This window comes from Carassius carassius, chromosome 20, assembly GCF_963082965.1.
Source record: "Carassius carassius chromosome 20, fCarCar2.1, whole genome shotgun sequence".
NCBI lineage: Eukaryota > Metazoa > Chordata > Actinopteri > Cypriniformes > Cyprinidae > Carassius > Carassius carassius.
The window spans coordinates 574,242-682,562 of NC_081774.1; the positions used below are offsets into that span (position 1 = coordinate 574,242).

The following is a 108,321-nucleotide window of genomic DNA, read 5'->3' on the forward strand; positions in this document are numbered from 1 at the left end:
CTTCAATGCCACCGTGACCTATATTTACTGCTCGAGTGCGTTTCGCTCTTGTTATGGAGAGACACGGGATGAAAGAAGGAGAGAGAGAGCCATCTGGTAAACCGCAGGCTTCACCTCCAGGACACACACATGCAGCTAACAAACGTATATCAACCTAGTGAAGACAAAACACCAGGCACAGGTGAAGAGGGTGAAACATTTAAAGGAACGGTTCGCCTATAAATGAGCTCAGATCTCAGAAAATCCAAGATTGGGGTGAGTTTGTTTTTTCAGCAGATTTGGAGAAATGTAGCATTGCATCAGTGTCTCATCAATGGATGCTCTGCAGTGAATGGGTGCCGTCAGAATGAGAGTCTGATAAAAACATCACAATAATCCACAGCACTCCAGTCCATCAGTGAACATCTGGAGAAGACAAAAGCTGTGTGTTTAAAAGAAAACGTTTGATTTTGCTGACATTTTTGGAAATCAATCTGACAGGAAACGTTTTCACAATATTCTGGAAGAGTCCTCTCAAAGATATGAATTTTTTTTTTTTTTTTATAAAGTTCATTAGTCTGCAATAATTTTCTGAAAATGCTGGCCCAAAAACATTATTTATAGGCTTCCATCATCTATGGAATGTTTTAGTTTTTTTGTTTAAATCTAACTTTTTTGTTTTAGAACATTCAAAAGTAACATTCCCATAATGTTTATAAAATGATACAATGGAATGTTTCCTTAACGTTTGGAAAAAACTTTCTCTTTTCCTGGAGTAGCACAAATTGTAAGAAATAAGCTATCATTTGTCCACAGTCCCTTATCCTCGCTGCGTTTTTGCATCAGTGTTGCACTTGTGCGTCGCTCCCTGAGCCCTGAGCAGCAGATAGAGACAGAGACAGAGACAGGGACAGCACAGAGAGAGTCGAGACAGCGCTAGTGTGTGTTCTGTCTCTCTCTCTCACACACACACACAGAGACACATGCACGCGCGCGCGTGAGAGCTCTCTCTGGAAGAGCATCTCTGATCGTGCGCGCAAGGAGGAGAGAGAGACTGTGTGTGTGTCGGCGTTTCTGATACCTGAGAGGTAAACACACACACACACACACACACACTCGGGCTTGAGGACACGTATGGAAGCGTCCGTGTGACTTATGGACAGACGCGAGGAGACGGAGACCGGTGACAGATGAGGACACACTCCAGACCTGGGTGAGTGTACTTCACACACACACACACACACACACACACACAGAGGCGCGCGCATGTGAACCCTGGAGTCGCGCGACGCGAACACTGCGCTCGTGCATCATTAGTTGGAGGTTTTGCTCTGCGCGTGCTTTCATCCTGGATGTGTCGAGGAGCACTCACTGAAAGTTTAGTTTGGCTCATCCTGACCTGCACTTACTCAGTCTTGTTTTCTAATGCAAATATCGAAACATTTCTGAATCAAGATGCATTGGTAAAACGACCAAAGTCTTGTTAGTTTTAGCTTGAAACGAGCATAAATATCTTCATTCAAAGGCTAAACAAAGGTAGTTGTCTTACCCCATTAGCTGACATTTTACCTTGTTTTAAGTAAATCTTAATATAAGAATCCTTTTTTTTTTTTTTTTTTAAGAAAACAATTAAAATCTTAAGTCGTTTTACCTGTGAAGTATTGTAAAACTAACAATCTTGATTCAACAATGTTTAGATATTTGTACTACAAAACAAGACAAAAATACTAAGTATATTTTTGGCAGTGTGACTGTGTGAGATGCTGCTCAGTCCTGCTTTATAGCTTTACTTTGACACAAGGTCTTTTGAGGACTTGAACTCGTCTCTCTTGTCCTGTCTGCACTTCTGCCATCTTTATTGTAGTTCTGAATAGAAATCAGAAAGTGCGCCACTAAATGTGTTTAAAATAGTTTTCTAAATGTTTGTTTCACGTATTGACTCAATTGGCTTATTCTAGAAAACTGAATAAAAGCAAATGCATGCTACAAGACAGAATTGTCGATTGTCGCTTGGCGCATGTTTCATGAACAGATTGACTCAAAATGAATTTTTACACAAACTTGTGTGAATGGAAATGCATCGACAGCAACAAATAATGTGGAGGAAGGGTTTTGCATCATTTTGCACTAATTTGCCAGGAATAATAAAAGATAAACACCAGTTGTATCAGGTTGACTCAGTTGGCATGAACAGATAAAGAAAAATCAATGTTTCTAGAAATCTGAACAAAAGAAAACACACACCACAAGACAGAAAGTCATCGCCATTTGCATATTTTAAGACTAGATTTTATTTAAAATGAATTCCCTTGACATGGAAATGCATTGATATCAACAGAATACTGATTTGCAAACAATAAAAAGTAAAGTACTTAAAAAAGATAAAACAAATAAATATAAAAATGAAAAAGACTAAAAGTGCCTGAAAATGTATTAATGTATTGTAAACCTTAATCTCTTTATATTTCTGCATGTGCATCAATTTGTAATTTTAGTTAAGTATTTTAGGTTTAGTTTTATTATTTATTTATATATTTATATTTTAATATATATTAGTAATTTTGTTGTTTTTGTCATTTTATAAGTATTATTTAATGTCTATAATTAAAAAAATATTTAGATTAGTTTTATTTTCATATTTTCTGTTTCTAATTAAATTTATTCGTAGTAATTTTGAAGTATTTTATATATTTTTAAATATGTATATTATATTTATCAATATTTTGAATGGGTATTTTCTGTTTTCGCTTCAGTTTTAGTTATTTTGTTGTGTGTTTTTGATCTTTGATAGTATTGATATTTTATGTTAGACGAATTAGTTTTTTCTCTTTTCTTTTTAATTTTAGAGTTTTAATTTAGTCCATCCTTTTCCTCTTGATTTACTTATGTGTGATCAATCAGTGGAACTGAATTTCAAAGCATTTGCACAGATTTTGCCTGTAAAGCTGGTTTGAAGCTATTTGTATTGCATCAATAAAATCAACTTGACAAGACAGAAAGATAATTGGCCGGTCATCACAAAATAGAGGCTTTGCTTCCTCTCTGGTATTTCTCCATTCCTCCTTCACATTAACAGCATGATTTAAGATGACTACACAATGAGCTCAGTCTGAAACTAAAGAAAAATGAGTGCTTTAAGAACTATTCAGTCTGGTATTTCCTAATATTTCTTTTTGTACTGTTGATTAGTTTTTGAGCCGCTGCTTGACCACCTCCTGTGAGAAAACAGCCCCAAATGAAAGTAATTATGAGTGATATGAAACACCCACCAGACACCAGACGAATGTTTGCTCTGAGATTTGTGTTTCAAAGTGTGGAAGATCTTCGGTAAACTTCAACTTTGTCTCAAATGTTTTCCCTAAGATTCCCCAGAAGAAATAAAATCAGACTCAAAAGAGTCAGTAGTTGTTATTCAGAAGGAGTAGCTGCTCTGATCATTTGATGAGAAACGTTAGAGTTCATATTGAGATATTGCAGATTTTTGAGACGTTCAGCACCGTGTGAGATATTGTTGAGATCTCTTCTGAAACTCTAGAGGAGATGCATATTAAGGCTATTTCTCCTTCTCTTGATTTATTAAACATACTCGGCTCGCCTGCTGTTTATTTATCCTGAAAAAGTTTCATTTTAATCAAGACTTTGGCATCTTGCATTGGCGTGAATCTTCTACAAGATTTCAAGGTTGTGGTTTCCAGATTTCAAGAGTTTCAATCCTCCTTCGCCTTTTTTCATAAATTGATACATTTTCTTGCCAGTGGTTTACTTTGCCAAGCATGCACTCGCTCTCTCTATATTATGGAAAAATGCTGTTGACCTGAAAAAAATCTCTATTGAGATATTCTGCTCAAATAAAAAGAAAAGCAGTCTGTTTTCTGGCATGCAGTCGTTGTTTGCAGCAAGTGCAGAGTGCTTATACATGACAACAATGTACTAAAGTGAAAATAAATTTTCTTTGCGTTTTAGAAAAGTTTGCAACAATCCCTTTTCACACAGATCCAGCAAAAATGACTTAATACACTATTAGGTAATTCTGGGTCGAATCAACCAAATTTCAGAAACTTTCCCCGCTCACACATAGATTTTACTAATATTTTTTTTTTAAAGAAAGATAAACATGTATAGTGATAAAAAGCCAAAATATTAAACTTCATGGATGAATATTTACTGAGTAATCCACTGTTTTGTAGATGGGGGTCAGAGTCAGATTACAGAGGGGTAAAAATGACTTGAGAAAGATGGCAGCATCGTAATCTTACTTTTACACAGAGATTGTTAGATCTGTTAGTAAAAGCTGTTGACTTCAGCTATCTTTGTTGCGTTATGTGCCAATGGTGACCATCCAAAAATTAGGAAAGAGCATTTTTCAAGTTTTTTCTCCAAAGTTTGCATGCTTGTAACTCAAGAAGTCTTTAAGATATCTTAAAGCCCTTTTAGATATTGAGTCTTAATGAACTGTCCTTTTGGCATCTTTATTGTAAAGGCTCTGTATGGTTCAGTTCTAGAGCCTGAGTATTTTTCTAGAGTCAGAAAAAGCAAACAACTGTTTTATCAAACATGATTTAAGTTCTCTGTGAAGGATGTGTGCAATGTTAGGTTTAGGAACATAGCTTTGCACATATCAAATCAGATATATATGCATTTATATTCTGTGCATTGAAATCATGCAAACACAGTGTGCGAGATATGAGCTTATGTATGTGTATGTGTGCATGCACAGCGTGTTTTCTGCCTCTTCCTCATTCACAAGCCAGGCCATTATAACGGAAAGTGTTTTTGACAGGCGTGTTATCGTGTTGCCCAGGCCAATGAGGGTTTTAAACAGGCTACAATCTCAAACGGCGAGAAAGATGGGGGATGGAGAGATAGAAAGGGAAATCCAGCTATAATAAGATACATGGCATGCATGTCTGTTTCCGTGTCCTTTTGAATCAAACCGCATTGCTCCTTCACACTGGCCAGTTAATTTATACCCTAATCAAGCGAAAGACCAAAGGAATCAAACAAAATCATCTTGATAATGTCTGAATGAGCCGGTCCGCTGGGTCGCCGATTATGATTAAACTAGAGAATTAGAATAAATGCATTGCTTGTGCTGATTAGACGGCAGAGGATTTTCTGTCATTTGCATATGTTAGACATGTTTAATTTTAAATTAGCTGTGTTATTATTGATCATTCTTGATCTTAATGGAGTTCTTAGTTTTAAAATCTCCTAAAATCCTTCAGGAAATAAAATGGTGCCAAATGAGCCAATAGTTCATAGAATAAGAGCATCGTGCAGTAAGACTATAGAGAGCTGCACAGATCATTTAAAACGAGATCATATTGATGGCTTTTTACTGCAAACCTCAGTAGCTTGGCAAATCTGAGCACAGTTTGAGGCGTTCATGAGATCTTGAGAGCATTTTATTATTATTATTATTTTTTGCTCTTGAGCAAGGAATTCCAAACTTTTTTTGTCATCCAAACCCCTAAAATATCCCCCTTATATTTCAATAATTTAACAACACATTCATATAAAAATTTGTGTGATGTCAGTTTTTGTCAGAAAACATAAATGTAAAAAAAAAAAAGATTTTTTTTATAAAATGTTTAAATATTTTATTTTTAGTTAAATATTTTATAAATATTTTAAAAAAATGTAATATATTTTTTGTTAACATGCACATCAACTGACAACAACTGACATTAGACAAATAGGGAAATTCCGTGTCAATTCTGCTAATCATTTTTATTTTTTATTTTATGTATAGTAATGAAAGCCAAAATATTAAATGTCATGGGTGAATATTTATGGAGTAATCAACTATTTTGTAGATGGGAGTTGTTTTTAAAATGAGATAATAAAAAATAAATTATAAAATTAAAAATTAAAATATTTTTTATCTATTTAAAGAAAATTTTGTTAATTTTTTTTATGATTGAATTAATTGTATTTAACGTTCACATGTTAATATTTCTGTTATGTCAGATGGCATGCATGTAAACAAATCAAATAATTTTTTATTTTTTTAAATAATATTTATAAAATATTAAAAAAAAAATGTAAACTATTTTTAAGTTTAAAAAGTAAGTTTATTTAATTTTAATTAATTAAAATTTTAATTTATTTTATATTTTATTTACATTTTTTGTTTTAAATATTTATCTTTTTTTAATTCGTGACCCCTACACTATAGGTTATTAACGTCCTGGCGCTGGGTAAATATTTTAGTCTAGTTATTGTGTTAACCTGATTGGGTCTACTATATTGTTGTCTTAAAATAGGCTGGAAATTAAAAATCCAACACAGAATTACTTGAGGCAACAGCAATCAAAATACACAATATACATTTTTCAAAGTAATGCAAAAACAAAAGTGCTGCATGGGGTATAAAGTCTCGGTGCTCTTTGGTTGTGGGATAATAATTCTCTGAAGACAAGAACTCCAAGGCACTCGAATATCTCAGTGAAAAAATTAAAAAGCCTTTATTACATTCTTGGCTTGCTTTTTTTAAAAATGGTGAGAGATGATAGAACAATGGATGAATGGAAAGATGGATGATGGATAGAATGATAGATGGATAGAGCAATGGATGGATAGATAGAAAGATGGATGGATGGATGGATAGATGATAGAACTATGGATGAATGGAAAGATGGATGATGGATAGAATGATAGATGGATAGAGCAATAGATGGATAGATAGAAAGATGGATGTACGGATGGATGGAGAAATGATAGAACGATGAATGGATAGATAGAAAGTGGTATGGATAGATAGATAGAGAGAAAGACAGATGATAAAACGATGGATGGATAAATGGATAAAACGATGAAAGATTAAATTATGAATGGATAAATGATAGAACGATAATGGATGGATGGATAGATAGAAAGATGGATGGATGAATGGATAGATAGATGATAGAATGATGGATGGCTGGATAGATAGATGATAGAAAGATGGATGGATGGATAGATAGATGATAGAATGATGGATGGATGGTAAGATGGATGATGGCCAGAACAATGGATAGATAAAGGGATAGACTTCATTTCCCAGAATGCATTGCCTGTGTTGGATTCCTCTGAATAGCAGTTCAGTAAGTCACTTCTGTAGTTCCTGTTCTAGTTCCAGACCCTGAATGAAAGCATCCGGTTCTTCAGCTCTGTGTTCTGCAGGACTGAGCCGGTTCAGTGAAGCTGTGTGTGGTCCTGATGAGAGAAAGCTGCTCTCTAAACCTCATCTGAACCCTGCTTTAACTGCGTTTCTCTCTTTGATTCACATCAAACACATTTCCTCACAGAATCCAATGCTTCTCTCCATTAAATCATTCCCTGCACAATTTTTACATCTATTTAAAGATGCACTTGGCAGATGAAGTTTCATATTCTTAGAGATTCTGTGTCTCATTTATTAGACATGAGGGTTTTTTTTTTAGATTCTGAAACAGATGTGAGGCGTAAATGACCCTCGTCCTCTGCTCGGCCGTCAATCTGAACACAATCTCACTCTGTCATATGACTCTTATCAATATTGCATTTGAATGAATGATTTCCAGATCAAACAGGCAACTGCTGTGTAGGACTCGATCGATGCAGAGGAAATTACAGAGCCATGTTCATGTTATGGCTCGTATCCAGGGTTTATGTCTGAAAGATTTATTAAATTGATTAAAGTTTGATTACTGCCCTGAAATAGCTCGGCCAGTGTTAGAATGGCTGATATTTTGGCCTCTTATCAAAATGACTTTCCATTCTTTCATGAAACTCGAGACTTTGTGTTATTTTTTGGATGCTGTGATTGATTTGATTGTAAATATGGCAGCTGATGATGATGATGTTGAGCTTGCAAACTATTTGGACTCAATATGTGCATGATTGTGGCTGTTTAGAAATATATTTGTATTGCATAAAGTGCAGTACACAAGCTTCCTTTAAACGTCTGTATTGAACGTGATGAGGTCATGTGACAAATTTTCTTTTCATGTAGTTTCACAATTTTTCTAAAAGTTTTGCTGGTAAGGCATAATGTTACTTAATTTGATGTTGAGTTTATAAAATCAAGACAAAGTTTTCATCACATAGTCTTTTCACAAAATAGCTCACACTTAATGCACGTATCAAAGTGAAGACTGGAGGAATGATGCTGAAAATACAGCGGAGCATCACAGAAATTACACTTTAACACAGATTCACACAGAAAACAGCTGTTTTACAGTATTTTTGGTCAAATAAATGCAGCTTTGATGAGCAGAAGAGACTCTGAGAGACACACACTGGTTCTCTACAGTTCTTGCTCGAGGAAGCAGATGGTGATATTCTAACAGTCATTGTTCGGCTAATTAATCTCTGTCACTCAAAGTGGGTGCGAAACACTCACGAATATTTCTGATTTTCTGAAGCAATCTCTAATGTGCTCTGAGAAATGCAAATGAGGGTCAAACTCTCAACTAGAAGCTGTAGATGAGCGTGTGTGTGTGTGTGTGTGTTGCACATGTTGTAACGTTGAGCATTTGTGTACCGTTTGACAGAGATTCATCAAACACGGTGCCAAAGTGAATTACTATGGCAACAGGAGCGTTGGGTGAAATGAAAGAGGACATATATATACATCATGGAATGGTGCAATACATTTAAAAATGTACAATGAATGTCAGCATACATAAGACATGATGAAATACATTTATTTGTTCATCTAACATGAAAAAGGATGTGAAATACAACTTAAGATACTCCTCAAAATGGCAAACCTAATAAAATATGAACACCTTAAAAACAGTTTAAAAATAAATCAATATATTAAATATTTAAATGCATGATGAAATTTAGCAATACATTAAAATGCAAGGATTTTAAGAATGAATAAACAAATAGATTAATTTTTATGCAACATGAAACGCATCTGAAAAAGGAATACACCTTAAAATAATAGGAAACAAATAAAAATATCACAAAATAAATGAATGCATAATGAAATGTTGGAAAGAATACAATGAATCATTTTACATTTGGCATCAAATGCATTTATTTTATTTTCCATCAAGATTTCCTTTCTTTAACTCGTTCTGTGAAGATTAACTTTTATATCTTTAAATCCATCGAAGCAGTGACTTTTTTTTTCATTTCAAGGCGTTTATCATATTTCATGTTAGATAAATGAATACATTTAACATCCAATTTATTTATCTAAAATCAATTTTCATTAAGTTTATGTTTATTGATTTCAACATCCATTCAAATGTTTTGTGATTATATTAATTTGTTTTATTATCTCATGAGTTATTTTTTTTCTTCTTAATTTTAAGGCCTATTTTCGATGGTATTTCAGTCACTTTTAATGTTTTTAATGACAAATAAATGCAAATGCAAATTTATTGCATGTCTTATTTATTGTATAAATTGTACTTTTATATATCACAGCATTCCATGACATATTTAATCATCTCATTATTTATACATTTGTCAGTATTGCAATCTATTTACTGCATTTACTGGATCAAATATAGTGTAAAAATAGTGAAATATTATTACAATATAAAACAGCTGTTTTCTGTGTGAATCTCTGTTAAAATGTAATTTATTTCTGTGATGCTCCGCTGTATTTTCAGCATCATTCCTCCAGTCTTCAGTGTCACATGATCTTCAGAAATCAGAATAATGATTCAAAAAACATTTCTGATTATTATCAATGTTGAAAACAGTCGTGCTGCACAATATTTTTGTGGAAATCGTGACACATTTTATTTTTCAGGATTCACAGATGAATAGAAAGTACAAAAGAACAGAATTTATTAGAAATAGAAACCCAGTGTAACATTATAAATGTCATATATACTGTAACACTACTGTAATGAAAGCATTATTTATTTATTTTAAACATTACCCCAAATTTGTGGATGTGGTAGTGTTAATATATGTTAATGATTTCTGAAGATCATGTGACACTGAAGACTGGAGGAATGATGCTGAAAATACAGCTGCACATCTCAGAAATAAATTAATTATTACAATATATTCACATTGAAAGAATGTTTTTTAAATTGTAATATTATTTCATAATATTACTGATTTTACTGTATTTTTTATCAAATAAATGCAGCCTTGGTTTGCAAAACAACACGTTAAAATAGCTCAAATAGCACGATCAACAGACTCCGTGTTCATAATTTTTGAGTAAAAAAGTGCTGAATTATTTATTGTGGACCACCGGAATGCGTGAAAGGGACAAAAAAGTAGAATCAGAGCTCGGTTTTGAGTCCCATCATAAATTCATGAGTCACAGATGAAGGGGAAGAGGATCTAGAGCAGTCTGGGAAAAAGAAAAGTGAAAGTAACACACAAACAGGCTTTCTTAAAGAGACAGTACACACTTACTCAACCTCACGTCCTGTCTTACACTTCAGCCTGTTCTTCACAAACCAAAACCACAAAAAACTTACATTAAATAAAATATAGAAAGAAGATTTTTCATCATTAAATCTTTTAGTGTTCATTTAGTGAAGAACGGTGCGGGAAACTTGCTTCAAATATTGTAAAATGGATTTTGACTGTATTTGTTACATTTAAACATTTTGATTCTTATAGTGATCAGATTTTTTTTTAGCTCTGATTAATTGAATACAGGAAAAAATACTGTAAAAAATTTTTTTAAATGAAATACACCTTAAAAACAATATAAAATAAATCAATATATGAAATAATTTAATGCATGATGCAATTTTGCAATAAAGGAAAATGCACAAAATGTAAGAATGAATAAATAAATATATTTTCATGCAACTTGGAAAAAGATGTGAAATACATCTAAAAATTAAATGCAACTTAAAATAATATTCACAAAATCACTGAATACATAATTAAATATTGGAAAGAGTACAACGAATAATTGTAAATTAGCTATGAAATGCATTTATTTTATTTTCCATCGCATTTTCCTTCCTTTAACTCGTTCTGTGAAGTTTGTTTGACCTACAGATGCTTTCATATTTCATATTTTTCATGTTACATAAATACATTTCACATCCAGTTCATGTATCTGTACTCCCTTTTCATTAGGTTTATGTTTATTGATAACAACATGACGTTTCATTATATTTTCAATTGTTTTGTGATATAATAATTTGTTTTATATTGTCTGTGTGTATTTCAAAGTATATTTCAGTAACTTTTAACTCATTTAACTCATTTTAACTCATTTTCATTTAGATGTACAAAATAACTAAAACTTAAATTAACTATAATATTAATATATATATATCCCGTTTTCCAAAAGCATCATAAACCTGATGTAAATGCATAGAAATACAGTAATAAATTCATACAAACGGATAAATTAATAAACACATCCGTGAGGAATTGTGTAAATGGGGCTTTGAGTATAACAGAACAAAAAATGTATAATAAAAATACACACATTCACACACACACAAACAAATAAAACTTGCAAAAAAAAGACCTAAAATTAAAATGATATGATATGTGTCTCACTCTCGGACTCCAGTGTTTGTGTAAATGCATCTCTTTTGTATCCGCCTGACGACTCAATTATAGTAAAGAGGCACCAATGTTATTTATCCAAACTCGCTCTTTATTTAAAGTGTCGGCACGCTTAAATATTTATGAGTGTTTATTCAAAGAAATAGCTTTGGGAGTCTCTGCATCTTGTGTTAGTTTGGTCTGATGAAGAAGCGTCTGCATGCCTTGAATAATAATAACTGAGTAATGCTGGAGTTCTGTCTGTCAGTGATTATATTCAATCAGAACCCTTTATAAGACAGTGTTGTTACTTGAAAAATATATATATTTAATAAAAAATAATATGCATGCATGTTATTAAGTCTGGTTGCCAAGACATTCCTCACTTTGCTTTAGTTTAATGTGGAGTGCTAAAATAAGTAAAAGTAAACTAAAAAAATAAAAATAAATTAAAAACAGGATATAATTGATAAACTTAAAGCTAATGAAAAATAACTAAAACTTTAACTAAAATTTAAGTGGAAACACGATGCAATTCTAAAGCACAAAAACTGTGTGAATGTAATAAAATAAACATTCAAAAAGTGTCAAATGCATACAAACAGATGAATGAATAATGTTAATAATTGTTAATCGGGTGTCTGTATTTATTTGATCAAAAATACAGTACGTTATCTCAATTTCAGATAACTGTATTGGATCTGAATATATTTTAAAATGTAATTTACTCCTGAAAAAAATAGAAACGTTTGGGGTCTATAAGATCCTGACAAAGTGCATCTTAAATCATTAACAGTAAAGACATTTTATAATCTTATACAACATTTCTATTTCTAAGAAATGCTGTTCTTTTGAACTTTCTATTCATCTGTGAATCCAGAAAAATAAAATGCATCACGGTTTCCACACTGATTAAAATTAATTTGACTGTACTGTGGTGCACTGATGAATATTATAGTACTAAATTATTGCCATAGTTATGTATAATGTATTTTACATTTTAATGATTTAATTTTCAATTTTTAATTCTATTTTAAAATAATTTAATTTTATGTTTAGATAATTTTAGCAAGTGTTTTTATTTCAAATAATTTTATTAAGTTTGATTTTTTGATTTGTAATTTCATTTTCATGTTTTAATTTTTAGTAGGTGTTTAATGTTTTAAAATAATTTATTGTAATAGTTTTTATTTGAATACATTCTTAGTTTTTTTTTTAAGTAATTCATTATTAGTTTTATAAATTTGATTTCTATTATTAATATTATTATTTTTTGCTTTATTATTTAAATAATATTTTAATATTTTTCTAAAATCATTTATTTTGATTAAAAGTCTGGTGATGAACTGTTTTGGTGATAAATGGACAGAAGCAGAGTCATTGCATTGAAAGTGTCACAGTGTCTGGGTTGTGTTCCCTGGGTTTCCACTAGGTGTCCTCAGTTCCCACGGTGTTTATCATATTATCACTTCCTGTCTCCTTATTTGCTCACCTTCCTCCTTGTTTAGTTAATTGATTGTTCCCCACCTGTCTCCTGTTTCCCCATTGTCCTTTTGTGTATTTATACCTGGTCTGTCTGAGTCTTAGTCTCGGAGTCCTTGTTTAATGTGATGTTAATTCATGTCCGTCATCTAGTCGTGCCCTTGCCTTGTGTTCATGTTTTGTTTATGTTTTGGATTTGGATATTCTGGTTTTGACCCTGCCTGGACTGTTTACCCCTTCGGATTACCCTTTATTAATTATCATACCCGCACTTGGATCTCTCCGTGTTTCTTGTATCACCACATGTGGCAGAAGGACTCCGTCTCCTTGAGATCCAGCGGTATGTCTGCTTATGTCTCCTCCCCAGCCACAGAGCGGGAGAGGAACGGATTTGAGGGAACTCGCCTGGTGGTTTTCCGGGGGACCAGGGGAGGTCGCCGAGGAGGGAGTGGTCGAGAGGAGATTCAGCACCGCTCTCAACCATGGCCTCCCTTCGACCCGGGGCTCGTGTGGGATGGATCAGAGCCACCGTCTCACCATGGCGGACGGAGAGGGGAGAGGAAGCGCACGTCCGCCACGCTGGCGCCACTGCCCATGATTGCCGCAAGTCCAGCGCCACGGTGCAAAATGGCCGCCAGCTCAGCGCCAACGCCCAAGAAGGCCGCTGACTCATTCTTGGATTATTTCGCTACGCTGTCCAAGATCCTAGAGATTCCCAAGACGGTTAACGTCATGGCTGCTGAGCCAGCGCCTCAGCACAAGATGGCCACCAGCCCAGCGCCACAGCACAAGATGGCTGCCAGCCCAGCGCCACAGCACAAGATGGCTGCCAGCCCAGCGCCACAGCACAAGATGGCTGCCAGCCCAGCGCCACAGCACAGGATGGCTGCCAGCCCAGAGCCACAGCACAGGATGGCTGCCAGCCCAGAGCCACAGCACAAGATGGCTGCCAGTCCAGAGCCACAGCACAAGATGGCTGCCAGCCCAGAGCCACAGCACAAGATGGCTGCCAGCCCAGAGCCACAGCACAAGATGGCCACCAGCCCAGAGCCACAGCACAAGATGGCCGCCAGCCCAGAGCCACAGCACAAGATGGCTGCCAGCCCAGCGCCACAGCACAAGATGGCCGCCAGCCCAGCGCCACAGCACAAGATGGCCACCAGCTTGGAGCCACAGCACAAGATGGCCGACTCAACGCCTGAGTCTCCAGACAAGGTGTCACCGACTCGCCATCATAGAGGGCGGAGGAGGAGGAGACAGGCGTCAACCATTCCTCAAAGCCCAGAGGACGTTCCCGAGGCGGTGCCCAATGCTGTTCTGGAGGCCGAGGCGGTGCCCGATGCTGTTCCGGAGGCCGAGGCGGTGCCCGATGCTGTTCCGGAGGCCGAGGCGGTGCCCGATGCGGTTCCGGAGGCCGATACGGTGCCCGATGCCGTTCCGGAGGCCGAGGCGGTGCCCGATGCCGTTCCGGAGGCCGAGGCGGTGCCCGATGCTGTTCCGGAGGCCGAGGCGGTGCCCGATGCGGTTCCGGAGGCCGAGGCGGTGCCCGATGCCGTTCCGGAGGCCGAGGCGGTGCCCGATGCTGTTCCGGAGGCCGAGGCGGTGCCCGATGCTGTTCCGGAGGCCGAGGCGGTGCCCGATGCTGTTCCGGAGGCCGATGCGGTGCCCGATGCTGTTCCGGAGGGCGATGCGGTGCCCGATGCCGAGGCAGTGCCCGATGCTGTTCCGGAGGCCGAGGCGGTGCCCGATGCCGTTCCGGAGGCCGAGGCGGTGCCCGATGCCGTTCCGGAGGCCGAGGCGGTGCCCGATGCCGTTCCGGAGGCCGAGGCGGTGCCCGATGCCGTTCCGGAGGCCGAGGCGGTGCCCGTTGCCGTTCCGGAGGCCGAGGCGGTGCCCGTTGCCGTTCCGGAGGCCGAGGCGGTGCCCGATGCTGTTCCGGAGGCTGAGGCGGTGCCCGATCCGCCCTGGAGGGCTTCCGCTCTGACCACACGGACATGGTGGTCTTTTGCTCTGCCCTGGGGGGCGCTTGCCCTGACTACACGGTTGTGGTCGTCTTCCGCTCCGCCCTTGAGGACTCTGGCCTTGACCACAAGGGTGTGGTGGTCTTCTGCTCCGCCCTGGGGGGCTCCATGTTGTTTTTTCCTTTTGTTTTTGTGTTAATGTCTGTCCCTGTTCCTTTCTGTTAGTCTGGCCCTCCGTCCCTCCCCCTGAACCTCCTCCGGTCCTCCTCCCTCCTGGTCTTTCTGTGTTGTGTTTACATTCTGGTGCCTGTTCCCCATGTTTTTCTTTTCTGGCCCTCCGTCCCTCCCCCTGAGCCTCCACCTGTCCGCCTCCCTACTGGTCTCTGTTTTGTGTCTGTCTTGGAGCGTCTGGGAGCCGCTCCGTAGAAGGGGGGTACTGTATATTATATATATATATATATTATATATGATTTCTGAAGATCATGACACTTTATACTGGAGTTATGATGATGGAAATTCAGCTGTGCATCACAGAAATAAATTATATTTTAAAGGATATTAAAATAGAAACCATCATTTTATATTGTAATAACGTTTTACAAGATTAAAAAAAAATTCTGTATTTTTGATCAAATAAATGCAGCCTTGATGAGCAGAAGACACTTCTTTAAAAAATATTACAATCTTACTAATGCATATATAATTCATTTTCTTTTCAGTCAACATTTATTTCATTTCAAGCAACAAAAATTATTTTACTTCCATTGTTTTAGTTTTAGTTACCTATAATAACCCTAAATGCAATTAGTTATTTTTGTGAAGCTGTTTGATCGTCGAAAGACTATCTTTTGTAAATTCACTGATAAATTAGGAGCCTTTTTTTAAATGCTAATTGTATTGTTATTAATATTTACCATTTTTATTAATGATTAATTTATTAAAAACTTGTATTTTAAAAATATTTATTGTTTTATTAGTTTGCAATTTTTACGTGTCATTTCCTTTTATATATATTTATTATTAATTTGTAATTATTTGGAATACTTCCAATTTTTTATAAAATATTTTTGATTATTAATTTAATTATAATTATTATTTAATGCATGCATTTTTTTTTTTATTTAAACTGATTGAGTATAATCAATCCCAGACCTATATACAGTACAAAATATGACTTTCATTTAAAATTGTTGTTTATTCTAGTATCACTTCATGCACTAAAGAGAAAGAAAAAAACAATTCCAGGGCGGGAAATCTAATATTGCCATTTTGTTCTGTTTGCATCTGTACTGTTAGAGGAGTTTATTTGTCTGTAGTTATTTGCTCAGATGCTCCTTTATCATCTAAAGCGTATGAATATAACAGCAGAGACATGGGATGCTATGAATCTGAAAGATAATGACATTGTTCTTCTGTGAAATCAGGTTTGTTTGACTAAACCAAGGACAGATGTGTGTGTGTGTGTGTGTGTGTGTGTGTGTGTGAATGCATCCTCATTTTCATGGTAAGGTCCCATAAGGACATCATGTTCCCTTTGAAGTGCACTAACCTGCACAGTGCACACACACAGGGTTATTTGTCTCTTTAGGGAGCGCAGGACGCTCTCAGAGAAGAGCTTGTCACAATCCATTAGAGACCTGCAGGAGAAACTGGATCTGAATGATAATTATTTCCCTCAAACAGTACGAGCTCAGTAGTGCTGTCTCGTGAAGACTGTGGTTATAGATGGTTATAGATTCTGTTCGCTTCTGCTGGTTTATTCATTTATTCATTTTGTGCTGCAATAGTGACTTGAGTTCAGCATGCTCTGCTCAGAGAGTTTCAGTATCTGTGACACGAGCTGCACAAACACCACAGGATGGAAAGCTTTAACAGAGAAAGATGAGTGGAAAAAATACAGGACAAACTTTTTCATATTATACCTACTTAAACTTGCTGTTTTCTGTGTGAATCTGTGTTAAAGTGTAATTTATTTCTGTGATGCTCCGCTGTATTTTCAGCATCATTCCTCCACTCTCCAGTGTCACATGATCTTCAGAAATCAGAATAATATGATGATTTACTGATTATTATCAATGTTGAACACAGTTGTGCTGCTCAATAGTTTTGTGGAAAATGTTTTTTCTGGACATTTGTTTTTATTCTATATTCTAGATTTATATGTATTTTTCCATTGTTTTATCCTATCATTTTTATTTTTAAATGGTTTTAATTTTTTTTACATTTATTATTATTATTATTATTATTATTATTAAATTATTTAAATGATGACATTATTTATTATTATTTTAAAATATTTTTTATTTCTTGTTATCTGTTAATATTTTATGATTTATCTGTTTATTATATTGAAATTATATCTATTTTTCATTTTTATTTTTAACTTTGTTAATATTTTAATATTTTGTAAATTATTTTAAAGTACTATATTTTTTACTTTTTAAATATTTTATTATTATTTTTTAATTATATATATTTATATTCTTCATTTTTATTTTTTAACTTTGTTTATTATTTTTTAATTAAATATATTTTTTCATTTTTATTTTAACCTTTGTTAATATTTTATTGTTTATTATTTTTTAATTATATTGTTATAATTATTTTGTAAGCGTGACAGACTGTAGTCTCTAAAAGGGCAGCATCAGAGCGATGATAATGTCATCATTGTTGTTGTGCTGAAGCAGAAACACGGCTCAGTCTGTTTCTGCTTGTTTGGCATATCGTGTTTCTCGCTCCATTTATACTGAGACTGATGGCTCTTTGTGTGTGTGGTCATGGGCTCCGTGCCCCGGATATATATTTGGTTTATATATATTGTATCATTTTCTTTTTTTTTAGATTGCCTTGACACTGAATGTAATGTCTCACTCTCTAAAGCTCTTTAACCTTTGACCCCACTCACTCAGATATCATTACCCATGTTAACTGTACAGTCACATCACACCAAAAGTCCTTCATACATCCAGAAATCCCTCTCAATGCAAACATCCCCTTCCATTTCGGTCCAAAGTTAGTGTTTCTCGATCTAATGAAGGTTTATGAAGGTAATGAAGGTCTGTTAACATAAACGAGGTCAGTTTAGGAAACTCATCCCCATTGGCTGCAGTGAACTCATTAGTCGTGACACTTTGTTCTAGGGCTGCAACTAACGATTATTTTGATAATCGATTAATCTGTCGATTATTTTTACGATTAATCGATTAATCGGTTTATGTACTTATATTTTAGTTTTTCCCATTTTTTTCCCCAAGTAAATTATTAATAAATGGTCTTTATCCTTCAGCATAGATTTTTAAGAGATTTTAACCATTTTGCACTGTCATATCCTCATCAAAAATATACCTGGAGTTGTTTTATTGTGTTAGTAATCCTTTGTTGAACTCTTCTGCAATCAGAACACTGACCCATACTCTAGCAAATTTCACAAGGAGATTTCAAATAATGTTTTCACCAGGGCAGTCCTTAGAGCTCCTAAAGTAGTTTAACATCCCGAACAAAGCTTATTAAGGAATCTTTCAGAACATATTTTCACGAAGAATAAGGATAAAACAGAATAAGATTGCAGTGCATTGTATTTTATTATTTACTGGGAAACAGCTTTATAGCTTTTGCTGTGAAATTGTAAACAATCCTTCGAATAAAGTGCCAATGGCATGAAACCTGAATGGAACTCACAATTTAAAGTAAAATCCATCAGAAGGTTGTCCAGAAAAAAAAATTGGACAGTCACACACAAAAAACCTGCTGTGTGAAAAAGAGCAGTGAATAATACTTAGAAAAAAAGTGCATTTCAAATATCTACATTTACCTCTCTCATTCAGTCATAATTAGGCTGCAAGACTGAATTATGAACTGGTAAACGACTGATCACAGAATCACAGAACATGTTTGTAAAGCTTTAAATGTTAACTGTTAAAAAGCAATGTTATCAGCTTTTATGACTAAACATTTGCAAACAACATTGTACTGGAGAATCTGCACAAATGAAAGTCTTAGGGGCCGTTCACATATCGCGCCTAAAAACGCGTGGAAAACGCTAGGCACACCGCTTTCTCCTTCTTTCCAAAGCGCTCGGACAGAAGCGCCCCTGAGGCGTCTGCCGTTGCTAAGCAACCATGACGTGCTCTCTCCTTGAAGACGCGGAAATTTCAGCAAACGATAAATGGATTTGCAGCTCTAAATATCGCTTGCAGTAGCTCTGCTACTAAATTTATTTCAAAATGGAAATCTATATACAACTATGATCAGCTGTTCCTTTCATCTTGACTGAGCTTTTAACGTTGTTAAGGGAAAGGATGAAGCTGATTGGTTAGTTCTTGTCACATGACCCGCGGTGCGGTTGCTGCATTCTGAAAAGTTGAAATGTTTTTAACTCGATGCGGTGCGGTGTTGGAAATAACGAACTTGAGCGCGCAAAAGACGCGATATGTGAACGTCCCCTTAAACAGTTCAGTAGTGCAGAGTTTACAGGTTACTCTTCTTTTTTGAAGGCTCAAAGTAAAGTACTCCCACATCACGCTGAATGCTGCAGAGACGCTGTTCGGGAAGCACGTGACATAAAACAAGGCCAGCTATTGGCTATTCGCTACTTCTCCTGTTGTACTGGCTGAATAAAACCTCCGGTGGCTCATTACTGCCACACTTTGGTCACCGCAGATTTGAAATATGCACGAAATGAGCCGCTTACGGCAAATAAAAGTTATTTAGCAACGAATCGATGACTAAATTAGTTGACAACTATTTTAATAATCGATTTTTATCGATTAAATCGATTCGTTGTTTCAGCTCTACTTTGTTCTGAACGAGTCGACTAATGAACAAACTGAAGCGTGTGTTTCTGGGCTTGTGAACACATTGGCTGGGGCTGCGAGACTCTGATAAACGCCTCTCCGTGTGAAAGACCACGCTCTATTCTTAGGACGTGAACAGAGTTCAGAAAAACATTTCTCTAAACGTCCAGAGAACTGAACTCCACTGACAGGATCATCGTTTCTTTCATGAAAGCTTTTCCATCTGTTTCTCCAAGACTTTGCTCTTGTCACAAGTCGTGCATGTGGGCAGTCGTCACATAACAGACTTTTCAAATTTTTTCTTTTAGAAAACATTTTTGGCTGAACTTTATCTGAATGTAGGGAAATTATCTATTAAATATTGTAATTAGTAATGTAAAAGTATTATATTATTGAATTAGCATTTATGGCTCTATTATTATTTCTATGTATATGTGTGTGTGTGTGTGTGTGTGTGTCTGTGTGTGTGTGTGTGTGTGTGTGTGTCTGTGTGTGTGTGTGTGTGTGTGTCTGTGTGTGTGTGTGTCTGTGTGTGTGTGTGTGTGTGTGTATGTTTGTGTATATGTGTGTGTATATGTGTGTGTATATTTTTTTCTTTTTTTTTAAAGAATCTTTACAATCTTATCCTTAGACTCACTTTTTCAAAATATATTTTTTTAAAAGTTTATTTTTTTTTCTTAATTTAATTTTTTTAAATAAAACTTTAAAAAAGTTTCTTTTATTTTATTTCATTTTTCATTTTAATTTTAATTAAATTTTCTTATAATTTATTTTAATTTTGAGGAATCTTTACAGTCTTTATCACAAGACAAATTAGCAACTTCTGTTAGAACTAAGAAAGAAAGAAAGAAAGATAATATATGTATTGTTTCCAATTAATATACATGTATAATAAATCCAGAATTTGCTGGTTGTCAGGCATTACTAGAGATATTCTGTTATTTTTCACTCGTTTTAATGTCTGCCGAATTAAAGGCATCAGATGGATTGGTGGTTTGGTTTTCTATAAAAAAATAAATCGAAGCGCTGATAATGCAATGCATTAGATCTGCATATGTGTCACTGATAAAACCACCATCAGCTGCTCTGTGTGAGTTTGCATTAGAAGACAAATCTTTATAACCCTGCATTGATTTTGTGTAAGATATATATATATATATACACATTTTTTTTGCGCTGCAGTATTGCATCCCGTGATGCAGCAAGCTTGACTTGACCTTCTGTTCCCGTCTGAAAAATAAACCTTGAGTGTTTTTTTAACTTTCTAACAACCAGTTACTGTAAATACTAGACTTTCTTTTCCATTATTTGATTTATGTTTTTGTTAACATCTATTATGGCATCAGAGGAATATCTCCCTCCGCCCTGTAACCTCTGTAAGTGCATCAGATGGAGGTTTAATGCGATTCAAAGACCTGCTGAGCTCCTTCCAGACCCACACACTGTTTGTCTTTGGCCAGCGTGAAGATGAGATGTTCTTGGCTGAAATACTGACTTCGTAATCCAAGCGCAGTGGCTCTGCGCCCACTGACTCAACCTTTAAGTGCATGCCAGTGCAGAAAAACAAACTGCAGCCATGTAATTTATTAGCACACACTCCGGCTGATACCAAATAACCTGATGAAATCTGCCTGTTACAGCCAGCTGATATATACACCTTGTTCACTCTGTAATTTATCTATACTTACAGCTAAATCAGTGTTTTCACTAGAGGGGTAATCATTTATATTAATATTTTGAATCAGTGCTTTATTTCTATATTTTCTGTTTTAATTTTAATTAAAGGTGAAATGTTTGTGTTTTTGTAAAATATAGTAAAATTTAAGTGTGTGTGTGTGTGTGTATTTCAGTTGACATTTATTTTATTTAAAGTATTTTTTAATGTATGGTTTCAGTTTTAGTTAACGATAATAACCCTGTAACAAAGCAGCTTTACTTATATAAAACTATGACATTTTATAATATACTGTATAACGTGATATTCAACAAGAAAAATAAATATAAATCTGGAAAAATCTTGTTTTTGTATATTTGGCTTGTTATTCATTATACCTAAAAAAAAATGAAGTTGGATTTAATTCAAAAGCAAAATGAATGAAAATGCTAAGTCTTGCTTTCTGAATAATGTACCTAGTTCATGTAACTCATCAAGTAAATATATATGTATTTGATTTATGAATGCATTTTATGAATGTTTTTGATTTGCGGTGTCGATGCACTCATGAAAAGTGTGAATATAACACTAGAACTGAGTTTTGAAGGCTAAGAGGTTTTGATGATATTATCTGAAAGGAAGGTCATTTTAGAGGTGAACTATGAAAGCGAACATACTGTAAGTGATTCACTGGGAATAAGACCAGAAAGTAAATGAACTAAGTTTTGATTTTGAGGCCTGTGCCTGAAACTGACACTGTGTGACCTAGAAAATAAGAAACATGTTTCAGACTGTTGTTTATGTGTTGCATTGGGATCTGAATGACTCAGTTTATACTAACCTGTGACACAGTCATTGTTGTGATGAAGATTGGTCTGATGTGGCGTTTTTCAGCCTTGCATCAGTGTTATATAACTAGCCAAGTGCAGTTTATCAGCAGCCTGTCCTATTATCAGAATAAGTGAGGATTATAAACACTATATTAGTATGCGCTGTTGGCTTTTACAGTCAGTTGCGTCAATTCGTCTCTACATGGAAATGAAAAACTGCTACTTTTATGTAGTAGAGGTTATGTATAATCATCCACTTGCATTCAGTTGGTGCTTGGCCTCACTGAGTTTTTATGGGCATTTCAGGGACGGGTTTCTAGGCACATCCTCCGGCCTGCTGCGATTATGTGATCAGATTAACGAACGAGTGCAGCAAGCCGAGAAATTAGCATGTTGTGCACAACACAACCTGAGGCAATTCAAAACAACATTTGTGTGTTTTTAGGTTGGCATCATTGGAAATTATTTAGACACTTCAGGCGTACTTATTAAAAACGTCTGGATGTTTTTGGCATGATTAGCACGTTGCTAGCATGATAAGCATGTTGTTAATATGTTGGTAGCATTATTAGAATGTTTTTGGCATGATTAGCATGCTGCTAGCCTATTTATAACATGATTAGCATGGTGTTTAGCATTTTTTTGGTATAATTGATATGTTATTGATATTTTTATAGCATTTTCATCTTTCTCACTCTCTCTACTTGCATTATTGGCATGACATTTGTGTTACAGTATTGCCAAAGCATTTTAGAAATGTAAAATACACAATATAATTACACCACCAAAGTAACAAAAGAGAGTTTAAATGAGATAAATTAATAAATGCAATAAAATAAAAATATTAATCTCTCTCTCTCTCTGTCCTCATTCTCTCTCTCTCTCTCTCTCTCTCTCTCATTGTCAGGTGTGTAGAGTGAAGTGGAGGGAGGCTCATGGCTTCATTATGGGGCCTGGGCCGGCTTCAGTGGCTGGTTCTGGTTCTGGTTCTGGCCCTGACGGCCGTCCTGTGCGCAGGCTGCCCTCCTCGCTGTGACTGTGCAGCACAGCTTCGCTCCGTGTCCTGCCAGCGCAAGCGTCTATCCGGCGTCCCGGAGGGCATCCCGACAGAGACCAGACAGCTTGATCTGAGCCGGAACCGCTTACGTTGGGTGGCTCCGGGAGATCTGGCTCCGTACCCACATCTGGAGGACCTGGATCTGAGCGAGAACCTGATCAACACACTGGAACCCAACGCCTTCGCCAGCCTGCAAGCCCTACGGACACTGAGACTCAGAGGAAACCAGCTGAAGCTTGTGCCCATGGGAGCCTTCGCACGGCTGGCCAACCTCACCACACTGGACCTGAGTGAGAACAAGATCGTCATCCTGCTGGACTACACCTTCCAGGATCTGCACAGTCTCAAGAACTTAGAGGTTAGTACCTTTAAAGGGATAGTCCCCCCCCCCCCCCATGATTCATGATTCAGTAAAAATCTATAAATCCAATTGATAGCAGTCATAACAATGATTCTGTCCTCACTCTCCAGGTGGGTGACAATGATCTGGTCTACATCTCTCACAAGGCTTTCTCAGGACTGATAGGTCTGGAAGATCTGACCATCGAGAGATGCAATCTGACATCTGTATCCGGACAGACTCTGTCTTACCTGCATAACCTCGTGACCCTGCGACTGCGCCACCTCAGCATCTCGGCCCTCGAGGACCAGAACTTCCGCAAGCTGTCTGCGCTGAGAGGCCTGGAGATCGACAGCTGGCCGTACCTGGAGTACATCTCTCCGCTGAGCTTCCAGGGTCTCAATCTGTCCTGGCTCTTCATCACCAACACCAACATCAGCTCGGTGCCGTCGGCCTCCTTCAGGAACCTGGCTTACCTGACGGCCCTGAACCTCTCTTACAACCCCATCTCCACGCTCGAGTCCTGGGCCTTTCACGACCTCATCAGGCCGGTTTACGTGTGGTTTATTTGTTTAACTGCATCTTTAGAGTTTGCGAATCTCTAAAGATGCAAGTACAGCTTCATCTGCTTAAATGGGGAAAGACTGTTTGTCAGGATTTCATAACTTTAATGTGTCAAATTCATCAACAGTTAGTTCCGGTCCTTAATTCTGATTGGTTGAGAGGAAGAATACTGTTTTTATTACTATCATTACACTTTACATATGCCATACATTTGCTGTGTTTTATTCTGTGAAAGCTTTCTATGTATATTGAATAACCGTTTCATAAAAGTATTAAGCCTCGTGAAGCCGTGGTTTACAATGAATATATAACAGCTATGTTGTTATGCACTCCGCTTCACGTCGTTATAAATTCAATGTAAAGCATGGCTTCTTGTGGCTTATAGCTTTAATAAATGTGACGCTGGACCACAAAAATTATCCTAAGAGTCGCTTATTATAATTCTGAAGGATCATGCCAAGTCAAGTCACCCTTGTTTATATAGCGTTTTTAACATTAAAGATTGTGTCAAAGCAGCTTTACAGTATTGAAAAGGGAATAGTGTGTCGATAATTTAAAAGGACAATACTAGACACTCAATTTTCATTTAACGGCAGTTCATCATCGTCCAGCTCATTATCGTTTAACTGGTTCTTCTACCTTTCAATTCTTTTGTCACCATAACTTTTGCATTTGTTTGCTGCAATTCACGTCAAACTTGTGTGACCCTGGTCAACAAAAGCAGTCTTAAGTGTCCATTTTTCGAAATTGAGATTTATACATCATCTGGAAGTTGAATTAATAATCTTTCCATCTTTAATCTTTAAAGTTGTTCAAATGAAGTTCTTAGCGATGCATATTACTAATAAAATCTATGTTCTTATATATTTACGGTAGGAAATGTACAAAATATCTTCATGGAACATCATCTTAACTTAATATTCTAATGATTTTAAACATAAAAGAAAATTCTATAATTCTGACCCACACAATGTATTTTTGGCTATTGCTACAAATACTCCCCCAGCGACTTAAGACTGCTTTTGTGCTCCAGGGTCACATTCATTTCAATAGAATCACATTAATTCTGATTAATCACAATTAATCACATCGTGATAATTCTGTCCTTGTTCTTAGACTGAAGGAGCTGCACATGGTCAGCACCAACCTGCTCACTGTGGAGCCTCACGCTCTGGGGGGTCTGCGTCAGATTCGAGTCCTGAACCTGTCCAACAATGATCTGGTGACTCTGGAGGAGAGCTCCTTCCACTCGGTCAACAGCCTGGAGACGCTCCGTGTGGATGGGAACCCGCTGTCCTGCGACTGTCGTCTGCTGTGGATCCTGCAGCGCAGACGCACGCTAAACTTCGACGGGAAGATGCCTGTGTGCGCCGGACCCCTTGAGGTGCAGGGATACCTGCTGAGCATGTTCACCGATTCGGCGTTATTCGACTACTTTACCTGCCAGAAGCCCAAGATCCGCAACCGGAAGCTGCAGCAGGTGAGCAGTGATGGGTATCATTAAGGTTTTAACAGTACTTATTACTTATTACCCGCACTCAGGGCGGGTCTATGCTAAAACGCCACTGTCAATCAACAGAAGTGGGTGGGGCCAGGGTCTGTGTGATTTACATCAGGCCAGAATCTGTGAATGAGAAATGGGTTATTATTTTTGAGGATTTAAAAAAACACGGTGGATGATTATTATGACTACAGGGTGGTTGTGTACACACACTGCCAACACACATTTATGTCCAAACAACATGTAAAAGTGAATTTTGCATCGGATGCCTTTAACCTCAGAGTTTATCGATACACCGGGTCTTTCTTAATTTAAACCCAGGACCCACAGTTTAGGGTTTTTTTTTGAAGCACACACCAAATCTGAAGAACCAAACAGTGCTTCACTGACAAGTTCTGCAATGGCGATTTATTGAGCAGGACATGCATGTAAACAGTTTGGTAATACCTGTTTTGGCACCCATCCTTACAGGTGACGGCTCACGAAGGCCAGCTGGTGTCGTTCCTGTGCCGCGCCGAAGGTGAACCGACGCCAGCCATCATCTGGATTTCCCCGCAGAGACGGAGGATCACTTCCAAAAGCCACGGCAGGATTACGGTCCTCCCTGGCGGGACGCTAGAGATCCGTTACGCACAGGTCACAGACAGTGGCACGTACATCTGCATCGCCAGCAACGCCGGCGGAAACGACACCTACTTCGCCACACTGACAGTCAAGAGCCAGCCTTCAGACCCGGCGCTCCTCGCCAACCGCTCGCTGTATGCGGTGGACTTCAACGACACCGGGCTCAACAGCACGCGTGTTTTCCTCAAGTTCACGCTGGATTTAACCACCATCATCGTGTCCACGGCCATGGGCTGCATCACGTTCCTGGGCGTGGTGCTCTTCTGCTTCCTGCTGCTATTCGTGTGGAGCCGAGGACGAGGACAGCGCAAGAACAACTTCACCGTGGAGTACTCCTTCCGGAAGACAGAGGGACCCGTCACCACCGGCGCATCCGGAGCCACGCGCAAGTTCAACATGAAGATGATATGAAACCACGCAGCCAGGGGCCCTCGAGGAGAAGCATAGACGCCCAACACTAACACACACAGTGCTGAATCGCAGAAATACACACGGCGTATGACCGCAGACATGTGACGACCTCGCAGTGTAATTTCTCTACTATTACTGTATTTTCCGGACTATAAGTCGCACTTTTTTTCATAGTTTGGCTGGTCCTGCGACTTATAGTCAGGTGCGACTTATTTATCCAAATTAATTTGACATGAACCAAGAGAAATGAACTAAAAGAAAAAATTACCGTCTCCACGTTTCCTCGTCATGACGTATTTTTGAACTGATGCGACTTATACTTAGGTGCGACTTATAGTCCGAAAAATACGGTAATATAGAATTTTATATATTCATGAACAGTTTTTTATTATTCTGTTTTCATTTTGCTTTTTACTTTATTTTTATATTTTTGTTTTATTTAAATTTTTGTCATAGTGATTTTGCTTTACGTTTTTTTCAGTTTTATTTATTAATCAGTTTTGTATTATTAATATTAAACAGAGAGAGAGAGAATTACTTTTCATTTCCGTTATACATATTTTTGACTCAAGTAATTTTTTTTTAAGTTTAAGTTTCAACTGGACAAAATTTAGATTATTATTTTGATATATTTTTTCCAGTTGATATGATTAAACTGCTAAAACTGAATTGGAATTTTTATTTTAAATTCTGTTTTCATTTTGATTTTAGTTCAAGATTTAATAAACCCGCTTTTAAATTTTTTATTATTATTAATATTGTTAGGTAGTTATCGCTGTTGTCTATATTGTATCTCTTTATTATCAGTATTATTATTATTAATAACAAAAACAACAACAATAATAATATAGATTTTTTTATTTTTTTGTAATTTTAAAGTTCTATTTATTTTAATGCTTTTTATTTGTATTTTTCTTTTTTAAATATGTGGATTCAATTTTTAGTTTGTTTATTTTCACTTGAAGTAAACAAAAATGAGAAATTTTTGTTTCAGTTAGTGTACTTTATTAAATAATCGTAGTTAAGGATAATAACACTGCGACTTTGTTCTCACAACCTTTCTGCAGCTGCTGCTTGAACAATACAGTAACAAATAAGGACTTTCTTGCACTTTTTGTCAATTAAGAAATCTCAGATCTGTATTTAATAATAATTTACATTTCAATAGGCTACTCATTTTATGCACAGTCGACTGGTTCACAGAGAACCGGGGTACAATTCGAGATACAGCCACAATGTCATCTTCGGATGACTTATAAAAAGTAATGGCATGTAAATTTGCTCTTTAGAGTTGCTAATTAGTATAATAAGTTAGATTTCCATAATGCATTTTAATGCAAAGACCACTTCCACCAAACCACAGCTTATACAAGGAACTAAATTACAACAGAATTCAAAAATTGCATTTGTTCTGCATCGAACAAACAAACATTTACTATAAAACGAGTCATTCCAGCATTACTGGATCTGCGATGAGCAGCTGTGTGAGTTGGGACTAATGCACCGGCCGCACCGCCATCAGAAACACTTTCTGTGTTTAACGAGCCAGGACCGGACTGACGAGGGGTCGCTTACCCACAATCCCCCTGGTCAGCCTCGGTCCATGCACACGCCGACAACCCGCTGGCCTTCATGGGGGGAGGCTGCATCAGTGTCGGATCTGCTAGACGTCAGAAACGCTGAGAAACACACACACACACACACACACTAACTAGAGCCATATATTTACACGGGGTTTACAGCAATAGTGCATCATCTTCGTTTTGCAATAACTGCATATTTAATTTTTCTACTCATTTATGCACAATTAAGATGCATTTGTTTATTCATTGGCTTCGCTGTGAATTAATAATTTTTTTTCATATGCGTTAATTGCTATACAGTTGAACTGCACATTATCATTGATATAGACGCCATAATGCACACACTGATATGATGCATGGTTTTCTCTCGTCCTGATGCTCTTTGCTTTTTGCGGCCGCTGTGTGAACGTCTCTGCTTCTCCTGCCCAGTCCAAACCCCCATGTCATTTCCCATCAATCCCCATGCCCCCCCACTCGACTGGGTCTCAATGAGGGAGGGTCCCTGGCTGGTGACCACAGATGGACATGAAATCATGTACTCCTCCTGTCTTTGACTGTAGAGGGTATTCTGTGTTCATGATATTTGCATCATTTGTTTATAATGTGTTTTTGTACTTCTTTGAATTGTTGTCTTTCTTTAAAGTTTTAAACAGAAACAACAGAATCTGTTCTCAACACCACGGCCGCTTAACATGAAGTGTTTCTGAGAAGATGCATTGTTAAATTGATCAGACTGAGAACCAGAATGATTGGGACACACTTGTTCTGTGCATAATGCACGTCTATAGCATGGCCGCTGGTGTTCAAAACAGATTAGTTAACCAATAAGCAACAAGAGCCATAAATAAAGAATGTTCTAACCTAAACTCACCTGACCTGGAGTATGTGTGTGTGCAATATGACAAATAGAGTCAAATCTGCTGGATATCACCTTCATCCCAGACAGCAAGCAGTTTCGGCCCAGAACCGGCCCAAAGTGCGGGCCAAATGTGGGCCAGATCTGGGCCAAAACTGCCTGCTGTCTGGGATCTGAGGCATTAACTAGTGGCCACTGGTATATTCTAAACTGAACCCATAAAAAAATCATTTTGTTACTTAAAATAAAGATGAATTAAAAATTTGTAAACATTTTCAACTAGTTGCCAAGGCAATACTTTTCAATTTCGTGTAGTCTAACTTGACAACTAAAACTGAAATAAAACTGAAAAAAAAAAACTATAGACATGTTTTAAAACAAACTACATTTCGTTCTGATTGTTTGTGAGATTTACTAGTGAGTGAAAATTGCTAGTATATAAACTTTATTTCAGTGTGCATATATATATATATATATATATATATATATATATATATATATATATATATATATGGTTTGGTGATTTTAATCTATACACATAAAAATGGGATTCTGAAATTTAAGATTAAATATAATATATATTAAACTTTTCATTATGTATTTATTTATTTTAATCCATTTTTATCTAGGTTAATGTTATTATAGTACTTCAAATACACTAAATGTAAAAGAAAAACGTTTGCAAATGCAATAACATCAGTACGTTTTTTGATTGTTTCATATCATTATATAAATAAAAGCATTTTGGTTTTAGTCCAGTTAATGAGAATAACCCTCATATATCATCAATAAATCATATTTAATATGGAAATGCGATAGTTTTAAATAGTTAAAATTGTAAATGTAATTTCAGTATGTTTTAGTAACATCTCTTTAGAGTGCATTGATATTTATTTTTTTAATAGAGCGTTTCAAATCATCATGCACTTAACGTGATTCCATATCCGATGTTGCCTAATAAGGGCTGTCTATGTAGCCAGTAGGTTGACTGGAACAGACTCATCACTCTCTAATTATTAGTGTAATCTCTGATAACAGTAAGTGCTTAATTTAATCTTGTAAGGACTGAGCATCATAACATTATCTCTTCAGTTAAGTGAAATAATACCAGTGTTCCCACTCATGTGATAAATGGAGTGTGACGTCCAGCCGGTTTGACTGGGTTTCATCTTTTGAAACAGGGACAAGCAAACACATCATGTTTTGTGACCCTTATCTGTTTCGTTCACTCGTTGTCCTCAGACCTGACTGACATCCTCCACAGTCCGAAGGCTGGAGTCGTGCTCGTGTGAGTACAGTAGATGTTGTCAAAGTGGCCTGTGATTGGATGTTGTTGATGGGTTGAACTGTTTTAGTTTAGCTCTTTCTGTTAGCGTTAGCCTCTAGCCGTGCAGTCAGTCTCTGTGTTTAGGTGTGGTGATGATAGAACGAAAGATCAGAGGCTCAGCTGGGATCCATCCCACAAAAAAAACCGTTTCTTTCCTCCTCATATTCCTTCATGAACTGAAATGACCTGCGGTTCATGAACTGGATTATTCTCTGCTGTTTCAATCAGAGAGGATTTGTAAAGTGTCTCGGAGCACATTCAATGCATTTGTCCCCTTTTCTGAATTTAATCAACATTGTTTGCAAAATGCCTGATGCAGGTTGAGCAAACCTCAGAATTTATAGGAATCGGGTGTGAATTTGAGTTGAATATCATCACAGGAAGCTGAATTGGAATTTTGAATTTACCTTGATTTATTTGCAACTTGAATTGCATTTCAAAGAAATTCACCAGGTTTGAATTATTAAGTCTATTTAATATGTAGAAAATACTGGAAGAAAACCATCTAAACTAATTGGAATGTATTATTTATTTAGTAAATCATAACATCATTTGTTGATATTTTTAAATATATATATATATTATTACTATATATATATATATATGTTATTTTATATGTACATATGTATTTATTACGTTTGAGTGATTTCTTTTTCATGTTTTACTTCAGCTTAAACCAAATGCAATTAGAAATGTATTTCGGCAACTAGCTGAAATAAAATAAGCTATATATTTCTTAGTTAGTTAATGTTTCTTTTATTTTTAAGTAATGGGTTTATATTTATTTTAAGCTAACAATAATACCCTGCAATAAAATGAAAGTCCATTTATTGAATATATTGACTGTAAATGAAAATAAAAAATAAATTGTGGCATTTGAAACTTTGTTCATCTGATGTTTCAGAAAATAAACTGTATGTTGTTTATATGATGTTTATGATGTTCCACTTCATTACATTGGATTCTACATTACAATTTTGCATCCTGTTTGCAACAGGAATTGAGTTTGGTTTTTAAAGCATCTCAGTCCGATACACGAAACTCACAGCATCAGGCATTTCCATAAGAATCTATGACTGTGTGTGATTCATTTATGTGCTTTTATTCAGTCTGATGATTCTAAAGCAGTGAGAACAGCAACAGATCAATCACAATCTCTTCCATCTTTCCTCCCATCTGCCAACATTCAAGCACCAAGATAAATGGAGACGCTGGTAAATGGTTTTCTTTTATCAGGAGGTTTAATTTTCTCTAAACCAGTTTGTGGTCAGTTACACTGGCCTGTGTTCAGAGTGAAATACTGCGCTGTACTGCATATATACATATATTTGAATAGTATATGAAAATGTATGCAGTGTGCAATGATAAACGTTTTAAGTGGTGCTACATTGTCAATGTGGGATGCATCTTTGCACTGTGTGCTTAGCTGTACATTTGAGTAAATGCAGTAGGTCGTCTGGGTTCTTTGTATTTGAGAAACCGTGTTGTATACTGCAGAAATACTGTATATAGAGTATGTCATTCTGAACACAGCCGCTTTCACACATCCTCTAGCATCATGTCATCTCTTCATAACAGAGATCGCATGTCCAATAAAAGCTCAGCAGCTCACAAACATGATCTTCTTTGTGATTCATACATGTTGTGGTGTTCAAGCCGAGAATCTGTTCTCTCATTAGCCCAAGCGGTGGAGCAGATGACCTTCTCTTTTCTAGAAACTAGGTCTTATGGTCCCTGGGCCCCTCGTCAGTTTGGTCTCCTCCACCGTCTCCTATTGATTCTCGCACACAAACGCTTATCACACATGCTTTATTTTACAGAAAATCCTCATTCACATCCACCGGACCCCATTACACTCTAATTTAGAATGTCTCTTGTGGAAAAAGTCTCCTTTTAATAAAACATCTGAAGTTCACAAAATGTTTCATGCTCTCATTACAGCAATAGTTCTGACCCACATAACCTACGTGTGTATCCATTAAATGACAACATTTCTCTTGTAGGCTATCATTATTAGTACTGTTAACACGAGTTAAAGTAAACAACGTTAAAAAAAAAAGTTTGCGCTAAGATGTTGCTGTTTGGTATCCATTTCATGACGACATTTCTCTTTTTTATTATTATTTTGTTATTATTAGTAGTGTTTTCCATGTCACTACTTAATTAACACAGTAGCCTATTAAAATAATAGACCAACAGAAACTAACAGACGTCCTCGCGATTAGCAAAAACATGTTTATGCTAATCGCGGCTAATCAAGGACGCGTGTTTAGTAGCCTATGTTTGTTTATTAAAATGATATAAATTTCATTTTATTTTAGCATTTACCTAAAAAGTCATATTATGTAGCCTACACTATAAGTTGTACTCGACAGCTGCTGATGAAAATATCTGTGTTATGCTGAAGAGAGCTAACGATATGTTCGTCTGGAATGGCCAGTTCAGTTTTAACATTGAACTTGAAACATTTTCCACGTGTCAAATGAAAACCCTGCTAAAAACAATAGAATTATTACAGAAAATTAAATTGTTTTCCACTACAAAGCTACTATTAAACCCTCGTAATAAGACTCCCCTAAAACGCGCATAGATAGCTGTAGCCTATTGTAACTCGAGATTACATATTTGATTTGCTCTGAACGGATTTTGGATAATATGAACAGGATGTGCTCTGAGGTGATTTTGTAATGTGACTTCACTGCCATCTAGTGCTGAAGCCAAACCATTGAGAATCCATCCACGTTTCTCAGGTTCTCAGTTTTGAAGCTCTTCACCTGCCATATGCTCAAGAATAAGTTTAAGCCGATATCAGTATGACTGTTAGTCTCATAATACATGACAGAAAGTGTTTTTCTACCTTTTATGGTCATAAAACTCTCATGATCTATATTTCTGTGGCTCTGTATTGAGATAAGGTTCGTCAAAATATTTGTTGGTACACAGAAAACAAAATCAGTGTTAGTGCTGTACGATGCAGCCTTTTTAGAGTTGAATAAGATTCAATCTGACTAGTTAAATTTGTGTGTACAGGAAAAGGGGTCCGGTTTTAAACACACCAAATGTTAATGTTTCTTTGGGTTCAGGAATGCTGTTCTTCAGAAAGTATCCATTTGGGATTTCTGCATGCCGCCTTTACATTTTATGACCTTTTGGTCCATGAATGTGTCAAACTCATCCCTGTACTTGAGTAAAATCGATCGGATGTCTTTATTGTTCGTAGTGAGATTGGATGAAAACACTGTTTGATTCATTCGCTGTCCGAATATGAGCCATAGTCTAGAGACGTTTCACAGCATTCAGACTGAGTTTGTGAATATTTCAGGTATTACATGGAATATCTCGAACACCAATCTCGAATCTCCCTTTTCTGTCCAAGATACTAGAAAAGGTGGTATCCACACAATTATATTCCTTCTTAGAGAAAAATGGTATATTTGAGGATTTCCACTCAGGATTTAGACCGTATCATAGTACTGAGACTGCTCTTCTTAGAGTTACAAATGATCTGCTCTTATCATCTGATCGTGGGTGTATCTCTCTATTAGTTTTATTGGATCTTAGTGCTGCGTTTGACACAATTGACCACAACATTCTTTTGCATAGACTTGAATACTTTGTTGGCATCAGTGGAAGTGCATTAGCATGGTTTAAATCGTACTTATATGACCGCCATCAGTTCGTAGCAGTGAATGAAGATGTATCCTATCGATCACAAGTGCAGTATGGAGTACCTCAAGGCTCAGTACTAGGGCCGCTACTCTTCACGCTTTATATGTTACCCTTGGGAGATATCATCAGGAAACATGGTGTTAGCTTTCACTGTTATGCTGATGATACTCAGCTCTATATTTCTTCGCAGCCCGGTGAAACACACCAATTTGAAAAACTAATGGATTGCATAGTCGATATAAAAAACTGGATGACGAGTAATTTCTTACTGCTAAATTCTGAAAAAACAGAGGTGTTAATAATAGGACCTAAAAACTCTGCTTGTAATAACCTAGAACACTGTCTAAGACTTGATGGTTGCTCTGTCAATTCTTCGTCATCAGTTAGGAACCTAGGTGTGCTATTTGATCGCAATCTTTCCTTAGAAAGCCACGTTTCTAGCATTTGTAAAACTGCACTTTTCCATCTCAAAAATATATCTAAATTACGGCCTATGCTCTCAATGTCAAATGCAGAAATGTTAATCCATGCATTTATGACCTCAAGGTTAGATTATTGTAATGCTTTATTGGGTGGATGTTCTGCACGCTTAGTAAACAAACTACAGCTAGTCCAAAATGCAGCAGCAAGAGTTCTTACTAGAACCAGGAAGTATGACCATATTAGCCCGGTCCTGTCAACACTGCACCGGCTCCCTATCAAGCATCGCATAGATTTTAAAATATTGCTTATTACTTATAAAGCCCTGAATGGTTTAGCACCTCAGTATTTGAATAAGCTCCTTTTACATTATAATCCTCTACGTCCGCTACGTTCTCAAAACTCAGGCAATTTGATAATACCTAGAATATCAAAATCAACTGCAGGCGGCAGATCCTTTTCCTATTTGGCGCCCAAACTCTGGAATAACCTACCTAACATTGTTCGGGAGGCAGACACACTCTTGCAGTTTAAATCTAGATTAAAGACCCATCTCTTTAACCTGGCATACACATAACATACTAATATGCTTTTATTATCCAAATCCGTTAAAGGATTTTTAGGCTGCATTAATTAGGTAAACCGGAACCGGAAACACTTCCCATAACAACCTATGTACTTGCTACATCATTAGAAGAATGGCATCTACGCTAATATTATTCTGTTTCTCTCTTGTTCCGAGGTCACCGTGGCCACCAGATCCAGTCTGTGTCCAGATCAGAGGGTCACTGCAGTCACCCGGATCCAGTACGTATCCAGACCAGATGGTGGATCAGCACCTAGAAAGGACCTCTACATCCCTGAAAGACAGCGGAGACCAGGACAACTAGAGCCCCAGATACAGATCCCCTGTAAAGACCTTGTCTCAGAGGAGCACCAGGACAAGACCACAGGAAACAGATGATTCTTCTGCACAATCTGACTTTGCTGCAGTCTGGAATTGAACTACTGGTTTCGTCTGGTCAGAGGAGAACTGGCCCCCCAACTGAGCCTGGTTTCTCCCAAGGTTTTTTTCTCCATTCTGTCACCGATGGAGTTTCGGTTCCTTGCCGCTGTCGCCTCTGGCTTGCTTAGTTGGGGTCACTTCATCTACAGCGATATCGTTGACTAGATTGCAAATAAATGCACAGACACTATTTAACTGAACAGAGATGACATCACTGAATCCAATGATGAACTGCCTTTAACTATCATTTTTGCATTATTGACACTGTTTTCCTAATGAATGTTGTTCAGTTGCTTTGACGCAATGTATTTTGTTTAAAGCGCTATATAAATAAAGGTGACATTGACATTGACATGGAACACGTAGGCTATACGAAGCCTAATCATGCATAGTTTTTTAATGTAAAGCAATATATTATTGTCTTTTGCAGTGAGATGTGGTTTATCTTCATCTGTCTATGGTTTTGTGGCAGAGGGACGTTTGTGGGCATTCAGTGGCATTAATGAAGAGCTATTGAGCTCAGCCCTAGATATCATTGGCATATCGTTGATATTTCATGTAAAACGATTGAGCTTCTGATGTGCCATTTTATGCACGTTACTTTTATTTGCTTGTTTAACCTTTGCTAAATCATCCGGGATGTTCATAATTACACATGATGAATGAAAGTGCAGTTTTAAACTCGATTTGTTTTTTTCCATCTAATCTCACAGCACCCGTCTCGTCCATTATACCGTGTATGGATGATGTTCGTTATTTTTATGCATATGTTTGTTTAATACTGTTTGTCTTGTAAAAAGAGAGAGAGCGAAACGACCTTTTATTCATAAAAGCATGTTGTTCCCTGTTCACTGTCTTGGGTGTTTCTTGTCTGTTAGCGTATGTTTCTGCTCATATATCTGTTCCACAGCACATGAATAAAGAGTTATTCATCTTTAACCTGTAAGGTTTGCCCTATAGCAACATCCTTTTCTTTGCTTTTTGTCTCACTATTCTAAAATGTGTGCATTTAAAAGGACAAATTTTAAAGTCACTAATGTGTTTTAAAGCAAAACGACATTTCTTTTCTTCACTTCTTCACATGCTGAAGTGCTCAAATCGAGCTTCCACGTCTGTACTTTTCTGCTACATCAGGATTTTTGATGAGTTAAAGATATGAATGCAAATTTTTTACCACAATGGAATTGCATTAATGCATTTCATTACTGGAAATGTTCAGTTACTGCCTTTGTATATTTTGAAGTGTTTATAGTAATATAAATATTTATAATATGTTTATGTGCACATAATAATTAAGTAACAATTAGTGATCTGATTTAAAGACCAATAAAATACAAGTAACAGTTGACTTCATTTGAGTCTGTAAGAGCCATAAACATTGATTAAATTAAAAAGATAATTGAAAATGAGACAATTGTTTAATTTTCCAATGTGATGCATGTTTCCACCTTATAAATAAATAAAAATTGTGACACTTTGTATAAAGACATTCCATGTCCAGAACATGATGATGATGATGATGATGTGTGTGTGTGTGTGTGTGTGTGTTTACTGTGGTGGTTTCACCGCTAGGTTTCACTGTAGCACCACAATGTTTCTGTTGATTCACTCAAAAGATGAAACAAGTGTTTTCTTTCCATTTTTTTATTTTAATTTACTTAATTATTCAAACACACAATTGTATTTACCCATACTGGTCTTTTTAGTCCACTGATGTTCTGTAACATTTATCACTCAGATTTAACCATCTTTAAAAGACTCAACATATGAACATAGCCTACTTGAAGTCACAGGCGTTCATAACCATTGAGATCAAGACTGGGAAACAAAACGCTCAGAGAATGACGGAGACCAAACAGGTCAAAATCTGAATATGCGTTTGATGAAACGGCTTTAATCCCATCATTTGAAATTATGTTTGACTAAATCCCTAATGTAAAACTAAAGTGATTCAGAGCTGCATTCACAGTCGGATTTTGGGATGTTCCTACTTTCAGTGTCCAGGTTGGAATTCGAATTTGTTGGAATGTCTGGGTTTGGCCTGAACGGTAGCTTACTGCTTCTTTATTCTCACAGCTCCCTCAGTAATAATAAAGATGCATGCTTTCGTCCTTATTATTATAATTTTTGTGTGTGTGCTATTTATAGGTAGACACAGTCTTTGGCGTGAATTTGATATGCATGTGTTCGACGTGCATATAATATGCAGTTTTTGCGTGCATATGATGCGCATTTTGGCTTACATATATTACGCACACCCCTAAACCTAACCATTGCGTATGCATGTCAAAATCTGTTTCTGTGCATAAATAGAAAATCGTGCCATCGATACGCACTTTCATGAGATCGGGAATAGAGTATTTAGAAGGATGCACATGAACAAAAAGCAGGGCAGAAGAACAGTATACTGGTGAGTTGAGCGTAGGCACTTTTTTGGAGAATCGTAGAGATATTATATTTGATATGGGATTCGCATGTGCTGTGTTTCCTCATCGGGCATTCAATAATACCCAGAGTCACGTGAGGATGACAATCGAGGGGAAGTTGGCGGGAATATGAGAGAGAAATGGCGGTTTTTCAAGAAGGTTCTTGCATAGCTTTCAGTTCAGAGCTCGTCATCAAATATCTGTCCAGATGGATCGTAATCTTTCAGAAACTGCAGGTAAATAATATCTCACCGTCTCACACGTAAAATTGTTCACCCTTTTATCCGAACACAGAATCTTATTTTAGAGGAACGGTTCTTTCAAATACAAAACCGAGCTAACAAAATGTGTTCTAAAATGTTTTGCTAATTGTTCTTATTGAACATTACAGAAAACCCATGTGTGAGATCCGAAGGGAATTTGCATTTCACAAATTAAAATGTTCTAAAATCACATTTCACATGTGATTTTAACATGAAATGAATGTGGCTTTTCTGTAAGCGATCTAAAATGCTTTAAAATAATTTTATAAGAACGTTAACATTCTGAAAAAACATCAGAGGCACTAAAATGTTTCAGAAAAAAAAATTTAGCCAGAGTTCACTCATCATCACCTTAGTCCAAGCATGTTTCTTTCTTCCATTGAAAACAATCAGAATGTTCTTTTTCACACAATGAAAGGAATCATAAGCATTTGGAAGGACACGAGGGAGAGTAAATGATGACATATTGTAGTGAAAAGCAGCTGAAAAACATAAGATCTTCGGTCTAAAAGCCTCTCTGGAAAATGACTAAAATTAGAGCTGTTCTGAAATACAGTTACCATGGCAATCTGCTAAAAAATCTATATTATGCCTTGTTGATGGGTGGATGGTTTAAACGCACAGCTGCACTCATCGCTCACAGCGTTTCTTTCCCAGTCTCCAGTCTTAACAGCGACTAACTCTCAAGCGTTCTTTCTCGTCTTTTGTCCTTCTCCTTATTGGAAATTGATTGTCTTCTACCATCACAAAGACACATGGTTCTGATTGATTCTCTGGTAGCAGAGGAAGGAGGAGGATTCATCCACAGGGGGCTCGGAGCTAAACACACAGGGAGACTGGAAACAAACTATTGTTTAAACGACCACACGTGTTCAATCAAAGAAGAATGGACAGATAAAAGAGTGATACTCACAAAACCTGATATGAAAATGGCCAGCTTTCATTTCAATTAAAATCTAAGGAAAGGCAAAATTATACACTGAAAAAATGTTTCATTAATCCAATTAAAAATATTTAGGGTAATTATTCACATCTATGTTTTTTTAACACGAGCCAATGAAAAATACATATATTATAATAACTTATTTTTTACCCAGACATTTCTTAGTGATATTAATCAAATAATTTTGTGTGTGTGTGTGTGTATACATGTGCTTCTCAATAAATTAGAATGTCGTGGAAAACTTCATTTCCGTAATTCAACTCAAATTGTGAAACTTGTGTATTAAATAAATTAAATGCACACAGACTGAAGTAGTTTAAGTCTTTGGTTCTTTTAATTGTGTTGATTTTGGCTCACATTTAACAAAAACCCACCAATTCATTCTCAAGAAATTAGAATACTTCATACGACCGATATAAAATTAGAATATGGTGACATGCCAATCAGTTAATCAACTCAAAACACCTGCAAAGGTTTCCTGAGCCTTCAGAATGGTCTCTCAGTTTGGTTCACTAGGCTACACAATCATGGAGAAGACTTCTGATCTGACAGTTGTCCAGAAGACAATCATTGACACCCTTCACAAGGAGGGGAAGTCACAAACATTCATTGCCAAAGAAGCTGGCTGTTCACAGAGTGCTGTATCCAAGCATGTTAACAGAAAGTTGACAGGAAGGAAAAAGTGTGGAAGAAAAAGATGCACCATCAACCGAGAGAACCACAGCCTTATGAGGATTGTCAAGCAAAATCGATTCAAGAATTTGAGTGAACTTCACAAGGAATGGACTGAGGCTGGGGTCAAGTCATCAAAAGCACCACACACAGATGTCACACAGACAACATCAGAGGCGTCTTACCTGGGCTAAGGAGAAGAAGAACTGGACTGTTGCCCAGCGGTCCAAAGTCCTCTTTTCAGATGAGAGCAAGTTTTGTATTTCATTTGGAAACCAAGGTCCTAGAGTCTGGAGGAAGGTGGAGAAGCTCGTAGCCCAAGTTGCTTGAAGTCCAGTGTTAGGTTTCCACAGTCTGTGATGATTTGGGGTGTAATGTCATCCGCTGGTATTGGTCCATTGTGTTTTTTGAAAACCAAAGTCACTGCACTCGTTTACCAAGAAACCTTGGAGCACTTCATGCTTCCTTCTGCTGACCAGCTTTTTGAAGATGCTGATTTCATTTTCCAGCAGGATTTAGCACCTGCCCATACTGCCAAAAACACCAAAAGTTGGTTAAATGACCATGGTGTTGGTGTGCTTGACCGGCCAGCAAACTCACCACCTTAACCCCAGAGAGAATCTATGAGCAATCGTCAAGAGGAAGATGAGAAACAAGAGACCAAACAATGCAGATGAGCTGACAAAACTGTCAAAGAAACCTGTGCTTTCAGACCACCTCAGCAGTGCCACAAACTGATCACCTCCATGCCACGCCGAATTGAGGCAGTAGTTAAAGCAAAAGAAGCCCCTACCAAGTATTGAGTACATGTCCAGTAAATGAACATACTTTCCAGAAGGCCAACAATTCACCAAAAATGTTTTTTTATTGGTCTTATGAAGTATTCTAATTTGTTGAGATTGTGACTTGGTGTTTTTTTTTTTTTTTAATGTGAGCCAAAATCATCACAATTAAAAGAACTAAAGACTTAATCTACTTCAGTCTGTGTGCATTGAATTTATATAATACATGAGTTTCACAATTTGAGTAGAATTACTGAAATAATTGAACTTTTCCACGACAATCTAATTTATTGAGATGCACCTGTGTGTGTGTGTGTGTTTATATATATATATATATATATATATATATACTAAACAGAGAGTCTAGTTAAAAACCCCCAAACCTTGATTTAACTTAATTGAAATTTCATTTATAGAGGTGGGATGGAAGGAGAACACAATACTGTCAAAGCAAGATTAAAAAAATATCAACACAGTTATCAAATTGAATCGTTCCATTTCCGTTCCCCCGTTGGACAAATCCACATTCCTCCTGACCTTGACGTAAGAGTCGTCTCGTCTCTGAACAGTTAGATTAATAGCCATGCATAAAAAAATCACCAGCGGTTCCCTATCGACAGAAGAGCTGGTTTCATTATCTTTTATTTTTCTTTTCTTTTTTGTGTGTGTGTGTCTTTTAAATATCAGGATCACTTGAACACGCACAACAAACACGAATTCAACTGAAATGTGGACAGAAACATTGGTCAATAAACTAAATAAGAGAGAGAAAAAGAAACAGAACATTAAAATGAAACAAAAAAGTATACAGCAATTTGTCCCATGATATTACTTTGGTCTCGAAAGCTCATTTTGGTGTTTCTCATCATTCAAAAGAACTAACTACTACACAAGCTTTGGATAATTTCAGGCAATCTTGACTCCTGTGGTCAAAGGTTTCATGTGGCGATGCATGTGTTTTCTAGTTGATCTGATGCCACTTAAATGTTAAGTTCACACTTAAAAATGGCTGATTTTGAGAGAGCATGCCAAAAACGAACAGGGAAATTACTCAACTCAACAAGACAGTACAGAACAGTAAAAAGCTTCAAGTCACAATATTTCCAAAACTATTGTTTAGCAGTATTATCTTCTACTATCATCGTTATTGTTTCATCAGGTTACCTTTACATTACAAGTGTTTGAGGTATATCAGAATTCTCATTGTCAACACGTGCCTGCCAGCGTGAGATGACGTGATTGGTCGAATGTGTGTGTACATGATCGATGGAGGCATATGATTGGACGACCTCTGACAGTGCGGGTATACCTCAGTTTTACACAATTATCTCAAGCACACACTTCCAGAATACTGTAAATTACACAAAAATAGCTCTGTTGGAAGTGTGTGTGTGTGAATCCAGAGGCGTCAGCAAACGTTTACAGTAATATCACATGTTAAGCATCACTAACTGCTCGTCTGTGACTCCTGCACACTTTATAGATAAATAAATACACTTAAATAAATGCAGCAAATAGAAAAACAACTACTTTCATTAAAATAAAAAACAAAGTGCTTCTTTGTCAGAATGGAAACAGAGTCCCTTGTTTTTATGCAAAATATGCAGCTATGCAAAATACATGTTTTAAAAAGTGTGTGTGTGTGTGTGTGTGTGTGTGTGTGTGTGTGTGTGTGTGTGTGTGTGTGTGTGTGTGTGTGTGTGTTTGAGAGTGTGTCCAGAGCAATTCCACCCGTGGTTGAAGGAAAAAGGCACTCAACTTGTCCTGCATAGTTGCCACATCCTTCACCGTGGCATAATGCAATCTGACTACTCTGTGTGTGTGTGTGTGTGTGTGTGTGTTTAGCTTAGTTTAGTGAAAAAATTGTGAGTTTAGGTTATGAACAGTTCACCAAAAATGAAAATGTGAGGAAAAGGCACTCACACTAAGGGCATCTAAGATAAGGATGAGTTTGTTTCTTCATCAGATTTGGAGAAATGTAGCATTACATCACTGTCTGCAGTGAATGGGTGCCGTCAGAATGAGAGTCCAAACAGCTGATTAAAACATCCCAATAATCCACAGCACTCCAGTCCATCAGTTAACATCTGGAGAAGACAAAAGATTTTTTAACGTCAAACCTTCACTTCTGGCCAAATATTGTGCATCTCCTGTTTAAACGCTGCTTGATCTGTGCAGATTTCTCTCCTGATTCAGACCAGAACACTTTATCACTGGAGGAAGTGTTATTATGGATTATAGACTCTATGTGTTTGAGTTAAAATCATCTTAATGCTGGATTTGTTTCATCTTTTGTCTTCTCCAGATGTTCACTGATGGACTGGAGTGCTGTGGATTATTGTGATGTTTTTATCAGACTCTCATTCTGACGGCACCCATTCACTGCAGAGCATCCATTGATGAGACACTGATGCAATGCTACACTTCTCCAAATCTGATGAAGAAACAAACTCATCCTGATCTCAGATGGCCGTAGGGTGAACACATAATTATCAAATTTTAATTTTTGGTTGAACTATTCCTGTATGTCCCCAATTAGACAGCTACGCATATGTTTGTGTGTTTGAGAGGAAAATAGTGTATGTGTGTGTTTGTAAGCAGTAGGCAGCTGATGATGATGATGATGATGATGATGATGGTAATACTGGCAGGCTGAAGAAGAATCTTTGGTATCAGTGGCTGTTTCACACACACCACTGTGTTTCTGTGAGGTAGCCACATTGATTCTCACTACAAACGAGGTGTGTGTTCGCTTTTTTCCACATTTTTGCTTCACATCAGAGTTTGCAATGACACCGTTTAAGAAAAACTCGTTCTTCGCCTGGTCATGGCTCAATGCTCTCTTGGAAAATGCTACAGACTTCTCCTGTCTTACCTGTCCGGACAGTGAGACAGAAAGTAAGCAAAGATGACCATCACTTGGCGAACGCATCAAGAAGGGCCTTTTTTTCCAGCAGAAACCTTTGGATTGATTGACATCTCTACAGCTGCGAGAGTCCAGAGTTCAGGAGTCTGTTCGTTATTCACAACAATCCCTTTTTTCTTCATTTCCCGTCATCACAAGGTGCTTCTTTACACTTAGTTTATGCACAACAGAGCACAAAGAGTCAAGATGTTTAATACAAACTTTGTGTCTATGTAACTATTTTTACCCGCATCGTTATTATAGAGGAACAGAGAGAGAGAGAGAGAGAGAGAGGGAAGGAAAACAAGGAGGAAAGATATTTACAGTTTCATTTTCAGTACGTTTTGATGAAATGGAGTGATTTGGCTTCCAAAACAACAGATAAGTGTTTCTTAGCCCCTGTGGGAAGGATTTCGCATGATTTGTCGAATTCTCCCACACGGACTCATGGGAAAGAAGGGAGTCTTTGGGTTGGGCGTATCGCAGCCGCAAACATCCTTTATGATTATCGTTAAGGCATCTGTCGTTGGCACTCAATTATCATACAGTGACATTTTACCTTTAGGTTTGGCCACTAGAAGCTGCAGGTCTCCACAAACAGGAGGAAAATAATCAACAGCTTTTACTCTGCGTTTGGTTACTGATTGTTTCATCTTTGGTAACGGAAAATACCTTTTGGATGTAAGACATGAATGTATAAAAAAAAGCGCATGGATGAGAAAAAGAGTCATGCTGCCTTCAAGTCTTTCTGGGTCGTTCCTCCTTGAGATATTGGAAATTGCAATAAAAATAATGGGAAAATGTTAAATATTCTAATTGTAATTTGACCTGCAGCAGATGAAGTGTGTGTTTCTGGGGTCTTCCAGGAGGTGGCGCCATTGCTCTGTGCAGATGAAGCCCTCTGTAAGACCCCTACGGTAAAATGATTCTTTAGGGGCCAATACAGAGGACTGATTGATTCTTTGCATCCCTTTATCATTGTGCTGGAGCAAGAACAAGGCGCCACGCTGGCAGTGAAAGTACAGACTGAGACGGCGAGACACGTGATTTGAGAAGCTACCGTGATACATGTTTAAACATCCTGATGTGTCAAGGACAGGTCAAAGGTCAAGGAGTCGAGAACTAAGGGTCGTGTGCTAAAATACGTATTGCCTTCTTTTCCTTCTATCTGCTGCTCTATGAGAGAGAGAATTATTCTGCTCGACCAATCCAGAGACTGAGATGAGAGATGTCTTAGCTCAAATATCAAGCACAGGTGGGGGAATGACTGAAGTATCCACGAGGAGAAAGACACACAGGACTAATGAATTAAAATAACTAATGCAAATGATTCATCCACATCCGCCGTGCACCGAAGAGGTTTGTGAGGTTTGATGTGCGCCGTAGATCATCATCAGCTGCTGCTGCTGCTCAGATGTTGCATCTGGACCAGGTTTCTCCGCATCCGAGACGCTCAAGCCTTGGAGAAAGTGGTCCCCGAGGGGCCGGGCCCGGGACTGACCGCGTGCTCGTCCTGCCAGCGGTCCACGCATCTGCGGCGTGCGTTCATGAAGAAGTTGCTGACGGTGGAGAGCTCCAGGCCCAGCTGCTGCGAGATGGTGATCTGCATCTCTTTGCTGGGCCGCTTGTTCTCCTTGAAGATGGCGATGAGCGTTCGCCGCTGAAGGTCGGTGAAGACCAGGCGCTGCTTCTTGGGCACCATGTTTCTGTCTTTGTGCTGCTCCTGTTCCTTTCTTTTGCAGGCTGCCAGAAGGAGAAACAGAGAAAGAGACGAGTGAAAATACAAGAATTCAACGTCCAGAAAATCATGCATCCAGTAGAAAACTGATGAAGGAAACCATTAGTCATTCAATAGAGTGTGATTTCTGTCTGCTAGTTTTCAGAATTGATTGCAAACTTGGTTAACAAAAAATGGGTTTAAAGCACTATATGCATATAGGTAGTCAGAAATACTATTTAAAAATATCTTACCCCGTGATAGTGTGATTAGATTTCAATTTATATTTAATCAATTTTTATCCAGCTAACAAAAATATGTTGTGTTATTTTTTTTTTCTCTCGGAATGTTCTCGAAACATTCAAATCATCCAGTTTTTAAAATGTAAACAAAATAAAAGCTTCTAGGTTATGCGAACATTGCATTTTATGATTTTATATAGGAAAGTTGCTTTTGAATGTTACCTGAACATTTTGAAACATGTAATTGGTCAAATCTGATATAATATGATAGTGATAAAATATTTTTGAAGACAAACGTTCCATGAGTGATGTACAGTATAAATAATGTTTTTGTGCTGACGTTTTGAGAATGTTGTTAAAGTCAAGATAACTTTTTAAACAAACATTCCGTTCATGTTTTATGTTTTAAACATTCCGTTAATGTTTTTTCTTGGATATTTGAGTGTTAATGGAACGTTCCATTTTATCGTTTTGCAAACATTATCAAAATGTTACTTTTGAATGTTTTTGGAACATTCTGAAACAAGTAGTAGACTTAACAAAAAATGTCAGACAAGCATCAAAAGTAAAAAAAAATAAAAAGTTGTATGAACGATGTATATATGATCATTTTATGCTGACGTTTTGAGAACTTTATTACAGACCAGAGAACTTTGAATAAATGTTCTTTTGAATATTACTGGAAGAACATGTGATCATAACATTAAAGGGAATGTATTTTAGAAGATGTAAAACAAGTCTCTGTTGTCCCCAGAGTGTATAAGCGAAGTTTTATTTAACTTGTTAAATTTGCCACTTTTAGGGAATGACCCAAAACGCACCGTTTTGGTGTTTGTCCCTTTAAATGCAAATGAGCTGGTGCTCCAGCCCCCTTTTTAGAAATGGGCGGAGCTTCCAAAAGTCAAGCTCCTGGATAAAAATAAATATTCCTCTATTAGTAGAAGCCTGTAATCTTTACAGGAAATATATTCAGTTTCAAAGTCAGACATCTGATCGATATATTTAAAAAATATATATAATTTTTATTTATCCGAACATTTTATGTCTCTGAGCTTATAAACCGCAGAAGAATATAACTGCCACATTAAATGATATAATGCACAGGAAATAATTTCTGCTACTTACAGAATAGTCATTTGTAATGATTGTAATTCCTGAAGTAGTATATTGCATGCATACTGTCCCCAGATATGCCTAAATGTGCAATACACAACCAATAATAACACAAATCAGACAGTGAAGCATTACTGCATTAAATCTATGTTACACTTTAAAAAATAAAGGTTGCAAAGGGGTTTTCATAGAAAAACTATTTAGTGCTATTTATTACAATCCTTCTCTACTCCCTGCTCTCAACGATGGCATAAACGAACAGTGGTATGATCGAGGCATTCAAACATCCTTCCCACTAAATTTTTCTTTAAATACCTACAAATTAGACATTATTACATCCAGACCCAGCAAGACGGTCGTTAATCTACACTTCCTCTCTCACCTCTTGAGGCTATTCTGTCTGAGAAAAATTTCTTAAGGGTCTCATTGCAATCAGATAATTCTGTTTTTATTTGTTAACTTAAAAGAAAAAAAAAAACTAAAACATGTTGGTTCTCCAAAGAACCTTTCAGTGAACAGTTCTAAAAGTCAATGGTTCCTCAAGGAACTATTGATGCCAATAAATGTTTATTTTTAAGAGTGTGCATTTTGCAGGTCTGTGCATTTAATATGCTTTTGACATATATTTGACCAATATTTGTAGTAGTGAAGCACAAACCAATACATTCAGTGACTGTGTGTGTGTGTGTGTGTGTGTGTGTGTGTGTGTGTGTGTGTTTAGTGTGTATCCTGTGGGACTCATGTTTGAGGACCCTCAGGCAAAATCCACTCTGCCTCTGTGAGCCGTTTGCAGTCATCCAGAGGATTTATATTCATGTGTTCGTGCTCACAGCTGACTCTATAAAACACTGCCAAAGCCCAAGCACTTTACACTTTTAGCATCAAGCACCACAGAGAGCAGGGCAATCTGTCCGCGCAACAAAATCCATGATGTCAGCGTTTCACAGTCCTGCATGTTATCATTCATTAAAACTAACCTAATCGTCTGCTAATGCACAGAGCATCCCTCTCTTGTTCTTACTGTATAATTCTGTGATTCCTTATTTTGCATGTGTCTGTATTTCTCTCTCTCACACACACACACACACACACACACACACACACTCTTGCGGTGTGAGGGTTCCCCCGGTGAGATTGTGCTGAGGAGGCTGATGCCAGGCCAAGCGCTGTATGTCTAATTACAGAGAGCCATGAGCCAATCGATCTACCCTACACAGTCAAATCTGTTTACTGCTGCCTTCTAAAGCTGCAGCTCACTCATCCATCATATTCATATACCACCCCACACACACACACACACACACACACACACACTACTATACCTTACACATACACACACACACACACACACATGCAGAATCACTCAATCAGAATACTGACTCTACAGCAGTTCATGCATCTATCTATCTATCTATCTATCTATCTATCTATCTATCTATCTATCCATCCATCCACCAATCATTTTATGGTTCTATATATGTATCTATAGACTAGCATAACTAATACACTATATTATTTAAATTATTTTAGTGGTGTATATGCATCACTTAAACTTTATTGAGAGACGTTTAGGAAGATTCTGAATAATTTAGGTTAGGGTTTGTTCGGTATTTTGATTCATAAGAACATCGTGGCTGTCTTTGCTGGACAGATGTGAAGACAAACAAAATCATACATGGAGAATGATGGAGAATAAGATACAGCGCAGGATTTGATGAGGACTCTCCTCTTCTCTGACCAATATGTACAGCTCTTTTGTGCGATTGTCTGCTGTTTCTGTATCGAGCATCATCTCGGCTCTTCCCCACCAGCCTCCTCCCGGTGTCACGCGCTCCGTGGGGGATCAATACGGATCGATCGCCCGGGAAGGGGCCCTGATTACTGGACCACGTGCGCAAGAGAAAACAGAGGAAAATCGATCATTGCAGCTTTTAGGGCAACAGCAGACCGCAGACAGAAAGAAGAAAGACGCACATTAGACCCACTTTAACATTCAACCAGCAGATACGTCCAAAACACCGAGCAGCCCATACAGTCCTACCTTGCTTTATTTATTTATACATTCATGATAATGGCCTAACATTTGATTATCTGGTTGCACTCAAATGTTGGTCTTAAAGATAAAAAATAGGCTATTATTTTGAACCTGAATGTTTCCAGAATCACCATTCAGGAGACATACCGCAGGAAAAAGAAGCTAATATGATCGTACTAAAATTGATATTATTCACTCAATATTTAGCCACATGTTCATTTAGCAAATGCATATAAAACAGGCTACAAGAAGCATTAAAAAAAGCACCTGCAAGAATAATAAAAATGCCAGAGCAAGTGCATGTGCAAAACACTACGGAAATGAGGATGCAATTAAATATGCATTCATTCGGTCGCTTGCATTCAATTTAACGTCGCGTCGCCACGTGCGTGTGTAGAGACGCACGAGGCAATAAAGTTTCATGGCATTGGCGTGTCTTGAGGCGCCATTTTGAATAGTAGTACAGTTGGGATTTCTTGCAGAAAATGTGAAGGAGTTTCCCTAATGCAAAAATGTCATTTGGCTTCAGATGTCTTTGGATGTTGCATAACCATGCGGTTCACTTACAGTGCCTCTATGAAAAACAGAAGACTGCAACGGGCGAGTAGACACAGCTTTGTGTAAAGACAATGCATGTAGCCTAGCTAAAACACTGAAAATGCACAACACTATAATTTCACGCACAGTTTATTCAGATCTCAAGCGTGGAGCATTGGTGAATGAACGCAATGCAATGCAAGACTGTGGGAAAATAGGCTAATAATTACCAAAAACACCATAAAATGCTGATCTATATGCCTCGGACAGAGAAAGGCTTACTGTAGCGGAGTATTTTTATTAGTATATCTGTTAAGATGAAAATAAAAAGCTGAAACCGATTGGCAATTGTTTTATTTTATTTTAGACACCAGATATCGATGCATTTCATCTCAGCAAACGAACCAAATGCGTTATTAAAGCGAATCTGGTTGCATAGCTAAATAATATCTGTAAATGCAAAAGAATGACCTCTAGCTTCTCCAGGTCCAAATGAGTTACATAAACCCTTTTAGACAGTATATAAACCCTTTTATTGTCGCTTATTATGAGAACCGCATCCAGTTGTTCATTTTAACCCTTTTTCTAACAAGTTAATAGTCCAGGAATCGATTGACCTTTGCTTTTAAACCTTCCCATGAAGCATGTATTTAATATATAGCCTGTGTCTCACAGCAGCGCGTGACAGGTTTGATAACTCGTCATCTCCAGCTCAATGCTACAGTGTGCAGCCCTTAATACAACCATAATTTGCTGAATTTTTGGTTTTTAACAGTTTTACTTTTATTCCATTTTAATGCTGGTTGCAATAAATCAACTACTCAATTGCGTCAGAATTAAGAGCTATTTTTAAATAATTTCATACACTAAAATATATGCACATTGAAGATTGATAATGACATCAAGTCTAGGCTACATAAACCCGCACTGATAAGAATATTATCCATGTTGACTCACGTGAAGGAAGGCGCATAATCACAGAAAAGACATTCAACTCGGAATGTGTGTGTGATGTTTGCAGATGACATTTTAATGGGCAGAGTCTGTTTAGTTTTGTAATCCAATAAGCGCTGATATTGATATCTTATCACTCAGATGGATGAGTATACTGCTGCAGTTTGTCTTTTATTTATATTTGCTATGCTCTTCTGAGTTCATATGGCAGTTTTTTTTAAGAATATGAGGGTTGCCTAAATCCGTATTCATTAATTCATCTAATCTATTCATCACAATCTCGTATTCTTTAAACTAAAAAATGACAACATTCTTTTTCTAAACAAACTTTCTAGTGAGCGAGTGTGGATGTATATGTGTATATATATATGTGTGTGTGTGTGTGTGTGTGTGTGTGTGTGTGTGTGTGTGTGTGTGTGTGTGTGTGAACTTTGGTGAATTTAGCTCAGTCGTTTAAAATGTGTAAAATTGTGGAGATGCTTCTTGTGACTAAAAAGGTGGTTTGCTTCTGTAATGAAACTGAGGTTGGATTATAACTGTTACAGAAAATGATCCATTGTACATTTTAATGTGTAGGCAGTTTTAAACTGCTACTAAAGCAATGGTGCCAGATAAGGATTAGATTTACTTTATTAAAATAAACTTTACTCATATATTTAGACGATATAGCGTCATATTTCATTTTCGACATGATTGAAAAAGAGGCTGGAGTAGACATAGTGCGTTCAATGGTTTTGTTTAACAACCTCCGAATGTTCATCTGCTCCAATGTGTTTCAGAAAAACACAAAACAGTTTTGAAAATGACGTGATCTCAGACCTCAATGTGTGCAATGATTGTGTCCTTCACAGCCTCGTTTTCATCCGTGTTAAATTAAAAATGACATCTATAGGTCTCATGAAAATCCGTATCAATAGCATATATATATATATATATATACACAATTATTTTTGTTTTTGGTCTTTGGCGTGCATATGATATTTATACACAGAAACCATTTTACATGCAATGGTTAGGTTTAGGGGTTTGGAGTAGGTGCTTAATTGCTAATATTCTACATATTGGCAATTATGCACCTACCTCAAACCCCTAAACCTAACCATTGCATGTAAAATGGTTTCTGTGTATAAATAGTACGCAAAATAATAATAATAACAATAAAACATTTGTGCAAAATAAATAATTTTGTACCGTTTTCCGTAAAATCAATTAAATGAACATGACAGTTATTGTAGGCTACATATGTGAGCATGCCGTCTGCTGAGGTGGGTGTGGTCTGTTTGCGTGTGGGCGTGGCGGGGAGAGCGGGGGGCGGGGTCGATAACTAACCGCACCAGGCCGCTCACAGCTCGGCTCGGGATCGATGGCTTGAGCGGCGCGGTTCTGTTTTTGGGAGCGGTGAAACGAACCCTCTCCCGCGCGGGCCGGGCTACTGCTGGCGAGAAACATCATGTCAATCAAAGCCCAGTCAACACAGACCAGATCAACAATACACACCCAGTACATGCTGCTGCCAGTTATTTAATCAATGCGGATCATTTCTACTGCTTAAAATATCACTGCAACAGGGTTTTCTTTTTCTTGGCCAAAGTCTTGGCAATGTTGATTTTTAAAAATCATAATACGGAACCAAGTTTCCTCAAGTGAATTGTTCACAGGCTTAAATTCTGAGTTCAACAATATCTTAGGCTATTTGATTTGGTAATAAAATAAATTCAATATTAAAATTCTGTAGAATACCTTGATAAATTATATATAGCCTATATTTTCTATTTTAAGAGTTCAGTATGAGTGAAGGTAAAATGAAGCTGTGCTGATTTTGAGAGGATGTCAATGCTCATCATCGATGCACTGAGAGTTTGACAACAATAAGGTTAAAGCGGATAATTTAATTCGATTTTTATTTAAGTGTGTGTTTGACATCATGTCGTGCGCACGCGCCACATAAATCTGTTCTTCGTGTTTTTCTGCCAGCAGCGCAAATTAAAATACTTATTTTCCCCGACTTTTCGTTGTGAAAATAAGATTAATAATTAATTTCCATGCACGTTTTAATACGATCTGCACTCACATAAAAACGTTTATTAATTAATTGTGTGTTTGTTATAAAAAGTCCATCCATATCAGCACGTGCGATGAGTAAATAATAATGAAATTAAATGAGCGTATCAGATAAAGAAAAAAAAAATTTGACAAGCGGTTTTCTGTGAAATGAAGAAAAAGCGGGTCATCTGACGCCCGGGAGGCTTATTTCAGGAATTAATATTATGTTTAAAAATGGATTATTACTGTAATATTTGTCAACAAGTTAATAAAATAATGATACAAAACAACAAAATATTATTACGTGAATTATAAAGCATTGATTTTTTTTTATGCAGGCTGCCTCATAGTCCCAAACACTTTCTTTGGTCTTTCTTTCTCAATGCCAGCTATTATTTAAAAATTAGGCTAATTATAAATAATCAACCAATCCACTACTTTAGCCTATCTTTTTTTAAATAACTTGTAGAAAAGTACTTCCCAAATTATTGCTTCTCACATCTGATTAATAAATGCATTACTAGGGCATTGCATTATATCATGTGATTGTACAATTTCTAAATGATCTGAATTTATACCTCCAGATGGCTCGATTTATAATCAACTTTATTTAATGAGTTGATTATAGATTTCTTAATAGTCTTAATAGAGGTTCATATTTTCTTAAAAGTTTAAATAAGAAAAGGTAAAGACGCTGATTATTTTTTGTATTTTAGCATTAATGTGTGCTGAAAGAATGTAAAAGTATGTGCAATGCTTCAGTGTTATCACATTAATATCAAAATACATTATGTCCATTAAATTAAAACAAATCTCACACAGATTAGAAGGCCCTTCATAACCATTCTGATTATAATTAGATCAGATAATATGAACTATATCAGCGAGCGAGTTTGTGTCTAATATAAGCAAGGTTTTCTCTTTGTCCAGGTCAGGACGAGTTCGTCTTTGTCTTGTGGCTTTCCTAACTGGTCTCCAAAATCAATTTCTCAGTGGACAAACATCTGACAGACCAGATCCATCCCCAGCAGCTCCATTAAACGCCATTCATAGACAGTTTGATTGATCTGAAAGCCAAGAAGTCATTGCAAGAGCAAACCATCATTTGAAGGTCTTTGTTTTATGTTTGTGTGTTATTCTCAAGTGTGTTTTTGTTGCTAAACATTTCACACACACACACGTCTAAAGGATTTCATACCATAGCCAGCATAGATGTGTCCTATTAAAACTTTTTTCATATATATAATTATTGTATTCGAAGATGTGAATTTAAAGCTGAAATGTTTTGTTAGCATCAGGTATTTTGATGTCTGAAGAGTCAAACACTGTTGCATTCAGAACATTGATCTGTTTGGTTGAGCTCCTGTCAATCACTCTCTGGGGGCGGGACTATCTGATTGTCCAGCCAATGGCAGAGTGGAGTGCTTGTGAAGCATGTTTTCTGCACTGAAATGAATCTTGATAAATGTGTTCATGATGTGTGCATGAGAGCAGGTGACATGTGGAGTATATTCCAGGATGTTTGCAATCATTTGCTTTTTAATAAAAAAGCAGTATGTGGAACAGAATGCATTATGAAATGATAAATGTATGCTACATAGTAGTGCTCTACTTATTTAACATATATGAAGTGAAGTGAAGTGAAGTGAAGTGACATTCGGCCAAGTATGGTGACCCATACTCAGAATTTGTGCTCTGCATTTAACCCATCCGAAGTGCACACACACACACTGTGAACACACACCCGGAGCAGTGGGCAGCCATTTTTTATGCTGCGGCGCCCGGGGAGCAGTTGGGGGTTTGGTGCCTTGCTCAAGGGCACCTCAGTCGTGGTATTGAGGGTGGTGAGAGAACTGTACATGCACTCCCCCCACCCACAATTCCTGCCGGCCCGGGACTCGAACCCACAACCCTTCGATTGGGAGTCCGATTCTCTAACCACCAGGCCACGACTTCCCCTGTCGTAATATAATAATTACAATAATAATAATACATGCATACTTAAGATATACAGCAGTGATAGTATTCTGAACACCGCTCTGTTATGTTAGTGTCCTCCACAGGATAATTTGCTGTGCATCAATTTGCAGTAGTCTTACTATTTTTACTATATATATATATATATATATATATTAGTATGAAAACTAGAATGCAAATGTTACAACAGCACATTAAACATAATACTGTATCCCAAAATGCAATGTGCATGTGAAATTGACTTTCTTTTTCCAGTTTGATGAGTAAACTGGAAGTAGTAGGCCTATGTATTGCGCATGTAAATATAACATGAACGATACAGTCAAATTTACTAAATGAAATAAGTTAATTTTGCTCTAATATTACTTAAAGTAAATTGAACTTCATAGAAATTAAGAATTACAAATAATAAAATAAAATAATAGCATAACCTATTAAAATGCGAAGTGCTAAGTAATTAATACAATAAGATAATAATAATAAATAAATATTAAAATAAATACAAAAAATATGTATAATGTTATAATGTGAATTAAAATGAGACTTAAAAAATTATAAAAAATGTATACATTTATAAAACAAATATTACGATATATATTTTACATGCTGAAATGTGCAATGTGCATAATAAAACGCTTATACTGTACTGCAGAAGAAGTATACTATTATGAACTCAGCTCTATTGTGTAAATATGTTCTTCATTTCCCACAGACTGTTATGTGCATATTTGTGCATGTTGTGCATGTATTTTTGTGTGTGTTTGTGCATGTGTTTGTTGTGTGTGTGTTTGTTGTGTGTGTGTTTGTTGTGCGTATGTTTTTATGCATGTGTTTGTGCATGCTTTTGTGTATTTGTGCATGTGTTTGTGCATGTGTTTGTTGTGTGTATGTTTTTGTGTGTGTTTGTTGTGCGTATGTTTTTATGCATGTGTTTGTGCATGTGTTTGTGCATGTGTTTGTGTCTGCTGTGCGTGTGTCTGTGCATGTGTTTGTGTGTGTTTGTTTCGTGTTGGTGCATGTGTTTGTGTGTGTTTCTGCATTTGTTTCTGCATGTGTGTTTCAGAGACAGATCTGTTAATGGGAAAGCTGGTGGTGTTGCAGGGAAGGGGTCTGCGCGACCGTGTGTGTGTGTGTGTGTGTGTGTGTGTGTGTTGCACGGCTGGTTGCTGCTGCTGGCGAGAGCCCCAGAGATGTAAGAGCGAGCAGGGGAAAGGAAATCAATACAGTTTCAGCGCAAGTCAGATAAGCCTTAACAATTTGTAGTGCAGACACACTCTGTAACCCAACCTCACACACACTGTATTTTCATGCACATTCACACCTACATAAACAATGACACCAAATATCTGAGAGCTCTATAGTGGAAATGCACCTGTTTTGCATTATTCTAATTTCATAAAAAAATTTTTTTAGCACAAATTGAATTTACTAATAAAAATGCATCTTAATATTTGCATGTGTATCTTGTTGCAGCTAACATATCCTAAGGATCTTGTTCTCCAGCGAGATTTGCGATGCTCAAAAGAGCAATTATATGTGAATATGTTTGGGGTGCATTAATTAATAATTTGCTTATATGAGGACATTTTATTTAATTTGATCTAATAAATCTATCCCAAATATATTCACATATCATTTATCAAATTTATTTAATTATATGTGATTTTTTTGTGTGTGTGTGTATTTTTTTTTATCAAATGGTCTTATAGAGACATTTTATTTAATGATATCTGTATATATTTGTGGTGTTTTATTGATCAAATGCTTTTATGAGGGATTTTATTTAATGATATGTGAATATATTTAATGCAATTTGTATTAGTCAAATGCACTTATTTAGTTTTTTTATTGCATCATATGTGAATATATTTGAGTCAGATTTATTGAATCTTATGTGAATATATTAGTGCTGGTTTTATTCATCAGATGCATGCATGCAGGATAAATGCTGTTATTTTGTGTGAACACAAGGCACGTGCATCTCAAACCTTCAGATCCTGCTTTTATTTGCTGACAGACACAAATGATAATCAGAGGAGCATCTCACTCCAGTTTTTCCTTTCTCTTCTCGAACCGTTGTGCTGTTGCTCACCTCAGTGTTAATATCTGTGTATGTATTCATGGCAATGCATGAGTCTGTTACGCAGCTCCACGTCTCCCTCCCTCACGCTTATCAATTATTAAATCCTCGATCGATCATTTCAGCAACTCGCCTCCATCCTGCGCTCCTCACAAAGTCAAAGCTCTCTCAATCAATGGCCGTCTGCTTTCATGTCAGACATCATCTGCTTCATGTTCTGAGATCTCATGCTCCTCTAAAACACGCTAACCATCATTTCCACACTTTTGAGGAGAGTGTGTGTGTGTGTGTGTGTGAGAGCTTCAGTCAGTGTGATGTGAATATAAAAAGCCTACAGAACTATCTGTAAGGTACTGATTATATTCTGATAAAGGGCAGTTTTGAGTATTTTTTTCAGCATTTGTTGCATCATTATCATATTAGAATATATGTGGGGTGTTTTGTTTATTAAGTGCTCTTATAAGGACATTGTATTTCATTTTGTGCAATTAAACCACATAAATCTATTTGAATATATGTGGGGTATTTTATTTAAGTACATTTTATTTAATTATATTTAATGTTTTTTTTGTGATTATTTTTTATTTATTTTAATTGAATCATGTGAATATTTGGATGGTTTAAATGATCAAATACTCTTTTTTTAATTTTTATTAATTATATGAGAATATATTAGCATGGTTTTATTAATAAAATTAAAAATCTATCTACCTATTTTTCCAATTTTTACTTGTTTTTCTCCATGAATAGTCATCGTAAATGATAATAACCAAATATATTATTATGTAAACTGTTGATGATTACGAGGCCAAAAATGATAAAGTATTATGATTTTTGACGCGAATGGAAGTTCACATACTCAAATATCACTGTATTGTAAGGTAAATTTAATAATATTATGTGAAAGGTTGATGATTAAGAGGCTGTCTCCATATGCTTGTTCAATTAAACTTTAATAGTCCATATAATACTAAGAAATTATATTGTGGACTCGAATGGAATAAGTTCGTATTGTAAATATAACTCTGTCGTAAGAAAATTTAATAATGTAATGTAAAATATTGATGTTAGCTGGCCTTTTCAATGCACGTTTACTTAATGAGGAAATACTATTTATAAAATTTTTGTTTTTAAACTGTAAAATGTTTTTATACAATGTTAAACCTATATAAAATTGCAAGTTCATTATTTGTATTGCTGTGATTTGCTTCTTAGTGTGATAATATGTGTGCAACTGATTTTAAAAAACAGCATAATATAAAATCTGACAGTATTGCTATTGTGTATTTAATTAGAACTACAGCCTGAATTGAAAATAGATTAAAAGATGCAGATTTTGCAGCGCTCATGCTGTAGATGTTCTCACATATAATGGATGCACAGTGAGGTTTGTGAAGCTCAGAGATGAAACTCTGAACGTTTAGGTCACAGATATATCAGAGTAATTTGCTGCTTTGAATGTTAAAATCCAATAGTCATAATGGATGAATAAAGGCTCATTTTGTTGTGATGTGTTGCAGAGAAAGAGAGGAAGGACGGAGAGAAGAGGGGGATGGTGGGCTGTTATTGATCTAACATACATGAACAAGAGACATGCACATCTGCTGATATTCACAGTTCAGTCTGGAGATGATTCAGAGCTGGAAAATCAAGCATTTCTCACAATAGCACAGGTTTTTTATTGGCTGGTTACTGTGGTCATGTGTTGCTAGGCAGAATTCACCAACCACTGGTTTGGGATCAGAACTGAATACTAATATTAATGTTTGAACAATACAGGTTTTTCACTGACTGAATCTCAAAATGCCCAAATACTGTTCATTATTTTGCCATACTGTTTACTGTTTCTGCTATATATATATATATATATTAGTATAAGTACTAGTATGCAAATCTTGGCATAGTATACAACAGCATGCTAAATGGAGTACTGTATCCCAGAATGCAATGCGCTTGACTTATTTGTGTTAATATTTTGATTGAGTTATTTTTGTTTTCACTTTAAAGTTTTATTAATTTTATTGTATTCTAATTAGTTTATTTTTAACATGTCTGTATAGGTTTTATAAATTTGTATTTATCGGTTTCAGGGTTATTATAGATAAGAACAACTAAATCTGAAACTAAAATTTAACGAACAAAAAAAATCATTACATGAAGTAAAATAGATTTTAATTGAAGTTGAAAATTTAATATTAAAACAATTTCAGCTTGTTAATAGTTTCACTTCATACATTCACTTTTTACTATTATAACGAAGTCAAATTAAAAATTATTTAAAAGTATGTAGACTACGAATACTGACAGAAACACACAGCAAAAAAAACTATATATATATATATATATATATATATATATATATATATATATATATATATATATATATATATATATATGAAAATGAAAAAAAATAATATTTTTATTTTTGTTATTTTAGTACTTTAAGCTAAAATAAACATTTTGTTTCAAGTAATAATTAAAAAAAATATATGTATTATTTATTTATTTTTTAATGCACTGCAAAGCTTGACTCAACCTTCCTTTTCTAGTTTGATAAACAAACCGGAAGAAATACTGCAAATATAAAATGACCTGCAGATATACACATCACACTGGCTCTTCCTTTTTGATTTTGCTTATTTATAAATGATAACTGAATGCCATTAAATTTAATGTTCAATGTAGAGATGCAATGAGAAAAAAATACCATACCATACTATTATCCTCCTAGTGTACAGTAAGGTGTGTAGTATACTATATTCTGTTCTCATCAGCTTTGGACATTTACGATCTGCTTTAAAAACATCAGACGAGCTGCTTTTGCTTTATAAGTGCCAGTAGAATAATGACGTTAATGTTTATAGCTGTAATGCTCTAATGCTCTGTCACTTTTATGGATTGTTTCTTGTGTTGTAGAAATAAACACTTACAGTAGCATTTGTGATTTAGATGTCGATAGATATAGATGCACTGTTTGTGTATCACTGAAAATATTTTAGGTCCATCTCAGTGCTCTCTGGACTATAATGAAACACATTATTGTATGTAGTTTTATCTTCTGTGCTTTCTTTAGAAATCGTTTACTAATGCTGTATTCGATTTATCTGTGTACAAAACCTTAATTAAATCATAAGTGAACACTTTCTATCATAATGCATTATAAATGTATTCATAATGACTTAAATTACACATAAAAATTAAGACCTTTAAGATACATGTGTAGTGCATTCTTTAATGCCCATTTTTTTTATATTATTCATGCATTAAAATGTAAAAAAAAAAAAAAAAATGTATCTTTAAAATGTAATGTTTTGATCAATGCATTACTTTTATTTAAGATGCATTGTTTATTACAATGCATTACTGTTTCTTTGTAATTATGTGTGAAATTGACTTGCTTTCTTTCAGTTTTCTCTCAGTGTGCTTTTAAAGTTCTAAATAATTAAGTATTGCAATGCATTATGAGTTAGGAAAATATTAAGTGTGCATTATACAACATTATGACTATCAGTAACTGAACGGGACTAATAGATCGGTAGGGGTGTTGATGCTAATCCACCACGGGACTCCGGTAAGAAGTGTGACAGGAGACAGAGCACTGTTCAACTCTTTATCTGAAGTATTTTAGGGTTCACAGCAGATGGCACAACATGACTCCAATCAGACTGGATATTGTACAAATTATGGCCACAAAGTGTTAAATGTGGTCTTTATTAACACCTGATGAAAATGGCGGAGCAATCAGCTATTGAAAATGAAAGTGAAACCGGAATAGCGGAACTCACATAAACTAGCGGCACACATTCATAATAATAGTCCTTCCACTATAAACACACATAGGGAATTTAGAACAGCCGCCCCCAGATTAGCAGAGCTAATATGTCTAATGATAAATTCCCTAGTCATTGGAGTCCGCTTCACCTCCGTCCGGAAGTGCCGGAAGTCTGACAAGTTTGGCCACAGGTCGTAGGTATATGCGATCATGGACCTGTACTTGAGCTGACCTAACGTGTCCATCAGCACTGGGTATCAGTTTGACAACCCGACCAATTGGCCATTGGGCTCTGGGAAGCTGCGGATTGATTATCATGACCACCGTGTTCTCAGCTAGATCTTGAGTTACCCGCTGCCATTTCTGGCGAGTCTGGAGACCCGGTAGGTAGTGTCGTGTAAAGTAAGACCAGAAATGATCAATGATAGTCTGGGAATGACGCCAACGACGCTTGGACAAGGGCTCAGGGGTGTAGACCACCTGGGGAAGCGAGGCGTCTCGCCGCCCCATGAGAAGCATATTTGGAGTAATTGGATCCAAGTCTGCCACGTCGGATAAAACGTATCCCAAGGGTTTGCTGTTCAGGATACCCTCTACTTCAATCAGTACAGTCTGAAGGACATCTTCAGGCACAGACTGACTCCCAATGACTACTCGTAGTGCAGACTTTACAGATCGGATCTCCCTTTCCCATGCACCTCCGAAGTGGGGTGCGGCGGGAGGATTCATCCTAAAAGTTTTCTGATAGCTAGCCAGCTGCTCCTGCAGTCTGGGCTCCATCTCCTTGAAAGCTTCTCTTAGTTCGGTCTCGGCTCCCCGGAAGTTAGTTCCCTGATCTGATATGATCTCAGATGGGGTTCCTCTACGTGCTATGAAGCGCCTTAATGCCAGTAAGAATGCATCAGTGTCGATGCTGCTAAGCAGGTCAAGGTGAATGCATCTGGTTGTCAGGCACTTGAAGATGATGCCCCATCGCTTCTCCATCCGACGGCCAATCTTAACCATGAATGGCCCAAAGCAGTCGACTCCAGTAGAGAAGAAGGGGGGTTGGTACAATCGTAGGCGAGCTGAGGGTAAGTCAGCCATAATAGGTAGAGTCAGTTTAGCTCTCCACTTCTGACACTCTACGCACTCTCTCTGGTGTCGTTTGATGGCTTGCCTGCCCCTTAGGATCCAGAAATGGCGATGTAGCTCTGCGAAGACCCTATCAGGTCCTGGATGGAGTAGACGCTCATCAAAGTCCTTAACGATGAGTTTTGTCACCTGATGATGGGGATCTAGAACCACTGGGTGTATCTCGGTTTTGCTGAAGCCATCCAATCGCCGTAGCCTACCTCCCACACGAATTAGACAGAACTCAGGGTCGAACTCGGGTGCAAGCGTGTTCAGACGGCTGGCTGTGGGCACCTGGTTCCCTGATTTTAAAGCCTTGAATTCCTCTGGGAAGGATTCCTCCTGACATTGACTCAAGTTGAGAGCTTCTGCACGTCTATATTCTAAGGATGCTTTACTAGTATCTTGGGCGGCCGCCCCATGGAGGGACCGGTAGGTCGCGTCGACTAAGGCACTCCAAGAAGTATACTGAGATGCATCAAGCATGTCTGGATTTCGATCGTTCGTGACTAATCCACAGAATACGGCTTTCCTTGTTTCTGAGGTATCCTCTCTGACCTCTACAAGGGGCTTGACTGGCCAATGGTCTGGTGGTTCACGGAGGAATCTTGGGCCTCGACTCCACATGTCAGAGTTCGCCAGCTCCTTGAGCATCCTCCCTCTGGTAAAATCATCCGCCGGGTTATTCGAGGAGTCAACGTATCGCCAAGAGTGGAGCTCAGTCAACTCTTGTATTTCTGCCACCCTTGTCCCGACGAACACCTTGTATCTACAGGACTCAGACTGGATCCAGGTGAGCACTGTAGTCGAGTCAGTCCATAATGTCACTGTCTCTATGGCAATGGTTAGCTCCGGTTTGAGAAACTGTGCAAGCTGAGCGCTAGTCAATGCTGCACACAGCTCGAGACGTGGCATCGACAGTTGACGCTTGGGGGCTACCTTAGAGCGAGCCATGACAAAGGTGGTGTGGATCTTACCGTACTGCTCTGCACGGAGATAAGCCACCGACCCATAAGCAACCTCAGATGCGTCGCCAAACACATGAAGGCTTAATTTTGATTTCTCCACATCAAAGTCGGCAGGAAGATAGCACCTTGGAAGCTTGAGCTTACAGAGATCAGGCAGCTCCTTCTCCCATACGTTCCACTTCTCCAACAGGTCTGCAGGAAGATTCGGATCATCCCAATCCCTCGGTTTGGTCCAGAGTCTCTCAACGAGAACCTTGGCTCGGGTGGTGAAAGGAATGGAGAATCCTAGAGGGTCATATTGCGTTGCCAAGACCTTATAAATATACCTCATGGTCGGATGATCCTCTGCTAGTGTACGATGCCTGTAACCCAGGCTGTCTTCTAGGCAGTGCCACATCAAGCCAAGAGCCGGTTCCAATGGGTCTGAATGATTTTGCCTTAACCACAATTCAATGCTCTCTGAACGAGCCTTAGATGGGAGGTGCTGGACAACAGAAGGGATATTAGTGGCCCACTGTCTGATTTCAAAGCCCCCAGAGGCTAAGAGAGGCCTCATCTTGGCTTCCTTGGCAGTGGGAAGGCTCTGTAGGCAGTTGTCCACGTAGAAGCTCTGCTCTATGGACTGCAACACTTCCTCATTCCCGAACTGCTGGCAGCGAACGTACATCTGCAGCGCGAAGGTGGCGCAGCAGGGGCTGCAGGTCTTCCCAAAAGGTAAGACTTGCCATTCATAGATGTCCGGCGGGTCCTTTCTGCGCATGTTCCTCCAAATAAACCTCAGAAGGGGTCTATCCTCTGGCAGGAGTCTCACTTGGTGGAACATACCACGTATATCCCCACTGATGGCGACTGCGTACTGCCGGAACCGCAGAAGTACTCCTAGCAGTGAGGCACCAAGGGTAGGACCTGGAAGCAACTGCTGGTTAAGAGACATACCTTGGTAGGCAAAGGAACAATTGAAGACCAACCTGTATTTGCAGTTATGCTGCACAAGGTGGTGTGGTATGAACCACGACTCCTCGTCTACCTGCTGGCCTTCCGATGGTACCCTGACAACATACCCTGAGTCAAGGAGCTTCTGTATTTCAGCTTCGTACACCTTAGCCCTCTCAGGGTCTCTACTCAGGTGTTTCTCAGTGTTCCTGAGGCTGGACAAAACGGATTCCATAGTCCCCTTCAGCGGTGGAGCGTTTGGCGCACGAAGTAGTGGAGTAGCGTAGCGCCAGATTCCATCAACTTCTACTCGTCGCGTCCTGGTCTCCAACATGTCGGCAGCTATCTGATCCTGTTTAGACCGAGTTATCACTTTTTCGCTGCGAGATGGAAGGACATCGAGCTGCCAGAGCCGTTCAACATGCTGATAGACAGGATCTCGCAGTGGTGTAAGAGAAGTGAACAAACACTGAGATGAAGGTATCTGATGTGGGAGCAATCCATCTGGTCCCTGGAGGACCCAACCGAGCTGCGTGCGTACAGCAACTGGTCCGCCCGCTGGTCCCAATCTGTTGGGCTCCTTTGGGGTAATCAATGTAGGATAATCAGACCCAATTAAAATTAAGGGTTGGACCCTAGCGAAAGACGGAATGGGGATCCCTCTGAGATGGTGATAACATCGCTGGAGCCTCTTGATGGGGTAGGTTTGCTCGGTAAGTGTGATGAGAGGCGCGGTGAAGATACCTGTAAGGCTGTGCTTCTCCTCTGGCCTTGACTGTGGGGAAAGCAGCAAGTCAATTGACTGCCCCTTCAATTCTGTGATGTCATGTCGGATGGTGCGAAGGGCCATAACCTCCTCTCTTCCTTCAATACCAAGCTGCTGGACTGCTGCAGGAAGGATGATACTCCGCTGAGCCCCATCATCCAAGATAGCGTAAGTTGAAATAGACCTCTTGCCTCTCCACAGAAGCACTGGAACTACTTTCAAGTACACACACCCTGTCAAACTAGGAGAAGTAAGATATGCACGCTCATGAGAGGTTGTCAGCAGCACACTGTTAGGACCATCCTGGGCAATGGAATGCAGCACTCCGAGATGTATATTACCACAGTCCCTGCAGGGCTTCTTCAAAGTACATTCCTCCCATTTATGACTTGTGCGCCCACATTTCCAGCATCTTTTCCCATCCTTTATCCACTTCAGAATCTGATCAGGTGAGCACTTAGTGATTTTGCTACACTGTGACAGGTAATGATCCTGACTCTTACAGAACAGACACAAACGCTTCAGTGTCCTGGCCGATGACTGAGAATTAGCAGCATTGGTATGGACAGACTGCCCTGTGCTAGCTTCCATGGGCTGTTCACATCCATGATAGACTGCAGTGGATCGAGTCTGGGGCTTGGGTACAGACTGGCGGTCCTTACATAAGACCTGTACTCTCTCTGTCTGGTAGCGCTGCACCATCTTGGTAGATAAACGCTGTGCTTCCGCCTTGACCTTCAACCAGTCAGCAAGGTCATGAAGGTTATATGGATTGAGGCTGTCAGTGTGCAATCGGCCTCGCAATTGTAAATGCTCTATAAAGCTGTCTCGGTAGTGTTTGGGCAACTTACTGAGTAATCTATCGACATGCCCTGTACAAGAGAGCTCTCGTCCCTGTGGCCCCTCGAGTGACATCAGCATACCAACTAGCAAGTCAACATTGAGTGCAAAACTCTGAAATGCCTTTGCATCCCCAACTCTAATATCAGGTGAGTTCAGCAGAGCTGCGATCTCGCTCTGTGCCAGTTGATGAGGCTGGCCATACTGTCGTTGCAATGCTATCATAGCTGCCTTATAGGGCGCAGGATGATGCCGGCATGCTTGTGCAATCAACCTAGCTTCCTCAAGAACCAACTGCTCCATCAGTACCCTGTATTTATAGTGCTCTGTAAGCTCGGTGTGAGGATTGAGAAGATTATCCAAGGCCATCTTCAGGTCTGTGAACTCCCTCTCACTATCGTTCACAAGCTTAGGCAAGGCTGGAATGGGAACTGGTTGTAGCTGGGGTGTAACTGGCAGAGGCTGGTAAACCGGAAAAGGAGGTGGTGGCTGGCGAACCACTGAAGGGGGATACCCAGGCTGCACAGGAGTGTGGACGGGAGGCTGAGCAGGGTGATACCCAACGGTTTGTGGAGGAGGGCGATACGGGTCAGAGACAGCAAACGACTGCCGTGTGGCTTGGCTCGGCATGTGAGCCTGTAACTGATATACAGGGGGCACTAAAGGCCTATACGTTGTAGTGGTCAAAGGCAGCTTCACTGAGGTAACAGTATGTGGCAGTGATGAGGTAAGCTGACATGTAGAATCTGCTGTGCTGAACAGAGCCCCCTGCTGTGGCATTACATGTGGTGCAGATAAGGGGGGAGCACCACGGTATGTCGAAGTAGTACCATATGCAGCAGGAAGGGTGCCTTGTGTTACGTGCCACAAAACTGACTGCTGAGAAATATCAATGTGGGCTGTCTGAGCTTGAAATGACTGGCCTAAATGCGGAAGCGGGACAGATGAGACTGCAGTAGCCTTCGGTCTGACTACAGGTGGTGAAATAGTTTGGGCTTGTACATCTACCTGGAACGTGGGTGATGCAGCACCACTGCTGAATGAATCACACTCGGATGGGCTGTGATACCCTGGAGGAGCTACTGAAGAGCTAAGATAACTGACAGATCTCTCAACATCCAACTGATGACTCATAGCGGAAACTTCTCCATACTGCACCAGCGATAGATCACCCATGGGCAACTGCTCCACAGTCGAGACTGGCTCGGCCTGTCCACTGAGGTCGAACTGCGCTGCTGGAGAATCCATCCTTGGTAGGTGGTATGAACTTTCGTGAAGAACAGGGTCTGGTATGAGAGACTTCGGCAAGGCTACATCATAAGCTTGCAGACGTGTGGAAAGCTGACGTGCTCTCGCCTGTGTGCGAACACCGTGTGTCGTATCAGGGGAATGAAGCAGGCTCTGTTGCTCCATATCACCGAAGTGAATATAGCATCCGGCTCGAAGGACCAAAATGAACGGGACTAATAGATCGGTAGGGGTGTTGATGCTAATCCACCACGGGACTCCGGTAAGAAGTGTGACAGGAGACAGAGCACTGTTCAACTCTTTATCTGAAGTATTTTAGGGTTCACAGCAGATGGCACAACATGACTCCAATCAGACTGGATATTGTACAAATTATGGCCACAAAGTGTTAAATGTGGTCTTTATTAACACCTGATGAAAATGGCGGAGCAATCAGCTATTGAAAATGAAAGTGAAACCGGAATAGCGGAACTCACATAAACTAGCAGCACACATTCATAATAATAGTCCTTCCACTATAAACACACATAGGGAATTTAGAACAGTAACACTTTACAGTAAGGTTTCATTTGTTTACATTGATTCATGCATTAACTAACAATGAGCAATGTATGTGTTTCTGCTGTGGATTTGACTGGAGTGTAGCTTTGGTCTCCTGCTGTGTCTCTGATTCAGTCTCTTTAAGCACAGAGCGTAACACTGTCCTCACGTTCCTCGTGTGTTATTAAACCGCTGAATGACCCTCTCGGTGTCTGTGTGAAAGCCCTATTAGAGGCTCATTCTCAAGATGCATTTACCAGAGCCTCCAGAGCATCAATATCTCTGCGCTTGTAAAGTGTTTGCAGAACATAAAATACTTAAATAGACCTCGGCTGTTTATGGTTTTGTTTCTAAGGAAGACCATTCATTTTTAGTCTCTAATATTCTCAATTTTATTTTTTTATGGAGCTGAATCACTTAAAAGGTTTATTGGCAGAAAATACTTCAAACTTCAAAATTTCGTGTTTAGTTACTATTTGTGAAATATGCTAGCGATTTCTGATTAAAAATGATTTCTAGACCAAATTTATGGTTTGAGGGTATTCTGTACAAAGCATAAAACATTTTCATATTTATTAAGGATATTTGTGCATTACATATTAGTCCAGTTAAATGTTAAAGCTGTTGACATCATGTTTTGGTTTCATATTCATATCAAAATAAACAATTTTTTTTTAAGTTGTAATTAAAACTTATTGTTAAAGTATTTACAGTTTTTAAGTATAATACTATTTTACATTTCACATTTAATGTGTTTTTTGCCATTTGTACAGTAATTGTTTGTGAAATTTATAGTAATTTCAAGGGGAAATTATTTCTGCACCAATTTTTTTTCACTAAATATTCTTTTTTTATTCACAAATATATCCAAGTTTTTTTTTAAAGGATTTCTGTGCATTAAATGTTAATCCAGTTTCTACTTGTTTCATCTAGAATCATTAAACAGATTCAGAGTGAGTCACTAGTTTTCATCCAGGTATAAAATAAATGAGAAATATTTGAGTTCATATTGAGATCTCTGACTTTTGATTGCAGACATCATTGCACTCTCTTCTAAAACAAAATTATTGTTAATTTAACGGTAAAAGTTCATTGATTAATGGTAAACTGTGATAGATCTAATGGGACATTACATGTAATTTTACAGCAAAATATACTTTTGGAAGTGAAAAACACTTATCATCTTATAATTTACAGTGAAAACCCATAAATTGACATTCCCAGAATCCTCTCTTCACATTTGATGGTTTTCACTGAAATAATTATCTGTAATGTAGGGTTTTATGTTGTGAAATGAATGTTTATTGCATTATTATATTGTTTTGTGTTTGTGTGTATGACATTGTGCACCTGTTTATTTTTTAGCTTGTGGAAAAAAAGTTGATGAACTTTGATTGGTTGTGACTTTCTCTTAGAAGAGATGAGTAACATGCCTCTGATGCAGATCTTATTTCTGTTGGTCAGAATAACCTCAGAGAGAGAGAGAGAGAGAGAGAGAGGATGTCTTAGTTGTGCTGAGCAGCAATTAATCACTGTAGCCAAGTGATCCATTAGACATTCAAATGCACACAGATTGGACATGTGTCCAGCGCAGGTCACTAATGCTGCCCTCTCTAACCACACACGTCTCATGAGTCTCAGTCCACACAACCCCCAAAAACTGAACTGAGAATACCTATTGATTAGGACACTAATAAATTTGGAATATCAATATGATGAATAGATGCAATGGAGTATTTCACAGCTCTAATGCTACCACACTTTTGCTTTTATTAGGCTCTTTACTTTTTTTTTTTTTTTTAGCATTGCAAGAGTGTCTTGTAATATGTGTGTTTACATGCTTTTTCATGCCATTTAATTAAATTTGTGTGCACACTGCCATGTTTTGTTTAATTGAATCTAAGTAACCAGTTTACTTTCATGCATTTTTATGATGATCTTGCAGAATCATGCACCTGTCGAAATATATCTACTGTCAAATAGCCTTAAAATCTAAATAAATAAAATATTTAATATACATATATATTTATAAGATTTCTAATTTATATTTTTTATTAAAACCTATTTTTATATTATAAAGCATAAAATAGGTTAAAGTAGGCATAAATATTGTGTATAACAGGTTCAAATGTAGTTAATATATAGATTTATAAAATAACAGGTTACAGCAATTACAGTAATTTCCAGGTAGATCTAGACTTAAAAAGGTAACCTAAAATTAATAACATTTATATTAACTGGTTTTATTCAGCACAAAAATATTATTTAACCGACCTATGTTTATTAATTTAGACCAATGCAACTATTCTTGTGTGTTAAATCAGGTAGCTTTTTAAAGTAATAATTGCAGGTTAGCCCTAAGAAAACTACACATTGTATACAATGTCTGGAACGTTTTAATCAACGTGTCTTTCTAATCAGTGGGATGATTTGCCTACACATTGAGTGCGTAAGATCCGAAGTCCCCATCAGACGCATGCAAATGCAGACGCGTCACGCGTGCGTGGAAACGGACGCGTAAACAGCGCGTTAAAACAAAGCGCGCGCAGCCGCCTCTCAGGCCCGGGTCGAGATCGATCGGTGTTTCATTTCAAAAGCACGCTGGGAAACTGCGCTATCGATCAGCTGGTGGTCTTTCTGAGCCCCGGTGAGAGTCGAGGGGCATCAAATGGACCCCGAGGACGAAGGCCACTCAGAAAAACACACAAATGTGAGCATTTGCGAGAAATCCCGCGAGCGGCGATCTCCATCTGTCGTCGCTGCATCCCTTTATCAGCCTCTGACAGCAAATCATTCTGTAATGTTTGATGCTCATCCAGTCCAGAACACTCTTGAAATCCAAGGCGTCTCTCTAAAAAGAAAAATGGCTCTTAAGCGCACCAGACGAGGGCTCTTTGTCTTGTGTTAAAATCAGAGGCCTTTTTACTGTTAAATGGCATTTGTAGGTTCCTTTTCGAAAGTGTAATGAACCTAATCCAACACACACACACACTGAATGGTTATCAATTGAACTAAAATAAAATTCGAAAACAGATTAAGGGAGCCTCTAAAATGGCATGTACAATAATTCTAGTTCGTGCTTTATCTAGATAATGTATCTTTTTGTTATGCACTGTTAGAAATAACGGGTCTTTAACCTCATTGAAATGTAGTTCTTTTAAGAAGTTCACTGAAAGGATCCTAATGAACCAAAAATGGTTCTCATCGATGCGAAAACCTCATCTTTGAAGCCTTTGTTTTTTTTAGAATGAAAAGGTTCTTTACATTAAAAAAGTTATTTACATTGTAAGAAACCACTCTTTTAAGAACTCTACTCTGAAATGTTTCAAAAAGTCTAAAACTAAAGTAGGCATAAATATATTGTAAAAAAAAGGGTTAAAATATAGTTTATATATAGATTTATAAGACTGGATGAAGTATATATAACACAAGTTACACTAATTACAGTAATATCCAGTTAGATCTAGACTTAAAATGAGCCTAAAAATGGTAACATTTATATTAACTGGTTTTATTCAAGTCAAAACTGTTATTTAAACGACCTTTTTACATTAATTTAAACCAGTAAAACTATTTTTATGTTTTAATTTGGATAGAAATTGATTTAAGGTATGCAGGTTAGCACAATTTTACAGTGCAGTTTAATGCGAGGTTTCGAGGTGTAAACAACGCGTTTCTTAATCAATTTGCATACAGAATGAATGCGTAAAATCCTATGTCCCCATCAGACGCATGCTTTTTTTTAAGAGTGTAAAATGTGTAGGCCTATTTTTTGACTGTTTTTACAGATTAAAGGCCGTGTGAAGGTGATGATGTCTTACCTGCAAGCCGTAACGCGGACATCCTCTGAAACTCTGGTTCCTGTAACCATTTCCACATGCGTCTGAAAGTCTCGCGGCCGGACTTGAGTTTACTCCAGGGCTTCGGGTTGCGCAGCAGATCCGACAGAGTTCCCTGGGACCGACACAAGATCCTCTGCGCGAAGATAGCTTGAGGTATGCTGTATCGCTTGAGCTCGGCCGTGATCCTCTGCGCTACCTCTTTGGTGTTGATCTCGTCCACCTGCCCCGAGCCTCCGCTGTGCGCGCTCCCGCCGCCGCCGTGCCGCTCTCTGTCCGCCAGCATGGATCCGTTCCCCTGCGAGTGCAGGTGGCTGTGTGGGTGCATCCCGTTGAGATTAGAGATCATGCCGTGCCCGTGTCCGCCTAAACTCCGCGCGAGATGCTCCTCGCTCCGGGAAAGCATCGCCGCGTGGGACTCGAAGCCGCTTGGAGAGAGCATCTTGTCGTTGGGGAGGTGCGCGCCGGGCCCGTAGGCAGACAGCGCTTGTTGGGAGTTGTGCAGAGGACCGAGGCCGTTGGAGAGCGGGGTTAACGGCTGGCCCATGCCCGACATCTCTTTGGGATAGTGGCTGTATAAGTTGCCCATGGACGCCAGGCCGCGGTCGTCGCGCATGAGAGTGAAACTCCCGCTGACGTTCCCGGTGGCGAGGCGCTGGTGCGCGGCGTGGTGGTGATGCGAGTGCGGATGCGCGTGGTGGAACTTATCTGAGACTGTAGAGATCGGTGGCAGGTGCTGAAGCGGCGTGAGGGTGGTGTAAGTATTGGACAAACTCATGCCCGACTCGCACATGGTCATAGCGGGATGCAGGTGGCCCGACAGCGCGGGGTCGCTCCGGTACTCACCGGCTCCCTCCAGGATCGAAGCCATGCTGGACACCATCGCCGAGCGCCCGTGGGTAACCAAGCCCCGGTGGGACGCCGACGAGGGTCTGCCGTGCGAGGAATTCATCATGTCCCCCGCGTGCGACGCAACGCCGTGCATGTTCTCCATCGTGAGTTCCATCGTGAGAGCTGCGCCAAAGGACCGTGTTTTCCCCAAAACGATTTCAAAACCAGTCCATCGATCTCAAAGCTGGTCTGTCCAACATGACGCGCCGAAGCTTTTGTCCTGGTTAAATCGCGTCCAGCTCGCTCGCAGCACAACAGCGCTTCTACCGAGAGGCGGGACTCGAGCCTGTCTTTGAACTAGAGAGAGCTTGTGTGTGTGTGTGTGTGTGTGCGCGTGAGAGAGAGAGAGAGAGAGAGAGAGAGAGAGAGAGAGACGTGCGCTGTCCGCGGTGCTGAAGTCTTGCCTGTTCTGTGATTGTATGAGTGGTTTCGCTTTCTCTCTATAGAAAGAAAACAACTAAATGAAAACAAATATATGCCACATTTATAGCATATTGAATTATTATTATTTAGGATATACTTAGCCTATGAATACTATTATATATGCTTAAAAAATGTAATATTGTATGATAACATTTCGGGTTAATAATTTATATATTTCTATGCGTGTGTGTGTGTGTGTGTGTGACCCCGGACCACAAAACCAGCCATAAGGGTGTTTTTTTTTTAGATTTATACATCATCTGAAAGTTGAATAAATAACAGGACAATATTTTGCCGAGGTACAACTATTTACAAATCTGGAATCTGAGGGTGCAAAATAATAAAGAAATTCGCTTTTAAAGTTGTCCAAATGCAATTTACAAATCAGTTTTAAAGTTTCAATACAGTAACAGTACATTAGATTTAATACCCTAATGATTTTTGGCATAAAAGAAAAATGTATAATTTTGACCCATACTATGTATTGTTGGCTATTGCTACAAATATACCTGTGATGTATATGACTGCTTTTGTGCTGCATAATTCAATTCACGTTTATTTGTTACTCCTCTCGTGATCCAAATCATTGCAAAGCAGCTTCACAGAAAATGATAGACTTCTGTGAAAGTCTTCTTATGTTTAGGAGCATCTTATCAGTGGTGACTATGTAAGGGTGAGGACTATACCGCATAAATGCAGAGTAAAAATCATGTATTTAGTAAATAGCATGTATTTAACACTATCAACAGCAATGATTGTATGTTGCGATCAAATTTATAACAAAATTTGGTAGTTTTGTATGTTGGTTGAGGATTGGCATCATCTGAGGTCCCCTGAGGGGTTGCCTCTTTATATATTCAGAGAGAGTTATTAATGATTATTAATTCTTGTCTTTTTTAGTATTATTTTTCTTATTATTTTTATTATTAACTATAGGACAACATGCTTGTACATGACCAGATTATTACCCAAACAGAGTGTGGCCTCTTTCATGATATAATATTTATACAACAGCAAATATGTGGCCTTCTATCCTCTCATATATGTATATAGGCATAATTGCCTACTTCTCTAACAAGAATTGTTTTATTCTTTTTGAAAATGCAAAGATCATGATACTTGAATATTGTATTGAAAAGACTCGCGTGACCATATATAAACATATAATTGGTCAAAATATATTTTTTATTTAAAATATCATATTGATATTTTTTATCATAATTGTCCGTGCAAACTAAAGCATTTTTTAGATTTATAACATAACTGGTGATGCTCATGTCGCGTAACTGTTCAGCTCTCCTGCGTTGGCACAAAATGCATGTAGTTCCTTTCGGGTGGTCATTGATAAATCTGATCAATATATCGACTGACACTGATTAATTATGTTTTCTGACCCGGGGTTAGGGGGGCCACATAGGTCAGAAAGTTTTGGTGCAGAGAAGAATGAACGCAAAGCGAGCAGCAGCAGATTCGGCGAGACGCAGTCGACGCTTTCCTAAAACCACAGGTATTTTCTGTAATAATTACAAATAAAATAATTATGATATCATATAAAAATAGTATTCATGTAAAAATCTTGTTACTTGCAGGAACTGCAGAAATACACTTCGGAGTGATCACAAATCGATCGGCCTATTAATATTTTTATTATTAGCTTTTTACTTGATTTTGAGAATAGCTTGTTTAATTGTAATTTCTCCTAATGTAAGCTAAATATTTTGGATCTCTAAAATTCGCCGAAATGCTTAATTATGGGCTTTCGGTAATTTATCATGCTGTAAAAATGTGCAATTTATTTTAAGGGGTAATTTCTGCCTGATCTGGCTTTTTAGTATTGTGCAACATTATGCAGTAAGGTTAATTAATATTATTTAATATTTAGTATATGATTTGATTTAGAAGTAACCAAACGAAACACATTTTTTTAACTTGCATGAATAAACATACAATAATGTCAATAATATTAAATATACATCTTGAATTTTGCCTCGTTTTTGAAAGTTGCGGTAGGTACATTATCATTAATTACTTTAATTCTCACCATCGGTGTGGCTGTGTTTAGGTGCTTCTAATGTGAACACATCTTTGAGAGAGGCCTGCAGAAGTAATGGCCTCACTTTAGACTGTCTTAGTCAACGTTACACAAATGAGCTCTGTGTCTTCTCGCTTTAATGTCCCTCTATTGATGAGCACTTCTATTGGAAATGAATTAGGCTTCTGCAGCCAGCAGTGAATGTGTTTCTGTGCGCGCGCGCTGCGGCTCTGGAGCTTCAGTAGGCTATCGGCTGCCTGAGCATCGGCGTGATGGATGCGCGAGCGCTCGCCGGTAATTCACTCTGACAGGACACCCGTGTGTGACTCTCACGGCTTATGCACTGCAGTTATGTGCAATTTGTTTGAATTTACAAATGTATAAAATGTTAAATGCAAATGCACACTTTTAAAATGTGTTTGCCAAAACAGGAAGGTGTCTTTATTTGCACGAGTGTGTAAAACTTCACTAGTTTTTCATGCATTTAAATGCATGTGGTTTTTTGATTCAGTAAAAAGTCAAAATGTCCTAAGTTTATTATTCGCTAAAGATTAATTTGATATGACCACAATTAGCATATTATTATAAACCTATAATGTGCAAATCATCAGCATCAATCTGTAACCTATTTTATGTAGTCAGTTGTTAGTAGTTAATTAACTTACAATATGATCTTCAGCCTTGCTATTATATTTTGTAGAAATATAAGGGAAAGCATGTTTCGGATATTTTTTTCTTTTGCATTTTACAGATTTACTCCATTAATCAATGATTAACATTAACACCCAGTTTTATTTTCTTTAATATTTGTTTCTAAATTTAAAGCGACGTGACTTGAAATTTTATCTTGAATGGTTTAAATGTTACACCTTATGGTTTATTTATGAAATAGCCTAAACGTTGGAGTTAACCGAGAAAAGTTATGTTAGACCCAAATTTCCTGCAGTTTGTCTTTTCCTTTATCTGATCTTTGTTGCAAATCTTGTTTGATGGGAACTTTGTCTATTTTTATGTGATAAAAGAGAATTTATCCCGGTTATTGATGATATTGATCAGACATCAACGGGAGACACACAACCAGAGAAAGTCAAAGAATGACTTTCACAGTCTTATTTCAATCGCTCAAAACGTAATTATGTGTAGCTATACATCTAGTAATTATTATTAGCCTATATTATATTGTAAAAAAATAGCAATGCTAAATGTTGGTTTCATTATTATTAATAAATAACTATTTTAATAGGGCCGTCGGATGAACATGATTATTTCATTTAAAAAATATATCTTTAAATTCATGATTTATATTTTAAAAACGTTTTACGAAGTTTTTGACATTGACCAAAATATATATTTTTGAGTTTGAACACGCGTGAAAAAAATATTAAATCAAAGCTTTAAAATACTACGGGAAGTTATTGTCATGTTTATCACAATATTTGAATATTGCCTATTTCAGATTCTGTTGAATTAATTCAAATTTATTTTCAAGTGATTTTTACTTTTTTTGGAAGTTAATATTTCGGACGATATGTTTTTCATAAAGTTTTATTTGCATGTGGTCGCATTCCACTTTTTTCTCTCTGTCAGAATCGCGCACCGCAGATGTGCGTGTTTTCAGATCATCTTTGTGCAAGTATCGATGTGATCTGAAATCAGTAGTCTTTAGGTCAATGGAAATACACAGATTTGGGTCTTTATGGGTCTACACTGCAAATGCGGCTCTTGAAACACGAAATAAGACGAAAGCTGCTCGACGCGAGCGCGCGCTTCAGACGCCGAGCTTCTCTCGACAACAGAAGATAAAGGACATTTATCACTCTCCTGTAACTCATTAACATTGATGTGTGAACGCTAATCTAAACAGATGCCATCTCTAATTTAGTTTTTCACGAAGAACGCTTTAAAACCATCTTTGCATGTAAACATTTGCAAAACATAAAATAAGCTATATATAACCTATAGGCCTATATATATATTATTGGAGAATCAAGGAAACTGAACAGGCCTAATTCCTTTAGATAATACTGTTTTATTTCTTATTAAATATTTGGGCTATAAAAAAATAGTTGGTTTGTGCTGCACGTAGGCCTATGGAGGAGTCCTTTGCTCATGCTACAATTTTCATTAAAAGGCTATTCTTTAACTATTTTAATTTAAATAAAACTGCCATCGAAATATTTATATAGGCCTAGTAGAACTCTCAAAGAGGACTTCATGAAATCCAGTAATTGATATTCAAACTAAAAGTTAGTTTCAGCAGATCGAATTTGAGAATATGTAATAATAATAGGCCTAATAATAGTACTTATTTTTTTATATGTAAAAATCCAGTATACATTTTTAATAGGTCTACTTTTTATTTTATATTTGTCAAAATATTAGGTTTGCATTTAAATACGTTTTATTTGCATGCTTGCTTTTGTGCATGCTCCGTGCATTTGAGGACGTGATTTTATTTAATGTCAAGGCCTGATTATTTTTATAAGCTGTGAAGTGTTTTTCACTGTACGTGTATCTTGTGCTTAATTTGTAGGCTTTCGTAATGAAAACAGCATCATGTGTCTTCAGGCCTAAAGACGAATCTGCATCTGGATAAATTCATAATTCAAACACGACTGTGGCAGCAATCGATGAAACAAATGCCTTCAACTCTCACAGGAGCTGTACCTGCAGGATATATGCATATGACATGCATCACAATACTTCATTATGGATGAGCTTAGAAATTATTATTTTCACGCAATTTGCAGAAAAGTACAGTATGTTGCTGCATTTGAAAATATACATGCAAACATACACACACACACACATACACACCATATAGCTTAAATTTAACGGATCCAACCTAAATATACAAATATGCCTATGTGTTTTTGTTTGTTGGTTTTGTTTTGTGTTATTGTCACATGCTCAATGCATGCATGCAACGTGGTTGTTACGTATTTTTATATTTTACTTTTTAGGTCATGAGTAGTGTGACATCTGTCGAACAGGTGGTGATGAAGAACGACACCCGACTGATCCGATAGCTTTTCCTCTGCAGATGATGACATATGTTTGGTGATCAATGCCTTTTGCTCTGAACTGCACCTAAAGCTGCTCTACAGCAGTCCAAACATGCTCCGTTTATAATTACTACCAGATCAACTGATCTACCTGATCTACCTACCTACCTACAGATCTACCTAACACATGCAGGAAGCATCTTTTATAAAAATATATATAAATAAATGAAATAATAAAACATCTCGGGCCTTAAATTCATTGGAGCACCGGTTGCTAGGAAACAGACAGAGATGGATTGAAAAGGGAAAGTCGATCAATTCTACACACACAGAGAGAGAGAGAGAGAGAGAGAGAGAGAGAGAGAGAGAGAGAGAGAGAGAGAGGTCCTTTTAGCATTTTTCCCCTTTTCGTTTATTTCTTTCTTTTTTCAAAGTGTGTGTGTGTGTGTGTGTGTATGTGTATATATATATATATATATATATATATATATATATATTAGTATATAATATGGGCTATATATATTTGCATGAATATTATTTATTTAAGCAGAGAAATTCACACTTTTTCATTATGCATCTACTAATTAGACATGAATATTTATGCTTTTATGGGCTGTATATTTCTACACACATACACACCATCAAAATATTTTAATTTAAACGGTATATACACAGCCTCATCCCCAAAAAGATAAGGGTTAGATATTTATCGGAATCCGATAGCAATGAAGTAAAGTATAATAAAAATGAAATGTTATTGTCTATTGTTTGTGCAAACTGGCCTATAGTTATGTGAGCATGTGAGACGTAGGGTCAACATTCATGATTCAGATTCAGGATACATGATATATGTTTTTTATTCTGTCTATCATAAATCATGAATTTGACCTCTCATGTCCCAACACAACTACTAGTTTGCACAAAACAACACCAAAATAAAAAGCCCCCCCACACACACACGCTCACATGTTGTGTTATGGCTGTGCAGAGCATATGAAGAACAGATATTGATCTTCTCGTGCAGTCAGCTCTGTCTCATCTCTATTCTGTGCTGGACTCTACAGTAGCGCTGAATGCCAAACTCTTTGTTTTTCTCTTCCTCCAGCAGAGGAGATGCGTTTCGATCATTGACAGAGGAGAGAAAGAATTTATTAAGACAAAGATATCAGGAATCTCTATGGGAACACAATGAAGTCAGAAGCTCTGGCCCAGTTTCCCACAGAGCAGCATCTTTCTGCACATGCAGGTTTTATGATGTAATGTATCAATACAGCACTCTGTGAATACTGTATCCCACAATGCAATGCACTTGACTTTTGCAACACAAAGTAAGATGTTTTCTGAGAATGTGTAAGACTTTTGATTCATTAGCCGCTAAAGGCAAGCACCCAGCTAACATAGAATGTTCTGGCAACGTTCTCTAAACGTTATGAACAAACATTCCACCTGTATTGTTAAAAGAACATTTGTTCATGGTTCTTGGTCTTTATTAATGTTCTCAAAACATTAGAAAAAAAATACTATGTATACATCACTCAAGACAAGTTTTTATTCTAAAACATTTTATTTTGATGTTTGTCTAACTTTTTTTTTAAATCTTACTATTTGTTTCAGAACGTTCAGAGAACATTCAAAAGTAACGTTCCCACAATGTCTGCTAAATGACAAAACAGAATGTTCCCAAGAAACAGTTTTAAAGCATACCGTTTATAGCATGTTTGTACAGTGTTATCTGGGCTTTAATAATGTTCTCAAAATGTTATTGATACATTGCTCATGGAACATTTTGCTTTTAAAATGTTTTAGTTGGATGTTCACTGTAACATTTTTTTTTAAAATGTTACTTGTTTTAGAACTTCCATGGAACATTTAAAAGTAACATTCCCATGTGTGTAAAATGGAATGTTCATATAACCAAGAAACAAAAAACTAGACATTTTGAACTTTACTACATAATCTAATGAATAGTGATGAATGCACTAAATGAAATGTCAACAGTGAATCAACTCTCCCTTTTCATAATTTCAGAACTGAAAAAAGAAACAACCCAGCTGAGCTTTTTTAAACAGGAACTATGTATAAAAACTTTAACTTTAATCATCTTTTCTGAAGTTTGAGCAGGTGAATGTTAAAGTCTGCTGTGTTCGAGGGGTCACTCAGTGTCCACTGCAGGCCTAAGGCTGATTTGATCGGGTCGGTCCGGTCAGTTTTAGGGATGATACGGTGCTCTTATCTTGTGTTGACAGAGCTATACGTAATCAGAGCCGGATTACTGCGGGGATTAATTGATCGCCTAATATCAGTTGATAAACCGTGAATATGGACCAATGAGAGGCTCTCATCAAACATCACCGGCCAATAGGAGCAGGGAACAGAGGAGCGTGGCGGCAGTGAGTCAATCAGAATAACATTAGTCAAGAGTTCAGGAGCTTCATCATTATCTTGTAAAAATGCTTTCTGTTCAGTTCCGGTGTTTAGATGCAGCTTTGCATGTCACTATAGTAAATCTTTGAATTACAGTGAACCCACTGGCATACTAACATCCTACAACCCGAATTCCGGAAAAGTTGGGACGTTTTTTAAATTTTAATAAAATGAAAACTAAAAGACTTTCAAATCACATGAGCCAATATTTTATTCACAATAGAACATAGATAACATAGCAAATGTTTAAACTGAGAAAGTTTACAATTTTATGCACAAAATGAGCTCATTTCAATTTTGATTTCTGCTACAGGTCTCAAAATAGTTGGGACGGGGCATGTTTACCATGGTGTAGCATCTCCTTTTCTTTTCAAAACAGTTTGAAGACGTCTGGGCATTGAGGCTATGAGTTGCTGGAGTTTTGCTGTTGGAATTTGGTCCCATTCTTGCCTTATATAGATTTCCAGCTGCTGAAGAGTTCGTGGTCGTCTTTGACGTATTTTTCGTTTAATGATGCGCCAAATGTTCTCTATAGGTGAAAGATCTGGACTGCAGACAGGCCAGGTTAGCACCCGGACTCTTCTACGACGAAGCCATGCTGTTGTTATAGCTGCAGTATGTGGTTTTGCATTGTCCTGCTGAAATAAACAAGGCCTTCCCTGAAATAGACGTTGTTTGGAGGGAAGCATATGTTGCTCTAAAACCTTTATATACCTTTCAGCATTCACAGAGCCTTCCAAAACATGCAAGCTGCCCATACCGTATGCACTTATGCACCCCCATACCATCAGAGATGCTGGCTTTTGAACTGAACGCTGATAACATGCTGGAAGGTCTCCCTCCTCTTTAGCCCGGAGGACACGGCGTCCGTGATTTCCAACAAGAATGTCAAATTTGGACTCGTCTGACCATAAAACACTATTACACTTTGAAATAGTCCATTTTAAATGAGCCTTGGCCCACAGGACACGACGGCGCTTCTGGACCATGTTCACATATGGCTTCCTTTTTGCATGATAGAGCTTTAGTTGGCATCTGCTGATGGCACGGCGGATTGTGTTTACCGACAGTGGTTTCTGAAAGTATTCCTGGGCCCATTTAGTAATGTCATTGACACAATCATGCCGATGAGTGATGCAGTGTCGTCTGAGAGCCCGAAGACCACGGGCATCCAATAAAGGTCTCCGGCCTTGTCCCTTACGCACAGAGATTTCTCCAGTTTCTCTGAATCTTTTGATGATGTTATGCACTGTAGATGATGAGATTTGCAAAGCCTTTGCAATTTGACGTTGAGGAACATTGTTTTTAAAGTTTTCCACAATTTTTTTACGCAGTCTTTCACAGATTGGAGAGCCTCTGCCCATCTTTACTTCTGAGAGACTCTGCTTCTCTAAGACAAAGCTTTTATAGCTAATCATGTTACAGACCTGATATCAATTAACTTAATTAATCACTAGATGTTCTCCCAGCTGAATCTTTTCAAAACTGCTTGCTTTTTTAGCCATTTGTTGCCCCCGTGCCAACTTTTTTGAGACCTGTAGCAGGCATTAAATTTTAAATGAGCTAATTAAGTGGATAAAAGTGTAAAATTTCTCAGTTTAAACATTTGCTACGTTATCTATGTTCTATTGTGAATAAAATATTGGCTCATGTGATTTGAAATTCCTTTAGTTTTCATTTTATTAAAATTTAAAAAACGTTTCTGGAATTCGGGTTGTATTTCTGCAGTATGTGAATTTGAATACATTTAGCACAAGGTTTGCAGTGCACACTGCTTTTGATACCATATCCCACAATGCAATTCTTGCAACACTTACATATAAAGTGTGAAAAACAAAAACAAAATAACCCTTTAAACATAACTGGACACAACACTGCATTAAACATGACTTAATGAGCACATGGTGTATGTATATATATATATATATGTATATGTATGTGTGTGTGTGTGTGTGTGTGTGTGTATGTATAATGTACATATGTGTATATAGACTTCTGTACGATTCTTTTACCCAAAAGAAGTCACTTCTTTAATCAGGAAGTGGAAATCAGCACCACAAAAATCAACAATGATCTGATGAATTCTGTATTTAAAGCATATTAATTTCAAAGGCATTCAAAGATGCCCTAGTTCTCATCTGCACCTGGATCTTTTCAAACCTCCGATCTTAACCAGAGGAGAAATATGGCAGCCTCATTTTTTCCCTTCCACAGGCATATTGATTTTGCGAGGGAACAAAGGAGGATGGAAAACGCTGGAGATAGAGTGTGAGGAAAGCATGTCATTTATTCTGGGAACGGAGATTCTGCTTCACAATAAGCAAATCGAGATGAAAACAGCACAGTGGATGCATCTATAATAAATCTTATGCATAACATTTAACATTAAATGAGCATAGTAGCATTATGAGTCTTCAGATTGCACACTGAGCATGTAAAGAAGAAGAAAGCGCTAGAATAACCCTGTATGCTTGATGAAGTGTGTGTGATGCTGCATGTGTGTGTGTTGCTCAGGTTTACAGTATGTGAGAGTGTTGAGCTTGTGTTTGGGTGATTAGTCTGGTTGGCCAGTGATAGAGAGAGTTGATCAATACTGCATCGATCGAAGCCGCAGAGCATCAGGGGGATTGAGAGAGAGAGAGAGCTGCAGGTTGACTTTTAAAAATCCTTTACTCTGGAGATGACAAATAATCCTTGGAATTGGAAGCAACATGAAAACACTCTGATTTGCAGCTGAAGCCAGCTGTAGAGAGACAGTGAAGCTGGTTTTCATATGTTCAAGTGGTTTACAGAGACTTGTGAATGTTTCCACCATGATGCTACACTCTCAAAACAAAACAGACAACAACAGAAAGTCTACAAAAGCCGTCACTGGGGCAGTGTTGCCAAATATGGAAAGCAGACAGGGCCAAAAGTGTACAAACTAAACGTGTAAAATTTAACATGGCCAGAATGTGCTTGTCTACACATACAAAACGTGTTCAAAATTGATGCATTAATGTGGACAAACCGTGCGTGTTGACATGGTAAAAGTTCACACGTTCTGTTTAAACACTTTTGGCCCTGTCCACCTTCCATAGTCAAAGCCTGTCGCTAAACGTCATTAGATGATGCCACATCCTAATTACCATATCAGTTTCCTCATATCAGCCCTTTACATTTGTTTCCTTTCTATACAGCCTATTGCTATTTTAATACAGCCAAATTACCAATACATCCGCTCTCGTTTGCATTATTTTTCTATTTCTGTTGTCAAGAAACTATTTTAGAAACCACAGATATTTTTTATTATTATTTTGGTGTTAAATCACAAAACAATAGTCAAATGTAGACTATTTAAATATTGCAAAAACATTACTAAAAGTTGCAGCAACAATAAGAAAATCGCTAAATTGCTAACACAACAATGAGGCATTTGCCTTTCAAAAGGGACTCTTTTGTACCTTGTTTACCCCCAAAGGGTGCAACCCTAAAGTGTACATATTAGTTCAGTAATGATGCATATTTGTACAGTTCGAAAAGTTACCAGCCCAGAGATGAACAGGAGATGAACAGGCTATTCAACTCATTGTTTTGAATGCAACACATGCTTTTTTCCTCGTACACACTGTCAGTTTTTCTGCATTTGTTGCTTGCAGGCATTTTGCACTGAAGTGCTTTAGAAATCTTCATTGTGTTTCGTCACGGCTTGCGCCACCGATGCGACGAGTGCAATCAGGCTCTATAAAAACACACCGTGGATGAGAGTTGAGAAACTGATTGGAGAGCCCTTACAGAAGAGAGGCAGTGTGTGTGTGTGTGTGTGTGTTCGCAGCCCCTGAACGCTGCAAAAGGCATTGTTATTAGTATTGATCCATATCCTTGACTTAGGTGGTAAAAATGTGCTCTATTATTAGGCCTGTGTGGTTTGTTTTCACTATTTGAGAGCTGTCCTCTCCAGGATGAGATGTGTGGAAGCCCTTAAATCTTGTCTCAAATACACAATGAAGACCTTTTAAAGGTCAGGTTACCTTAATATGGACCTACAGTCTAATGGAAATTGCACATTGTTATTGGGCTTTCCGAATATTGTGAAAAAAAAAGACAAAAATAAAGACTAAATGAATGCAAACAAACTGTTTTACATGATTTACTAATTTTATTATAATTGAGACATGATTCTAGAGTATATTCATAATTTATATTAGTTTTTATTTTTGTGCTTTTTTTTTTTAAATTAAAGCAAGAAGTAATTTATTTAATGTTTGGGTTGTTTTTAGTTTATCATGTTAAACTAAATGTAAATGAGAAATGTTGCTTTGGTAAGTTTTTATGTATTTATTTTTATTTCAGTTCATTTATTTATTTCAGTGTAATATTTTAGTTTAAATAATGGATATGTTTTTAGTGATTTTCACTTACCATTGAGATATTGTTATTGTTTTTATAAATATTTTGAATAGGTTTTTATATTTATACTTAACATTTTCATTTCAGTTAATGTTTTAGTTAATTTGTGTTTTGTAATAGCAATTTTTTTTTAAAACATCTATGGTTTTATATATATTTGTTTGTTTTATATATTCTATGTTTATTTCAGTTAAAATGTATTTATTTCAAGTAATATTTTTATGGTTTTAGTTTAGTTAATTATAATAACCCTGGTTTACTTAAATAACAATACATTTACTAGCTCCTTTGTACAATTTATCATCATACAATATATACATATAAAACATGCGTTTTTACAGGAGGACGTCAGTGTGACTGTATGTATGTCAGGTCAAATTTTACTGAACACATATTTAGTGCACTTCGTTGCCATATGTCAGAGGTCAAAGGTCAGCAGAGGTGACCCCTCATGTGCTATTGCTCTGATCATCATAATCAGATCTATAAAGGCACTTAAGTGACCAGAAACATTTACTGAGATGCAAAACAGTATTGCTGTTTGCAAATGATTTAGCATCTGCGGCAGGTTTTATGTTTGCATGAATATCTACAGAAAATTTTATTGGTCAATATAGGAGTCTTACCCATATTTAATGTAGTGAGGGAGTCCGTTTGTTCTTCTGGTTTTCCTGTCCTGCTTTTCTCTTCCACAAACAGACATTAGAGCATTAAAAAAGATTGACTTATTAAAAGTCTAAAGAGACTCTTCACTAAATCAATGGCTGAACCAGTTCACTTTCAGCCTCCTTCAGAAAGGTTCAGGGGGTTCAGAGAAGGTCAAAGGTCAGCTGTTTGTGTTAATTCTCCAGGAGAGATGTTATGTAATGTGGCACCGTTCATGATGTGTCACGTGGTGGAAACGTTTAATTGGAATTCAAAGGAAGAAGCTCAGAGGTCAAGAGAGTTCAGATGCCATTAACCGCCTTTAAAATAACAGGTGCTTATCAAGAACTCTCATGTGCTTCATGTCTAGTGCTTAAAATGCATGAGAGTTTCACAGCAAAATCAGCCGGATTCCACCAGATATACAGAGAACTCAAAGCACCTGACTGGAAAACTGACCACTTACAAAAAGAAAGTCTCCTCTGTTCACCCAGCCTTAGTGAGCAGAAGAGAAAAAAATCTTTATCAAATAGAAAAAAGTGAAGAATATGGAGGTCATGGCAGGTCTGTTTTATATGGTAACAATATTACAAATATCATTGTGAGAAAAGGGAATGGGATTGTAACTTTTTCATAACCTGGTGTTTCTCATTACAGATCTTTGATGTAAGACTCGGCAGCTTTATTGTGAATGCTTTACTGTTGTTCAGTTTAATCAGACTGAATCCTCCCCTGATAGCTTTACATTTAAATTTGCTCTGCAGGAGATTCTTTATTTCTCAATGTAATCTCTGCAAGTGTCTCTCCTTTCTTTGCCCTTGTTCTCTTGCAGCGACCCCAGGACTCTAACAAACAGCTGTCCGATCGTGCCACTGCTTCTAAATTAATATATTGATATTGACAAGCCATCTGCTGCATGGCATAAATTATTGGGAGAAAGAAGACTTTGATCACGTGTCATGAAGACATATACACCCCCTCTGGGAGGAACGCCGCTGGTGCCATTTTGAAATGTGTTCAACAGCAGACGCTTTAACAATCTACATTTACATTGGTGCATTTGGCACATGCTTTTATGCAAAGTGACTTGAATTAATGCATTTGATCAGATCATGCATTGCATTGCACTTGTTTTCACAAGTAACACTGTGATCGTAAATTTTACACTGAAAAAATTATTTAAATTCTATATAAAGATTAAAAGAATAGGTTTTACAAAAAATACTTCTTCAGGCTACATATCACAAATTTCTAGCAGTTTCTGAGTAAAAATCTTTGAAATCCTTCATCCAATGTTTTTTAGTTTCTGCAAACCTTTTCAGGTTACATTTCACTTAAACATCAAAAGAAACTACACTAGACTAGACTATATTACACTAAGGACTATACTATACCATAGGACTAAACTGTACTGTACTGTATACTGTATTGTATTGTACTATACTATAATATATCATACTATACCATAGGACTATACTGCACTGTACTGTATACTGTATTGTACTGTACTATACTATAATATACCATACTATACCATAGGAATATACTGTATTATACTATAATAATCTATATTATAGGACTATACTGTACTATACTATACTATACTATACTATAACATAGGACTATACTATACTATAGAAATCTATATTATAGGACTATTCTGTACTATATTATACCATAGGACTGTACTGTACCGTACTATACTATACCTTAGGACTATACTGTGCTATACTATACTATAACATAGGACTATACTATACTATAATATTACTATACTACACTATAACATAGGACTCTAATGTACTATACTATACTATATTAAATTATATTATAGGACTATACTGTACTATACTATACGATAGGAGTATACTGAACTGTACCGTACTATACTATACCTTAGGACTATACTATCCTATACTATACTATAACATAGGACTATACTGTACTGTACTGTACTATACTATACTATGACATAGGACTATAATGTACTGTAATGTACTACACTAATCTATATTATAGGACTATACTGTACTATACTACACCATAAGACTATACTGTACTATACTATACTATACTATAACATCGGACTATACTGTACTATACTATATCCTAGGATTATACTGTACTATACTATACCATAGGACTATACTGTCCTGTACTGTACTATACTAAACCTTAGGACTATACTGTACTATACTATACTATAACATAGGACTATACTGTACTGTACTATACTGTACCATAGGACTATACTGTACGGTACCGTACTATACTATAGTAAAACATAGGACTATACTGCACTATACTATAAGACTATACTTTACTATTATATATGGTACTATACGGTATTATACTGTAGGACTATACTGTACTATACTATAACATAGGACTATACTGTACTAATCTATATTATAGGACTATACTGTATTATACTATACTATACTGTAACATAGGACAATACTTTATTATAATATACTATACCATAGGACTAGACTATTCTATACTGTAGGACTATACTATACTATGACATAGGACTATAATGTACTGTACTATACTAATCTATATTATAGGACTATACTGTACTATACTATACTATACTATGACATAGGACTATAATGTACTGTACTATACTAATCTATATTATAGGACTATACTGTACTATACTATACTATAGGACTATACTGTACTGTACTATACTATACTATAACATCGGACTATACTGTACTGTAGTATTCTATACTATAACCTAGAATTATACTGTACTCTATTATACCATAGGACTATACTGTCCTGTACTATACCATACTATACTATACCTTAGGACTATACTATACTATACTATAACATAGGACTATACTGTACTATACTAATCTATATTATAGGACTATACTGTATTATACTATACTATAACATAGGACTATACTGTACTATACCATAGGACTAGACTATTCTATACTGTAGGACTATACTATACTATAACATAGAACTATACTATACTATATTATAACATAAGACTATACTGTATTATACTAATCTATATTATAGGACTATACTGTACTATACTATACTATAACATAGGACTATACTGTATTATAATATACTATACCATAAGACTATACTATACTATACTATGCTATACTACATTATAGGACTATACTGTACTGTACTTCAATATACTGTACTATATGGTTAGGCTATACTATACTATACTTAATAAAATATGACTATACAATGCCAGAAATATAAAAACATAGTTATTGTTACTGTAATGTAAAAAAGGGGGAAAACAATAATATATTATTTAAATTTTAAAGTATTTGCACATAATGGTGCTTATGTACAAATGCGTGTTTTACTGTTTTTATGCTGATTTAATAAAAAAACCCTATAGTACGTCTACATGCAATATTCATTGTACAGAAAAATACTATACAGTACCTCACTAATGAGACTAAATCATTATTAATAATTGAATCAATGTCATAACACGTGATATAATATACAAATAAATAAAACAATACTATACTTAGCACAAATTATATATTAGAATTAGAGTGCAGTGTAATCTTTTTTTCAGTAGGAACTATTTTAAACCATTTCACCGAGAACCTGTTTCAATATTTTTAGATATATTTGTATAATCTATATGTATTATTGTATGTACTATAGTTCCCTGTGATGTACATGTCCAGCTGATTGGTCAATATTCTAATCATCCTGATGAAGGTTGTGCTGGTTAAAAGGACGGCCAATCAGTGTGAGTGCTGTCCAGCCCTACGGCCACTGCTGACCCCGCGACCCCCTGAGTGACCCTCAGGTCAAAGGTCAGCTCCTAAGGTCAGCCATCTCCGGCCACTGCACTGGACAGAGTCGTCTCCATGGAAACGCAGGCCAGAGAGACAGTGGGAGTCATGGAGACGACTATAATGCTGTGTTTCCACCATCTTTTCTAATGTAATTTCCTTTCATTTGAGACCAGAAATCTTGGATTGAAGCTGTCATCTCCAACGCAAGAAAAACAACTCAAGTGAATGTCTTTATCTTTTCCTTCAGAGGTTTCTGCTCAGCTGAGATCTGCAGTGTTCAGATTCATCATCGTGGTGAGTTACGGCCCTCTAGTGATGTAACAGTATACAACACTTCGTTATAATCTTCTGCTCATACACAATGGTATATTGGTAAATTGTAACTTTATTATATTAAGTTATTTAATTTAAAAATGCAGTAAAATAATGAAATAAAAATAAATGTAAATATCTGTTAAAGTGTAATTTATTTCTGTGATGTGCAGCTGTATTTTCAGCATCATTCCTCCAGTCTTCAGAGTCACATGATCTTCAGAAATCAGAATAATATGATAATTAACTGCTAAATTATTATTATTATTATTATTATTGAAATTATCATTATTATTGAATACAGTTTTAATGCCAAAATGTTTTTGTGGAAACTGTTTATTTGAACCCTGGGGCAAGTTCAAGGTCAAACTGGTGTGCTACGGTTTCCGGTTTGAACGACATGTTTCCTGGAAACAGTGTGCAACGGGTTTGAGATTAGTTTTCTCTTGTTTGGTGAGTGTGTCAAACATGTCAGCCCAATCAGCAGCAACATGTATATAAACCACGCGGTATTAAAGAGACAGCTCGCTCAGAAAGTGACACTTTCATTAACTTTTATTACATAATGGAAAATATTATATATCATAGCACAACAACAGTGATCAGCAATAATGATAAGCCTAATACAATAAAAATAATAAGGTCATTCATACCACAGTGCAAGGGAAAAAGTGGACAATCCTTCATCTGAAATGTTTGTCTTTTCATCCTGAAATGCGAGGCAAGTGTTGTATAACAATAATTAGGAACCACAGTTTCCATCAATCCCTTCACTTGATTGTGATGTTCTCTTTTATTCTGGACACAAGGGCGGGCAGAGACTGTAACATCGAGCGTATTTTGCAGTATTACACATGTATTTATAAAGATATCATCAGGCTCCCAAAATTCTTCCAAAGAACACAAAGAATGGCCTTCTCAGCTGCCATAGTCTTAACTCTTGCGTCATCAGAACAGGGTTTCAACGCACCACCGTTTCCTTTTAAAAAACATTTTGCACCGTTTTCGTTGGGGCTGAACACAGCCCTGTGCCTGGTCATGTGACTCTTTGATTGATGACGTATGATCGCAGCTGAGAGGGTTATCAAAGGCTTGTCATTGTATTCAGGCGTTTCTGTGAACTTTACTCTAAACATATGCTTTGAATTGTTTTTCCTATTAATAAGCTAATGAAGATAGCAAATTTAAAATGAGGGGGAAACTCTAAACTATAATGAAGTTCGTTGTCACCTTGAATGATCGGATTTGAGCCAAACATCCCCTTTTTTGTGACTTCTGTCCTGTTTTGTTTTCTTGCTTAAATTCTGTAATTAAATTTCATATAATACATGTTGATGTAGTTGTGTTCTGGTAGAAAACGTGTTTTTTGTATAGTATGTTTGAAACAAAGGTCAAATCTGTAAACTAATGTTCCGATTGAGACAACTTACCCCATGTAAAGGGACGACATAGAAAGTGTGTTAGAGAGGTTCTGTCAAATGTGATATTTCCTTTATTGGTTTCAATAAAAAAATGATTGGTCACGAAATTAGCAAGAATGAAACAAAAGCACTCCCAGATCTTCTGTGCTGTTACATTTTGCTGCTGTGTTTGGTAAAAGACTGGAAACATTAAAATTCACTTATATAATCTTATATAGTAATATTTTATACACTATAAAAAAAGTAAAAATGCTACAGTATAAACTTGTTCAAACAGTAATTTCCTGTAAAATGTACGGGGAAAACCCGTTAACTGACGTTCCCAGAATTCTCTGCGTTGCTTTTCAAATTTTGTTTGAATTTGATGTTTGTTTTCCTTTGAAATAACTTTCTTCTTTTTTTCTTATGTTATGTTTATTAGGGTTGTATGTTATATAGAATGTTGTTAAATGAATGTTTATTGCATATTTCAGTTTAATGAGTCTCACCATGATGTTGTTTAGTGCTTGTGTGAATGACACTGTGCACCTTCTGTGAATGTTGTTATTTAAAAGCTGTTTGTGATGGGCTTTGTTTCATCACATGACTTTCTCATCACCTGCTGCAGTTGGTGGTTATCAGCATATTAAAAAAGTACAAAACAGAGTAAAGTACTTCAATAGGTTGTAACATTATATCAGTTAATGCAGTTGCGGTATTTAACTGTAAATTAAAGGGAAAACTGTAAAAACCTTAAATGTTGTTACTGTATTTTTTACAGTAGAATTCTGGCAACCACAGCTGCCGTTTTCTTACCGTAAATTTTACGGATTTGTTTTAACAGTGTAAAAATCATAATAATTAAATCAGACTGCCGTTTTGGACTGGTCAGAGTCCAGATTTAAAGAGAATATTTGGTCTCGCATTAAATTCAAACTAGATCAGGAGATTGCATTTAAAGAGTAACACTAAAAAGTAAAAAAAACAAAATAAATCTTGCCCAGAGCAAGCAAGCATATGTTTGTAGCTGGTTGAAATTATTTATCATTCAGATGGATATAATCCTCATCTTCATATAAATAAGATTTCATTAAGATTAATGAATATCACTAGAGATGACAATAGTGTAATTGTTTAGTCAGTTCGAATCAACTTGAGTCTAAGTTGAGTAAGTTCAATAACAGTGTTGATGTTGAGTTTATGAATGGATAACAAAAAACATTTCCACTTACACCTTAATTTTTGTAGTTTTAGTAGTTAATATCACAGGCTCACATTAAACAACTATAAATGTGTTTTTTACACCTGGATTTTAATGTGGTCAAGAGCAATCTGTGATTTAATTTAAAGCATTAATACCAAGTGTGTTCTGTATGTGATCTGTAATAAGGCAAACAATACACTTCAAAGAATTTAAATCTAATGTTTGTTCAGAATCATAAAATACATTTGTTACACCTTAAGTGTCTAGGGGTTTAAAGGTAACGTAAACATATTAAGGTTTAAGAAGAGCATTTGCCCAAGCACCTGCCACAGCATAACAACGACTACAACAAGACCGCTTTAACAGGTTTTATTAACAGCTCTGAGAATATAGATTCAGAGGGAGTTCTGCTTCTCTCTCAGCTGGTAAATAGGTGTAGCTGGAAAGGGCAATCAGACAGAGTGGGAGGAGCCAGAGTGGGAGGAGCCAGAGAGAGAGAGAGAGAGAGAGACAACAAAAAGAGCCATACCACAATACACAATAGAGATAACACAAAAGTGATTACGACACTGGACGTAACACATTGGAGTGTTATTTTATATCATAAGTGAAATAAGACATGCAATAATATTTAGTTCTTAATGTTAGGCATAACAGTCCAAATAAAGTGGCAAAATAATCTTACTCAGAAACTTTCAGATCTGTACTGCATGTAATTAATAGCAGAATATAAAAAGCCAGAAATGACTCGTTTACTGCAGTTTTTAACACATATGTGTTCCTGCACTGTAAAATCCAATAGTTTACCTTACTTAGATTTAATTAGTTATCTTTACTTAGTCGTTATACTTACTAGGTTTTATTAAGTTTCAGGTACTTTTAAGGCAAATAAAACAATTTACTTATTGTTTTGAGTGACACTTACTTAAAATATTCAAGTAGCCACAAAGGAACCAATGACATTAATAAACCAGTGAGAGGCAGCAGTGCACTAATATGTTGCTAATTGCCGGTTGTTGTTTTTTAGCTCACCATTATAGTGATTAGCATCCCCTTTGGTTGGGCACTTGAAACTTCATTTATGTTACTATAATTTTCTCTCTATTAATGGAGAAATGCATCATGAAATCAGAGTTATTTGATTTCGAAGAAAAGTAATAAATAGGTTGCTTTTAAAAAATGACCCATTTTTTAATTAAAGCATTTTTATGTGTGTGTTTAATAATGACCTTTTTGAGATTTTATTTTTCATAAATACCTTGATATGCTTTTTATATAATCCTTAAATAGTGAGTGGTAATATGCTGAAGTCACACACAGACTTAAACATTCGTCACGTGAATCACAACAATGGTAACAATTAAATTGAATTTATTTTCATTAATTGTAACAATAGCCATTTTATTTGCTCTTTTTGTTGTGCTACTGCTGACACAAGACAGCAAATAAAATTGGCAACAACTTTAAAACAAAGCAACTGCATAATTTATTCTGCGCAATGCATTCTGGGAGTCAGTGAGTAGCTCTACTAGGTCATGAGTAAACCTAAATGAAGGGATCAAGTACCCCCTACAGTTCTTTTTTAGTTACTAGAACTCTTGTGTAAGTTAACTATACTAACTAAGCATTTATCAGTACAACATACTATTCCTATTTCACTTTACTTAGTTTTTTCAAGGCAATCAGTTTGCATGCTTTTTTTAAGTAAGCCCAACTTATTAGATTTTACAGTGTGGAGCAAAAAACCATACATTAATTTATTTATTCATCTTTCAGAAGATTTATAAATCTCAATTTCGACAAATGTACCCTTATGACTGGTTTTGTGGTCCAGGGTCACATATTTTGTCAAACATAACTATTTTGTATACATTTTAATCTTTATTGCTAATAACAATGAGATAAGAAAAAGATCCTCTCGAAGTTTCAAATAAGTGAAAGCATTTCCATTGTTTTCAAAAGCAAAAATTAAAATATTATGTATTGATAAAGAAGTTACTTGCATATAGTAAAGTGATTACTTGCATTTAATGATTAGTAAAATACTTTTAGATTACAGAGTAGATAGTTTAAACTTGTTAGCTTTTATGACCTAACGCTAACAGTCTAGCATTTTCTTCAAAGATTTTCTGCAACTAAACTATTTTTCATAAGACTAAAAAGAATCATTAATTGATTCACCCGCTGTTTATTATGCTTGTTCAGAAGTATTTGTCCAAACTCTCAATAGCATCCTGTTTTGAGTGCCTCTTCCATTCATGTGGGATCTCACCCTGATCCTGAAATTTCATCTTGTAGTACTCTTCCAGCTCTTTCTGGAATCTGCACACAAACCACTTCCAGTATGACAGCTCGGAGAGGTCAGGGGTGATGCTCCATTCAGCATGAACACCTCCAGCTGATGTGTAATCTTTATATGGAATGGATTCTTCAGATTCATGAGATGTGCGAAACCTCTTAGTACTTGCCACTAAAGTTGTGCAAAAGTCTGGAGTGAGAGTTTGTGTTCCTCTATAATGCCACCCACTCAGTCCATCAGGACGATGGAAAGGGACACTGTGTTTTGTGTCGTGGGCTTCTGCTGTGTTGGTGCAGATGGCTTTACAGAACGGACACTGAACCCAACAACATGTACAGAGGTGTTCATATAGAATCTCATTGGGCCTGTTCTTACATTCCAGCTTCTGTAGAAAAGATTTTGTACTGAATTCACTGCTAATGTCAGATATTATAGAAGGAAGTTGTTTTCTTATGACCTCTGCTAGGAGTTTTACATCAACATCATCACGACTCACTCCTTCAAGGTCTTTTTCAGAGAACATCAGCACATCTGATAAACTCTGTGTGAAAATCATCAACCACAGATCAGCATCTCGTCTGGTTTCATCGACCGCTTCAGATGCTCTGTTCACTGCTGCTATGATCTGCTTTTCTTTCTTTCTTAAATCATCTTTCATCTTGGGCAGAACACTGATGTTGAAGTTAGTTATGTACCGTCTGACTTCATCTCTGATGAAACTCTTGAAGTGTTTTTTGGGATCATGAATGTAGGTTATGAATGCCTTAAAGTCCTCCTTTTGGGCCAGTCTCTTCAGGATGTGTTTCTCAAGTTTGGATCTGTTTCCATTCAGTGATTCACAGTTTGATCTCATGTCATCTGCCAATTCCCGAGCAGTGTTTTTGTAGACGCTCTGCTGAATGGGTTCTTTGAGTTTGTTACAGATGATCTCTCCTATAATGGTTGCTGATGTTGCTCCCTGACAGTATTTCTGGAAAATTCTGTAATATTCTTCTCTTTTTCTTGCAAAATACAGAACAGGGTCATTGGCTTCCCTGAAAATGTTGTGCTGTTTCACGAAAGTCTTTTGTTCTCTGATGAATATGGAAAATACCAAATCACTAAAGAAGTGTTTCTTGAACGTATACCTCGTAGTTTCTTTTTCCTCATGTTGTACCAACTTTGCTCTGATGAAACCAGTGAGTTCTTGAATGTAAGTTTTATTGTAGCCCATCTTTGCTATGTTATATGACATTATCATTTTATATACTTGCTCAACAATCTCTGTAATTAGTTTGATGATTTGGGCATCATATTCGTTAGAATAACCAAACATTTGAAACACTTTTTCAACTATATAAAGCTGAATATATTCTGAATAGCTTGACAATTTTAAAATATTGCACTTTTTGCTTTTTGTCTCGAGGTCTGAAAAACATTCATGGTCACTGAGGACCTCCTTCATGTCTTTTAAGATGTCAATGTCTTGGACTTGAGGTGTGTCTTTGGAAATCTCACTCACACAACGTTTCCAAAATGAATCAAACTCTGTTTGCAGGATTTGATCATCATTTGGTTTGTCTGTGAGAGTTAAGGCAAGATCTTTGGCTTTCTCAAGGAGAGCGTTTTCATTTTGTGTCTTCTGAGCGTCTATCTTTTTCTTCAGGTCTCGCTGTTGAAGCACCTCATTCAGTTTCTTCAGCGTTTCTCTAACGATGTTTTCCTGTATGTGTGAAACTTTTATTTCGAACGATGTTTTCCACTGAATCAGTATACTGGCATTGGTGTCTCTCTCAAAAAATTCTGTCATGGATTTTTTAACTTCTGCACTTTTTACATTTAGTTCTTCTTGAAGATTTGTTTCCTCAACCTCATTGATTGCTTCATTTTCTATTTGGTTCTGTAGTGTGTTTTCAATTTCCAGCATGCCCTTCCGAAGACTCCAGGTCCACTTACTGTATTCTGTCTCCAGTTTCCTGTAAGCAGCGATCTCCAGGGCATTTTTGAAGCTGAACACAAAGCGTTCCTTCAGCAAAGCCTCCCAGAGATTTGTAATATGACTTTTTATGTCTGTCAGCATCATGCCGTTTGAGTTTGAGACATGAGAGAGAATAGTTTTCTTAAGGTCTTGAATGTTTTCACAATATGAAGGGTTTGGTGGTGCCATTGGTGGGCTGCCTTCCCAGAGCTGAGCAAAATACTTCACATCTTTCTGTACATCGAAAGCAATGATGTCACTGAAACATTCTGCATCACAGACTTCATCTTTAGCAGCGAGTTTTGTCATCTTGTCCAGTTTCTCCTGCAGTCGTCTCCTTCCCTCCATGTTTTTCTCTCCAGCTGTGACGTCTGAAACATTCTGATGCACAAACACACAGCTGGGAGTCAGTCTCACCTCCTTCATCCTCAGGAAGGCCTGAACCACAATATGGAGAATGTCCTGCATCTCAGAAGGGTTTTCTCCAAAGATGCTGACTAATGTCAGATTTCCAAGACCAACAACAAATGTAGCCAGTTCATTGTCATGATCTCTTGTTGAACTTCCAGCCAGTTCTAGAGCACGAAGGCCTTCAGTATCAATGACCAGAATATAGTCAATGTCTTTCTGTGTTTTCATCTCATCTATCTCGTCTAACCCACTTTTCATCTGTGTTTTCATCTCATCTATCTCGTCTGACCCACTGTTCATCTGGGTTTTAATCTCGTCTGACCCACTGTTCATCTGGGTTTTCATCTCGTCTGACCCACTGTTCATCTGGGTTTTAATCTCGTCTGACCCACTGTTCATCTGGGTTTTCATCTCGTCTGACCCACTGTTCATCTGGGTTTTCATCTCATCTATCTCGTCTGACCCACTGTTCATCTGTGTTTTCATCTCATCTATCTCGTCTGACCCACTGTTCATCTGTGTTTTTATCTCGTCTAACCCACTTTTCATCTGTGTTTTCATCTCGTCTATCTCGTCTGACCCACTGTTCATCTGTGTTTTTATCTCGTCTAACCCACTTTTCATCTGTGTTTTCATCTCGTCTATCTCGTCTGACTCACTGTTCATCTGTGTTTTCATCTCGTCTATCTCGTCTGACTCACTGTTCATCTGTGTTTTCATCTCATCTGACAGTTTGACCAGCTGCATGAAAGCTCCTCTTGTGCACCTGCCAGCACTAAACTGGAGTCCAAACATGGCGTTCAGCATGGTGGATTTCCCAGAGCTCTGGAGGCCTAAAACCGACAGCACAAAGACTCTCTGGTCTCCCAGTTTCTGGATGAGTTCATGTATAACAGCAGAGATCCAGACCAGAGGAACATGAGCAGCATCTCCATCCATCAGCTCCAGTGGAAATCCAGAGATCATCATCTCTGCTGCGAGACTCGGGAGAGAAGAGAAGTGAATCTGCAGGTCTTTCTTGTTGTTCTTCACAGATGAACATGATTCATAGATCTGACCGATCTCCCTCATGATGTGCTCCAAACCAAAGGTTGCATCTTGAAGTTTCTTTGATAAATCCAAAAGTTCTGTTTGTTTAGGCAACAGTTCCACAGATTTATTACTGCTACTGCTCTTAATTAGTTTAGAGACTTCTGTCCATGTTTTATTATAGTAGTGAAGTAGATCAGAAAGATCGGCTGAGGTATGTTCATCCAGGAGGATTCTGAGCCACTTAAGAAAAAACATTGGCTTATTTGCAACATGCGAGTTGATTTGTTTCATGAATAAATTTATGAATTCACTGATGTCAGATTTATGCTGCTTTTCACGGATTTTCATCATCTCATCTTTTTTTTTACTAATTTCCATTTCTGGGTCATCCCCTTGAGGTCGATTTAGCTCTTTATTCATCTTACACCACTGATGCCACAGTTTGCCCTGACGAGGCAGAAAAGATTCTTTGAGTTTTGTCAGATCTTTCTTCTCTAGTAAACCTATTATTTGTTGTGCTGCATCCTTCCCTTTCTTGCAGTCATCATCATCTTCCTCATCTACTCTAATGTCTGAATGTTTGGACACATCTTCAAGGCTGAAAGTGGAAGGTGATTCTGAGAGACAATTTGTAATAGCTTTTCTGAGATCTTCAGACACCTCTGCGTCACCTCTGTCTTTTAAACCAATTTTATATTTTCCGCTTCCCATCTCAGTGAGAGCTGCATCATTCTCAAGGAGAAGGCAAATCAGTGGCTTTGGATCCTTGTAGAGGTTTTGTATCTTTGTCATTGTTTTGTCATTCCTGTCCAGTGTTGGTAAAACAACCACATTGACTGAGGCCATGTTAGTCATTATATCCAGCTGTTTCTCATGTTCTCCTGCATCACCGTGTAGATTACAGAAGGCAACACGGTTGGTGAATTTATCATCATCTGTCCCAGAAGGGCAAAACCAGGCGATCTCCACCACTCCGTCCATCAGGACTCTGGTTCTGCTGCTGCCAGGGCAGTGTCTGTTGAAGAACGTGTGGTGTTTCTCATTGATCAAACTGTTGATCAGCTGAGACTTGGATGAGGACACAGAGCCAAACCTGAAGAAGAACACCATTGGAGATTCTGCCTTCCAGGCCAGCTGGGTTTGACTGATGGTCTCATTGTTGCTTTTTATCTTCCAGCTCTGGTTAATGTCTCTAAACGTCCAGAGAGGAAACTCAATCTGTTGTGTGAATGGATCAGGAACAAACAGTGGCAAAGCGTATCTGCACTGAGATAGTTTAGTGACGATCAGCTGCTTCAGGAAACCATCAGCACAATGAAACACAGCCATCTGAACATCCATCGGGTGAATCGGGTCTGTGCTGCTCTTTCTTTCATCAGACAAAGATGGACAATCAAAAAGTTCACTAAACGCATCAGCATTTTCTGCAGATGATTGCTTGGATTTTTGTTGTTTTCCATTACAGTGCTCACTAGTCTTTGTAACAGTGATACTTCTTGCTTTATAGTTCATCATCAGTAGCTTCTGTAAGAACATATGTACCAGCTGATCCTCAGCAAAAGACCCATGGGACTGTAATGAATGTGCAGTTATCTGAAGAACATCTGAAGCTCTCAGTTTATCGTTGAACTTGGCTTCAAGTTGAAGCCTGTGAAAAAGTTCCTCTACTTCTGTTTTCAGTTCTTTTCCTCTTGTTCCAAGTTCTTTGGCTGTTTTGGCCTGTAAAATAAGCTAACAGTCATTTGTCTAACAGGATATTTTATGCAAACAGATTTCCTGACACCATATAGCTTTATCTTTCAGTAAGAAATGATCAAGAACTTACACTTGGATACTTTTTTAAAACAACTTAAATTTAGAGGCATATATGTGCATCAGTATTTCCTGTACATTTTTCTTCCTCTGGGCAATGAATTTGTTCCCATTAGTTTATCATAAAACTGATTTGTATAGTGAGAATAAAATATTTTTATAGGATTCAACTGTGATATGTGCTGGAGTGTAAATAAAGCGCACATTGAAGGAGATTACAAATAATGCTTTTTAAAATACACGGGAGAAAAGGGGCACATCCAAACACAAATCCAAATCGGGGTGTCATACATCAATAGCGGACAAACAGGAACTAAACAGACAGGGTATTTAAACACAAGAAAAGTAATGAGAAGAACGGGAACAGCTGGGGATTAATCAATTAACTAAACTAGGAATGGAACGTGACCAAATAGGGAAAACACAAAAGGAACAGAAGTCCATGAATTTGACAGTTCGCCCCCTCCCAGAACTGTGTGTCCTCGCACCGGGGTTCAGGAGGTGGGCATGGGGCAGACAAGGGGCAGGCAATGGAGAGGAAGCATGGGGAAGAGTACCAGGGTGGAGTGGATGGAGGGAGGAGCCAGGGAGAAGCCCAGAGCAGGAGGAGCCAGATGGTGCTCCAGATGCCAGCCAGGATGATGACCCACGGTGGAGTCGATGGAGGGAGGAGTGATGGTGGAGGAGCTGACAACACCAGGGGGCCGACTGACGGAGACTGCGCCAGTGGATGAGGAGCCCAAGATGGAGCAGAGCAGCTGCAGTGCCAGGGTGACGCTGAGGATCCGGAGGGCCAAGGCGGAGCAGAAGGCTCAGGCCACCATGGTGGAGATGGGCACCGGAAGACTGCTGTGGAGCCGGAGCGACTGAGGATGGAGGTTGAGCCAGAGAGAAGGAGGAGTCTGACAGAGCCGGAGGGATGTACATGGTGAAGGCAGAGGAATGGAGTCCTGAGGCGGCGGATGGTCGATGACTGACAAAGGTGGAGGCGGAGGGACGAGGGAACCCAGTGATGCTGGTGGGATGCCGGGCCATGGTGGAGACGAGGGAGCTAAGAGCCAAGGCGGAGCCGATGGGTCGGAGATCAGACGTGGAGTCCTGGGCTCGCAGGCTGGAAGCGGAGACAGGGGATCCTCACGCCAAGGTGGAGCTGGAGACTGGAAGTGGTGGACCAGAGCGCCCAGATGGCACTGACTGAGGGTGAGCCGAAGGGTTAACAGGCACCAGCGGAGATGGAGCAGAGGAACTGACTGGTCTAGGAGGAGGCGGGAGAGGGAGGCTGGGAGGGAACACAGGAGGATTAGGGGTGACACAGGAGATTCAGGACTGGACAGAACCAGTGGAGATACAGGAGAATTAGGAACTACCTCCCCAAACCAGTCTGTGAGGTCCATTTGAAAAATGTCCATTAATTCTTCCATATAATTACCAGAACCCAGTTGCAGCTCACCCTCAGTCGCAGGAGTGTGGGCAGGGCTTTTCTCCACGCCCTCGATCTCCACCAGTACTCCAACAATGCAGGATGTTGCCGGCTCACACACCTGGTCAGTCGCGCTCTCGAGTCCAAGCTCAGGGGCGATGATTGGCTCTGTCGCTTTGAAAAGCACTGGCTCTTTAACCATGGCCGGCTCGGGGTCTGCAGCTGCGGTGGGCTCTGGCATTTGCTCCGGGCAGCCGGATGACAGCTGGCTGGTCTCTGGTTCAGGAGTGGGGCTGGAGATATCCTCTTCAGCAGGGCCGACAGTGAATGGAAATCCATTTTTCTCCAGCACCCACTCCACGAAAGCGGCAAAATCCTCTCTGGGACCGTTTGCTGGCAGGTGTGTCTTACACCACTCGCTCTGTGCTTTTTATTATCACTGCCTGAGCGAGCGGTGTGAGAAGTGGTTAAGGCATACCAGATCGAAAAAGTCCCTAGTGTGGTCCTCCAGCGAACGGTCCAACTGATCCAGGCATAGGAGATGGACTGCTGGTAAATCCATACCGGGAGGCGGGAAAACAAAACAAAAAGCAAATAAAAAGGCTGCTAAACTCACTTTTTCGGTCTGATATTCTGTAATACGTGCTGGAGTGTAAATCAAGCGCACGACAAAGGAGATAACAAATAAGACTTTTTAATAATACACGGGAGAAAAAGGGCACATCCAAACACAAATCCAAATCGGGGTGTCATACATCAATAGCGGAAAACCGGGAACTAAACAGACAGGGTATTTAAACACAAGGAAAGTAACGAGAAGAATGGGAACAGGTGAGGATTAATCAATTAATCGTGACCAAAATAGGGAAAACACAAAAGGAACAGAAGTCCATGAATGTGACATCAACAGACTTTTGTATGACCACTATTTTCAACGTCTGCACCCTTCATCCCTTTTTCATTATGGGGTTTGTACTGTAGATTGGTGTGAACAAAAGGTTTAGCATTAGCTTGCAACTTGCAACAATTAAAAAAAATCCCACCAATCACACTTATAGCTATATATCCCATATAACCAAGTGTTTTCAGTTACTCTGGTTGGTTTACATTTCACGCAGAACTTACCCTGTCTCTTTCTCTGTTTTCTTTTGTGATTGTGTTGTCCATGTTGTCTTCAACAGTTCTGGTTTGATCTAGTAGGAAAAAAGAAAGTGAATGGTCACATAATTATTCTTAATTCTACATAATTATTGCAGAGTTGGTAGACTTTGTGTTGGTTAGTTTGTAATCACAAAAAGTCTGTAAAAGTGACTTTGTGCTTCTTTGGGATGGCACAATCAAGCGACGTTCACTTGCAGAACGCAAGCTTCTAGAGGCACATAAGTCTGAAGTAACAAATTTAGGTAAATGGGTGCAGAGCCAGTGGTGGTTTTGTTAAGTGTGGCTGAAGGATGGAGTACACATTCAAGAATCCAGTAAAGAACCTGAAAATGACTGAAATAATAATTCTTTAGGGTAGGTTAAGATGAAATGTAAAATTGTGCCCCCCTAAAAGCACAAGTGGCCCCTGTCTCAAGATATATGGTCTATAACCGCCCCTAATTTCCACTTAGTGGGAATAGCTGCTGCCAGGCCATTAATAGGCCATTAAATATCCATTTCCAACCACTTCCAGTCACCAATTCAACCGTATCAGGCCTCCACCTTCTTAGATCAAATTAAGGAGCTCTCAGTCTGAATCCCCTTTTGACCCTTTCTTCATCGATGACTCTAACCTCCCCTTTACAGGTTTTTAGCTCCAAAAGCATAGAACTATCCCTCGCTCAATCAGGCATACCAGCAGAACAATATCCCAGCCACTCCTTTCACATCTGAAAACAGCCTTCAAGAGCTACATCAGGTTTACACTGTAAAAAATAGATTGAGCTATCTGCTTAAAAAAATTATGGTAACAATATAACATGATATTTTATGTATATTTTTAAATGGAATCTACCTGAATAAATCATGTAAAATCTCCAAAATTAATTAATTTATGATATAATGAATTTAATATAATTAGTGAAATGTACTTTGTGATTTTAAATAAGACCTGTACATTTAAAAGACCTGCATAAGTATGCATAACCATAATCTCTACTTTTCTGCACGACAGACTTTTCTTGGTAACGACGGAAACTTCAACACAACAGAAACTCTTTCAAATGTCAAACATAACTGAACTTTAAACATTAATAGATGTTTCTTAATAGCATTTAATTTCAATATTTACTCTCCATATCCAGTCATATGCAGAGCATGTTGGGAAATAGGCCCAACAATCACCATTAAAATAAATAAGTAGCCTTCTTTCCTTGAATTCAGTTCAATTAGTTCCTCAATTCAAGCCATAAAACTGCTTAAATTTCCTTTTTTTTTTTTAAAAAAAATGAGAGAGAGATAGAGAGAGGAAACCACATCTCCATATTTTCTATGCAACACTGAACCACAATTTACTTAATGAAATACGCTATACATATTATTTTTAATTATCACCTTAACTTTTTTAAATGAAAACTACAAGACTCATGATTAATTTTTACAGTGTAGGCTAATCATTTCCACATAAAGAAAACCCATCTAGCCCTGTTCTATCTAGAATAATGATAAATAGAAAAAAACTTGCATTGTACCTCCTTCTGATGTTTGTGTGAGCTCATCCATCGTTTCCACTGGCACTGTTATTCAGCTTCGCTCCTTCAGTCTCAGTGTGAGTCCTCTCCTCTCTCTCTGGAGTTTTGAGTTCAGCTGTTACGTCGGTTTCACACGTACTCCATCTAAAGTGCGTATTTTTCTGCATCCATGTTGAGGCACGGGTGCGGTCCAGCAGTGATTCAGCAGTCAGTAGCGCCGCTCCCTATCAAGTGGCAGAGTACGCAGTTTGCGTAGGGCGCCAACTCCCAGGCGGGCACCATCCCAGCTGCTCAAAAAAAAAAAAAAACGCGGAGCTTTTCCCTCAACCATGTTGGCAAACGCTCGCACCTATTGTTTTGCAGGTGCAATGCTCATAATTGATGGATGGACATCTGTGACCATGGAAAAGTCATAAAAACAAACAAACACTTGCATAAAGTTGGCTTGACGTTGCACGTTCGATATTCGCGAATTTAGGGACCGTCTCTAAATTACATGCGATATTGCTATACGCTTTTCTAAAGTCAATAGCATTTGAGGAGAATGACTGACAGTCATAAAAACAACTGTAAATAATGCACACCTTTTACATTTTTGATATTTATTAAAATAAACTGCAAATCATATGTAAATTAATGCTACTTTTTCACAACCGATTGGGCTCAGACTTCAATTTAAAGCTCATTTGAGGAAAAGACTTAGTCATGAAAACAACTGTAATGTGTTCATTTCGATGTTAACGACAATGCACACCTTTTTTATTATTAAACATTCATTCAAAAATACAGGTATGACAGAACATATGCCAAAGAAAAGAGCCAGGGGTTCAAGGATGACCAAACAATATACAGCAATTACAAATCAAAAAAGAAAGAGTAGAAAAATAAATAAATTAGAAAATAGATTACACAACAAAAAACATATCTCAAAACATAAAATAATTATCAGATAGAAATTATACAAAAACACCAAAAAGCAAGCATACATTCAAAGTTTTAGTAGATTTTTGTTACAGGAGGTAGATAAAGATTTTATATACATTTTAATAACTTCTAGAAAATAAGAGAATTAGGGAATGACTTTCAAAATCTTACATTGTGGACAAAATACTTTGCAAGCAAAATAATTAAGTTGCAGAGAAAATAAACATTTTAATAATAAAAATTATGTACGAATACTTGTTTTACTGTTTTGCCGATTGAATAAAAAACACTATTACATGCAATATTCACTGTACAAAAAAAAGTGGAATGAATTTCATAATTACATGTGATTAACTACAATAATATTTTTTATACTTAACGCAAATTATAGCCTATATTATGAGAATATGAGAGATTATGTTCTTAATTTTTGTGCAGTTCAATCTTTTTAGGAATTATGTTAACTCTCACTCACATTTTTGAACATAGACTTTATAGTGCACGATCCAAACTTAAATTTGTATACTTCATGAATGAAAACATTTTGTAACATGATATTGATACCATTTACATGGTAATGCAATGTCTGATTTTAAAATGGGTTTTAAAGGATGAATTTTGAGATTTTAAGTTTTCAGTTGATATATAATTTCTGATGATTTCTAAAATGTGATAGAGAAAAAGGCAATGAAGAAATCTTTTTTTTTAAACAAAGCTCAAATCTCCTGTTATAATCTAGATTTTTGAGGGTGCACTCTTGTCATAAATGAATCTATTACTTTTCCTAATTTTTTACAAAAAACATTGGTAAAATATATATTTGGGAGTCTTAGACCTTTCCACGATATATAGTTTGTCAAGATTAGATTAGATTTTATTGTAATATAGTGAAGTAAATGTAGGCGTCCCGTATACAGGACGGGGTGACAGTTAAAGGGTTAAACCATTTCACCAAGAACCTGTTTCAATATTTTTAGATATATTTGTATAATCTATATGTATTATTGTATGTACTATAGTTCCCTGTGATGTACATGTCCAGCTGATTGGTCAATATTCTAATCATCCTGATGAAGGTTGTGCTGGTTAAAAGGACGGCCAATCAGTGTGAGTGCTGTCCAGCCCTACGGCCACTGCTGACCCCGCGACCCCCTGAGTGACCCTCAGGTCAAAGGTCAGCTCCTAAGGTCAGCCATCTCCGGCCACTGCACTGGACAGAGTCGTCTCCATGGAAACGCAGGCCAGAGAGACAGTGGGAGTCATGGAGACGACCCCTGGTTCCTGAGAAGTCCTTCCACTCCCTCTGCTGGAGCTCAACAAACAGACGCTGCAGCTCAGAGAGAACAGAAGCTGCTGGGGATGTTCCTTATAAAATGGTCATTATGACCTCAATCTGGTGTCAGTCTGCATGTAAAATCAGTCTAGACATTTTTATATTTTAAAGCATTATTTATTAAATGTTCCATATAGTGCATAATGCTGTGTTTCCACATAGGCCTATCCATCGTTTTCTAATGCAATTTCCTTTCATTTGAGACCAGAAATCTTGGATTGAAGCTGTCATCTCCAACGCAAGAAAAACAACTCAAGTGAATAAATGTCTTTGTCTTTTCCTTCAGAGGTTTCTGCTCAGCTGAGATCTGCAGTGTTCAGATTCATCATCGTGGTGAGTTATGGCCCTCTAGTGATGTAACAGTATACAACACTTCGTTATAATCTTCTGCTCATACACAATGGTATATATATAAATGTAACTTTATTATTATATTATATTATATTATATTATATTATATTATATTATATTATATTATATTATATTATATTATATTATATTATATTATATTATATTATATTATATTATATTATATTATATTATATTATATTATATTATATTATATTATAGTAAAATGTTTGGAACAGTTACGATTGTTTAATGTTTAAAGTCACTTCTGCTCACCAAATCTGAATTTATTTAATTAAAAAATATAGTAAAATTATGAAATATTATTACAGTTTAAAATAGCTGCTTTCTATTGAATTTATGTTAAAATCGAATTTATTTCTGTGATGCTCCGCTGTATTTTCAGCATCATTCCTCCAGTCTTCAGTGTCACATGATCTTCAGAAATCATGAAAATATGATGATTTACTGCTCAAGAAACATTTCTTCTTATTATTATTATTAAATCATCATTATTATTAAAAACCTCTGTGTCGCTGATTATTTTGTGGAAACCGTTTACGCCTGGTCATGTGACTCTTTGAGTGGAATTGTGGACATCATTAGGAAAAGTAACAGTAATAAATTATTATAACCCATGTGAACAAATAGCTTTAGTGGAGCTGAATAACATCTGGAGTAAAGAAGAAGGGATAGGGATATGGTGTGGGGATTTTAATGCACATAGTGTGGTATGGGGAAGTTTAAACTCAGATAAAAATGGCACAGTGGTAGAAGAATATATGGAAGATAATCTGTTGGTTTGTTTAAATGATGGAAGTGGGACGAGGTTTGACATCAGGAAACAAATAAAATCATGCGTAGATTTAACAATGGTTTCAGCATCAATAGCAGTAAAATGTCAATGGGAGGTGTTAGAGAAGACATCAATCGAGAGTGACCACTTCCCAATAATTTGCACGGTGGGTTTGGAAATGCAAAGGAGTATGATGATAAAACAATATAGATGGAAATTTGAGAAAGCGGACTGGGAAAAGTATAATAGAATATGTGAGTCAGAATTAAGGAGCTATAGTACAGAGGATGATATTGATAAGGGTACAAAAAAGTTAAGTTTGATTTTAGTCAAAGCAGCAGAAGGAAGTATACCTAAGGTTGAAGGAAATGGGAAGAAAAAAGCTGTTCCATGGTGGAACGAGGAATGTAAATCAATTAAAAGCAGAAATAAAGCATTTAAAGTGCTGAAAAGGACACTGACACCAGAAGCAGTAATAGAATATCAAAGGGAAAGAGCAAAGGCAAGGAAAACAATTAAACAGGTAAAAAAGAAATACTGGAGAGATTATTGTAGTTCTATAGGGAAGGAAACTGAATTAGGAGAGGTATGGAATATGTTAAAGAAAATGATTGGAATATATAAAACCAGAAATATGCCAGTACTTTCAGGAGAAGGAAGGACAGCTGTTACAGAAAAGGATAATGCAGAATTATTAGTCAAAACCTTTCAGAAAGCACATAGTAAAGAAAATCTTGATGAAAGTTACAGAATAAAAAGACAGGAAATTTTAAATCAACATCAGGACATTTATAATAAACGACCTGATGGCGAAGGAGCATTGGATACTGATTTTAAAATATGGGAACTTAAAAGAGTAGTACACAAAATAAAACAATCAGCACCTGGACAAGATGGAATTTATTATATAATGAATAAATATGCAAATTATAAAATACTTAAAGTATTATTGGATTTATATAATAAGATATGGGTAGAAGGAAGAGTGCCGAAGTCATGGAAACATGCAATAATAATTCCTATAGCTAAACCAGGTAAAGATGCATCGATAGCAGGGAATTACAGGCCAATTGCACTTACATCAAATCTATGTAAATTAATGGAAAAAATGATTGTAAATAGATTAAATTATATACTTGAGAGTAAGGGAGTATTGGCACCTAATCAATGTGGTTTTAGGAAAGGTCGATCAACATTAGATGCTTTGGTAAAGCTGGAAACGGATATAAAAAAAGCTATAGCAGTTAAAGAGGGATTAGTGGCAGTTTACTTTGATATGGAAAAGGCATATGACATGTTATGGAAAGAGGGGTTACTTATTAAAATGAAGAGAATTGGAATAGAAGGAAGAATGTTTAATTGGGTTTTAAGTTTTTTATTTGACAGAACAATTCAAGTTCAAGTCAGATCAAAAGTGTGGAAAATGGAACACCTCGGGGAAGTGTAATTAGTCCTATATTATTTAATATTATGATAAATGATATTTTTGGAAATGTGGCACCAGGAATTAGCACTGGATTATATGCAGATGATGGAACCATGTGGAAAAGAGGAAGGAATATATCTTTTAATACAGATAAAATTCAGGAAGCCATAGAAATAGTTGAAAAGTGGTCGGTCGAATGGGGATTCAAATTTTCAATATCTAAAACGTGTTATCAGATATTTACTAGGAAGATAATTAAAAGGGAGAAAAGGTTAAAATTATATGGGGCTTCTTTAGAGAAGGTGTCAAAATTTAAGTATCTAGGATTGTGGTTTGATGATAAATTAACCTGGAAGGATCAAATAGATTATATATTAAAGAAATGTGCTAAAGTTTTAAACCTAATGAGGGCAGTAGCAGGACAAGACTGGGGGGCTGACAAACAGTCATTAAAGGGCATTTATGTTGGTCTTATGCGATCAACACTAGATTATGGATGCATTGTTTATGAGTCAGCATCATCAACGTTGCTAAAGAAACTAGATGTCATGCAAGCTAAGGCATTAAGACTTATTATAGGAGCAGTTAAAACCACGCCAATTGCAGTATTGCAAGTAGAAACATCACAAATGCCATTATATATAAGAAGACAGAAGCAGCTATGGCATACTGGATAAATCTTCAGGGACAAAGGGATAATCATCCTGTAAGGGAAGTCCTGAATGACTGCTGGGAAATTTTAAATGTAACCGGTAAAAGATTTGCTTGGAAAATAAAGGGGTGGGTTAATGAAGGTGGTTTAGAATTGATATCGTTTGCTCCAGTAGTGATAATGTCCCCAATTCCACCTTGGCTAATAGCACAACCTGAAATAGATACACAATTACACGAGAATAGAAGGGAAATGAGTGAAGCTGTTAGTTTAATTACATATGTAAGTGAATATATCAAAAACACACATTATTCATTTCTTCAAATATACACAGACGGATCAAAGAATGTAGATAATGGCAGGACAGGGGCTGCCTTCTATGTTACAGAGTTTGAGGTGAAAAAGGCTGGAAGAATAACAAATGGTACATCAATATATACGGGTGAGATGATAATGATTTTAATGGTAATAATATGTACTGAT

General features: G+C 37.3%; 3 protein-coding genes across 3 annotated transcripts; 1 reads left to right on the plus strand and 2 right to left on the minus strand.

Moving 5' to 3' along the window:
* Positions 1–900: 900 nt before the first annotated feature.
* On the plus strand, positions 901–26,908 carry LOC132095954 (leucine-rich repeat and immunoglobulin-like domain-containing nogo receptor-interacting protein 3). The gene is made up of 5 exons (XM_059501046.1): positions 901–1,192; positions 23,067–23,574; positions 23,688–24,103; positions 25,237–25,600; positions 26,093–26,908. The coding sequence occupies exons 2-5, from the start codon at positions 23,095–23,097 to the stop codon at positions 26,654–26,656; spliced, it is 1,824 nt and encodes a 607-aa protein (XP_059357029.1). The 5' UTR covers positions 901–1,192; positions 23,067–23,094; the 3' UTR covers positions 26,657–26,908.
* A 17,429-nt stretch (positions 26,909–44,337) lies between these two features.
* Positions 44,338–71,350, minus strand: LOC132095955 (one cut domain family member 2-like). Its single transcript, XM_059501047.1, has 2 exons — positions 70,208–71,350; positions 44,338–45,251 (listed from the first exon to the last, which is right to left on the minus strand). The coding sequence occupies exons 1-2, from the start codon at positions 71,229–71,231 to the stop codon at positions 44,962–44,964; spliced, it is 1,314 nt and encodes a 437-aa protein (XP_059357030.1). The 5' UTR covers positions 71,232–71,350; the 3' UTR covers positions 44,338–44,961.
* A 21,540-nt stretch (positions 71,351–92,890) lies between these two features.
* LOC132096942 (interferon-induced very large GTPase 1-like) lies at positions 92,891–99,302 on the minus strand. The gene is made up of 4 exons (XM_059502627.1): positions 99,107–99,302; positions 98,918–98,985; positions 96,125–98,174; positions 92,891–95,656 (listed from the first exon to the last, which is right to left on the minus strand). Exons 1-4 carry the CDS (start codon positions 99,300–99,302, stop codon positions 92,958–92,960), a joined length of 5,013 nt encoding a protein of 1,670 aa, XP_059358610.1. The 3' UTR covers positions 92,891–92,957.
* Positions 99,303–108,321: the final 9,019 nt, after the last annotated feature.

Coding starts and splice junctions, on each gene's coding strand:
- LOC132095954 (XM_059501046.1), top strand. CDS start 23,095: ATGGCTTCATTATGGGGCCTGGGCCGGCTTCAGTGGCTGGTTCTGGTT. Junction 23,575..23,687: donor ACAGTCTCAAGAACTTAGAG/GTTAGTACCTTT, acceptor CTCACTCTCCAG/GTGGGTGACAATGATCTGGT. Junction 25,601..26,092: donor GCAACCGGAAGCTGCAGCAG/GTGAGCAGTGAT, acceptor CCATCCTTACAG/GTGACGGCTCACGAAGGCCA.
- LOC132095955 (XM_059501047.1), bottom strand. CDS start 71,231: ATGGAACTCACGATGGAGAACATGCACGGCGTTGCGTCGCACGCGGGG. Junction 45,252..70,207: donor GTCCGCGTTACGGCTTGCAG/GTAAGACATCAT, acceptor TCCTTCTGGCAG/CCTGCAAAAGAAAGGAACAG.
- LOC132096942 (XM_059502627.1), bottom strand. CDS start 99,302: ATGGCCCGGCATCCCACCAGCATCACTGGGTTCCCTCGTCCCTCCGCC. Junction 98,986..99,106: donor GGCTCCACAGCAGTCTTCCG/GTGCCCATCTCC, acceptor CCACTGGCGCAG/TCTCCGTCAGTCGGCCCCCT. Junction 98,175..98,917: donor CTCCCTCCATCGACTCCACC/GTGGGTCATCAT, acceptor CTTATTTTACAG/GCCAAAACAGCCAAAGAACT.